This window comes from Dermacentor albipictus, unplaced genomic scaffold (assembly GCF_038994185.2).
Source record: "Dermacentor albipictus isolate Rhodes 1998 colony unplaced genomic scaffold, USDA_Dalb.pri_finalv2 scaffold_16, whole genome shotgun sequence".
Taxonomy (NCBI): Eukaryota; Metazoa; Arthropoda; class Arachnida; order Ixodida; family Ixodidae; genus Dermacentor; species Dermacentor albipictus.
The window spans coordinates 9,072,024-9,216,202 of NW_027225570.1; the positions used below are offsets into that span (position 1 = coordinate 9,072,024).

The 144,179-nt window shown below is 47.0% G+C and overlaps 1 protein-coding gene across 2 annotated transcripts; it reads right to left on the reverse strand.

Annotated features, from left to right (window-relative positions):
* Positions 1 to 38,779: 38,779 nt before the first annotated feature.
* Positions 38,780 to 106,123, reverse strand: LOC135901685 (achaete-scute homolog 2-like). Of its 2 annotated transcripts, none has more exons than XR_010564222.1 (2): positions 106,018 to 106,123; positions 38,780 to 43,386 (listed from the first exon to the last, which is right to left on the reverse strand). XR_010564222.1 is itself a non-coding variant. In XM_065431530.1 (2 exons), the coding sequence occupies exon 1, from the start codon at positions 80,144 to 80,146 to the stop codon at positions 79,568 to 79,570; it is 579 nt and encodes a 192-aa protein (XP_065287602.1). In that variant the 5' UTR covers positions 80,147 to 80,541; the 3' UTR covers positions 38,780 to 43,386; positions 79,404 to 79,567. The 2 variants fall into 2 exon arrangements, 1 of the variants encoding a protein (XP_065287602.1); XM_065431530.1 differs by lacking the exon at positions 106,018 to 106,123 and adding an exon at positions 79,404 to 80,541.
* Positions 106,124 to 144,179: the final 38,056 nt, after the last annotated feature.

The following is a 144,179-nucleotide window of genomic DNA, read 5'->3' on the forward strand; positions in this document are numbered from 1 at the left end:
GAGGATGGAGAGGGCGCTAGAAGGAAGTAATATCGGGTTTAATCTCTCATACAAACAGGCAGGTACAGTAATAGAGCAGCAACTCCCAGGTTTGTTTTATGCGGACGACATTGTGTTGCTCGCAAACAAGCAAAGTGATTTGCAACGTCTGGCTAATATCTGTGGACAGGAAGGCAACAATTTGGGTTTGAAATTTAGTGTTAGAAAATCAGGTGTTATTGTATTCAATGAAAACAGTGAACAGACAGTGGAGATACAGGGCCAAGAAATACCTCGGGTAACAGAATATAAATACCTTGGTATATGGATAAACGAAGGCAACGGATATATGGAAACACAGGAAAAAACCATAACAGTCAAGGGGAAGAGAAATGCAGCCATAATGAAGCACAGAGCGCTATGGGGATACAATAGGTACGAGGTCCTCCGAGGTATGTGGAAAGGGGTAATGGTTCCAGGACTTACTTTTGCAAATGCGGTTGTTTGCTTTAAATCAGGGGTACAATCAGGACTCGACGGGAACCAAAGGTCAGTGGGTCGCCTCGCATTGGGCGCTCACGGGAAGACTACAAATGAAGCTGTGCAAGGGGATATGGGCTGGACTAGTTTTGAAGTGAGGGAAGCTCGCAGTAAAATTGAGTATGAAGAACGGCTGAGGAATATGGAGGAAAGTAAATGGGCTGGGAGAGTGTTCAGGTATCTGTACAGGCAAAACATTGATTCACAGTGGAGGAAAAGAACTAGGAAGCTTACCAGCAAGTATGCGGCCTGTGGGGTGGGCAACACAGCAACAAAGAAGGTCAAGCGGAAAGTCAGAGAGGCTGAATTAATCTCATGGGTGGCGGCAATGGAAAAGAAACCTGCCATGAGTAACTACTTAAGAGGAAAAAACAAAATCAGGAAAGAAACCATTTATGATAACTCAAAGGGAAGCTCATTACTTTTCGAAGCGAGATCAGGATGCCTTAGAACACGCACGTATAAAGCGAGATATAAGAAGGAAGAAGAAGCATGTGCTTGCTGTGGTAAAGCTAGGGAAGCGACGGAGCATATTTTATTAGAATGTGAAGACATCTATCCAGCGGTCGATTTAGGCACCACTGGCCTCCTTGAAGCCCTTGGGTTCAGCGGGAGCAGTGGTAAAGCAAACAGGTCCGCAATAGACATCAGTAAGAGGCGATTGGAGGATTGGTGGAAGAAAAGTAGGGAAACGACAAAGGACGGAGACGTACAAAAGCACAGTTCGCAATAGGGTATCAGAAAATTTGGACGTGGTAGTTCATAGTGTGTTTTTTTTTTTCTTCTCACGGGTTAACCTAGGTAGGATATTAGGCAGCATAGTAGCAAGAGCTTGGTGGCGCAAGCCACCGCCCCGTTCCAAAGGGGACGCTCATAACATCCATCCATCCATTGTTCAGTGGAGAGAATATGGTCAATGTCCTTAACGATTTCTTCGTTTACAGAGACTTTGACGACAGATCACCCGCTGCTTGCCGAACTCTGGGTTCAGAAACTACAAACACGTTTTTCTTAGCAGGTACTATTGTCCGCACAGTATTCCTTGACTTAAGAAACAGTTGCAGCTGCGACGCAGAAGGCATGCACATAAAACCAGCCAAATATGTTGTTGATCAGACTAGTCCAGCACTAACGCACATACTTAATCTCTGTATTTCTACAGGGGTTTTTCCTTTGGAAATGCAAACGGCACGCGTAATAGCTCTCCACAAAAAGGGGAACAAGCATAACTTTGCCAATTATCGACCGGTATCTATTCTCCCGTACATTTTAAAGGTTTCGAAAAAAATATTTTTAGTCGCTTATCCTGTTTTTGCGCCAAATATGTCCTGACAAAATCACAATATGGCTTCCACAAACATAAGTGTACAGAACTCGCCCTACTGGATCAAAAAGAATACAGCCTGCAACAGTCTGAACAAAAAACAAAGTAGTCGGAATTTTTCTGGATTTCACACAAGCATTTGACTACATTCACCACGGCAATTTATTTCAAAAATAAACCATTATGGCATTCGTAGGCTCCCTCTCGCGTTACTTAAAAGCTACCTGGCGCATAGATGTCAATTTGTTTTATAAATGCTTTCGTATCAGACAAGAATAAGAAAATTTCAGGTGTACCACAGGGGAGCAATCTTGGTCCTTTATTGTTCACTTTATATATTAATAACATAGTCCATATATCCCCAGAAGTTAACTTTATTATCTATGCAGATGACACGAGTATATTTGTCACGTCAGCATCAGACCTTATTCTTTCTAGTAAAGCTAATGACGTCTTAGTAAAGTTAGATAACTGGTCAAGTAACAATAAGTTAAAAATAAATTCAACTAAAACAGAAGCCATAGTCTTTCATTCGAAAGGTCAACAAGTGACTTTCCAGAATAACCTTGTATTTAGAGGCTCAGATATAGAAATAGTGAAGTCAGTGGAAGTACTTGGGGTACATTTCTCCAGTTCTTTGCAATGGTATGACCACGTCAATAATATTCAAATAAAGCTAAGTCGGATAACTGGAATATTAGGCCGTATTCGGTACCTTATCCCAAGCTCGGTGAAGTTATTGATATACAAATCGCTGTTTAGTTCTTATCTTAACTACTGCTATTTCGCTTGGAGAACAACTACAGAAACAAACTTAACGAAATTGCTGTGAATACAGAAGGAAATACTGAGGCTGATAGACAACGCTATAGTTCTAGCACCTAGCGATCCACTATTTAAATAAGTATAGGATAATCAAAGTGAATGACCTATATCAATACAGACTACTAAGAGAGCACTGTCTTAGCTGCAAACGCTCAAACATTTTGTTCATGGAGATGGCGAATCTTTGCTTAAAGGAAAGGCCTATGAAACAAGAAATACAGAAATGTGGAACGTTCCTTACTCTCGTACTAATTATGGCTTTCAGATGCTTCGATGTGCTCTTCCGCGAATTCTAAATAATTATACTAGCAAAGGTATAGATGTGTCTCATTTAAGTGTCACAGAATCAGCGGACCTTTTCGTTGCATAAGCTATGTAGCAATTTATTTAAATGCAGAAAATTGCAGCAGTTTTCTTCATTGTATAAGCTATGTATAAATTATGTTTTCAGTTTTCTTTTATGTCTTGACGTTTACGTGAAACAATGTGTCACGTTAAAGAAAAGAAAAGCTATGATGTTGTGACGTCCTTCAGCTGCTGCCATTGTTCACAGGGGGGGGGGGGAGGATCCCTCAAGCCGTCATTCGAACGGCTTTACCCTCCGCCTCCTGTTACACGAAGCAAATAAAGAAATAAATAAATCACTATAACTAATATTCTTAGTTGCCATAAACATATATATCAAACATATGAACGTCAGCTTTCAGGAAACTTTGCCTCCTCAGGCGCAAATTAAGACCTGCCCCTACTATAGTCCAAAGCTCTTAGCCTACACCTTAATCACCAGACCTAAACCTGAATGCGCATGCACCGTCTGGGACCCTTACACAAAACACAGCATTGGGGTGTTGGAAATGATTCAGCGAAAATGTGTTGGATTTATCATTAAGAAATAGTGCTCTACTTACTCTCCCACCACTACCTTGGCGCAGCATAACATGCAGACACTGCAAACACGAAAAATTCATAGAATAAAGTTACTTTTCCTAATGAACCTCGAACGCTAGAGTCAATCTTATTGAATAATCTTTCTTTCCGCGCGCAAGAACTCTATGGAATTTACTCGCGACTGAACTACTAACCAGTATTGATGCCTTCTACAAAATAGCTCATTGACAGTTGCACATTTATTGTTACCTGTTTCTGCTATGTGTCATTCTTTATATATTCGGTTTACTGCAATGTTCTCTGCTGTACTTTTGCAGTTGTTATTGTTGTTGTCTTTTTGTTTTGCCTCTCCTGCTAGGACCCATTTAGGGTCTGCAGTGCGCTGTAAATAAAATGAAAAAAAAAATTGGCTCTGTCAAGCACCGAGTCCTTGCAACAACGGCAGTAAGCAGGTGCTGCGTTCCGTTTTATCGGCGGCCGCGACACATGCGCTCTGGCACCCGTTATCGGTGCCGCGCACCTGGGCCACTACGAGTGGCCGACACTCGAAGACGTGCTCAAACGGACGCCGTTGACTCTGTGCCACTACTGATCGCCGAGATGCCACTCCATGTGCGGACGCATCCAACCCTCTCAGGTTTGGCCCGCGAGTTGGCCGAGCACCACGTGCGCGCAATCTCGATGGGATCCAGGTGCGCTTGTGCTCGTGGCAGTGAAAAAAGTAGCCGTTTGAAGGTTCTCCGGTGGTTTTCATGCTGCATGCACAGGCTTGCGAGTAGTACGGCCATTGTGCTGAAGTGCGCGTGACATCACTAGAAAAAAAATGTGTTCATGCTACTTTCGGAGAACTAGAAACGTATAATTTTGTACACATGGCGTGAAGTTGTTGCGTTTCGTTTATTGCGACGAAGCGGCCCACCAAGATTGCGGAGAATAGGCGTTTACTCAATTTTCTCCTTGTAGCAGTGCAACGGACAAGAAGGCCGGAAAAATGTCGCTCACCTGACAAGTGGCGTCGAAAGAAACGCTTACCCTACGAGAAAACGATGCTTCTTCCGCAACATATTGCGACGCAGGCTACTCATCGTCTAGTTTGGTATGTATCGCTAGCAATAGGGAAGAGCGTGCGACGGCGTTAAAGAAAAAATTTAACATTCGTATCCGCTATCAAGGTGTCTGTTTTTCAACCTACATATACTCTTTATTTGCCTAAGTTCCGAATTCTACGACTGGCCTTTATTTTCTTATAACGAAATCAACACGAAAGAGGCCTCCAGCAGAAGTACGAATCGCACCATCAGAATTGCTGATTAAACCGGATAAAAATTAGACCATGGCCACTTTGTATATTTATAACATGACGAAAAGTGCAGACGACGGAGACGCAGGCAGGGATTCTGCGCTGCTGTTTTTTCTTCTTTGTCTTCTTTTTTGAAGGGGAAATTCGGTAACACAAAAATTACATGCCTAAAGACGTATAAAGATACCATAAATCCTGCCTTACCCGGAAAGACAGCCGAGTGAAAATAAAACAGTCACGGCAACGATTACGCATGCATAATCGACCACGCACCTGTCCTGCTATTGTCCCCTCAACTTTCAGTTATCTTGAACAAAAACTAGAACGAACAATCGTAGCCTAAAGACGCAACTGGCTTTTTTTCTTGCGTACCTACTCCGAGGCGATGACGCCATGCAATAGCGCCAACTGCGATATGTCAGTGAGCATGGCAGAATAAGTCATCGCCGAAGCATCACGTGCACTGAGAACGCCGATGTACGGTTTCATATAGCTCACGCAGACCTCGTATGGCGCTTGCCGCCTTCACTTCAGGTAACTTTATTGCTTTAAATACACATTAAGACTACATACAACAACAACAACAACAACAACAACAACAACAACAACAACAACAATAATAATAATAATAATAATAATAACAATCAGCCTGGTTACGCCCACTGTAGGCAAAAGTCTCTCCCATAATTCTCCAACTACTTCGGTCATGTACTAATGTGGCCATGGTGTGCCTGCAAACTTCTCAATCTCATCTACCCACCTAACTTTCTGCCGCCCCCTGCTATGCTTCCTACCCTTGTAATCCAATCCATAACCCTTAACCACCCTCGTTTATCTTCCTTTCTCATTACTTGTCCTGCCCATGCACATTTCTTTTTCTTGATTTCGACTAAGATGTCATTAACTCGCGTTTCTTCCTTCACCCAATCTGCGCTTTTCTTATTCCTTAACGTTACACCCATTATTCTTCTTTCCATAGCTCGTTGCGTCGTCCTCAATTTAAGTAGAACCATTTTCGTAAGCCTCCGGGTTTCTGCCCCGTACGTGAGCACTGTTAAGACACAGCTGTAATACACTTTTCTCTTGAGGGATAACGTCAACCTGCTGTTCATTATCTGAGAATGCGGCAAAACGCACCCCAGCCCATTCTTATTCTTCTGATTATTTCCTTCTAATAATCCGAATCCGTGGTCACTATCTGCCCTATGTAGATGTACTCCTTTACCACTTCCAGTGCCTCGCTACCTATCGTAAACTGCTGTTCTCTTCCTAGACTGTTAACCATTACTTTAGCTTTCTGCTGATTAATTATAGACCCACCCTTCGGCTTTGCCCCTCCAGGTCAGTAAGCATGAATTGCATTTGGTCCCCTGAGTTACTAAGCAAGGCAATATCATCAGCGAATCGCAAGTTACTAAGGTATTCTCCATTTACTCTTATCTCCAATTCTTTCCTATCTAGGTCTCTGAATACCTACTGTAAAGACGCCGCGAATAGCATTGGAGAGATCATATTTCCCTGCCTGACGCCTTCCTTTATTGAGATTTTGTTGCTTTCTTTATGGAGGACTACGATGGCTGTGGAGCCGCTATATATATTTTTCAGTATTTTTACGTACGGCTCGTCTAAGCCCTCATTCCGTAACGCCTCCATGACTGCTGAAGTTTCGACTGAATCAGACGCTTTCTAGTACTCAATGTAAGCTATATATAAGGATTGGATATATTCCGCACATTTCTCTATTACTTGATTCATAGTGTGAATATGGTCTATTATTGAGTAGCCTTCACGGAATCCTGCCAGGTCCTTTGGTTGACAGAAGTCTAAGGTGTTCCTGGTTCTATTTGCGATTACCTTAGTAAATACTTTGTAGGCAACGGATGGCTGATCGGTCCATAATTTTTCAAGTCTTTGGTATCGCCTTTCTTACGAATTAGGATTATGTTAGGGTTCTGCCAAGATTCTGGTAAGCTCGAAGTCATGAGGCATTGCGTTTACAGTGTGGCCAGTTTTTCTACAACAATCTGCCCACCATCATTCAGGAAATCTGCTGTTGCCTGATCCTCCCCAGCTGCCTTCTCCCTTTGCATAGCTCCCAAGGCTTTCTTTGCTACTTCTGGCGCTATCTGTGGGATTTCAAGTTCCTCTAGAATATTCTCTTTTCCATTATCGCCGTGGGTGCCACTGGTACTGTATAAATATGTGTAGTACTCCTCAGCCACTTGAACTATCTTATCCATTTTAGCAATGACATTGCCCGCTTCGTCTTTTATGGCATACATCTGATTCTTGCCTATTCCTAGTTTCTTTTTCACTGCTTTTAGGCTTCCTCCATTCCTTAGAGCATGCTCTATTCTATCCGCATTATACTCCCTTATGTCAGTTATCTTACGCGTGTTAATTAACTTGGAAAATTCTGTCAGTTCAATTCTAGCTGTAGGGTTAGACGCTTACATATATTGGCGTTTCTTAATCATACCTTTCGTCTCCTGCGATAGCTTACCGGTATCCTGTCTAATGAAGTTACCCCCGACTTCTATTGCACACTCGTTAATGATGCCCACAAGATTGTCGTTCATTGCTTCAACACTAAGGTCCTCTCCCTGAGATTAAGCGGTATACCTGCTCTGTAGTTTCAGCCGGAATTCCTCTATTTTCTCTCTTACCGCTAACTCATTGAGCTGCTTCGTATGTACCGGTTTCTTCATGTTGAGAGCAGGATTCAGGGCAAGTTGGTAATCCATGACTCAAATGATATTTTGCAACAAAAAAAAACGACATGGACGTAATAGAGGACGACACACCAAACGCAACATGTTCCCTCCTCAAGTCTAGGATAATTCGAGATCTTACCGTGCTATGGTCACTGCAGCGCACCTTGCCAAACACGCCCACATCTTGTAAGATGCCATAGTTAGCGCAGAGTATGAAGTCTATTTCATTTGTAGTCTCGCCATTCAGGCTTCTCCACGTCCACATTCAATTATCCCGCTTGCGGAAGAGGTATTCCTTATCTGCAACTTGTTCCGTTCTGCAAACTCCACTAATAACTCTCCCCTGCTATTCCTAGAAATTATGCCAAATTCCTTCACTGACTTGTCTCCAGCCTGCGTATTGCATACCTTGGAATTGAAGTCGCCCATTGTTTTGACTTTACCTATCGCCGACTCAACGTCTTCATAGAAGCTTTTGCCTTGCTGGTCATCATGACTGGATGTAGGCGCGTAGACCTGTACGACCTTCAATTTGCATCTCGCATGAAGTTTCGCAACAAGACCTGCCACCCTCTCGTTCATCCTATTAAATTATTGTATGCTGCCACTTATATCCTTATTAATGAGGAACCCGACTCCTAGTTCTTGTCTCTTCGCTCAGCTCCGGTATCACAGGACGTGCCCGCTTATTAGCACTGTATATGATTTATTTGTCGTCCTAACCACACTGAGCCCTAATATGTTTCATTTATAGCCCTCTTACTCCTCCAATAGCACTGCTAGACTCGCCTCACTCGATAACATTCTTGCGTTCAACGTTGCCAGGTTCAGATTCCAATGGCGGCTTTTCCGAATCCAGAGATTCTTAGCACCCTCTGCTGTATCAGAGGTCTGGCCGCCGCCGTGGTGAGTTGCTTCGCAGTTGCTTGGGCTTGAGGGTAGTGGTTTGATTGTTGTGTTCATATAGTAGGCTGTGGCCAAGTAGTGGACCAGGGTGGCCAATCCTGCTCTGATGAGGGAGTGCGTTACCGGTTCTGGTCACCGGCGTCAGGCCGCTTCAGTAGCGCTTCCTAGTGCTCTATGTACCACTCCGAACGAGTTAGAACATCCGTTCCATTACTTTTCCTACACAACTAGCAAACACGATCGGACAGCATGACGCAATGATCAAAGGCGACCTGCCAACTTTGAGGAGCGTACTGGCGACTTGACTTGCATTCCTGGGAAGCCGTGCAAGACTGCCATGAGTCGTTCTACAGGAGCAGGAGTGCCTTTCGAGATCGTTCATCAAGGTTACACAGGGCGCGGTACGTAACGCCATTTGGCCCTGGCACTGAGGAACATCTGCATAAAGCAAGCGCAGCCTCTAGTTCGTGAAAAAAGAAAGGGCACTCCATACGAGGATCACGTGAGAATGGTGAGTGGTCGGGAGTCTGCGCTTCCAGTGTAACTTGCTTCACCGCTACTCCTCCTACCGAAGGATTCTGCCCCTTCAATCTCTCTGCATCTTAGATAAAGAGCCACGGAATTTAATGGTTGGCGCTGTCCAGGGGTTACGAGGAGACCACGAACCGTTCTCCATATAAGAGACAAAGGCTTTCGGGGATTCCGACATTCGCAGAACGGCATCCATAATTCTGAAGCTAGCTTATTCATACGACGCTGTATTTTGGTGTGTGTGGATGGCCAATTTGAAATCAGTAATGGACACTATGTGCCTATGTCTTTGTTCCGCATGGCGGTGAGTGGCCCGAAATTTCTCAAGCTCGATGTCGGATTCTGTGCGTGCGGAGTTTTTCAAAAATGAAATGTGAGGCTACCTGTGAGGCACTTCTTATTGCATCGTCTAGGGTGGGTGATATGTCATCGCGACAGCAGTCTTCCAGGATTGATTTAAATTTCGACCAGTTGATGCATTGGACGGCTCTGGAGAACTCGGAGCTGGTCAGCCTCTCATCGTGAGTTAAGTTGAGATGTGGTCACCAGTGGCATAGCCAGAGATCTCATTCCGAGGAGGGGGGGGGGGAAGGGGCTCACGTTGCAGCAAGTTCTATTCAACTATATTTCTAGCACAGTGGGCCCCTTTTCTAGCATGTCTGCTTCAAACTACATGAACCATTTGGGTCATATTGTACAGTCAGTTGGTCAGTCCAGGTTCATCGCTTTCTGCTTACGGAAAGGACTTGTGCTAGCCGAGGTCAGTTTCCTTTTTGGTCCTTTCTAGGCGTCAACAGGTCATGTTAAGCGCATTTGCAAGATTCTTCACTACCGAATTTTTTGTGCTTTGATTGCATTAGAGGACTGCTTCATGTCCCAGCAGACAAGAAGGCAACACGAAAAGAGGGTCTGTTGGAGCCTGAAGACCATATCGTAATCGCGGAATGCATCACTGGAGTCCTAGGCAAAAGGCCAAAGTATGGCCGTGAACCACGTAGACCAGACCATGAATTATGGGCCTTAAATAGACGGATATCAAAGAAAGCCACAAATGAAGACCAGGAGAGATGTCTTTTGGAAGGTGTTGATGCCCTTGGTATTGTGGGCTCACAGTACGTCTCCGCGCACGGCGTCGCCAAGTGGCCCCCGAGAAGTGGAGCCTCACGACGCGGCACGACGGCGCACGGCGATAGACCCACCGCAGGTTCGAGCACCGAGCCGAAAGACCTGGACGGCTCTGGCCGTACGCATGGGCGCTCTCCCAGGAACACACGGCGTCCAGGACAGTTAAGGCGTTTATTGATCACAAATGGCCAACATGTACCAGACTGCACCCAAACACACGGAGTACACTCGGCGCCCGCGGTTCCCGATGGCGAGGAAGGCGGGTTACACGCCGCGTCGAACAACGGTTTACGCGCGCGGGCCGAAATGCGTTCGCAAACGCTACCTAGCGCTTCCCGTCACCGACAGTGGTCTGCGACGGTTCGGACACGCAAAATGTGATGCACTGAGCGCCTGCGACTACCGCAAGGGCGGAACGCAAAGCCACTCAGCCAGTCACACTTACGCAAGCTAACAAAGCACGTGAACGTCCCCAGGCCAGGGCGTTGGGGACACAAATAGCTGGTCGCTCACGTACCTTGCAGCTTGCCTCTCGTGACCGGCGCTCGTCCCTCTCGCAGCACGACCCCCCCGCGCACGGCGATCGTCCCCAGTCGGGGCTTCTTCCCTACGTCACGCCCCACGACCCAATCACAGGGCCGCGTAGCATGACGTCGCGGGACGCGGCCGCGGCGCCCGGGGAAAACGGCGCGCGGGTCGAGGGGCAGGCATTTGGGAGAGGTTTTCCTCGCAATGGCGAATAAGTCCGGAGCCTTAGGCACAGCAATGACTGCGCCCCGGTGGACCGAAGGAACTCCCACAGTATAGATCCCAACAAAGCGGGGTCCGACAAGTCCAGAGACCCTACAAGGACCGTCGCTACATTGTTCAAAGAAAATAACCTCCAGCTTCTTCAGTCTGATAACGAAGGACGTTTTGTGGTTTTATCAGGAGGTGTGTTCAGCCTCAAGGCACAACAAGCTGTGGAAAAGAGCTTTGTCCTAGTCAAGACACAAGCTGTAGATTCTTGCACAAAATTTCATCTTTCGAAGTTAGTCAAGGCAATAAGTGAATGCAAAGGTGTTTCCTTAACACTGTTTTTCACAGCAAAATCTCATAAGGAAGGAATTCCGTACCGTGCTATCGTAAGCGAGAAAGGTTCTTGGCAGTAGTTAGCCAGTTTATTTTATAGAACTTGAAATCATTGCAAGTGGCTGATCCTTTCACGATTAAGAGCTCTAGATGTGTAATTCAATTCCTGAAAAAAAAAACGCCTCTACCACACACGCCTTTTCTGTAGACGTAGTTGATTTGGTTTTTATGCGAAGCATATTACGAGAGCTCAACCCAGCTCCTCAGGCGCGGCGGTGTCGCCATGAAACCACGTGACACCGTGACGTCACGACAGAGAAGTGGCTTTTACTCAACTCTTGCAAGACGGGCTGGGTGGGAATCGAACCAGGGTCTCCGGAGTGTGGGACGGAGACGCTACCACTGAGCCACGAGTATTTTTTTTCTTTATTACCGGCTTGGCAAGTACATACAAATATTGTCAAATAAATCCGAATGTTAAAAAGTCTAGTCTTTACTAAGACTGACGTGTCATGTTAAAATGGCTTCATCGAAGCCAAACTGTTCAACACTGAAAGCCAATTTGGCGGATCACTTAGCAGTTTCAACACTTCGCTTGTATAATTAACATTCTCGGTAAAATAATACATTGCTGGCCTTGCATCAACATCAGCATTGCGTACAGCCATACGAGTTCGCCACACACTTTGCATACACAATAGCATCAACATGTCCACCGGCACACCGTCAGGTTCAGCACATGGCAAAAACCTTATTCCGAACGCAGTGATAGGTACGATGCTTCAAAGCGGTACAAAAGCGCCTCTAGTGAATGCGGTGTTGCCTTAGAAACGAGCTGTTTCTAAGGCGTGCGTCTCTTGCTCAGACGCACATTTCGTTGCCGCGCCGAACGCTGCTTTGCTCGACGCTCACCGCGTCCAATGCGGGGCGCGTAGTCGCTGCCCTGTAGCCCATTGTCTTACACCCCTTGGCGGGTCGACGGGAACGCTGTCGCGCTCCACTCTTGAAGGCGAAGCAGTAATGCATGAGTTGTTTCGTCGTCTAGCCGAACCAAATATAGCCAAGCAACAGCAGTTCACCAGGCTAAACAGTGGTTCAACAACTAAAATAAAGGCTAGTATGCTTCGCATCCTGGGCTTAACCTTACCTAAGCCACAGCCATTTTTTTCTGTACCTCAACAGAAAATGTGTGCCTCTGTTAGGGATTGCATTGACCACGAAGGCCCAGTACATATTCAGAATCTAGTGTGCATATCCATTGCCAATTTTAAGGTTTTCTTTGAATTTTATTTAAAGTTACTTTTATTTCTTTTAACGACCAATTGTATGTTCAACGGCAAGGAAAATGCATTCGATCCTGCGTCGCTCCTGTGCTGTGTGACATTTTCTTTGTGCCTGTTGACGACGACCTGCACAGTTTCTTTGAAGATACGTTCTACCTCAAGGAGGAGGAGGAGAAAAATTTATTTTAAAAAAAGAAAGGACAAGCAGGTGTCTTTCTGCTTGTGCGGGAGGCGCCCTTATTCCAAGGCTCCTGCGGATCTTGCTGTCTCCCGGGCCCGCCGCACCAGTTGCTGCTGGTTACGAGGGTCCGAACTAGTCAGCACGGCCTCCCACTGTTCGGGTGTGGGGTTGGGTATTTGCGGGGCCGCCTTCACGTTGGGGCACGCCCATGTGGCGTGATATAGCGAGGCGTAATCATTACAAAGAAGACATTTGTATGAATATAGTGTAGGGTGTACTGCGTGTAGTCTGCTTAAAAGGGGGTATGTGTTTTTGTGTAGTTGTCGCCATGTTACGGCGTCTTCACGTGAGAGGGTCTTCTGTGGAGGTGGGTATTGTCGTCTGTTCAATCTTTGGTGTTGTAGTATGGCGTTGTATTGTAAAGGTACGGGCTCCATGGATGCGGCCGTATCCCTCTCTTGTGGCGCCCGGCAGGCACGAGCTCGGGCTACAGCGTGCGCACGCTGATTTCCACGGGGGAACTCGTGTCCTGGAGTCCACACTATTTCAACGTTCGGGGATTGAGAGGCTTGTTTGAGGAGTCGGTGGGTGATTAAAGACATTCTGCCTCTCTCATAGCTACGCCAAGCTGCCTGGGAGTCAGTAATAATTGTGACGTACTCGTTGGTCAGACTAGAGGTCTGACCAACCAGCGAAGGAGACAGCCAAGGCGATGGCTGTCTCCTTCGCTACGAGGGTGCTGGCAGTGCGGACCGTCATCGAAACTACCTCTTGTAGGTTATAGTCGATAACGCTGGCTGTCGTGGCTGCTTTTTGGGGTACTGCGTGGCATCTGTGTATGGTGTGGTGGAAGACTGCCATATTTTGTAGTTAGAGTTTTTGGCGCGAGCTTGGCGATGATCGGCATGATGTTCCGGGTGCATGCTTCTGGGGATAGGGGCTACCTTGATGTGCTTCCGGAAGTTGGGGGCCAGATGAATTGCTTGTTCGTGGCCTTTGTCGTGTGTGGGGTAGCCTAGGCGCGCTAGGACTGTTCTTCCAGTAGGTATGAGGGCGAGTCGTTCTTGTTGGCTTGTGGGGTGGGCGTCTATAATTTCTCTTATTGTATTATGAACTCTTAGGTCTTCAAGCTTGAGTGTCGCTGTTCCTGGTGGTAGGCCGAGCGCTTGCTTGTAGGCTTTCCGAAGAAGTACGTCTAATTGATCTATCTCCTTGGGAGTGAGGGGCGCAGCGTAGGTAATGCGGCTGATTATCAGGGCCTGGATGAGCTGTATTATGTTGTCTTCTTTCAGTCTGTATTGTTCGGTGGTGATACGGCTGACCATTCGCATGATTTGGAAGGTGGTCTGCTTGAGACTTTGGATGGTGTACGCGCCTCCACCGTCCTGTTGTATCTGGAGTCCGAGAATGCGGACGCGGTTTGCTGTGGTTATTTCTTTGTCGGCGAGGGTGAGTGTGGTGTGGGGTAGTTCATTGAGTTTTCTTCGTGACTTCTGTCGAACGACTAATAGCTCTGACTTCTCGAAGGAGCACCGTAGACCACATGTTTTTGCATATTGCTGGACGACGTCAGTCGCTTGTTGAAGGGCGTCTTAACTGTTTCTCTCCTTCGGAACCAGTGGTGGTACAGATATTGAGGTCATCGGCGTATATTGCATGCATGATTCCTGGTATTGCGTTGAGTTTGTCAGGTAATTTCATCATAGCAATATTGAAAAGGGTGGGTGATAGAACAGCACCTTGTGGGGTTCCTTTGTTGCGGGTAGGTAACATCGGGGTTCTGAGTGAGCCAATGGATATTGTGGCCGTGCGGTTGTTTAGAAAGGCGCGTATATAATTGTAAGTATTATGACCACAGTTCTTGAGGCTTAGGTTTGTAAGGATGGTATGGTGAGCCACATTGTCGAAAGCGCCATTGAGATCGACTGCTAAAATCGATCCGGTGTTGTGCGGTGAGATGTGTTCAAGGACTTGTTCCTTCAGCTGAAGAAGGATGTCGTGGGTAGAAAGGTGAGGCCGGAATCCGAACATTGTTTCAGGAAAGAGGTCGCTGGATTCTAGGTAAGCTTGAAGCCGGTTCAGAATGACATGTTCCAGAAGCTTCCCTAGGCATGAAGCCAGTGAGATTGGTCTCATATTTTCTAAGCTGGAGGGTTTGCCTGGCTTCGGAATGAGTATGATGTCCGCTCGCTTCCAGTCTGCTGGTAGCGTACCCGCTTCCCAGTGATGACTAAAGAGGTCAGTAAGAGATCGAATGGTGCCATCATCCAGATTGCGCAGGAGCTTGTTATTTATTTTGTCCTTGCCTGATGTGGGGTTTGTGTGAGTGCATGGAGTGCTTGTTGCACCTCAGTGATAGTGATCGGCTTGTCGAGGCCGTAATTGTCGCTCCCGCTGTAGGTTGGAGGTTGTCCTTGTGCGGGTTCGAAATCGCCTATGTACCGCGCCCGCAACTCCTCCAGGATTTCGTCATCAGAACCCGGATGGCTGTGGAGGATACGTTGAATTCTTTGCTGGCTAATTGCCTTGCTTTGTGTGGGGTCAAGAAGATGGCGTAGCAGCGACCATGTTTGGCCGTGCTAAGATTACCCTGCAACTTGGTGCATTGTTGTCGCCAGTTGTGACAGGTGAGCTCCCCACCATAAAATTCCACGGTTGCCATGAGGTTCGCTATACGTAGTTTCAGTTTACGATTATGTTTTTGGCGCTTCCATCTCCTAACAAGGCCTCGACGTGCTTCCCCGAGGTGAAGAAGGTGCGGGTCAACGGCCGGTATGTCTGTGGTGAGTGTGATCTGCTTTGAATGTCTGGCTACGTCTTGTTGGAGCTCTCGTACCCACTTCTCGAGATCCGTAATACCCGTTGAGGAGTCATCCGCTCGCTCTTTGCGAAAAGCTGTCCAATCTGTGAGCGTTGTCTTTTTTTATCGGGTGGCGTGCATGCGTAACGTTCAATGTCGTGGCAAGTATGCAGTGGTCACTGCCCAGAGTTTCCTCCGTGTTGTGCCAGGCAGCTTGTTGCATCCCTTTAGTGAAGGTGAGGTCAGGGCATGTATCTCGGGAGACGCTGTTTCCTAGAAGTGTGGGGTATGCGGGGTCTGTGAGGATGGCGAGATGGTGCTGCTGTATCGTGGACTGGAGTGCAGTGCCTTTTATGTGGCTGTCGTGTAGCCCCATGCCTGGTGAGCCGCAATGAAGTCGCCTACAATCAGCAGACTATTATTTTTGGCTATGCCAATCGCTTTAGGGATCAAGTAGTCGAAATTGGCCTGCTTCTGCTTGAGTGGGCTGTATATATTCAGCACGAAAAGGCTCTTTCGGCCTCGTTGGAGCGGCAGGATTTCAATTAGGTTATTATCGACGTCACCGCTGTCTATTGTGTGTTTTGTGGTTGTGAGCGTTTTAGCTGTAAGTGTGGCCACGCAGCTATCAGGCGTGGTGGTATGTGTGTTGTAGCCAGCTTGAGTTGGGTGTGTACCTGTTTCCTGCAGTGCGATTACGCTTTGTGTCGTTTTGGCGTTATTTATGTACTGTCTCAGTGATCCTTGCTTGCGTTTGTAGCTGCGATAATTCCATTGCCAGATTATGAGTGGGTTTTCGTTCCTGTGGATGGTTTTGCTATTCGTCCTGGCTGACGGGTGGGTGTCCCTACTCTACTTCCTGTTGTACTAGTGTTCTAACTTTCTTGCGTCACTGATCTTTTGCGAGCCGTGTTTCTTCAATAACACTTGCCAGTTGCTGGATGCTTTGTTGCATTGCTAGAAGCTGCCGTTGCAGTACATCAACTTTCTCCTCGGTTTGTGCGATTTCTGTCGCTTTTGCTGATTCCGCGAGAATCATGGGTTCAGAACGTTCCGAAGATGATGACATTGAGGGTGCGGTTATTGGTGTGGAATGCTGAGTGGCAGTACGAGTGTCGCATAGTTCTGCAATCTGCGTGCGAAGTTTGTTCTTTTCTTCATGAAGGCGTTTGTTTTCTTCTCTAATGGCCTTTAGTTCAGCTAGAATTCGCAGTTGAACATCAGTGTTGTGTATGGGTGAAGAATTGTGTGGGGTGGGTGCTTTGTGTAGACGCGATGTGAGGGTGTTGTCTTGGTGGACAGTGTGAGAGGGGAAAAGCCGTGCTGATCAGCTCAAAGGCTTTTAGACATGTCGATGATTTTTTAATTCTTTTAAAAAGTAGCCATGATTTTACCGTTGACCAGTGTATTAGCCAGGTTTCAGGTTTTTTTTACTACATGGGAAGAGCATGCTATATACACATAAAGTCCCTTCCCACGGCAGTCTTCAGTTTTTAGATCTGTCTTTAGTTTTTGACAAAAACCACGTCTGTTGGCACTAAGTCCAAGTGCCCAGAACGAATTGCTACGGTATGATTTGGCACACTCAAAGTTAGTTAAAAAGAGGAATAGCCTATCTTTGCCTTGAATATTCTCTCAAGAAGTCGTGCCCTCACGCGATTCAGACTAACTTTGATAAGGAATTGGCGAGGGTACACACAGCCGGCTACCCGAGCTCGTTCGTTGGGGTTGTGTCAAAAGCATTGTTCCAGATGGTGAAGGGAAAAGGCATGCGCCTAGACCCGACCGGCAACGATGGGAACCCGCAGTGGTGCCATACGTCCACAATCTTTCCCACAACTTGAAGTAAGCTGCCACTAGGTTTGGTATGCCAGTTGTTTTCTCGGCGCCATGCAATTTGGCTGGACTATGTCCGCGAATAAGCGGCGTTGACAAAAAGTCAGGATGCCAGAAAAAGCACACTAGACACTACGTGAAATGTGCAACGGGCGCTGTATACGAGATATTGCTGAAATGTGGGAAGTCCTACGTTGGACAAGCGGGGAGATGTGCTAATGACCGGGTCCGGGAGCATGAATTGTCTGTAATCAACAAAGGTAATGCGCATTTACTTGCGCATTGCATGGTTTTCCTGGAATGCAGATGCTAGCCACTATTGCTTGAGATAAATATACTTGGCAGAAGTGATGATACATTAGCAAGAGAGCTTTTGGAGGCATATCACATAAAAGAGAGAAGCGCGAGTTGTATTAGTGATACGTCTGTTTTTCGGTTTCAACATGAGATGCATCTGTTAAAAACGTCACTGTAATCGCTCTGGGCAACACTGATGCACGCATGCGCATTTGTTCATTCTCCCTGCCCTGCTGTAAGAATAAAATCAGCTGAAGTTCAGCGCTCGATCTGTCATTTCGTACTCCCCCTCAAGCCGAGCAAACCGGAATAATGCCGCACCATGGCATTATTGGTAAGGGAATACATATACTTATGACATGTAGTGACTGGGGATCCGGATCATGAGACTGAAATAATCCGAAGAATAAGAATGGGCTGGGGTGCCTTTGGCAGGCATTCTCAGATCATGAACAGCAGGTTGCCATTATCCCTCCAGGGAAATGTGTATAACAGATGTGTCTTACCAGTACTCACGTACGGGGCAGAAACCTAGAGGCTTACGAAAAGGGTTCTGCTTAAATTGAGGACGACGCAACGAGCTATCGAAAGAAGAATTATGGGTGAAACGTTAAGGAATAAGAAAAGAGCAGATTGGGTGAGGGAACAAACGCGAGTTAATGACATCTTAGATGAAATCAAGAAAAAAGAAATGGGCATGGGCAGGACATGTAATGAGGAGGGAAGATAACCGATCGTCATTAAGGGTTACGGACTGGATTCCAATGGAAGGGAAGCGTAGCAGGGGGTGGTAGAAAGTTAGGTGGGCGGATGAGATTAAGAAGTTTGCAGGGACAAGATGGCCACAATTAGTTGCATGACCGGGGTAGTTGCAGAAGTATGGGAAAGGCTTTTGCCCTGCAGTAGGCGTAACCAGACTGATGATGATGATGATGTGGCAGGCACACAAGAGCCGATAACCGAGATGTTCATGAATCCGCCTCTTTCATTTTCCTGTGATGCCCTCTGGCGCACGCCACTGAAAATGTTTTGGAAGGGCCCCACGGCTTTGGCCGGTTGATTTGTGTACCGGCACCCACGTTCAGTGCGCGTCGGCTGTGGCTTTCGTGGATCGCGAATAATTATTAATGGCTTCTTTGGGACAGCATGTCGTTCCTGAAGCCATGTAGCACTCAATGACTACTGAATGAGCAGGCTTGAGTGCGCTGTTCTGCAAATAGTGCGGCCGATAAAGGCACGCTGAGTTCCGTTTCTCGGCACGGCTGCCTTGAAATTTGTCACTGATTTCTGCACTTGGACATCACTTTTGGTATTCTTTTTACACATTATTTATATGTTTCGCATATTCAAAAAGTCTTCGAGCGCAGCCTTCTGCGGTGGATTTATTAAAGCGGTGCACTTGTTTACATTGCGATCTACAGCCGAAGGTCGTTGTGATCGTCAAATATAGTGGAAAAGGTTCTTCGCTGATATGAAATAGTATCAAAATGTAGCAAAACATGCATATTTGCGCCTGTGTTCTATGTTGTTACACCCTGAGACGAGTCAATATGAGCGGCTGAACCACTTAAACAGCGGCAACTGAGATCCAGATACATATATTACGGGCTGTTAACTCACCCTCGCTTTTCTTTTACTCCATCACAGTTACAATTTTGGCGTGCCACAGCGCATTATTAGAGAATAGTGTGCTCGCATAAGTGCTCATTTGTAGGCCATGTTGTTCTCTCACGAAAACGCGCGGGTGCCATCGCTCACACATGCGTTGGTATAAATGAGCGAGGCGGTTGTTTATGCTGCTGCATAAAGGCGGGACCGCATGGCGCGATTTCAGGCGCGATTCAGGCGCGGATGGTGGAACCTGCGCGTCATTTTCACGCGTGCCCAGCGTGATCCGTCAGGAAATCGCACCGCCGCGTGCTGCTGCTCGGAGTAGAAAAAAAAAAAAAACACGTCGCGCGGCGCGTCCGCCAATCAGAGTTCAGGTAAGTCACGTGGCATTTGGTCAAGTGGCATTGTGGTTTTTTTTCGCCACCAGATGGCCCTGCTCTCTGCGGACAACGCAACAACAAAGGTCAAGCGGAAAGTCAGAGAAGCTGAATTGATCTCATGGGTGGCGGCAATGGAAAAGAAACCTGCCATGAGTAACTACTTAAGAGGAAAAAACGAAATCAGGAAAGAAACCATTTATGATAACTCAAAGGGAAGCTCATTACTTTTCGAAGCGAGATCAGGATGCCGTAGAACACGCACGTATAAAGCGAGATATAAGAAGGAAGAAGAAGCATGTGCTTGCTGTGGCAAAGCTAGGGAAACTACGGAGCATGTTTTATTAGAATGTGAAGACGTCTACCCAGCGGTCAATTTAGGCACCACTGGCCTCCTTGAAGCCCTTGGGTTCAGAGGGAGCAGTGGTAAAGCAAACATGTCCGCAATAGACATTAGTAAGAGATGACTGGAAGATTGGTGGAAAAAAAGTAGGGAAACGACAAAAGACGGAGACGTACAAAAGCACAGGTCACAATAGGGGATCAGAAAATTTGGGCGTGGTAGTTCATAGTGTTTTTTTTGCCTTTTTTCATTGTTTAACCTAGGTAGAATATTAGGCAGTATAGTAGCAAGAGCTTGGTGGCGCAACCCACCGCCCCGTTCCAAAGGGGACGCTCATAACATACATCCATCCATCCATCCCTAGGCGGAACCACGGCCGGTCTCTAGGGGAGCGCGCGCGCGCGCTCTCCTCGAGACCGGCCGTGACGGAACCTACTTGGCGCAATTTTTTTATGCGAAGCATATTACGAGGGCTCAACCCAGCTCCTCAGGCGCGGCGGTGACCATGAAATCACGTGACACCGTGACGTCACGACAGAGGAGAAGTGGAGGGCTCAACCCAGCTCCTCAGGCGCGGCGGTGACCATGAAATCACGTGACACCGTGACGTCACGACAGAGGAGAAGTGGCTTTGGCTCAACTCTTGCAAGACGGGCTGGGTGGGAATCGAACCAGGGTCTCCGGAGTGTGGGACGGAGACGCTACCACTGAGCCACGAGTACAACGCTTCAAAGCGGTACAAAAGCGCCTCTAGTGAATGCGGTGTTGCCTTAGAAACGCGCTGTTTCTAAGGCGTGCGTCTCTTGCTCAGGCGCACATTTCGTTGCCGCGCCGAACGCTGCTTTGCTCGACGCTCACCGCGTCCAATGCGGGGCGCGTAGTCGCTGCCCTGTAGCCCATTGTCTTACACCCCTTGGCGGGTCGACGGGAACGCTCTCGCGTTCCACTCTTGAAGGCGAAGAAGTAATGCATGAGTTGTTTCTTCGTCTAGCCGAACCAAATATAGCCAAGCAACAGCAGTTCACCAGGCTAAACAGTGGTTCAACAACTAAAATAAAGGCTAGTATGCTTCGCATCCTGGGCTTAACCTTACCTAAGCCACAGCCATTTTTTTTTTCTCGGCAGAACTGCCGCGCGCGTCAGAGAAAGCACGTGCTGCCGTGATTTCGTTCGCGCATCGTGTTGGTTCGCCCATCGTGCTCACCTAAAATGGACAAAGGAACCTTCAACGAGGCCCTAATAACTGAAGTGGAGAAGCGTGGCGTCTCATCGCTAATGCTGACAAGTCGATTTGAAATAATATTCCTAGTGTATGGTACTCGCTCTCTTCTCAACCATGCAGGCCGCACCCACATAGACCTCCTGAACCGCATTTTTTCTTGCTTCAGTATCAGCGTCCCCTTAATAGTAGCAATCGCCTCTTCTGCTCGGTAGTAAGCGGCCGGCACTCCTTTTTGTATGTGAAGTTGTAAGCAAGCAGAAGCCTCTCAGCATGCGGAAGGTACATAATCGCAGTTTCGCACACAATATTGCTGCTTGAAATTAAGCTTAATTCGGAAGAAAATGTCGCCGTCTAATTACACTACGATTATTTTATTGTAGTTTTCCGTAAGTTTAAGGGCATATTATATATTGTCACGGCTCACTGGAGACAAGAAAGGAGAGCGGTATTTATTCGAGAGAGTTAGGGCAAGCGCTCAGTCCAGGCTTCTTCTTCTCTAGCGCCTCGCTTGCACAGACGGAGTAGTCGTCTTTTTCGTCAACGTGGTTGGGCGCTGATGGCGTCGCGGCATTTGCCCTCCTCCAGAAAGAGCATCGTCCCGATGCTCGGCGGGTAGCATCTGGTGTCCAGCAAACCAGAGCGTGTCCATGTCATTCAGAAAAATACGGTTTCATGCGCACCACGTGCACAGTCTCAGGCAGGTCCTGACGGCGCCTCGAGCAGGATGGGCTGTCAGGAACGACTTCATAGTTGACGTCGCTAAGGCGTCGTAAAACCTTGTACGGTCCGAAGTATCGTCGCAGAAGTTTCTCCGCGAGGCCTCGGCGGCGTACTGGAGCCCAAACCCACACTCTTTGCCCGGGCTGGTAGACGACGCATCGATGGTGTTCATTGTAACGTCGGGCATCACGGTCTTGCTGGCTAGCTATGCGAACGCGCGCGAGCTGTCTTGCTTCTTCAGCGCGCTCTGTAAAATCTGCGGCGTCAGTCTCGGAATCGCTGAAGTCATGAGGAAGCATAGCATCCAGCATTGTAGTCACTTCTCGACCATGGAGGAGACTGAATGGCGTCATTCTTGTTGTTTCTTGCCGAGCCGTATTATAAGCAAACGTTACGTAGGGTAATATTTGGTCCCAGTTCTTGTGTTCCACATCGACATACATGCACAGCATGTCTGCGAGAGTCTTGTTGAGGCGCTCCGTAAGTCCATTGCTTTGCGGGTGATAGGCTGTCGTCCTTCTGTGTGCCGTGCCACTGAGGGTGAGTACAGTTCGCAAAAGTTCAGCCGTGAACGCGGTTCCCCTGTCGGTTACGATGACCGCTGGAGCACCGTGCCTCAGGACGACGTTTTCGATGAAGAACTGTGCGGCCTCGGCTGCTGTGCTGCTAGGAAGTGCCTTGGTTTCAGCATATCGCGTAAGGTAATCTGTCGCGACTATGATCCACTTATTTCCGGCAGCAGATAGTGGGAATGGGCCCAAAAGGTCCATCCCAATTTGTGCAAACGGTGTTGCAGGCGCTGGAACGGGATGTAATAGTCCGGCAGGTTTCGTAGGTGGCACTTTTCGCCGCTGACAGTCAAGGCACGTTCGAACGTAGTGCTTCACCTGTGCTGCGAGCCGTGGCCAGTAATACTTCTTTTTGATCCGTGCTAATGTTCTTGTGTAGCCTAAGTGACCTGAGGTAGCTTCGTCGTGACAGGCCTGCAAAATTTCATTGCGGAGTGTTTTAGGGACGACTAGTAGATATTTCTTCCCTGTTGAAGAGAAGTTCCTCCTAAAAAGAACACTGTTGCGTAGGCAGAATGATGACAGGTGCCTCGAGAACAATCTGGGCTTGTTTGTGGTGCGGCCTTCTATGAAATCAATTAGTGACGCGAGCTCCTGGTCCTCTTGCTGTTGTTGAGAGATGGTGGCCGCATCAACAACTCCCAAAAAGCCAGTGGATTCGTCATCATCTCCGCCTGACGACTCGATCGGCGATCTGGAAAGGCAATCAGCGTCTAAGTGCTGCCTTCCCGATTTATAGACCACCGTCATGTCGTACTCTTGAAGCCGTAGGCTCCAGCGTGCCAAACGTGCAGATGGATCTTTCATGTTGGTCAACCAACAGAGAGAATGGTGGTCACTTATAACTTGAAATGGGCGGCCGTATATGTACGCACGGAACTTGGTAACTGCCCATACTACAGCCAAGCATTCCTTCTCTGTGGTGGAGTAGTTCAACTCGGCACGTGACAATGTTCTACTCGCGTAAGCGATGACGCGCTCAGCGCCATCGTGCCGTTGAACAAGGACGGCGCCTAAACCTACGTTGCTGGCATCGGTGTGGATCATTGTCGGCGCATCCACGTCAAAGTGGGCAAGAACAGGCGGAGTTTGTAGACGGTGCCGCAACTCGTTAAATGCCGCCTCCTGCTCCTCGCCCCGCACAAACGTGACATCATCTCTGGTTAAGCAGGTAAGCGGTGAGGCGATGCGTGCAAAACCCGCAATAAATCGCCGGTAATATGCGCATAAGCCCAGGAAGCGTCTGACTGCCTTTTTGTCTGTTGGCCTTGAAAACTTTGCGACGGCTGCGATTTTCTCAGGATCAGGTCTGACACCTGTGTGACTTACTACGTGGCCCAAAAACTGTAGTTCTTCATATCCAAAGTGGCACTTTTCAGGTTTTAAGGTAAGCCCAGCGGACCGTATGGCTTGAAGAACCGACCGTAGCCGTCTGAGATGTTCATCAAATGTGGCAGAATAAACAATGACATCATCTAGGTAGACTAAGCAAGTCTTCCACTTAAGGTCTGAGAGTACAGTATCCATTAGTCTTTGGAACGTAGCTGGGGCGGAACACAAACCAAAAGGGAGAACTTTGAATTCATAGAGCCCATCAGGTGTTACAAATGCAGTCTTTTCGCGATCCCGCTCATCGACCTCTATTTGCCAGTATCCACTTTTTAAGTCCATCGATGAGAAGTACCGTGCATGCCGTAGCCTGTCGAGGGAATCGTCGATGCGTGGTAAGGGATACACATCTTTTTTTGTAATCCGATTGAGCTTGCGATAATCGATACAAAACCGCAGGCTACCATCCTTCTTCTTAACGAGTACCACGGGCGATGCCCAAGGGCGTTTTGACGGCTGGATGACATCATCTTCTAGCATTTTCTTGACTTGCTGCTGTATTGCGTCACGCTCTTTCTCAGCCACGCGATACGGATGCTGTCGGATGGGTATTGCTGTTTCCTCCGTAATGATGCGGTGTTTCGTCAGTGGTGTTTGACGCACTCGGGACGTTGTAGAGAAGCAGTCCTTAAAATCGTCAAGCAGTTCCCTGAGACTTTGTTTCTCTTGCGGCGCTAAACCTGGGTCAACGTCGACGACGGGTGCATGTGGCATCGTATCGGTGGTCGATTCTTCTTTCACAGCAAAGCAGTGTTGAACGTGGTCAATTTCATCAAAGTATGCCACAGCGGTGCCTTTACTGATGTGCCGGCGTTCATTGGTAAAATTTGTCAGAAGTATCTCTGTGCGACCACCGATTAAGCTTACAATACCGCGAGCGATGGCAACACCTTGATGGAACAGAAGTGCAGTTAGTTGTTCGGCTACGCCGTCCTTGTCAAACTGTTCTCCGCAACTGACGGAGACAAGACTGCATGATAGTGGTGGTATGCAGACGTCGTCGTCGGCGACACGTAACGATGTACGTTGGCGCTCTTCGTCGTGGCTCGTCTCTGTACTAGTTGACAAGGTTATCTCGCCATCCCGTATGTTAACGACGGCACCGTACTCCCTCAAGAAGTCCATTCCAAGGATGAGTGATCTGCAGCACTCTTTTAAGATCATAAAAGTGGCGACAAAAGCTGTATTTCCTATCTGGAGTCGTGCAGTACATTTTCCTGTAGGTGTCATTATCTGGCCCCCGGCATTTCGAATATAAGGGCCCGTCCATTGCATTTTGACTTTCTTAAGCCGGTCTGCCAACTGCTCAATCATTATCGAAAAGTCTGCGCCAGTATCAACTAAAGCTGTCACGTCGTGCCCATCAATCGTTAAAAGTAGGTCGGAACTCACAAATTCGTCGGCGTTCCGATTCTCCGGGCTGCTCTGCTCGTTTCTCTGTAATGTTGGGGGACTTTCGGCGGTTCGACGACTTGCAACCTTCCCCACGGAGGTCGCCGATTTCAGTTTCCCCGCCGTGGGCTTGGAGAGCGGCCTCTTACCACGTCGGCGAAACTGCGACGGTTCGGCGAAGAATAACGCAACGGAGACGGCGAGCGCGACCGGAGATTAGCTGAGCTGCCTTGTTCCCGAGTGACACTGTCGTCGAAGCGTCGATGTCTCTCAGGAAACTGTCGTGGAGTGGCAGGTGGCATTTCCTGGATGCCACCCTGGCGATGAGGGCAAAAACGATAAATGTGCCCTGGTTCGCCACATTGAAAACACAATGGTCGGCGATCAGCAGTGCGCCATACATCGGTCCTTCGAAGCTGGGGTCGCCTGAAATGCTCCCTCTGTATCCAGGCAGCAATAGGTGGCCGCTGGTGGTACTGGTGTACTGGCCCGGTAGAAAGAGGGCGTCGAACAGCGTCCGCGTAGCTGTATGCGCGCGGCTCTAAGCGTGGCTCGGGACACGGTTGAGGGAGTGGCTCAGGTGATGCAAATGCTTGCCGGATTTCTTGGCGGATAACTTCAGCGACCGAAGCAACAGTGAACTCCTTCGGTGTCGCAGTTTGCTTCGCGATCTCCTCGCGCACAATGTCTCTTATTAGTTCACGGAGCGAGGTCTCGTCTGTCGCTGTCAATACTGCGGCTCCTGCAGGCGCATCGTTAGTCAGGCGTACGTATTGCCGGCAACGCTACTGCAGCGCCCGCTCGATTGCTGTGGCTTCCTTAATTAACTCTTCTACAGTTGTAGGCGGGTTACGCACGAGACCAGCGAATAGCTGTTCTTTGACGCCGCGCATGAGATGGCTCAGCTTCTTGGAATCAGGCATGTTGGGATCCGCGCGGCGAAACAAACGAGACATGTCCTCGGCAAACATCGAAACACTTTCGTTTGGCTTCTGAATGCGCAACTCGAGAAGGCGTTGTGCATTATCTCGGCGATCAGTGCTTCCGAAGGTGTCAAGTAGCCGACGGCAAAATTCGTCCCACGTTGTCAAATGTGCCTCGCGGTTTTGGAACCACGTCCTTGCGCTACCTTCAAGAGCGAAGTACACATTGGAAAGCTTCTGGTCCGGACGCCACTGATTGACCTTAGCTACGCGTTCGTACTGGTCCAGCCAGTCTTCGGCGTCTTCATACGTGTCACCGTGGAAGCTAGTGGGGACTAGATTGTTTTGAACAGTCACCTGTGTAGGACTTGCAAGCGCCATTTCCTGAGTCGGTGAAGTCGCTGACAACGTTCCTTGGAAGGGGCCGAATTCCGGGCACAGACCTTGCAGGCGGCGGCTTGCGCGGTGCACAGGTGTCTCGACGCGTGGATGATGTCTTGAAGGGCTGGATGCAGGGCTACTCGCAGGAGTCGTCCCTATCATTAGGTGATGATGCGATACCCAGCACCTCCACCAGTGTCACGGCTCACTGGAGACAAGAAAGGAGAGCGGTATTTATTCGAGAGAGTTAGGGCAAGCGCTCAGTCCAGGATTCTTCTTCTCTAGCGCCTCGCTTGCACAGATGGAGTAGTCGTCTTTTTCGTCAACGTGGTTGGGCGCTGATGGCGTCGCGGCAATATGCGGTAACAGAGACAATGCATGTCGTTGAGATTTATGTTGTCTGACAACCCGAAAAACGCGGCGCGTAAGCGCCACTTCTTTTTTTTCGTACGGGTGCTCACGGGTCGGAGGCAACGCGGCCGTTTGCCGCGCGTCGCGTTTTTCGCGAACGAAAAACGCCCCATGTGGTTCCAGCGTAACGAATACACCGTCTCTTGTTTGCCGCTTGACACAGAGGTAAACGGTGCATCTCTGAAATTGAGAAATGTGTCGGCGAAGCAATACATAGAGACCCACTCATATACGTAGCGAATGCGGACTTCAGGTACTATGACAGGTAATATGTTGGCACAGCGCTGTGTCGCCGCTAACCGCTTATTGTGTACGCGCCGTGCGAAGTGAATTGTAGCTGATTTCAAATCCCTAAGCCCAGAAATGAACTATAAGAACAGTTTCGTTATACCTAACTGCTAACATTTCAGTTCAGTTGCGCCGGTAGCCAGTGCACGAACTCGACGGCGCCAGCTTAATCTTTGCTGAACAGGATCAACATTGGCTCAAACTTCGTGAGCACGGCTTGAGAGGGTTAAAGCTTGTGCATTTCAACTTGGTAGGTGTGCTTGACTGATTTTGAGCACGATTAATTATATATACAAGCGAAGACGCTGTCGCTATTGTGTTGTCTGTTCAACGGCAGATCGCGCGCGGTTCGGTCGAACGATGGTCGGCACGCTGATTTTGCCGGTGCCTTCGACAAGAACGCCTGTCGCGGCACAACTCGCGCTCGTCGGTTGCGTCGTTGACGACCTGGTATGATAGAAAGGTTTCAGTGACGCACAATAGTCAGTTTATCATTGGAGTGAGCGTCTTGTCGGTCTCGTATCGCCCAGTGTGGCACCACCTTACGACTACGTGCAGACAGGAACGCGCTACCACCAGCAAGTGAGGACCGCCGCTGCAAGAAGACTTCGTCAGCAACGTGATGTACTTAAGTGTCACCCAAGTGTAACGCACGGTTTTTTATGCGAAGCATATTACGAGAGCTCTACCCAGCTGCTCAGGCGCGGCGGTGTCGCCTTCAATACCACGTGACACCGTGACGTCACGACAGAGGAGAAACGAGGCTCCTACTCGCGCCGTCGCGGCGGTATATAAGCAGCTGCGCTTGCCTCTGCTAGACACTCACGAGGTGAGATGCCTCCTGGAGTCAGAGCTGCTCGTTGGAATGAGAAGCGAAGGTTGCGGCGTGCTACAGAGACTGATTTTCTAGGTGGCTTTGGCTCAACTCATGCAAGATGGGCTGAGTGGGAATCGAACCAGGGTCTCCGCAGTGTGAGACGGAGAGGCTAGCACTGAGCCACGAGTACGATGCTTCAAAGCGGTACAAAAGCGCCTCTAGTGAATGCGGTGTTGCCTTAGATACGAGTTGTTTCTAAGGCTCAGGCGTGCGTCGCTTGCTCAGGCGCACATTTCGTTGCCGCGCCGAACGCTGCGTTGCTCGACGCTCACCGCGTCCAATGCGGGGCGCGTAGTCGCTGCGTCGTAGCCCATTTTCTTACAACCCTTGGCGGGTCGACAGGAACGCTGTCGCGTTCCACTCTTGAAGGCGAAGAAGAGTAACGCATGAGTTGTTTCTTCGTTTAGCCGAACCAAATATAGCCAAGCAACAGCAATTCACCAGGCTAAACAGTGGTTCAAGAACTAAAATAAAGGCTAGTATGCTTCGCATCCTGGGCTTAACCTTAGCTAAGCCACAGCCATTTTCTTTTTGTCGAATTAGTGAGCCATTCATGAAAGGCGACAACTACCTCGCTCACGGTGCAGTCCGCACAACTCGGACGATACCCTGGCCGCTTTCTCTTTTAACGTGGAGTTGCAGTCTTACGCTACGCACGTTTTTGGCACCGCACCGACGTCGAGCTACCAGTATGGTTTCAACGCGGGGCACGGCTCAAGTGATTGAAGCAGCGCGCATCCGAGCGCTTTCTTTTTTTTCGGCGGACTTCCCAGCGCGCGCCCACGCGCGTGACCCTTCCAAAACATCATTATCATCAGCCTGGTTACGCCCACTGCACGGCAAAGGCCTCTTCCATACTTCTCCAACAGCGGCGGTCATGTACTAATTGTGGCCATGTCATCCCTGCAAACTTCTTAATCGCATCCGCCCACCTAACTTTCTGCCGCCTCCTGCTACGCTTCCCTTCCCTTGGGATCCAGTCCGTAACCCTTAATGACCATCGGTTATCTTCCCTCCTCATTACATGTCCTGCCCACGCTCATTGCTTTTTCTTGGTTTCAACGTTCTAACCTTCCAAAACGTTTCGCCACTAATCCGCTAGGGCAAGGGGCACGTGCCGTCGCGCCATGAAAGACGCGGATTATGGTGTGAACCGAACCATGGCTGATGTTCACACGCTCTACCAGTTCATCGATGCGCGTCTTCCGTTCTTGTCTAATCAACTCATCAACCTTTGAAATTGTGTGGGGGTGATTGCACGGTGGCTTAGGCCCGGTCTTGGATCGTCTTTGCAATTTTCACGTCTTTATCTGAACCGTTTGCTCCACCGCTTCACAGTGGCCAATGAAATGTAATGTTTGACGTATACGGAAGCCATACGGCGACTAAGTTCTTTTTGTGAAAGACCTTCAGCTGTCAAAAGCATCACGACACCCCGCTCTTCAACTTTTGGAGCGTCCTTTATGTCACACAACCATGTTCAATGCATGCAGTGTATAACAGCAATAAAGAACATTTATTCCCACACCTGCACGCCACTTGTGTGCTACGCGCATTCCTCGCAGATAATGAACCGAACCATTATTGCGAAGGGTGGGTCGGCTCAATTTCATTTGACTCGCCCTCGTACATTAGAAATGTGAAGATACGATGGAATATACAAATGTGAAGATACAGCTTGGTAAAGCGCAAATAACTGCCACTGGAAACAAACTTCTATGCAAGCATACAGAAAACCTCGTAGCAAGATATTTAATATACGTCTAAATCTCCTATAAACCTAAATAGTTAAGGAACACCACTGCGTATAATGCGTCAAACAAGGCAAATACACACGGTCAGCAATCACACATTCACAGATAAAGCAATACTAAGGACCATCTCCCCTCCTTCCACAACCCCCCCCCCCCCCCATGTATCGCGCGCGACGAAAGGCGGCGCGCTTCCTCCCAGATTTTCTAACCTTGCTCACCCAAGAAGCGTAGCCACTATCGTCGACTCACCCATGCCATCCTCCTAGCTTTCATTCGCACATGCAGCATGCGACGCGCGGTCGCATTTTCCTTGGTGTTCCTTGGACTCTACACGGAACATGAGTGCGACGGCGACGGCAGGAATGCGTCTGGAATGTTCACATAATTGCTATCGCAATAATATGGTAAGAGTATCCGGCAACTGAGTCCTCCCGTGGCCTATTACTTTCAGCAAAAAAAGACGAAGTGACGAAATCAAACTTCCACTATTCTTCAGTTCGCTGCGCCTCAACAATCTTCTTTTTTTTGTCGGGCCGGAGCAATAAAATAACAAAAATGCAAAGGAAAGCACGTTGGCCGCAATCGATTGCCTACTTTGGGCACCTATATAATGTGGCTACTGAAGGAATATTGAAGAAAACATAGTATCGAGAAGCTTGGTACAGACAGAACCATACACATACTGCTAGGTATCCTACAACGGCGAGACAAGACTTTAGGGAAAGGTTGCGCTTAAGCGAACGCGTTGCGATCCGTCGAGTCCCCACAGCCATGGCGGCGAATGACCATTGTTTCTTTTACTCGTATGCTATACAGAAAGCGTGCAAAACTCTGCCAGGCGAAAATCTACTCGGCCAGACGAAAACGAACGCGCACCGAAGAGCGCCGCGCGGTGGTCGGAGCAACTCGAAAAAACGTGTGCACTCTGGTGGGCCCTGGCAGCCCGCGGGTATCGAGAACAAGAAAATTGAAGAGCCTCAATGTGTCCTCGCGAATAAAAGTCAAAGTAGTAAATAAATAAGAACGTAGTTACCTTTGCTGGCATTAGTGTCGTGGCAGGGTTGCTTTGGCGCAGGTGAAATGTTGATATCCTTTTCTGTGACATGATGGCACAAATGAACCACCACAAGGCTTCGTGTCATCGGACCTCGCTGCGTGCTTTGTCAACTTGTCTGATGGTGCATTGATTTGGCTTGTCTGCATGGTGCGATGTAGGACTTTAAAAAAGTTGATGCACCTCTGGGGTCGAATGTTTATAACAACATTAACTCCACAATGTTGCGGAATGGGAAATCTAAAGCACGACTTTGGAAATGTCATGGCACCTTTTGCATCAAAAGTTTATGAGTACTTTATACCCATAACGTTTTGAAATCCATGCGCTCCGTAGATTACGCGGCCTCCGCGAGAGGCCGCGACGAGCCCATTAGCAATCAAAAAGCTCTTGAAACTTAGTGCTCCGAAGGGGCTGCTTGCGTTTTTTGACTCCGGGTGTATGGCCGTTGCAGCAAAATCCACCCTGTGTTCGGAATGTTCGCGCTGAAATGTTTTTTTCTAGCGCGTAAAAGCCATTCAAGAAAAAATCCAGAATGGTTTCCGGCACCGAGGGTTCCTTTGGGTGGTGGTGCATGACAGCAGGAAAAAATGTCGGGGCGCGCGGGGGGGGGGGGGGGGGGGTAGCTGACGCTCCATAAACACCTCCCACCCCCCTGGCTTTGCCACTGGTGGTAACAACCCCGCGTTTCCAACTCCGTGAGCCATTGAACCCTTCTGTAAAAGGAGCGCGACACAAAAGTGATGTTAAGGCAACTACTATACGCTACTATACGCTGTTCCTTGCAGATGGGGGGGGGGGGGGGGGGCTTCCATCGTTTAACCAAGAAAGTTCTCGTTCAGGCGCAATTGTCACCAACGTTCCGCCCCTCGAGTTAAACTTGGAGCTACCCCAGCGATATTGGTGCGCAATGGCACCTACAGTGATCGCCCACGGCTGTTGAGCCGTCACAATTTCCCGTTAGTGCTCACAGTTTAGGCGATTTGATGGTGAAAAGTAGGCTCCTTGGATTGTGAAAGTGCGAAGGGCGCAAAATGTTTAAACATGTCGGTGCTAAATAGAAAAACGAAGTTGATGCGAATCAGAGTACTCACGCGACCACCTGAAAGCTAAATACGGTTACTTCCAAACGGCACTGATCTTTGTAATAATAGCACAAGTTCTACACAAGCAGGAACTGGAGAGGGCCTTTATTAACAGTCACTATATGGGACCAAGACTTACGAAACAAGTAGATTATTCACGGAAATTCAGAGCCAGTGTCAATTCTGACATTGCTTATCTCTACTTGATTACTAGCTGCGTCACCACTTTCTGCATCGCTGTTGTGGTCAGCCTTGAGCTCGAAACCAGCCGTGTAGCTTCCATATCGACCCATGGCAAAGTGACCGGAAGAAAAAGAATGCCGACGTTAGCTGGCCACGTGCAACTCGCAAACCTCCCAAAATGACGGAAATATTGCCGGTTGTGCTTTGGCTGCCGTGCGATGTCATTATCACCGAGTGAAGCAAACAGATGGCAGTCACTGCAGCAATTTTCGACGGTGCGATAAAGGCTTTTCATGGCCGACGTAGGGGAAGTGCGCATTATGCGAGAAAATATTATGCTCCTCCCTGAATGCCCCCTGTCAGTTCTCAGATGCTACCCCTTTAGGGCTTGCCCAACAAACATGACATGCATGCTGTCATGTCCCGAACATGAAAAGCCTCCGCCGGTGCAATAACGCTTTGAATTAAGTATTTTTTTCGGATAGATTGAGCAGTCATATTTATTGTTGCAGTTCGTTTGACGCGGTAAATTTTTTTTTTCATTTACACCTTGCAGTGTCAACTGGCAAGCAGTGCGCCCTGGCTAACACTTGAGAGACGCATTTATTGTGTCATCGAGTCAAGTGTTTAAGTACGTTATGGCGCTGTTTTTACACTACCTATATTTATGAACTGGTTTTGCGAACGGCGCAAAATTGAGCCCGCTATTCTGGGCGAAGAATATTGTCACCGAGAGAAAGAGAATAAACTGGTCCGGCAGTTTTCCTATGCGGAGGGTCCTGTGAAGAAGGGATTAACCCCTGTCAGTTCCCCCTCCGTCGAGATGAAATGCATTGAAAACATGGGGAATATTATCGGCTGTCTGCATCCCATTTTTAATGCATGTAAATAAATCGCTGCCTCAGGAACAACACATTATCAAACAATTGCTCGAAACCGTTTGCGGCCGTTATCCACATATTTCCGGGTGTCCTGAAAGTAATGTTCCTGACACCGAATTGGCATATTGTAAAAATAGGAGCAGTGTTAAAGGTGATGCCAGAAATTATTGCACTTACAACTTAATTAATTATGATGGCTGCAAATAATTACTGAATCCTCAATATTTGTCGATGTTCATGGCGTTAAGCGAGACGTGAACGCTCAAATACACGAGCCACCTTTTTCTACTTTGTAGAAAGGGGGACCAAATTATGGGTCATGTGCAAGCAAGATTTCTAGTTTGTGGTTCAACTACTGCGCAAAATTTAGCACGCTGTCCTGGGAAGAGTACAGCCGTCACCGATCCCTCATTTTTCTGAAAATGTGGGCAACGCCATGACTGATGTGCACGCGAAGGTAAAGATGCGTGATGCGTAAAGTATTTATCACAACTTTATTATACAAGTTTTCGCGAGTGCTGAACGCGGGCAACATTGTAAACTGCTGCATCATATATAATGTTTCGAGGCATGTGGTTTAATTACCGGGCGGCAGCGAAAAAATTCAACGCATCTTCTCGAAGAAAACAGCTTCGGTGTAAATTTGGCGCTGATTCTGAAAGATTGTTCAATTTTATCGTCTTCCTAATTGATCCCGGCACTGCGTTTCTGAGAGCTCGAAGTTGCGGATTCAATTTCGGTTAGGGCGAAATGGAAGAATGCGGCTCGTGTGTGGTTTAGATGCACGTCAAGGAACTCCAGATGGCCCGGGTGAGTCCCCCACTCTCGCGTGTCTCTCCCATCCCGCCGTGGTTGCGGGCTGTAAAACTCCAGAATATCATAGAAAAATGTTTAAGCGTTTCGCCTCTTTTCTTTTTTTTCTTTCCGGTTTGTTGTCTCTTGTGTAGAACGTCAACATTGCCGTTTCACGTTGCTCCATTTCCTCTATTGTTTTCGTCCTGTTTATTTCGAGCTAAGCCTCGTTGAGCGAACTCTCCCGGACATTGCTGAGCGCGGCTGCTGCTGCTTTGCCGAGCAGCTCGCTCACCGAGGGAACGAAATGATCAAGCGGCCGCCCACAAGTTGGATCGGCCGCACGCACCGCCTGTGCTGCCGACGAATCCTTGTCACGGTTCCTTACAGGGCGCATGCTTGCGCACCAGACAAGATGCCTAAAGTGGAAATGCTGTTCCGCATGCTAAATTTTAATTTGGCCTCGTCAGCCATATAGGTGGTTTTAGGATTGCACGTAACTTAAGTGTGCCTGTCAGGCGTGCGGATGCATTCTTAAAGTGAGACCCGCGTGGCAGGCAATAAAAAGAAATCCGAGATCATCAACGCACTTCTTAAGAGTTGTGAATGCGGAAGCATTAATGCCCAATTCGATGCCACTGAGCGATCCCTCGAGTTGTGAACTCCTCGCGCGCGAGCGAGCGCGTTGAGACGCTTGGCCAACGCCCCCTAGACAACACAAGACCGGCGCACTTCGATTCGTGGCCCCATGCTACTAAGCCGCAGTGATATTGACGTCATCGCTGTTGTTACGCCGGGCTTCGCAGTGGCAATTCGGGTCTAAGTAGCATGATGTCGTAAAGGACAGTGCACAGGCCTGCTATCTAGGACGCGCTGGTTCAGTCGAGGCACTCGGATTCTGACCATGGGGTCGCAGAATGGAAACCCACTGCCGCCAACCCTTTTTTCCTTTCGAATTTATTCAGTAGAACTGCTGCTTGCTGGGCCAGTTGCTTCATGCGGACACTCGAGAAAACCTGCGATAAAATTCAGACGTCAACACGACAGAAAGAAGAGAAATCTCAACGCTGGACTAGCAACTGACATATATTTGAAAACATGGATCAACCCTCGAACATAAAAACCAGCGCCGCATGCGCAATGCTCTTAGCAAGGTACAAGTTCTTTAAGTTCATGAACGCACCATGTTACCCTAACTACCACATCTTTAAATTCAGCCTTTTAAAACAGCTATCTCTTTATCGCTCAGAGAAATAGAAGGAGCACTGATGCATTTTCCTTCCTCTTGTACACTGATATAAAATGCGTCTAGTATTTCTGTTTCAGTTTTTGTCCTGCCCTTGCCATGAATCGTCACATTTTTAAAAAGTGGTGCACAGTCACGCTGACAACGCTCACAACAATGAAATGCCAGGTAACCAGCTCCTTGAGAACTGGTCAACGCACTATGCTCCCGCATCCGGTCATAGACGCATGGGCCTGTTTGGCCAATTAAGACCCATATAGACCTTGGGGAACCTCGCTAAAGATGCGAAGAGAAATGATGCAATAGGATTGAAATTGTTTTTCACCGCAAAGATACATAAAATGATCTGCCCGCTCAGAGTGATAGTGACCGAAGATAGATCATGGCAGAAGGTACTCGGTCAATACCTACAAAACAAGCTCAACTTCTCGAATGCGCGTGACCCGTTTTAATCTCGCAGCTTGATGGACTTGGTTGCAGTTCTACAAGAAGGACTGCCGGGCGCAACCAGTGCTGTGTCAATTGACATTGAAGAGGTACACTATCAGTGCCCCACGGCGAATTGTTCATTGCTTTTCCAGAATTGATTGATGGAACCGGTGTGGTCAAATCTGACTGGATTGGATTGGAGCCAACACTATTTGTACCTGCAGTTGGGCGCTCGCGCGCCCCAAAGAGGGCCTACGTCATCTACGAAGTCGCTGTTACTCGGCGCGGGTCTCTCCCGCGTCGAGTATGAGTGTGGTATCAACGTCGGAGCGTTTCTTCAGTTGCTAACTATGTATTTATCTTGGACTATAGTTCTGTTTAGAGATCGCCACTTTATCCAGAAATGAAACAACTAGGTTCCTCCGTGGCGCCTGTGTTGCGCAATTACCAACTGACGACGATAGAGTGCTACGGGCGTTCCGATATGTAGACGATGTTTAAATATTTTTAAGGTTATTGCCACCTCACTGTGTGAAAGCTGTGGCAGAAGATATCTTAACGGACTTCAAAGGGCGGTCTGACACTTTGAATTTTACCTTCGAACTTCCTAAGGAAAAATGTGTTAGCTTTTTAGACGTAACAATAACTGTTTGCGATGACATCCACGTTTGCTGGATTAGCTTACCTAGAACTGAGAAGGCTTTGCTTCCGTTTAGTAAAGACATTCTATGTTGGTTAAAGGAAGTATAGCCACTTTGTATTGCCGATGTGCGCTGCAGAAAAGCTGTTGTCACGCTTCCCGGTAAAGCCTTGACCGCCAAATTCAGAGGCTAGCTGCAGCGGGTTTAAGTTGAAAAAAGTTGGGCGAGTTGGTATACATTAATAAGGGTAACACCACGATCAAAACGAGCAGCAGGAATTCTCAGGAATTTCTCAGCAGGAATTAATTTACCTAGATAGCTCGATGCGGTAACAGATGCCCTGTATCCACGTGGCCTGGCGGTGCATTCATCGATTGAGCATGTGATCGCCTGTGTCGCTGATATGCCTGATGTGTGTTTCAGTAAACTTTGCGTCAGCGCTCGTCCCGTGTCCTTTCACTCCGTTGTCGTTTTGATCGCGCTGTTGCAATTATGAATGCAGCTCGTTTCTCTGCACAAGTGCTGAAGGCGGTAGCTGAGAGCTTACGTGTAAAGCTTAAAAGGCAAAACAAAGTTGACCGAAAGTATTACAGAAACAAAGAAACAAAAAAGTTCATGTGATGCCTTATATTCATAATGTGTCGCACAATGCCAAGGAAGTCGCTGGGTGACATGTTGTACAATTAGTTTTCCGCTCCGTGTAAGCTGTCAGAACAGTGCACGTGCACTGAAAATGGTGGAAAGAAGAAGGAAGACTGCAAAACAAGCACGCGAATAGATACGTTAAGTGTGCGACACGCGTTATCTACAAAATCCCGTTTAAGTGTGGTCATCTCTGTATTCGCCAAACAGGTCGACGCGTCAATGACCGGATGCATGAGCGTTGTGCGTTGAGCAGTTCTCAAGGAACTGGCCACCATGGCTTTTCATTTCGTCACTGTCAGCGTGACTGTACACAACTTTTTGAAAATGCGACGATTCATGGCAAGGGCAGGACAAAAACCGAAACAGAAATACTAGACGCATTTTATATCAGTGCACAAGAGGAAGGAAAACTCATCGGTGTTCCTTCTATCTCTTTGAGCGATAGCTTTTCTAAAAGGCTGAATTTAAAGATGCGGTAGTTATGACACCATTAATCAATTTAAAGAATCTGTACTTTGCTAAGTGCAATGCGCATGCGTCGGTGGTTTTGATATTCGAGGATTAATCGGTGTTTTCAAATATATGTCACTTGCTAGTCCAGCGTTGAGGCGTCTGCTTTTTCTGTCGTGTTTGCGTCTCAATTTGCTCACTGGTTTTCTCAAGTGAATTTATTCTGTTTTTATACAATAATTGCTTCCTAGCTATTACCGAGGCGAAGTTAGAAAGCAGGCTGGAGCCAAGGAACGCGCTGGCAACACAGCAAGAGCAGGAGGGGCGTGTCCCCCCCATGCAACGGCTGCTGTGCCGGCGAACCTCTGCTCCGTCGAGGCGTGCACGTAACGCGGCGTCGCAGGCGCCGCTACACACGCCGGCTCAAGGCCCGTACGTGATGATGTCGCATCAAAAATAGACCACACCGGCACTTATTTCGCGCCCACTCAAGCTGGCTGTCTTTGTGCGACTGGCACGTACGCCATGTCACTCTGTGTGCGCGAGAGCACATTCCCCAACAAGCCCATGCGTGCACGACAGCGGGTCCATTTTTGCCACACCAGGCGCCTGCTCATTGAAGCACGGGTCACGTTCATCCCCTGCGAAGTGGCAGTCGGGTATGCGAACCCAGTGACATGTACAATAATAAGTCAATGTAAGTAAGTCAAGCAGACTGGCAGATGCCCTAACTACCGTCTGCTAGAGCATCACAATAACGCTTATAATGCTGCGCAAGGTCGTTTGGGCATGTATGTTACAAAGCATAGGACCCAATTTATTCGTGAAATTGTCCAGGCTGAAACAAAATATAGGCTCGGTGTCATGGGTGTTAGTGCACCCTCCGTTGCAACGTCGAAAACAGGAATTTCATTACTTGCCGGCTTTCATGGCAGTTAATGGGCACGTGTGCTTGAAACACGAGTGTTGATGTTCAGTAGCTCTTCCTTGGCTGGTATTCAGTTGTTGATATTGAATTATTCCTGGAAATAAAATCAGTTGGAAGTCACAGCTATTTCATTCTGCCTTCCCTTTTCTTCCCTTGTTAGGTGCACTGTGAACGCTGTCGAAATACATCGTTAGCAACACTTGTTTACAGCACTTATTTAACCTCTTGACATAGCTTTCAAATGTGCGTTGGATCTGCATAATTTAAAATGTGCGTTACATGCTACGAGATCGTTTTTTCTTGTTTCCTTAGCTGTTGATCACGTCAGCGCCCCAAATTTCCCGTGCATATTTTTTATTCCGCTTGAAGGCATGAGGCTTCCTCTATCCAACTTATTTGGTCCAGATAAAATGACGGTATGTACTTAAACCAACGATTAAATAGTTAAATAGCCTGCTTTGATGAAGGAAATAGTTGTCGAATAGTTTATCTTAACTATTACCATGTATAGGAAACGCTAATTTTAGTCGAACAGCACATTCTCATGCAAATATTTACATGCAAGGAACTGAGAGTCAACATAGAACGCACAGTAAAAATATTTTTTTATTATTTTGAGAACAAGATGATACTGGCCATTCACAATCTCTGATGAGCAAGCATTTATCAAAACAAGTACGTGGCGACAACGCTTGGAAAAACTTCCAGTGTAATGGAAACATGAAATATTTATACAATGTGGAAAACCCAGTCGCTATAGTATAAAAATACACTTTATTGCTTTTACTAATCTGACCGTCAAGAGTAACATTGTTTGCGAAAACAAATAATGTTGAATTTTCACAAAGCATGTGACGGTTTTTTACAAAAATGAAATATGAAAGTAGACTGATTACAATGAAAAGATAAACTTTTGCTACCATGGAAGTTAAACATGCGTAAGGTGATACTTGCTGCATTTGTCAAGGGGTTACAGGCCGCCAAAAACCGAACCTCTAAACGAGGCTTAATTCAAAACAAAATTTTGAATACAAATAGATGTAAATTTCATTATACAATTTTAGTAAAAAAAAATACTCCGTGGCATCATCTAAGGAGCTTCTAAGCATATTGCTCAGGTTGCCAAAATTGTAATGCGGAAACAATGTAATGAAAGTTTTGAGCAATGCTGCGTAATTTCTCGCCCTATGTTTCCGGCATGCAAATTTGTAATTCTACACCGCTGTTACGTTGCTCTTCAAAGAATACCCGGCACCCGTTAAATGCAGGCATTTGCGAAGTGCAGCGTACTTTCGCGTTGTAGAACAGTGTACAAGCATGAGAAACATGAATGAAAAAGTATAGTAAGATGGTTCGTATTTGATAGCACACTGTGACGGCAATTATTTCATTTCCGGTGCCTCTGTGTAAGTAGCTACAAATGTGCTTCGCTTCCAATTGTGTGCGGAAAACTTGACGTCCATGTGAAACTGGTTAGCATCCGTTATTGAAAGGGCATGAAATCCGTACAGAAAAAGAAATTTATTTTGTTTTTCCTAATAATTTGTGTTAGTGAACCCAATGAAAAAGGAATGCTCGTGTTTTTAGCCATACTGGTGACGCTGCTGGCGATATCGTTTCGAAAAAACCAGTCCTAATATTGAGCCTGTGATTTCTTTTTAGATATTGGAGGAAAGGGGCAGCCAATGTGACCACACATTATTTGCAAAGAGGAGTCCGAAAACTACACCTGATTACTCAGTGGAACAACACATGCGAATGACTGTTGAGCTCTTTTATTTCAGTATTTTATCAGATTCATTACATCTCGTACCTGTCCTTATTTCAGCACTACAGAAAAACCTGTCTACCACGCAAAGGAATATGTCACTCAACACGGGAGTGACTCAACAAAGTGCAGCAGGCATCTCAATATCTTAGCCATTTTGTACAGACGCTTTGTAGAAAACGAGGAGAAAACCAGGAAATTATGAGAATGTTCAATGAAACTCTCACGCTCTCTTACAGATAGCTTTGATCGTCATGAAACGAATATTTAAATATGTATGACATGCAGGGTAAAACCAGCACATCTGGCATAGGTTCTTTTGTCTTATGAAAGTGGGCAAGTACGCCAGATCTGCAAAAGATTCTTCTATTGTATACAAAACTATAATGCGTATGTTTAAGCAAGGAGTCCGAAACCTACCCCTACCATGTACTTGCCATGGATATAATCAATAGAAAGGATGATCATCGGTATTCTGGATCTATGCACTAAAATAGACAAACTATCCAGCTTTGTAAGAGTAACTGAGGTAGCTGATCTGTTTAAACGGAAGTTGTCTGTGGGTTTTCTTCGGATACCTTTTATTGTTTCAACTCGCAAAGTTCTTCTCAAAAGGACACGTAACCGTCATTGTTCCTTAACGGACATAACTGCAAGGCATAAGGCACCTACCTGAACTCCTTAACGCGTCCGGCAAGGTTTTATGTGACAATTACCTGCAATGAACTTCCCCTCGTGGTTTTCCAACAGCATAAGTCGACAGCGCAGTGAGCATGAAATAAAGTTAGGCCGAGGTAATTCAACGTAGTATGGTACTGACAATATATCACCATGCATTCTGATGTGTGGTGATATGAATGCTTATGTAACATGACAGCATATCATAACAATAAAGGCTTGTGCTTGCAAGGCGCTATTATCGAACACGACAGCCGCGCAGTGCATACGAGACCATTCGACCATGGTTGGCAAGAGAGAAGACGCAAAAAAATTACGATAAATGCGCACATTATTGCATGCTCCTTGTTTCATTTCTGCATTTTTTAACTGTCCGTTTTTCAGGTCCTATCCTCTCGGGCGCACAGTGCGACGGCGCTCGAGCGCACAACCATCCACACTGAGTGCGCTAACGTGTCCGCTTCGCTGATGCTTGGCTGCATAACGATGGACTTGCCTTCCACGGACCAGGCGCGAAGGGCCCCTTGGCACGCGCAGCGCAGGCCCCTGTAGCTCGGCCACGTCATTTAGCTTATGTCACATGCTCCGCAGACCACCGCGAAGCCAAGCTGCATTTTTTAGTGACCGTGACTTTAAATCTGACGCCACAATTTGACGAAATGCTCGGAACAAATTCCTGAGTGGTAAATTTAATATCGAAGTTATTTATGGAGACAAACTGAATAATAGCGTTTTTGTTTGCCGCACTAGTTCTATTTTGTGCAGCTACACAGTGTCGTAACCGAAGGACTTCCTTCCTGGCAGCTCATCAGCGAGATGATATAAAACACGATGGGCGCATTCTTCCTCCGGTGAGGCTGAGCGGGTACGCCTAAACACAGTGGACGAGAAAGATGGTTTGAGAAAACGGTTGAAAATCAACAACCAAACGACATACATTTGCGGCGGCCATGTAGAGCGAAAGAGACGAAAAACATAAGAAAAGCAGGCAGATTAACAAGAACAGAAAATGTGGCTTGCTACTATTCGCCAGGGGCCAGCGAAGAGAATGGTCAAAAGGGACAAAAAATAGAGAGAGACATAGAGAGGGAGATTACAGTGAGATGATCACACCAGGTGATCACGTGCCGCAAATAAAGACCAAGTAAGGCTAACGCAGCTTGTGGAGGTTTGTAGTCGTTACTAACTGCAGCAGTGCTTTCAGAAATGAATTGCAACCTTGTCTAGATAATGCTACGTTTAGCTACTTTTTTCATTGTACATTTGCACGACTTCCACAGAAGTAAGTTGCCACATTCATGACTACGGCGCAACAAAGAGCTGCGTAAAATAATGCCCTTAGAATGACTGACTATACATGGTTGATAAGACACGAAACGTTGACCAACGTTTAGGGCTACAACGCCTGCCCAACCGCAGAATTCGATCCCAAGGTTTGAATCGAAGTACAACTACTTCACGAAAATAGAAAATGTTCATCGGTTAAGAAACCGGCAGCTTACTCAAAGCTACAGAGGTATTATCAAGACTTCCAGAACATTGACTGACGATATGTGCCTGCCTTTGCACAGTAGAAGCAAGAACAAGTTATATTCTCCTAAGCACTGCCAATACAGCGCACCAAATGTGTATTATAACTAACAGAACACAATTTGCACTCAATCCAGAAAAAATACTTATCTCCTTTCATGTTAAATGAACGAACCTGCCTTATAGGCATATTGGTTCGCGAAATCATTTCTAAATCACATTGCCTTTTAATACGCTGTATTCTATGCCAACTGTATATTATTTCTTCACAACATAATTAGTAAACACACTAACCACATACATTCTGTCTCGAAGTTAGGTGTCGGCGTTCCTTTTCAAGAAATGATTCAGACCAACATGTAAGTCCTATGGCTCACAGCATTGCTTGACCATAGATCTGTTGGTTTTGCCGGTCGTCTGAAGCTAACTATATGCAAAATATTAAATAATAACTGCGGACTGTATCCGGAATAAGTTAGCCCTCATTTTCAGCACCTAAAAGGCAGAAAGATGTCATCACATCTCAAAAGAAACCAGTGTGTTTCACTTCCTAACGCATCAAAAATTGTGGGAGAAAAACCACACATAACACTGGTACACGCTGGCAAACTTGTAGAGAATTCGAAGCAAATAAAAGACGCGTTGCACCGTTCTCATTTCTAAAAAAATAGTCTGTTGAAAGTCACGCTTTCACCGCAGGCACATAACGTGATGGAGGTCTCATCACTACGGAGAAAAGTCCTACTATCAGTTACATAAATAGTTATGCGAATTTAAATGCACGGTAACCGGAGACACGAACGGCTTTCTGAAAGCCTCTAGATACAGTCTCGATAAACACAAACAGACAAAGTGTGTTTCACCGTGACCGCGTCATTGTAAAATGGATAATTGTAAAAGAGTGTATAACACATTCCATTTTGCTTTCTGAAAACAATGGCACAACGATCCTCTGTGTACACACAGATTGGCCTAATGTATAATTTAAGGGACACATACAATATCGCCTTGTTCGGGGCATCATGAACACAGTTTTCGACGGAGGAGGGTGCGATGTATCGACAGACAGCGCTCAGAGCCTCCTTGGATCTGATGTTCGAAAGGAAGATGGAGCCAGTGAGCACCCACGTCTTTTCCGGTACCAAGAGGGTGGGGACCGAGCAGCGCTGTGGCGCGGTAACCAGAGCTCGGAGTCTTCTGCAACGATGGAGATCGATTCCTGCACAGAACGCAGAAAAATATTCATTAAAGGCCGTCCATCAGACACTGGAAGAATTGCAATCTTTTACCATGCTATTAAAATGCTGCAGTGTTCTCATGCACTGTCCTAATGGTACGCAAAATTTTCTCACAGTAAAAAAAAAGAAAAAAAGCCGTACAGGAGAGACCATTTTGCACGCAGCGCATTAATGTGTGTGGTCAGTGGGCATGTGTCCAGAATACCTACGGGGATGCATACAGCAAGGGGCCCAGTTATACGAAGTAGTTCCCCATACAATGGCACAGATCTTGTTCCCCCTATACTGGTATTATTTATGTCTATGCTACAGGTGCTTCCCTAGCCTCTGGTTGTCTTTCGTGTATACAGTTTCATGACTACATCAAGTGCCTGCCTTCCATAATATCCATGACTGGTTGTACGCTCACAGCTAAGCTTGAGTATAGTCAGGCTGCTGTCTACGCAACAGCAAATAATGCCAAACTAAAACACCTGGAGCATAAGCGCGGTGTACGAAACATTACAATGGTATGTTGCGTTTTCAGAGGTTGGCATTGTCTACAGTGGTCATTATTTATACGAATGATTGTCACTTTTTTGTGTGCTGGCAAAGGATACTGTTCCAGCGATGCCCGCCGTTCTTGACATAAAAACTGTTTACAGCGCAAACACATGCAACCACAAAGTAAGGGACAGGACACAAGCGCTGTTGTCAACTAACTTTTATTAACGGAAGACGGGTGCCTTATATAAGGGGAAAGGCAGAAGTGAAAGGGGAAGGGAGTGATACAATCGGGGAAAATGACGATGCGCATCGATAAACGAACGTGCCAGCAGTCAACGCATTCAGGCGCGAAGAAACAAGAAAACGAAAAAAACTAGACAAACTAACAAAAGACGAGGGATACTAAGATACAATTAAAATCAGAAAGCAGCCGCTTCCAAAAAATGAAGCTCTGCCGTAAAAAGCGATATAGAAGGGGTGCTTACGCACTTGCTACCACCATATTTGTGTATGTAGAACGCTTCCAAACTGACGCGCGCCGTCGCGTCGGCACTCTTGCCGAGAATCTTCGTCTCTCCCAAACGAGGCTCGCATCCTGTGCATCCAATTACGTGCGCGACCAAATGTGCGTACTTGTCCTTTAGGTTGCTTAAATTTGCGCTTGTGTCCTGTCCCTTACTTTGTGGTTGCATGTGTTTGCGCTGTAAACAGTTTTTATGTCAAGTATGCACCAACTCGCCCAGAGAGAAGTTTTAATGAAGTACCCGCCGTTCTATGCTTCGCCGGAGATGGCAATGTGGAAATGGCCTCCATTTTCTCTTGCACTCGCCGTGGTTGCTTAGTGGCTGTGGTGTTGGGCTGCTAAGCAGGAAGTCGCGGGATCGAATCCCGGGCACGGCGGCCGCATTACGATGGGGGCGAAATGCGAAAACACCCGTGTACTTAGATTTAGGTACACGTTATAGAACCCCTGATGGTCTAAATTTCCGGAGTCCCTCACTACGGCTTGCCTCATAATCAGAAAGTTTTTTGGCATGTAAAACCCATTATTTAATTTAATTTTTAATTTTCTTTTGCCGTAGCACACTTCGCAATCGTGCCCTATAAGCGTGTAGCTTGGTTATAGGAATTGCTGTCTTCGATGCTACAATGGTCAGCACTTCTGCCCTTAAGTTAACCTGCGCTGATTACCAGTCAAAGACAAATGATGGCCATGAATGTATTAACGAGCAGGCAGCATTCGGCAGCTCCGTAGACACAAATAGGTGCGTGCTGCGTGTGTCTTCTGAATAATTCCAAGTTGCACGCTTGAAGTAATTACTAAGGGTCGACCTCCTATTGCGCATCGAACAAGCTCCGGTGTATCCAGGGCTACAAAACTATGTATTTAAATGCTATGTGCTACGAAATATAGCCCTTATGCCTCTACTGTTGTGAGCCCAGTAGGCGCACGAAATGGAACTAAGATATATATAGCGTCCCAGCCAACGTAACCTAAGCTGTAAAAATGAAATTTACCGTGGTGCCAGATACAATTTTAAGCCCTATGCGGCATTGCCCCCGTAAGACCTCTTACAACCAAACGCCGTAGGGTCTTAAAAATTGTGTCTATCCCGGTGATTTTCTTGTGATTATCATTCTCTGCCTACTTAAGCTGTCTGTCTGTCTGTCTGTCTGTCTGTCTGTCTGTCTGTCTGTCTGTCTGTCTGTCTGTCTGTCTGTCTGTCTGTCTGTCTGTCTGTCTGTCTGTCTGTCTGTCTGTCTGTCTGTCTGTCTGTCTGTCTGTCTGTCTGTCTGTCTGTCTGTCTGTCTGTCTGTCTGTCTGTCTGTCTGTCTGTCTGTCTGTCTGTCTGTCTGTCTGTCTGTCTGTCTGTCTGTCTGTCTGTCTGTCTGTCTGTCTGTCTGTCTGTCTGTCTGTCTGTCTGTCTGTCTGTCTGTCTGTCTGTCTGTCTGTCTGTCTGTCTGTCTGTCTGTCTGTCTGTCTGTCTGTCTGTCTGTCTGTCTGTCTGTCTGTCTGTCTGTCTGTCTGTCTGTCTGTCTGTCTGTCTGTCTGTCTGTCTGTCTGTCTGTCTGTCTGTCTGTCTGTCTGTCTGTCTGTCTGTCTGTCTGTCTGTCTGTCTGTCTGTCTGTCTGTCTGTCTGTCTGTCTGTCTGTCTGTCTGTCTGTCTGTCTGTCTGTCTGTCTGTCTGTCTGTCTGTCTGTCTGTCTGTCTGTCTGTCTGTCTGTCTGTCCTCTTACATCTACCCAGCGGCCAAGTTGTCCACCTGCTTGGGTCACTTATTCATGGGCTCCTGGTCGCGATGCCGTCGTGGTCACAGCATCACCGTCATTCCAGCTTTCGCATCGGACACTCGTTATGCCTTCGTCGTAACACCATCGTCGTCATACATTCGTCACACGTTCGTTGTCACGCTGCCCTAGTGATTCCCTCGCGGTCGCTGAATCTTCCTCATTCCAGCTTCGTGATCTGACTCTCGTCATGGTGCCATCATCACGTCTTCTGCTCCAACTCAGTGGTCCACGTTTCCTAATCGCTTGGACACCCCGTTACGAGTTCTGGGTCGAGATGGCATCGTGGTCGTTGTGTCGTCGTGATTACATCGTCGTCTAACTCTCGTGATGCTATCGTCGTCACATAGCAGCTGTCAGGAAGTCGTCGTTACGGTGTCGCTTTGTCATTGCCATCACTTCAAGTAACATCATCCCATTGTCATCATGCCGTCGTTTTTATAACGCATTCATCGTACCATCGACGTCAATGTTTTTTCGTCACTGTATTATCAACCGAATGCCGTCATTGAATCGTGAGTATGCCTCCCGTGCCATGCCTTCATCGTCCGAGAGTCGCTACCATGCATTGCCTGACCGCCATCGTAATGTAGTCGCGGCCGTACCATCATCACTCCAGCTTCGTCATCCGACTCTCATCATGCCGTCGCCCCCACGGCATCCTCGCCATAGACGTTTCATGATGCAGTAATCGTCATGCCATTGTAATCATACTCGTGGTCATACCATTGTCTTCACGCCGTTGCCATGTCATCGCCTTCACTGCGTCGTCGTCATACAGCCGTCGTCATGCATTTTTTGTCATACGTTCGTCGCAATGCCATGGCGGTTATTTTCATAATTGTAACTGCGACATTCGGCTCTCGTCATGCCAACGTCGTCATACCGTTGTCATCATGTTATCGTCGCCTCACATTGTTTCACCATGTCATTATTTCAGTATCGCCATCCCATTGTCTCCATGCTGTCGGCGTCATATCACCTTCGTCGATCCAGCATCATTCCTTCTTCGTTATTCTATCGTAAGCATGCTGTCATTTTTCAATCGTGAATATGCCGCCGATGTCATTCCATCGTCGTCATAGCATCGTCATCACACGGACGCTATATGCACCCGTTGTCATACCGTCATGCCGTCTTGCTCGTGCCAACATCATCATTCCCGCTTCTTCCGGTTGCCGTCATACCGTAGCCGCCACACCACCATCGTCATCTCATTGTCTTCATGTTGTGGTCATATTGTCGTCATCACACCAACCTAATAATTTAAGAATCGACATCTAATTCTCGTCATGTCATCATCGTTATACGCCTCTATCGTTCGATCGCTCTCATTTGTTCTACGTCATTCCACCATCAGTGCGTCCACGTTATAAAGTTGTGGTCATGCGTCGATACGTATTTGTGACCTAGGTAAGCGAGCACCATAGCAAAGTGGGAAGATATCGGAGAATTTCGCCTGTGACCAAGCAACGAAAATCTAAGAACTACTACACATGAGTTGAATAAACGTGACTCCAGGGATATGGTCTGGTGCTACATGCCTCACTTGTTATTCACATTACCGTCAAGAGTAGTCGCTAGATGAGTTCTGCCATAATTTTTCTTGGTTGGGATTTTGCCGATCAGTGTATATCATAGAGATCCTGATGCCATTGCGATCGTCGTTGTTATGTGGTAATGAGGGATGCAATAACGTCTTTATCACAAGTTGTCTTATCCACAAGTTTTCTTTACCCCGACGTTTACAACTACGCTGGATCCAGCTTCGCAAGGCGGAAAAGACTTGATTTTTTTTTATTTGCTCAGTTTGGCTAACGTTAACTCGGACACAAGCGCTTGACAGTGACCGGTTTCATACAGCTGATTGCTGTATTTGTTCTGTGTACGCCGGTGAGACTACGTGTGTGGTCTTTGGTATCACTGTCGTGGAAGCATAAGGAAATACGCCAAAAAATTGGCAAACAACTGTAGTTGACCACACACATGATGCGAAACATTCATGCTTCGTAGAGAATTATTGTATTGAACACTGTACTTGTTCGGTAGCGAATGGTTATGTAGAGATTAGACCAGTAGTGTTTATATTTATAAGGCAGAATGTTTGTAATGGCCAGGCCACTGAAAGGAAACTAAAATCCAGTGACACATACACAGTCGCATCTGGCAAATAATTATAGACTATCACCAGAATCGCTTCACGAGAACGACGATAAACCCGACACGCCTACTCGCAAAAACTGGCTGGAGTCGAAGGAGGATGCCTCTCATTAAAATGAGTCGATGCTTAACATACTCTCCTTCATTACTTCCTGCAAACTTTCAACATCAAAATGCAGCAACAAAGCACTTCGAAAGGTATGCTGGACCTGGTTCGTATACCTTTTTATCACTAAGCAAAGGCTTATAGCTGCAAACTATTCAGCGACCGGACATAGTTATCTGTTTTGCAAGCAGCAAATATATGTGCCCATTTCGATTGCATACAAACCAGTAGAAATATGCGTCAACGCTGCGTACAACACTCAAAGTTTCAGAGCGTTGGAATCACCCTTTAGTAAACAAATTGAGCCTAGAAATTCATTTTTATTTTCTAGGTGTACTGGGTAGCCAGTTATTGCAGAGTCGTAAAGACCTACTCAAAAGTACGCCGAATTTGGTGTATAACTGCGAGTCGGCCTAGTTGGAACAGTATGAATTTGTACGAATTATGTATGAATTAAGTATGAATTTGGTGTATTTGAAACCGTCGTGTCGGTTATACCTAGGCCATGGACGTTTCGTAAGCACTCATTGTAGAAAGAATACCTCTAGCCTCAAATCGGTCAAGGAGACATAATATTGCGTCTTTTGTATGACCATAACTGTTTGCGAGACACTGCACAAGTTGCGATCATGTTTAGGCCTTGCGCAGATGTGAAAGGACATACAATGAAATGTCATGGTACCGTCGTAACAAAGTGTCATCAAACGTCACAGTACCACTGATATGCGACCTGTAATACTCCTCTCACAAACACCACATCAGTTAACAAAGTAACATGATGCACAAATGCTAGCGTTCCTCAGGTAAGGAAACCGAAAGCAGGGCCTCTTCCAACGACTTTTGCGAGGCATCTACTCCCACGATTACAGTTCACACATCTGAATAACAGCCGAAAGTCATAGTCGAATGTCTTAATGAGCCTGCGGATACGGGAACAAAACACTGATTCACGGAAAGCAAACTTGTCATTTAGTAAAGCAATGAACGGGCTAGTTGGTTGACGTTCATGATTGTATTGCGCTTAGTGTTGCACTGACGAAGATAAGGAACAAGACGCGGACATACGTTGCGCAAACTACCAACGTTCTTTTTTTATGCTGTTAAAGAACACGCTTATATATACAGCCTGACGCTATGATGTTCAAATAGTGTTTTCCGCTCCGCAAAAACTTAAAGGTATGTGCAAGAGGGTGAACGCAGGATCCAAAGAAATAAAGCGAAGTGCTATATTCCGTCAATTTAAGCACGTGAAAAATTACGTGCAATGCGCTAGTTCAGTGGTTTACCAAATTCCACTACATTGCGGGAAAGTGTACATTGGGCAAACCGGACGCTGTCTAAACGACAGGTTACTGGAGCAAAAGTACGCGCGCGAACTTCTAACAGCACCTATAGCGAGTTGGTTGCGCAATGCAAACAGCGCAAATGCCCTTCACCACTAGAAAGCACCACAGTCACTGGCACATCAAAAACAACAACTGTGCGAGAAATATGAAAGGCAATTGCGACAGCAAAAGAAAAAGAGAAGTGCGTAAGCACTCCGTCCTTCATGCTTATTGAAGCCGAGGTTGAGTTTGCCAGAGCGAACGGGTGCAAGTGAACGATGTTTTCCCGGCGAAACGCATCATCAGCAGGGGCTTATAAGGTTTCAGCCCCCCCTGCCACACCCGAAATTTTTTCGCGCTATCATGCACCGCCGGCCAAAACGACCCCCGGTGCTTGAAATCATTCTGGATTTTCTCTAGAATGTCTGTTTCACGCTCGGAAAGAAATTTCAGCGCGAACATTGCAAACTCGGGTGAATTTTGCGGCAACGCCCACGCACCGGGAGTCACATAACGCCATAAAGCTCAACGTTTCAAAAGCATTTTGATGGCAAGTGGGCTCGTCGCGACATCTCGCGGAGGCCGCGGAATCTACAGAGCACATGCATTCCAATTTCGAAACCTTAGGGGTATAAAGTACTGATAAACTGTTGATGCGAAAGGTGCCTTAACATTTCTAAAGTCGTGCTTTAAATTTTCCATTCCACAACATTCTGGGTTTAATGTTGTTATAAACATTCGACGCCAAAGGTGCATCAGCTTCTGTATAGTCGTGCATCGGACCATACAACGAGACAAGCCATACCAATACACCATCAAACAAGTTGAATAAGCACGCAGCGAGGTCCGATCAGACAAAGCCTTGTGGTGGTTCATTTGTGCCGTCATGTCATAGAAAAGAATATCAACATTTCACCTGCGCCAAAGTATCCCTGCCACGACACTGAAGCCAGTGTCGTTCTGATATCATCATCATCATCAGCCTAGTTACGCCCAGTGCAGGGCAAAGGCCTCTCCCATACTTCTCCAACTACCCCGGTCATGCACTAATTGTGGCCATGTTGTCCCTGCAAACGTCTTAACGCCATCCGCCCACCTAACTTGCTGTCGCCCTCTGCTACGCTTCCCTTCCCTTGGAATCCAGTCCGTAACCCTTAATGACCATCGGTTATCTTCCCTCCTCATTACATGTCCGGCCCATGCCCATTTCTTTTCATTGATTTCAACTAAGATGTCGTTTACCCGCGTTTGTTGCCTCACCCGATCTGCTCTTTCCTTATCCCTTAACGTTACACCCATCATTCTTCTTTCCATAGCTCGTTGCGTCGTCCTCAATTTCAGCAGAACCCTTTTCGTAAGCCTCCAGGTTTCTGCCCCATATGTGAGTACTGGTAACACACAGCTGTTATACACTTTCCTTTTGAGGGATAGCATATTATTGCGATAGCAATTATATGAACACTTCAGGCGCATTCCTGCCGTCGCCGTCACCGTCATGTTCCGTATAGAGTCCAAGGAACACCAAAGACAACGTGACCGCGCGCCGCACTTTTTTTTTTCTCGATCGTCAGTCATTACTGATGGAATTTGCTAAACCTGGAGACACTGGAGACTGGAGACTTGGAGATAAATCTGGAGAGGTGTATGACACATTGTACTGTTGATGGTGAATATAAACTTCAACCTTCAACTATAAATAATTTCCCGTATTGTGAAGCGCGGGGTCGGCTGCGTGTCGCGATTAAGAACAAACAATTGGAAAATTGGCGAATGGGATCATCTTTCGCAATGACAAATCCGCCATACAGCCGAGACATGTCGCCTTCCGACTGCCACATTTTAAGGCAATTAAAAAAAACAGATCAAGGGAACCAAATTTGTGTCCGACCATGGCGTTAAGGATTCAGTTACAGACTTTTTGAAGCAGCAAACCAAGGATCTTCATGAGACGGGAATCACGCGGCTCGCAAGCCAGCGGGCAAATGTCTATAAGCTCATGGAGAATACTTATAAAGGAAGTACCCCTTTTGTCGTATATTCGCGTCGAGTGACTCTCATTTGACTCGCCCTCGTATATTTTGCAGAACCCTCGTATATTTTGTGGTCTCTGTTGCGACTACAATTTCGGTGCAATTGCTCTAAATATGCGACGCGTGACAGCTGCTCCTGCGCAATACATTGGAACGAAGGACAGCGTCATTGAGATTTTTTCCTGGCCGTTGCAAATGTACAAAAAGGTAAACAAAGTTCTTGAATGACAAATTCATTAAAATATTTGTCATCAGCTTGTTCATTTCACAGCTTTTCCATTTTGCATATTAGCGGCATGCACTTGTTTGCTGGTTTCGAATTGATATAGTTCTAAAGTTCCTGTGATATTTTCTTTACTTATTGAATGGACAAGAACATGGAAGCATTGATATCGGTTATTTCGGGAACAATTTTTGGGACATACGAGTGTATTCTTTTATAAAAAGATACATATTTTGCTTGTCTTGAGAGTGCGTAGCGTTCAAAAATTTGTTTGTAGCTTCTTTGCCAATGGCAGAGCAGTTATTATTCATGCATTTGATCCCTCGACAAATTTCATGAGGAAGAGGCCCAGCTACAATGTGAGCCACCGAACGATATTTGCGGCTACCCCACTGCAACGTACGGTCGCGTCTTCTTTCTTATGTTCGTCAGTGCCATACTAAGCGCAATACAATCATGAATCGGCGGATCGTTTTGCATGTAGACGTATGTAGCACCTTCATTTTCTTCTATGCAGCCCGTGATCGGAGAAGTACCAGGAAATTCCCAAGTAAACGCCACAACGGCGGGTTGAATTATTTGTCTTCGCACATGACGAGGAAGGCAACAGTAATTTTAAGCGAAAAAAGGTTATATTACAAAAAATAAATTACTATGATATGTTGGAAGCAGTCACAGCCGTTCGAGCATCAGCCAAATTACTTTCGCATCAGCGAGTTCCCACAATCGCACCGTAGCGCTTGAAGGTGCCCGCGCTTAATTCAGCGTTTTTATCACTCTACCATTCAAACTCAATGGATTATTTTTTTTTCTTGCGAACACCCTTCAGACCTGGTGCTAATAATACATCCAGCCCCGTCCTTCGAACGTCAGGCTCCATTGTTCACTGGGTAATTAGGTTGGTAATTGTTCGTGGGCGCAGGCCGTTCAAGCGTAAAGGGGATGTCGCAGCATGTTCAGTATTTGACGATACAGGCAACGGAGCGGGAGCCGCTCCATCTGCACAAATATGGTGATCACGCGCAAGACAATTGTTTCTGTTCATAGATATTGACTTAGGCAACGCACTTCTGTATTGCGTACCATGGCTCTTGAGAATAACACCCCGGCAGTCAGGAGCACAACCGCAATAATTCGATGGACTACACGGCGACTAATCCGCTGTACAAACCGGTCGCGCTAAGCAGAAGCGACCCTTTAGGCACCTAAGATTAATTCTTTGGGTCACAAAACAAGGCATGTCTCACTAGTAAAGGCACCCTGGTTAAGTCAGTATCGTAATGAAAAATAACGAAGAGATGACAGACGTCGAGGTAGGCGCGACACATTGCGAATGCAGCTAACGTGAAGCAACACACGATACAATAGTGGCGTATCTTTACGTTCATGCATGATCATCACAGCATGCAGCCTGGCACAAGAATTAAATTTCTAGCGCTGAGAGTCGGCTGAGGATTTGGGCTACGAGCATGAAGGCATTTGTCATCTGCAACTCGAATGCCCGCGACATGATACGGAAAAACACCATTTGCAACGAAGTCTGATGAGAATAGTCCGCAGGCCTTCGAGATTTATATCTGCTGGCCCATGGCCAGCAGATATATTAAAAGGCAAGCGCTGGTGGCCTTCCAGATATTTCGGGAAGGAAGTAATATTATTAGAAATGATTGATTACAGTTTGTATTCCTTTCTAGTTTGTATGCTATTTGTGTGCCCGAGTTTGTTTGAATTTCTGTATGTTAAGTTTATGCTTCGGCGTGTCTTATGGGACCTCTGCTGCAATTTCTCGTTTTACATTGATGTGAGACAACTTTATGCAACAGTGTACCTTATTTTATGGACTCTTTTAAGCCAACTTACGTCACCTGACTGTCTGACCTTTTTCAATCTTGTTGCCTTGCTCTTATTGAATGTCAGCTTTGACGTAGTCCACGTCTCATTTTCCCTTTATTCAATGTCAGCTTTAGTACAGAAATTTTAGTACAGATTTGTTCTATGCGAAGAGCAGCAGCCAGCACTACCCAAGGGCTCCAGCATCTCCTCAATATTGCTACGGGGATGTTGGGAGTATAGAAGATTGTATTTACAATATATATACAAAATGAGTCAGAGTACTTAATATGGCTGACCACCAACAACATGCAGCAGCCAGCGCCCCACGATATTCTTCTTCCTCTCTTCCTTCATCCTTCCGTAACAGGTGAGGCGAGCACATGTGCGGTGGGGCGGTGCTCGGAGCATCGGCGAGTTGAGGCACTTCTAATTGAAGAACGCCGGTCGCGCAGTTGGTGAGAGCAGAATGAGCGGATAAAAAGTCAAAGCCAAGGATAACGTCGTGAGGGCAGTTGTACATCTCAGCAAAGAGAACAGAAGTAGTGTGGCCGGCCATACTTAAACGTTCAGTACACATTCCATAAGCAACCTGCACGCCGCCATCGGCCATACGAAGCATTCGGGCAGCTGCTCGGGTGAGGACCTTCTTTAAATGGCTACGTAGGCTAGAACTCATCACAGATACGTGGGCTCCAGTGTCGACGAGTGCTTGCACAGGTACGCTGTCCATTTTAACGTCAATTACAGTTTTCCTTATGGGCACAGACAGAGGATTTGCTGCAGTAGTCGGCAATGCAGCACTACCTCCGAGGGCTGCATTTCCTAGTTTTCCGAAAGGGTGCGGCCAAAATCCACAGGGGACGAAAGGCGACGTAGCTGCGGCGAACGGGAAGATGGGCGATGTGTTTGCGGTGAACGAGACTGGTGCCCGCGCGGCGATGGTGAGCGGCTGTACCGCGTGTTCCGAGCAGAGTTATCGGTGCTGTTAAAAAAAATTAAATTATGGGGTTTTACGTGCCAAAACCACTTTCTGATTATGAGGCACGCCGTAGTGGGGGACTGCGGAAATTTCGACCACCTGGTGTTCTTTAACGTGCGCCTAAATCTAAGTACACGGGTGTTTTCGCATTTCGCCCCCATCGAAATGCGGCCGCCGTGTTATCGTTGCTGTTGGACTCGGTGTTGGACTCGGCGGTGGGCGAAACATTGCGGGCATTTCCATCAAAACGGCTCAGGTTGGTCGGCGTGCGAGGTGTTGAGGGCCATGGGTTGCGACAGTATCGGGCGACGTGACCAATGCGGCGACAGGTGAAACATATCGGCTGGTCGTCCGCGGTTCTCCACTCAGTCAGGTTGCGATACCGCGGAGAGAAGTGTCGTGGTGGAGCGAAGATAGTAGAAGGGCGTTCGTTAGCTCTGGGATTGGCGACAGCACACACAGAACGTAAACCAATGTTTTCAAGTTCCTGGCGAACGATGGCTTCTATGAGGGGAACTGAAAATGTGGTAGCATCAGGGCTACGCGAACAGGAAGCTAGGGGCGCCATGGCATCCAGTTCACGTCGAACGATTCGCACCACGTCCTCTGATGGTGACGTATGCTGCTGTGGTTGTTGATCTTCACACGCCGACGTTGCGGCAGTATTGAAGTCTCGCCAGTGGTTGGAAGACGCGTCGGCTTTTGGCCTGCTCGAATTGTCGGCACTCTTTAATGATTGCATCAACTGTAGAGCAGCTTTTGCACATGAGCAGATTAAACGCGTCGTCAGCAGTGCCCTTAATTACGTGCCCGACCTTCTCAGCTTACGCCATGTGGTTATCGGCCTTACGACAAAGTGCCAGCTCGTCCTAGATGTACGAGACATACGACTCCGTGGTGCATTGGGCACGGGAGGCCAGTTCCTGCTTTGCGGCAATTTTACGGCCGGCTGGTTTGCCAAAGAAGTCTATCAATTTCTATGTGTATTTGTCACAGCTGCTTAGCTCCTCTTCGTGGTTTTCGTACCACACCTTTGCCGTGCCTCTTAGGTAAAACAACAGGTTAGCTAGTATAGCCGTAGGTTCTCATCTGTTAATTCCACTCACGCGTTCGTACATGGCCACCCACTCTTCAACGTCGGCGCCATGGGTCTCGCAGAAAGTTCCAGGATCCTTGAGTTGCACAACGACAACCGAAGGTGACAGCGACGTAGCATGCGACGGTGACGGTGACGTGAGGCGGCAACGACGTTGATCACGAGTGCTCACCGTCATTCATGGTGCGGACGGTGATGCGACGTCCACTGCAGAGCTCCGTTTCCAACCGTGGTACCCCGCAGCTCTTACCAATATATTGCGAGATGTTGGGAGCATAGAAGTTTGTATTTACAATATATATATACAAAAATGAGTCAGAGTAGTTAAGATGGCCGACCAACAACAACACGCAGCAGCCAGCGTCTCACGTTCTTCTTCTTCCTTCATCCTTGCGTAACAATATCATTTTTCACAAAATACTGAGGTACAACGCAGAAGCAAGAAAGCGCACAGCTGACCACCACTTCCAAGCGCTGCCACAGTCAGTGCGCGCCAAACGTGAGACACGGCATCGCGTATTGGCCGGGGCCGGAAAGAGAGAGCGCTTGAAATAAAAATTCAGCGTCTTGGTCTTGCTTGCTTCGAGGTCACGCATTAGAAGCAAGAATATATCGTCTGTGCAACAAGAACCTAAGAAATGTTGCATATTCGAGGAGTCAGCTATGCCAAGGGAAGATTAATATTGTGTAGATTAACTACCTCCAGATTCATTTCCCTTTTCCCAGCTACATTTAGAAAAAAACAAAGAATTGCAAATATTAGAGTAGAAGGAAAAGAAGCGCTTCCTACTGCCTCCGGAATGCGCACAGTACATGTCTGTTATCTTTGTTAATGTACAAGAAAAAATACAGGAGTTAAGAAAAGAAAGCTCACAAGAGTAAAAAAAATGTATCGTAGCCAAAAAGAAAGGGAGGGGGGGAGCACGACAAATATCAAGACGCGCATTGCATATCCACGTTCTTTTAAGCTATGAAGGAGCTACTTGATGTCGTACTCATTTCACACCATTCTCACTCTTTTTATTTCACTCGGTCACAGACATCGCGTGCACTATATCAAAGCGAAGCTTTATACCCCTAGGCAAAACGAAAATCCTTCTGTCCGCGCCCGTGTAGATAAAACTATCGTCACCAGCAATGGCTCGAGCGCCGTCGTCTTCTTCTACAGCTGACTCCGTTGCCGCTCGTCATTCCAGTGTATAATATCATTTCTCTGCTGTCGTCGTAATGGGGAGACCGCATTTAGGGAGTATTCCTGAAGCGGGTATGATCCATTCATTGTCTTACGTGACGGACAGGTATAATTTTGAAACAACTTAATTTTGAAGAATCGCAAGCATTAATGGCGGGCGGATGCTGTTAACCCCGCCGCCGAGCAAACTCGATACATCGAACGCAAGCGACAACGGCGGGCATACTGACATCGTTCGCTCCATTGCAGCCGACCGTTCCCTCAGTAATAAACACAAAGACCTAGCCAAAAATTGAGAAAGACATTAATGGACCATCCGGATTAACCCATGATAAACACCGGGACCGCCAGTGGCAGCTTCGCTGGTTAACGATCTCTGCGGAGTGTTTGGGCGGTAATGAAATAGAGAACGCTGCAAAAGGCGCCGAAACATGCATGACTGCGGCCAGCCGTGCGACTCCTTGAAGAGGGTGCACAGAGCTGTGTGCGCAGTAGCGATGCAAAGCTATCCACAGTGTTTTCGACAGTAAAGTCTTAACAAACTATCGAAAGTACAAAACTATCGATAGCATCATCGATAACGCACAGTCGATATGAAAAATAACGCGACGCACCATGGGTAAAAGCCACAACGTTTTTTTGCGACGTAACCGCGTTTCCAATCGCATCAACTGTTTGTTAGTGGTTGTCAGTTACTCTAGTATTCGTTGCAATTCATTAATCAAGCAACGCCAAACTACCGGCCGCACTCTGAGCAGCGAGCGAGTTATTGCAATACTGTCATTAATTTGATAGGCAAGTATCGTAATAATATCGGCAGTGCGATCTATATTATTATCGTCAATAGTATTTTTCTTTTACATTATGGGCAGTATCACTAAACAATGGATACATTTCGTGGCAACGACAGCTCTGCACTGCTAGTGCGCCCAGGAGCACGGCCGCTCCGCTTCGAGGCGTCTACCCCTCCACGAGGTGCTCCCGACGCGACCCCTCGGCGGCTCTTAATGCGCTGGGGGAGAGGGATAAAGTGGCCGCTAATCGCTGGTCCAGCAGAGACAACGGCGGTCGCCCTCATCTTCGCTGCCGGAAGGCAGCACCGGAAACGAGGAGGAGTGGGATGGACGGTCTCGAGCTGTTTTCGTTTTTCACTAAATGCGTGCATCGCTGTATACGCTACAACTGGCTCGCGGTTTCTCAGCGTTAAAGCGCTGTAAGGGCGAAAATAAGTAGCTGGAACTCCGTCCGTTCATAGTTTCCTGCGCCTTTGTGGGCTCTGCTATTTCTTTTCTTGTTAATTTGTTGAGCGCGTGGTCTCGCCTGCTTGCTACTTTCGTTTCGTCTGGTGCAAGTCGATCAACTAAATCATGGCGCTGCTTGATCCAAACTACGTTTTATTTTTCTGCTTGGGGGCACCGTGCTATTCTAGTAGGCAGGCAAAAACGACCAGTAAAAGAACATATCTGCTGTTGTGTCGTGTTTACTTCTTCTTTCTGCACTTTAAGAGGTGTAGAGACATATGGAAATAATTTTCCTGTCGTCTTTCCTGTCGTCCTGTCGGCTTCTCTGTCTGTGTCCCTGTTATTTGCGCTAGTCTTTTGCTTAATGATGACACACCAACTAGCCCAGCTTTCTGCCTTGATGAAAATAATTTGTTTGTTGAGATTGCCAAATCATATCATAATGAAAATTGGTTTTATGACGATGATTAGAAACAACAAATAAATAAATAAACTGAGCCCTGGCCATTGTGGTACACTATCGGCTCCGGCAAGCGATATAACACGCGGAGGACTACATATGTCAAATCACCTACCTGTCAGTAGTAGCACTGCTAGCCCTCGAAAACAAACAGCGGTGACTCAAATGGGACATGAGCCGCACGCGCATCGTTTTTTTGCGGGCCAACTCTTTCGTTAGCCACTGCTTTCGGGAAGAGCGTTGTTCTACAGCGAGTTCTCCGTCAAGCGAAGACCGCGTGACTGCCGGCGACGCCGCCCCGCCGGGTTGGCCCAGGGAGCGTGAGAACCGGGGGACGCCGGCGCCCGCGTGTCGCGCGCTCGCCGGGCCGTGACGTCGCCGCGCCCGCGTAATCACGCCGCACTCGGCTGCTGGGTTCGTACGCGCGTAACATGGCGCGCGGAAACGTGTCTCGCGCCACCGATGCCCCGGTCGCGTATTTCCGAGCAGGTACAGCGGCGCGTGGCACTTGCGGAAACGACGGACGTTTGCGCGCATGCGCGAGTAAGAGCGGGTGCGAGAGAGCAAATGTGGGGACTTGTGCTCCATGAATATACGACCCTGCCTAGTCACCACGGAGGAGTTTCTTAGCGCGTGTTGTATGCGCTTGTCCCTAGGAGTGCCGGCAGAATTCGCAAGGCGCGGTAGTGCTGAACTTAGCATCGGAAGTTGGTGGCTCGACGCAATTATATTTATTCAATCGTGTTTTTTACTAAATAAGACGAGGTGCCATTATTTCGCATTATTGGCGGCGCCTCCAGGACACCAAAGCGGCAACGGGGACATGAAAGCTGGAACCCGCACTGGTCCATGGGTTGGGGCTTGCCGAGGCCTGCGCGTGTCAGGGGAGTATAAGATGTTCATGGTTATATTGCGCTCAGTTTTACACAGACGATGTTAAGGAAGGGCAGGACGTGGACGGACGTAGCGCAATCCGTCCACGTCCTGCCTACGATTGCGCTACGTCCGTCCACGTCATGTCCTTCCTTAACATCGTCTGTGTAAAACTGAGCGCAATATAACCATGAACGTTCACCAACTAGCCCCCTTCATTGCTTTACTAAAGAGTATAAGATGGTCTGTCCGCTATCGCGGACAACCAATTTTTTTATGCCAACTCCCCCTGCAGACTTCGGCCCCCACGGGCCGCCCTGCTTCCAGCTTTGAACTCCCCGCTACGGCTTGGGTGCCCTGGAGATCCTGCGCTGCCTCCTTCAATACAATCTCAGGTGCTCTCCCGAGGCCTCTGTTGGCCGGTTACGTGTGCCTTCCTGGGGCAGTGCTTGTAAAAAATGCAATCTATCGTCGCGACTAAAAAAAGCGACCATCGATCTAAGCAGCGCCAGTCAGAGCCTTGCCCTTTCAGACACAGCGATCACCACATGGGGTGTCCGTGCCCACTGCCTCACCGCGCGGGCAGCCAGCGGCGCATGCGCGGCTGCCTTCCTTAGGCTTAGGAATTCATCTGAATAGGGATAAGCGACATTGTTACTGGGAGTCGGTGAGCTAGAAATTTATGGGTGAGCTAGAAAAAAAATTTTGCTAACACGGGCGTTAAAACCTTTGTATTACAAGCGTTACATTGACATGTTTTTATGATATTGTCGCATGTGAACAAGAGCTGCTGTCCTTCATTTCTCATTTTAACAATGCCCATCCATCCATATCATTTTCTCACACGTATTCAGCATCTACTATTCACTTCCTTGACGTCAGCGTTTCAATGCTAAATGATAAACTATCTACTGCCCTGTACAAAAAGCCCATAGACTGATATCAACATTTCCATTTCGATAGTAACCACGTTAAACATTGTAAGACCAGCATTCCGTATAGTCAGGCCTTACGTTTAAAAAGAATCTGCTCTCAACAATCTGGGTTTTAAAAAAATTGCTGAACCCTAAAGAACGCTTTAGTCAAACAAAATTATGTACCACAACTAATCGATGACGCAATAAAATGCTCACCCCCTCACTCAAGGAAAATCTTGTCCTAACCCATTCTGCGTCAGTCCGCTTGTTTCAGATGTTCTAAAGAAGCACCAAAATATCCGTATGCAAAGGCAACGCCTCAAAGACATTTTCGCTGAACCGCGCAAACTAGTATATCGTAAGCTACAAATATTCAAGATATACTATCATCATCATCTAAGAATGACTGCCCTGACGCCATCGGAAGCCATCCTTGCCGAAAATCGCGATGTAAAGTATGCCTCTACATGTGTACATCGCAGCAGGTAACTGGTACGGCTTCAAACTTTCATTTAAAAATCAAAGGAAATTTCAACTGCGATACTAAAAACGTAATATATATGCTAAAATGTACACTTCGCGAGAAACAGTACATTGCACAAACCGAAGGGCCTTTTAGATTGCTCTTAAAGAATCACAAATCCCACGCTAATACGTTGCCCAACCTGCCCATTTCAACACACGTATACATCTCCCTGAGTACTCATTTAATAAGATCAAAGTCACGTTGCTTGAATCGGGATTTCATTCAAATTATGCTACAGAAGCCCGTGAACCCTTCCTCATCGATAAGTTTGATAGCGTCGCGTCTGGTTTAAATGAAAGCAAAGGAAAATTGAGTTCCCTGTCCAGATAGCCCGTCACATCTTCCCTCGTTTCCCTTGTTTTTTAGCACTATCTTTCCTTTTTACTAGCACGTCGCTATTTCTCGTTTTCGTTTTTATTTCTTCATTTGTTATTCTTGATTGGTGACATAGCACCTACATGGTGGCGTTCTTGCTGTCACCTGATAATTCTATTGAATTTAATGTTTCGTGCACATCTTCAAATGATGTGTTTGCAAACGCCATCTGTTTAGACATATATCAACTGTTCATTAGAACTACTGACACACAATCTGTTCGCGCATTTTCTGTTTTTTTCTGTACACATATCTTCATCTGGTTGATATGCACATGTAGATAGACCGTACTTACGCCTTACATTGTATCCTAATGGAGGCCGGACCCCGGCCGAAACGTCAATAAATCGCTTCATACGCGCATCTACTTCACTGTGTATATTGGCCCGGATCCAGAAACGCTTTCTTATTATTATTATTATATATATATATATATATATATATATATATATATATATATATATATATATATATATATATATATATATATATATATATATATATATACATACATACATATATATATATACAGATGTTTTGTAGTGAAGAGGAATGCCCGGCGCCGCAGCCACATCGCCAGTCACCCGGGAGGCACGAGCTAGAGATTGCCTGAGCTGCTCTGGTTGAGACACGCTGCTTGCTGCTCTCTTGTGCTGTATTCATGTTCGATTGTGTATATATATATATATATATATATATATATATATATATATATATATATATATATATATATATAAATATATATATATATATATATATATATATATATATATACGGTCTAGCTTTAGATAATACTGTTCAAACGGTGTGCACCAATAAAACGTTATCTGGTAGCCTAGCAATCATGTAGATAGCACCTCCTATAAACAGCCCCGCTTTTTCTTGTAAAAACCGCGCCTACGCGAGACGTAACATGCACGTAAGTTCAAGACATTGACGTTTGGATCGGTTATAGACGTTGAATAGACGACCGTGGTTCACAGGATAGGTAACAATGTTAATCTTATAAAATTTTTACGTTTATACTCTAGACCGGTCCAAATCTATGCCGAGGCGCAAACACCAAATCAGGTAGACGCACAGTGCGAAACATCTACCGAACGGCGTCCCGAGCTCTCTAGGGAATAATAGGGAAGATCTGTGTGTCTTGCCACTGTTAAGGATTCCCTACCCAGGTGTGATAGTGGCACATGAACATTCTGGAGAATTGGACAAGATATGGGCACACTCCCAGTGCCATGTACCAAGGGGGTAATTAAACGAAGAGAAAGTAAAACAACCTATTGAATTTAGAATATACTATTCGATGAACAAGGCAGTGTGCCTTTAGGATAATATATTAGCCGAGAATATTTGTAGTGGTTTTATGTGGGATATCTTTTTTATTATAATTAAGAGATGGAATGCACTTACTGTCATTACTTTGTCAGTCAGCATACAGGGCATGTGTCCTAGTTAACCTTAGACAAGCTGTTAAAAAAAATAAGAGTAAGAAATCACGGTGCAAGACACAATTACAAAACTTAGGGTCCTCGGTCCTCAGAAGTCTGACGATCGTGTACCATAAGTCATAAAATCGTATCTTGCGTCGTGTTCCTTTTAAAATCTATTCTAGGGTGCAGCTCTAGGCGTCCGTTTCTTCCCCCGCGAGCGTCGTACCTCGAAAGCGAGCGAACGAGCACAGCGATAGACGAGAGCGGACGGTGTTGAGAGTGAGCGGGTGATGAACATAAGTGAGAGCAAAGGTACCGCGAGGAGGGCTTTAAAGCGGAGGGGGAGTGTACGGCGAAAGCGTGATAATGCCGCACGAGACGCACTATGGCGACGATGGCTACGAGGTGGCGTCGGCGTAGCGCCCATCGTCCAAAAACTGGAGGGAAATTGGACAGCCAAGTTCGAGGAGCTGAAAGCAGACCTGAAGGAGGAGCGGGAGAGGCGGTTAGCTTTGCAGGCAAAAGTCGCCGAGTTGGTCAAGGTGGAAGCGGTGCAGGCCGCGCAATTAGTAAGAACCGTGGCCGAGCTTGGAGAAGAGAAGGAAAGGAGAGCAGAACTGCATAGGCGTCTCGATGCGCTTGAGACGCGCGCAGCGGAGAATGATGGGTCGGGACACCAAGCCGGGGGCAAAAGCACAGAAAGTAAGGTAGACCCTACATGCGAAGTCGGGAGCAGGGTGGCAGGGCAAGCGGTAGTCAGCTCGCCGCCGGTGAATCGGCGTAGTTATAGCGAAGCAGCGCAACACGCCCCGCGGGAGGCGACGCTGCAGCCACAGGAAGCCGGGAAGCAGGGAGAGGTAGGAGAGAGTGAAAGGGTGATTATCGCTGGCGACTCAAACATGGCTGGGTGCTCAAAAGCAATTGTGGAGAGGGTGAAAGGCGACAAAAGAGTGGCGGTAGGGACATTTCCAGGGCAGACACTGGGTTCTGTCATGGAGCGAGCAAAAGAAAAGCTCATGGAAAATGCCCACGTGCGCAACCTTGTCGTAGTAGCAGGTGGGCTAAATGACGTCCTGAACAGGAAAGGGCCAGGACTAGCCCAGCGCTTGGCGAAGGGGGTGGACGACTTGCGCGAGCTATCCCCTCAGGTGCAGATCGTGGTGTGCACGGTGCCGGAGGTGCCTGTGCGTGACAGTCACGTACAAAGAGCCGTAATGGCTGCCAATGAGGCAATATGGAAAATGAGCCGAGAGAAAGGCTTCGAGGTTGTCGAAGTAAACAGGGAAGTGAGAAGTTGTGGTGGTTTTAAACGAGATGGGATCCACTTCAATTACAGGCTAGCACGAGAAGTGGGCTGGCGACTTGGGGGTCGCGCTGTTGCTTTTTTAGGGGGCCCGCGGGCGCTCGGGAGGTCAGAGTAGGTAGTAATAAAGAAGGTCCCTTAGGTGAACAGCAGAAGAGCATCGCCGTCGATAAGAGAAAAAGGAGAAAAGCAAGAACAAGAGCTCGCCATGCAATAGGCTACATAAACATGCAGGGCGGCAGAAGAAAGGAAAAGTGGGCAGAGATTGAGGAGCAGTTACATAGAGAACAAATAGGGGTGTATGCGGTTACAGAAACGCACCTTAGAGACTCAGAAGAGCCGCCAGTTATTGAGAATTATGTATGGGAAGGGTGCAACAGAACTAAGTCGGAAAGAAAGGGAGGGGGAGTCGGAATGCTCATCCATCAGGGAGCCAAATGGAAAAGAGTAAATTCACAATGTCAAGAGCATCTTTGGTTATCAGGTACAATTAGTGGGAAAGAAACTTGGCTTGGAGTTACGTATTTGTGGACCGGAATAAATTGCACAGAGAAGAATAAAGAGTTAGTGGAATGCATAAGCGCTGATACTAGGGGTTTCGGGAATGGTGCTGAGATAGTCCTATTAGGTGACATGAATGCCCACATACAGGATTTAGATGGCTATACCGACAATAACGGGAAGTCAATGCTAGACCTTTGCGAGCAACATAACCTCGTGATCGTGAATACAGGGCCTAAGTGTGAAGGACAGATCACGTGGGAAGTGGGAAACCGGCAATCGACCATTGATTACTGTCTGATGACAGAAGGAATTCATGATAAGTTGAGAGAAATGGTCATCGATGAGGAAGGGTTTAGCAGCATAGGGAGTGACCATAAACGCATCATTTTGAAAATGGGATATGTAGTTGGGAAAGAGAGCAACGAAAGCAAAATGGCCAGCCCAAATTTGAACGCTGAACAAATAGCAAATATAGTCACTAGAGTGGAGGAAGAAATTGGCAAGTCGCCAAGTAAGGGGTGGGAATATGGTGAGCTTCTAAGTGTAGTAACGACAGAAATACGGAAAGAGAAACAACACGTTCATTGGAAAGGAAAAAAGAAACCGAAAAGCTGGTGGAACAAGGAGATACGAGAAGCGATCGCCGAAAGACAGAAAGCATCTCGAGAGCACAGGCAGGCAAAGAAGGCGCAGTTGCCACAGGATGAAGTAACCGGTAAATGGGAAATATACCGGGAGAAAAAGTCTATGGTTCAAATACTGGTGCAAGCAAAATTAAAAGGTGAAAGTGAAAGTTGGTTGTCAGAAATACGTGAGAAAAAGAAGGCCGCACCTAGAATATTTTGGAATCACATAAAATTATTAGGCAGGAAATCAACAACAATACAACAACATATCCTAGACGAAGATGAAAACAGACTGGAAGGAGAAGCAGCAATAAATTACATCCAAAAAGTAACAGCCGAATCTTTCCAAGGCAAGGACGAGGTTGTATTTGAAGAAAAAAAGAGCATGAAAGAGACCCAAGGGGGAAAGGAGCTAGTGCTTACAAATTTAAACTGGAAGAAAGCGGAAGAGAAAATTCCTAAGCGCACAGCCACAGGGCTAGACGAGGTTCCCGTAAGGCTGATAAATGAACTGGGACCAAAAAGTAAGGAAGCTCTCGTGAAAGCAGTTGAAAAAACTTTAAAAGATAGACGAATACCAGACAGTTGGCGACAAAGTAGAATGAATTTAATTTATAAAGGTAAGGGGGAGAAAGACAGAATTCACTCGTATAGACCGTTGACCATTACATCGGTAATATACAGGCTAGCAATGCAGGCAATCAAATTAAAGCTTCAAGCATGGGCAGAAAATAATGACATTTTGGGAGAGCTTCAGAATGGCTTTAGAATAGGTAGGCGTTTGGATGATAACTTGTTTGTTCTTACTCAGTGTATTGAAATATCAAAAGCAGAAAGCAGACCGTTGTATGTGGCCTTTTTGGACATTACAGGAGCATACGACAACGTAGACCGCAGCATTTTGTGGGATATTCTGGAAGGGGAAGGCTTAGGTAACGATTGTATACAGCTTTTGAGAGAGATTTACCTAGAAAATACTGTTTGCGTTGAATGGGAAGGGATGAGGAGCGCGGAGAAAGTTCATATCAACAAGGGACTGAGGCAGGGGTGCCCTTTATCCCCGCTGCTGTTTATGATGTACATGGTGAGGATGGAGAGGGCGCTAGAAGGAAGTAATATCGGGTTTAATCTCTCATACAAACAGGCAGGTACAGTAATAGAGCAGCAACTCCCAGGTTTATTTTATGCGGACGACATTGTGTTGCTCGCAAACAAGCAAAGTGATTTGCAACGTCTGGCTAATATCTGTGGACAGGAAGGCAACAATTTAGGTTTGAAATTTAGTGTTAGAAAATCAGGTGTTATTGTATTCAATGAAAACAGTGAACAGACAGTGGAGATACAGGGCCAAGAAATACCTCGGGTAACAGAATATAAATACCTTGGTATATGGATAAACGAAGGCAACGGATATATGGAAACACACGAAAAAACCATAACAGTCAAGGGGAAGAGAAATGCAGCCATAATGAAGCACAGAGCGCTATGGGGATACAATAGGTACGAGGTCCTCCGAGGTGTGTGGAAAGGGGTAATGGTTCCAGGACTTACTTTTGCAAATGCGGTTGTTTGCTTTAAATCAGGGGTACAATCAGGACTCGACGGGAACCAAAGGTCAGTGGGTCGCCTCGCATTGGGCGCTCACGGGAAGACTACAAATGAAGCTGTGCAAGGGGATATGGGCTGGACTAGTTTTGAAGTGAGGGAAGCTCGCAGTAAAATTGAGTATGAAGAACGGCTGAGGAATATGGAGGAAAGTAAATGGGCTGGGAGAGTGTTCAGGTATCTGTACAGGCAAAACATTGATTCACAGTGGAGGAAAAGAACTAGGAAGCTTACCAGCAAGTATGCGGCCTGTGGGGTGGGCAACACAGCAACAAAGAAGGTCAAGCGGAAAGTCAGAGAGGCTGAATTAATCTCATGGGTGGCGGCAATGGAAAAGAAACCTGCCATGAGTAACTACTTAAGGGGAAAAAACGAAATTAGGAAAGAAACCATTTATGATAACTCAAAGGGAAGCTCATTACTTTTCGAAGCGAGATCGGGATGCCTTAGAACACGCACGTATAAAGCGAGATATAAGAAGGAAGAAGAAGCATGTGCTTGCTGCGGTAAAGCTAGGGAAACGACGGAGCATATTTTATTAGAATGTGAAGACATCTATCCAGCGGTCGATTTAGGCACCACTGGCCTCCTTGAAGCCCTTGGGTTCAGCGGGAGCAGTGGTAAAGCAAACAGGTCAGCAATAGACATCAGTAAGAGGCGATTGGAGGATTGGTGGAAGAAAAGTAGGGAAACGACAAAGGACGGAGACGTACAAAAGCACAGTTCACAATAGGGTATCAGAAAATTTGGATGTGGTAGTTCATAGTGTTTTTTTGTTTTCGTTGGTTAACCTAGGTAGGATATTAGAGAGCATAGTAGCAAGAGCTTGGTGGCGCAAGCCACCGCCCCGTTCCAAAGGGGACGCTCATAACATCCATCCATCCATCCATCGTTACGGTGCCCCGATGCGCTCACTCGCCTCGGCTCCGCTCGCGAGGGCGCGCGCATCGAGGCAATCTACGCGTCGTCAGTTCACGAAAGCGCCGCATGAGCGGAGGTCTGACTGCTGCGGCTGCTGTGATCCACGCCACGCGGCGGTCACGTGTGGTCTCTCGCGATCTCTAAATTAGCGAGGCAGTCGCGCCACACTTCTCTCCGTTTCGAACGTCCCGCAACATGACAGATTGCCTGCGAGCGCCCATATACCGCGGAATGGAAGCACGTATACAGCTGCGTGCACATTTCGCCTTAGGGGGCGTCGTAATCGTCGGTGAATTTTTTTCAACAGCTTGGCTAACGTGACCTTGGACACCATATGAAAGCCCGTTTGCGACTACTTGCATTCGATGCCCATATATATATATATATATATATATATATATATATATATATATATATATATATATATATATACCTACAGATACGTCTATGCAGAGATGCCAACTGACCACTCCCAACCGGCGATTGATGTAAAAGAACACTTTGCCTTAAAGTTAACCAGCAAATCACTGAAGCGCACCAACCATGAGCTCCACTAGGATTGACTATGTATGAAATACACACGCATAGTAACGGCATCTCTGCGTACAATGGATGAATGAAATAGTGCACGGGCAACCCAAACGATCTGCAATATAGACACGATCCGTTCCTCTAATTACATCGATGGCAGAAGGGAAGAGTGAATGACCACTATTTTGTTGCTTTCCTCAACACGCGGCTGGAAGGATAGGTCGTGACTAGAATCGCAGAAGCATCAATGCTATTTCTGATGCCGCAATGCGGTGTACATCGACGTTTCTTATCATTCACGAAAGCTCAATGCCGCACATATGGCGCTTTGACCCCCTTTTACATTTAGGAGCGTGATTCACATGCGGGGCATTTTATTTAGCTTCCACGAATGAACAATAAAGAATAAAAAAAACGAACAGAAAACCAACGTTTCCTGTATGCACCACGAGGTAACAGAATATAACGATATGGAGCTCTACAGAACTACACAAAGAAAAGGTGCAAGCAGACTACGTCCCCCCGTCCTCCTAGCTGCGACTGCTTTCAATTGTGGACCAGACGCGCCTTAAACGCGTCGACCGCGAGCGAGCGGATTTTCCATTGTGACGGTCGCTGTGAAATACGCACGTGCTGTTTCTTCTCCGGATCGACTGCTCAGAAACCTTTCGCTGTGAAGCGAGGGTGACCTAACACAGGGTAGCAAAGAACACATAAGTAAACACGAGAATAGGATAATATCGTGCCCAGGCTGAAAAAAAAAAGCAGAAACCTCCCCAAAAAACTGAGTGAAAACAACAAGAACAAAACGGCGGTCTTCGAAGCCGCCAAGTGAGCTACGCCACAACCGTTCGCAAAAGGGATCGAAACCCCGTCATCGTAAGGCGGGAGAGGCGAACAAAATGAAATAAAATAACATAAAATAAAGCATAAAGAGTAGTGAAATTCAATATGAACTGTAAGTGCGCCACAATGCCAGCCGCAAGGCCACCGAATAAAGAAGGATCATCCCTGCCATCCAAACCCGCTCCCTGGAAGGGATAGGCGCAGTCGTCTTCTTGAGCCTGGAGCGCACAAAACGAATCTGAATTCGCGGTGTGGCAAGACTGGCTGGTCTGACGCCCACCTTGGCCTGATTCCGAGCCCTCCTGGTCTTCCTCCGCGAACCCGCGCACGCACGCAGCGCCCTCTCGACGGCAACTTTGGTCGAGTCGCCTCTGAAAGCGACCGCTTCGCAGACCCCGGCGCAACCAAAATTGAAACTGCGAGAACAGACACAAAATCGCCTGCGGCACAGTCACCAGTCTTATCAGTCTCCCCACTCAGAGTCTTTCTCTGCGCTCGCACGAACCTCGACACCCCGCCTTGCCTGAGCAGTGTGCTTCTACATTGCGCGGTATTTATTTTTTGTGCCTACCGCCACATCAGCCACAATAGGAGCCACACGAACTCCTTGAACGGTAACCAATACGAAACCGAACTTAACCATCACGAAGAGAGAACCCGCGCACACTCGTACACACATTGATACCTGGCTGCTCTGATTCTCTGTGTTTCGTATCTTTTCCTTTTTCTCCCCCGAGGGTTGCAGAGGCGGGCGTTGCACGTTTCTTCGTGACTGTGCAAGCGATATCCGTGAATACGGGGGCGATTCCGAAGGAGGGCTGGAAGAGGCGAGAAGGATTGCACGGGGGGCTTTCTTTCTTCCTGAATGAACGTTCCCGGCCGAGTGGCAATACACGCTGCTGAAAGGAAGTGTACACAGGTTCGGTTGAGGTTATGTTCAAACGAATTCAGCGACCAGGAGACGAGGCTCCATTGTTCTCGGTGCTTCCACGAGGATGCGTGATTGAGCCCGAACAGAAAGCGGGGTGGCGTCACGTTCTGTTCCCTCCTGGGTGGACGCAAATGGGCAACGCCGCACAAGTGGGCTGGACTCGAACTGAAGAAGGGCCTTCGATTTCGAAACCATGACTAAGAATGCTCGTAGAGAGAATCCTTAGAATCAGAATGGCATTGAGAAGACCCCTAGGTGTTAAACTGATTGGAGACAAAGCGGTACGATACGTTGCCGCAAATGCACTCGAGAGCCCGGGTTCTACTCGGAGTGACAATGCAACGGCTCCAACCAGAAAACGTTAGATTCGGTGGTGAAGTGGCTTGCGTAGAAAAGGAAGAAAAAAAAAAAGAACCACGCGGCATTAGCTCGCAGTAGGGCTGCATGAAGGGGAAAGAAGGGAGGGCTCGCGATACCATCGAGAGGAAACAAGTCCCCTGATTTACGCTGAATGGAGTCCTGTTGGTCAGCAGAACCGCGAACGGGAAGGGACGAATAGTCGTTGTCTTATTTGTCTCTCTCTCCTTTTTTTTTTCTCGTCATTATCGCAGAATATCGAACGAAGCACAACGCTGGCAAATTTCAGCAGGCAACTGCGAGAATGCTTTGAATTCGACAGGCCCCCACCTGAAACATGCATACTTTGCAGCCCTTTCAAAGCCAAGACAAAAACCTTGGACGACGCTGCAGAGGCTATACCGAGTTTCTTGCCATCACAGCGAAGCCTAAATAACGAGTTTCGAAGCAGTTCTTGCTCTCAATGAGGAAACTATTTTGCATGGATAAAAGTGATCTCGAATGTCTTTATCGCAGTTGCGTTTACCAGCGCATGTGCCAAGGGTGTCCGAGCAATTTGCGGATCTTGGAACTTTGCACGGGCGGCACAGATGTGGTGTATTTAATGATGCAAGTGGCACTGGCAATAGCAGTTGTAAAGTGATAGCATGATTAAAAAGCGGTTCTAATATTTATGCGGCTGCATTGTAAAGCTTAGTCTTTAACCACATCCCATTATCTTTCATTCTAGAGACTAATGAGCAAAAGCAAAAACATTTTTGGCACCATCTCCTACTTGGTGATGTCGCTTGCGTATTCACTTCAGTGCGTTTGTGCATTCTGAAACACGATGAAACGCAAGAAAGAGACCACCTCGAGGATAGTCCTTTACGTTCGACGATTCTCTGCTTCGTTGTTCTTTTGCGATATTTCGGGCATTCCTCCATGAAACTTGTCGCGTCAGGATGTCGGTAATACTTTCCTTTTACGTATTTGTAGCAAGAGCTATGTTCTTGGATCCTAGCAAACATTCGTATATCGTTCACATACGCATTTCGCTTAATGAAAGTATCACTCATATAGTTGATAAGCTTCGCGTCACAGATGGTACATCCTGTGGTGCCAACTTCCGAAGCGAGCTTTCACTGAATCGGAACTCTTGCTTACTGAGCGACATGCGTTCGCTGTGCTGCTGCCCAGCCAAGTCATACTTTCCATGCTAATGTGAAGACATGTGACGCCAGCATTTCGGTAAGCGACAATCGGCTCAACACAAAAGACAGGTGGCTATATGCGTTCGTGTGTGACGTATACGACACGGGGGCCGGAGCAAAAGAAAAAAAAATTACCTCGTTCGAGTTTGTTTGCGGTGTTGAAGCAAATTCGTCTAGACTTTCCCATGTCACCAATCAGGACGCGAACCGCGACGACGCCAAGTACCTTCTCCACGCCGGAAAATCTTTAGTGCTGCCCAGGTTTCACCTTGACAGCCGGAAAAATAGCGATGCTGGACGCTAAAACCATGCGACGCCACACGAGGCCACAGCTAGCACACTACGCACCCGCCGAGCACGTGTGCGTTTGGACGCCACTGTGAGGTCACGCAATGAATGAGGACCAGTGCTCTCTGCGCAAGACTTTGCGACGACCAAGGAGACAAACAGCGGTCCCATGGCCTCAATGCTGTTATCACGCTTGCAGTACCTGAAACTTTTGTAACTGAAAACGGTCCCATTTTACGATAGTCCTTTACATCACCGAACTATGCTGGACGAGAGGAAGCTAGTTCAGGTCGGCTAATCCATTTTCTTCATAAGGAAGTAAAATAACGAAGCGAACATACGCGTAGAACGGTACAGCAAAGCCTACATATGGGATAGCGCGTTATGCGTTGTTACAATAATGACGCCATTTCCGTACGGAAAACCACTCAAGGCGTGCCTGAAAACCTAAAAAAAAAGAAGGAACGTTTGCACATGAAAAGCCCACGGCAATAACGAATTCATCGGGCCGGCATCCATGAACAAATTTCTTTCCCTCAAGTTTTTGTACAAAGCTGCAAACAAACGCATCGAATTGTCGGCGAGTAAGCGAGAAGGAATTACTTGGTGCCTCTTTCGCGCACACCCAGCGTTATTACTCAGCTGTGCCCTCTCCTCGACAGCGCCCCTTCCTCACACTTGCAGTGGGAAACCTGACGATGCCTTCCTGCCGTAAACAGCTTTCGGGTGCACACGCTTGACGGCGCCGAGCCCAGTTCATAAGGCAAGGTCAGCCGGCTCAAGGCTGCTCGGCCATCATCGCTTGCGTTTGTCGAGGCGACGACGTCCACTGCTCGCGCGGGACGGCGAGACCGTCGCCTCGTCCCCACGAGGGTCTCCAGTTGTCGCGAGGCGCGCGTAATGGCTCCAGCTTGCGGGAACATCGTTAATTTCCTTGCCGGTGAACATTGATGCGACCTTCCTATGATCACTTCAGAAGTCGAGCTCGTTTGCGCGATGGTAACCTGCTGCTGTTCTTACGGAGCGCTCTTTCTTGATTGTACGGCACTGGAGACAGGTATGCCTAGGTGTACTGTACTACCTATCGATGCTCTACGGTACATTACTTGCTTTAATAGCAGAAAAGTGAATGGTTACACCACCCCTTTCATTAGACCTTATTATTTACTTCGCCCCTTTCCTTTCATATACTTCTCCCTCATCTGCTGTCTTCGTCCAATATGCCGCAAATAGTATTTATCGAAATGTACGCAGCCTAAACGCAATGTGTTTCAATAAGTACCCGTTTTTCGTTGAGTACGCCGACTCCACCGATTTTCCACCATGAACATAGCTGGCGCAATTGAATAGACCAACATTATAGAACACGCGACTCTTGCTAATGCAGCAAGCTTGCTTACTCGCTTTATGTAGCTGTTTGGCCCACCGGACGAGTGGTGACCTATAACTCCTTACAAATTGTGGTCCTGTTTTGGACCATGCCCATCCAGGTACGCGCTGGCCATATCAGAACTGCCGCTATCTAGGGATTGCCAACCGTCGAGGGTATTTTTTAAAATTTACTTGATAATTTCTTTGCCCTAATATTCTTACATTCCTACATTTAAAATTCTGCATTCTTACATTTAAAAGCCGACGATACTGATACATTGTGTTTACTTATACGCATTTTAATCGCTGTGGAATACGAAGGAACGGACAAAGTCTTACCTGTTACAAGGCAGAAATAATTTCTGTGTATATTAAGACATAAAAATGCAACGCCTTCTCTCGGTTTCTTAGGCTTTCCATGGCGGCCAATACCAGACTAGCACCTGGAAGGAGGCTGTAATAAATATGTATCTTTCGCTCCTACGTAATGCTCACTACACGACAAAAATGACGGCTTCGTAAGTCTCCCTGCAAGCCATAAGGCCATCCCACAAACGTCATACCGACATATCAAGTGACGGTTCTCCGTACATTGAACGTCTTTTTATTTATGCTTTAAAAGTGTTCACTGACAGCCCGAATGAAGCTGCGCAGGCAGTGATCATCGTGTCATTTGACCACGAAGGCACAAGGCCCCAAACAGCTCCTCCAGAACAAAACATACATAACACGGCAACAAACGCGCATCCATTGCACGTGCGTATAAGCCGGCCTCGTCGCCGACCCCTTTCATTAGCGTGCGGCTCCGAAAGCGGCCGTTGTCGTTCACGCATCGCTGAAAGGCTTAATCGGTGCATCCGGCGCATACCGGCCCCGTCCAGCGCACTTTACCGCTGCAGTATTCTCCGTGGTCGCCGCCTGCGCCACATTGCTTATGCGGTTCCACGTAATGGATAACATGACACTCAGACACCTATACCGCTCACATGACAGCGTATATGCACACGCGCTATCCTCGAAAAAAAGATTGTAGCTGCGAGTTGTGCTTCCAAGTGATGCGTCTAATTTGCTATCGTAGCGAGTTGCATCAGTTGCGGCGAAGAAAGCTGTCGTACACACCAAACGCATGAATGCTCGGGTCAACTCCGTTGCTACCTTTTTCTCGTCGCTTGCAGCAAATCCTTAAGCAGACTGTGTTCACCGACGGTGCCAGAGTTTGTCCTATGCGCCGAGAAATTATGATATGGGCTGGCAGGAGCAACTAGCAAAAAGTGCCACCAATATCACGTTCCCAGAAGAGGTAAACGACAGCTTATGCAGCCCAATTTTAGCGCTTGCAATGGAAGCAAACTAAAAAGAAATACCGATAAGGTGTCGCATCAAAGACAACATTAAAATCGAACAATCCCAGCACCCATTTCATTGCCTGGAAAAATGCGTGTGCTGTAACACTTTCGTCGCTTGCGAAGAAATCAGCTGCTGGAAATTTCAGAGCACACCCTTCTTCACGTGACGACTGCCTGAAGAGTACTACCACGTGAACGATGAGAAGCATCTGCCGGCTTGAGCGATTCCTGTGGCTCTGAAGTAATTTTTTGCAACATCAGCACAATGTAGCTGCAAACATTGTCATCTTCACAATATTGTCTGGTTTTCGATACTCGCCACGCCAAACCCATCATTCGCTACAACACTGTCCGATTTCATGTCTCAAAATAAAAGCGCACACGCCACCGCTCTCCGAACTGTTTCGCACACATGACCCTGCACGAAAAAATGGCGTGCAAAACATCGCTTCCGCGACGTGTTTCCAGCTCCCAAATGGGTTCCGGTCTACGTAGTAAGTAAAGATATAGCATTTGGGATCTTGTTCTGTTACTAAGAGAGATCAATTGCTTGACATAAAAATTGTAGCAGCGCAAACACATGCAACCACAAAGTACCAAGGACGAGACACAAGCGCTGACTGTAAACAAAATTTTATTGACGGAATACGGATACTTTTAAAAGGGGAAAGGCAGAAGTGAAGGGGGCAGGGAGTGATACAATCGGGGAAAATGACATTGCGCATCAATGAACGAACGTGCCGGACACACCGGAATCAGGCGCAGGAAAACAAGAAAAAACTAGAAAAAAATAAAAAAAGTTGTATTCGCGGTAAGAGTGCAGACGCGACGGCGCGGGTCAGTTTGGAAGCGTTTCACATACAGAAATATGGCAGCAAGTGCGTAAGCACCCCCTCTGTATCGCTTTTTGCTGCAGAGCTTCAGTTTTTGGAAGCGGCCGTTTACTGATTGATTGTATCTTAGTACCCATAACTTTTTTTCTACTTTTTTATTTTTTTCTAGGTTTTTCTGGTTTTCTTGTTTTCCTGCGGCTGATTCCGTTGTCTGCCGGCACGTTCGTTCATCGATGCGCAATGTCATTTTCCCTGATTGTATCACTTCCTTCACTTCTGCCTTTCCCCTTATAAAAGGTATCCGTATTCCGTCAATAAAATTTTGTTTACACTCAGCGCTTGTGTCTCGTCCTTGGTACTTTGTGGTTGCATGTGTTTGCGCTGTTACAATTTTTATGCCAAGTATGCACCAACTCGCCCAGAAAGAAGTTTTAATGAAGATCCACTGCTGGTGGGCGCATTTTAAGACCTCATTTTAAGGACGAATGTTGCGCGGTAGCTCAGTGTTTAGCGAGTTCTACTCCCAGGTTTACAACACAAGGTCATCCGGCGGGCTCGAAGCATGCCTCGACTAACAGGAGCCCCGGACTTAAGAGAGCTTGCTTTGATGAACGCTCTCTCTTTCTGTGAACACTGCCACTAAGGGCGGCATCGCTGGTCGCTACACTGCGTCAGCGGTGGCGGGCAGCATTGCGTTTTCTCTTCGCGTTGTGGCGAAGCTCGCAACAAAGAATTGCCTCGACGGCATGACAGCGTACTAGAAGAACCAACAAACGCAGCCTCCAGATTTCGACTGCTGTCACAGATAACGTGGGGGCGCTGTCAAGCCTGAACGGAAAAATAAAGTCGGTATCAGCAGTTTCACGTGACAGCGAGTCTGGACGTTGTAAATGCACTCGTAACGGTAACATATCAGGATTTTTCTTGTCATCGCTGCACGAGAATATGCTACAAATGAAATCGGTGACTACAACACGAATTGTTTCATGTTCAGGCATTTTTCCTTAAAGCCAGAACCTAATCTGTGGCTGTAAATGAGGTTGCATGTTCTTCAACTGCGATGGCATCAGAATCATCACGCCACCGCCCTGCCGAAGCTCGTTATTTTACTCAAACTATTCGTAATTTTCTACGCGCCGGTCACCACCTATTTTTGTAGACGCAGAGCCTTTTTCTTTCTTCTCTACTGCAACTCGACGGTGGTATATAATACGAAAAATCAGTATCCTTATGTGGATTGTTTTTCTCAGTTCTGCCACGCAAAGTTCACAACAATGAGACTGTCCCGCTGTGAATGAATGCCCATTTATTTTATCCCTATATTGGAGCTAAGGACGGGAAAAGGCGTTCGAAAAGGTAAAAACTTGCGCAAACACAACGGCGCTCACGGATCCGGCGTGACCAGCTCGCTTGCGAACGCCCTCGGAATTTTTTCCTCGCTTCTAACGATGGCCACCCTAAATTCATTTGATGCACGGCACACATTTCGTTATGTTATTTCGAGTCATTTTACGCACACCACATAAGGTACACTACCACTGGCCCGTTATTGTAATGGTATTGAACGTGGGTGCGCCTGTCTTATTTTAATTAGAGAATATACTCTGCGCCTACAACAACGCAGCATAGCCATGCCCATGCCGCACCGCTAGGGAGCTAACGCGGCTTATATGCGTGCAAAGCCTCCCGTGTCGTCTGCCGGCGTTACACTATCGCTGCCCCAGAAAACCTCTGAGCAGGTAAGCCTTGTCCTTCGATGAGCTTCACTCGCCAGGGTTACACAACCCTGCTGGAGCTCCGCGTTGAGACACACTTTATCCGCGAGTACTTTGAAGCGCCCCCAAATGCACTGGAAACACGGAAATTTGTGACTCCCCGGTTTTGAAGTGCTATTTGTGCTCGTATATCGAGCGTGCGTTTTATTTTTCATTTTATTTTTCTGAATGCAGCAAAAGCTGAATGACGAGTTCAGACGAAGAAAAATGAAATCCGATTAAGCGACAAAACGACAGCTCCCTAAACTGGTATTATTTTTTGTCACCATGAGGGAATGGGTATAAGGTGCCCTAAAACGCGGTAGAACAGCCGTCTTCATCGTACAGTTTCAAGGCATTGCAGGAATCATGAAGTGTTTCCCTTAATGCAGTTCAACAATACACCGTTGTTATCCATCAAATTTTTCCTGTTATACGGGATCATAGCAACGCTAGCCATCGTGTTGCAGTCAAGTGAAAAGATTAACGCTATGACGTAATTTTAGACGGCTGCGGGCTACATAACGCGCACTGAAATACGCAAGAGATGGATAGGGAACGCGTAATTCTTGAGAAACCAAAAGTTTTCTCCGTTCTAAATCAAGACGTGTTACAAGCCTGGCACGTCACAGGGGAGCATTATCGAGCGATGGCTAATGGCATTCGCCGGGAGCTGCTGTTTAGTTTCATTGAGTCTGAAATGTGACAGCGCATGAAAGGCGGAAAACATCGCCGAGCGCCAAAGAGCGAGCGACGCGGTGCGCCCGGTCCGATCCGCTCACACGTACGGATGCGCCGATGCGGACATTGTGTTGAAGTGTTGCTTTCTTATTCGCTGAGCTCACTGGAATGTATTGCCTCATCTTATACGGGCGCCACGTGCCAGGCCATGGAAACGATGTTCAAGTAGGGTAGGAAAACAGCGTCGCGTTGAATGCTCCTATAAAGTGCTTTCGTACGTCCTCTACACCGGCGTTACCGTCTCCTCCTAGGCCGTGACAATATAACGTACAACATATCAAACAAATCAGCCTTTGTCTGCACGTCGTGCATGCAAACAAAACAAAAACACGAAAAACGGAAGTAGATGTGGGCTGATACCTAGCAAGTATAAAACTGTTCCTATTGAGTACTTACCTAAAAACCTGTAAAATTTTAGCTTACGAAAACAAGGATCGGACTGTTTTTGTCCCCGCCTAAGCGATGAGAAACGGTTGTTAGACATTTTACTAAATGCTCAGTGTCTTGTTAGGACCTCGTTTTGTCAGCTGGAGTTTACATATCTGATATGACACAAGGATGCTCAGTGCGGCAAATGAAAAGCCGAAAAATATGTTTCGTGCATGCATGTATGGTCTTGTCGAAACACATTTCAGACTTTACAACGAGGGTGGATACATTTTTTCTCGTTCAATTTTCTTCATATAAGGTGTCAAATTTTCGGCGCCGCTGTGTACATTCCGCCAAAGACAAAGAATTTCCACGAACACCACTAGCGTGATTTCTCTCGGGGGACGACATCAGTACACACGACCAGTATTTCAATAATTGCTTGACAAAGATTCTACAACAAAATACTGGACAGCGAAGAAAGACATGTGAAAAATAGCTGACTGCTCTTATTGCCTCCACAGGGTTCTCAAAGCAGCTGGAGAACCGGTAAGCGTGGCGCGCACGAACACGATGCAACGGCCCAGACACTCGTCCAATCCAGTGAGAACTAAGCTGCTTCGAATTGGGAATAGAATATTTTCCTCCGTGGGTTTCAGTGGGAGAACTGATGAACTGGCGACAACGAGACGCTAGAAAGCCTAGTGAAAATCGTACGCTGCCATTCGGCAAGTTCCCCGAGATGAGTGTGTGTAGATCGCCTGATGCGGAGTATAAGGAGTTGTTATTATTATTTTGGTGTGAGGAGAAATCATTGCGTAATTTTTATGCATGCATTGGTTTCATGGAAAAGCGACGTCTATTAATTATTCTGCTTAGTGTATTGCGTTTTCTGCCATGCGAGTAGTCAAAAGTAAGCAGCAGGCTGAGCTCACCTTTGACTGTAGCCTCCTCCGGTGGCACCTTCACACTTTTGTCAGTCATTTGGAACAATGTTAATACTGGCGCTGAACGAACGCAGAACACAACGGCTCATGAAAATGACCATTCAACGAGTGTCTATGGCACACGAACAATCGAACGGTGCCTTTTAGTCCCACTAAGAAGTGTAGCCAAACCAGTGCGCCAGTTCCAGGAAGTGATGATTGTTCTCGTCTCCACCGGCATCGTTGGAAGCTTCCAATTCATCCGCTAGGCTCATCGGCGTCACCGACCTCGCGGCACAGCTAAGTGCATCGCTTGAACCCGCTCCGCAGTGCCCAGTGACGCTCGTGTCTGGACTAGGACTAGGGCCGGGGTCCGAGGGCATCGGGGACGCCAGGGACGACGGTGGTCGGAGGTTCTCCCGGGCCGCTTCTCCCAGCAACTCCTTGAGCCTCGTGATGTAGTCGACGGCCGAGCGCAGCGTCTCCACTTTGCTCAGCTTCTTGGACGCCACGGGCCAGTCGGGCAGGTGGGAGCGCAGGGACGCGAACCCCATGTTGACCAGGTGCACGCGCTTGCGCTCGCGCTCGTTGCGTCGCGCCACGGCCGCCGAGTAGGGGCTGGCGTGCAGCGGCGGCAGCCGGCGCGCGGCGGCAGCCTTGCACCGCTGGTGCGAGCCGAAAGCGCCAGGCGGAGGCGACGTCGCCACAGCGGGGTCCCTCGCGAGCCCGCTGTCAGGACCCAGGGGTCCCATGTCGCGTTTGCTGTGCAGATCACGTCACTTGTCTTTGGCTGATGGTCTGCTGGACGTGCTGACCTCCACCGTCTGTCCCAGCATCGACCACTTGTCCGTCAGTGGTGCTAACACGGGACCCCTGTTTGACTTGTGGTTCCCAACTTTTGGAATGCCTTCACTTCCCTCTGCGGCAGTGATCCATACTGGAGAATCTTCTACACCGTAACGATGCTAGTCGTCTCCGGAAAGCCCCGACAGTCGTCTTTCTCACTTAGCTTCCGCCGACCCAGTCTCCGTTGCCGTCTGACGCCTCCCACTGCCCCGGGGGAGTAGGGACCCGTCGTCGCTTCGTTGCACCAACGGTCGCCTGCCCGACCCCGCGATCGTGCGGAGCAACAAACCGCTCTCGTTCGGCGACGATACGCGAATGCCCCCGCTGTGTGCCCGGTGTTCACGTAAAAGACCAGGTGAGGGTAGCGTGGAAAGGGGGCTTTTCTAAGGGGTGGGAGGGAAGCCCCCTTTCTCCCTCTGAGCCGCTCTTCTGTCCGTCCTTGTGGAGAACGTGCGCGCGCGACTTCTGTGCCCCTCGCCCCGGGCTGTCGCTTCCGTTCTGCACCGATTGTTTCTTTTTTGGACTCGTTCACTACGGGCTCGTGAATGGGGACGGCGCTGCCGTCGGACTCCCACCGGGTGTGCGTGTTCGGATGGGGCGGAGCCAGCGCGGCGCTCATGCCAGTGTGCGACCGGGGGCCGAGTGTCACGGTTCGGCTGGAGCGTCGCGTGGCTGGCGTCGAGGACTCCACGTAGTTGCTTGCTTGAAGACTCGTTTGCATTAGTCGGCGGCTCAGGAGTTTTTCTGTCGAGCAGATTAGGTCCCTGGTTCGACCCCCGACTGCGGCGTCCGCATTCCGGTGAGACAGCGGGAAAATATTTTCGTCTACCACGATTACGGTGCAATTTGCCAAATCCCACGTCATCGAAATTACATCAACGAAATTACTGCGACGTCTCCCTTAGCTAGGGAACTTCGCTAGTTAAACAGCGTATGTATATATATATATATATATATATATATATATATATATATATATATATGATTCACGTTTGCTTCTCGCGTCGTATTCTCAGGCTTAGTATGCAACGCGCGGCAACGTAGTTCAAGTTTCCTCTGCATGGAAAACACAGCTAGTTTGCCTCTCTATGTAGATCAGCTTTTTTTTTGTTTATAGCTGCTGTCATGCTGCGCGTGTAACAATAATTCTCGTCGTTGGCACTCAGGTAACACAAAAATCTACGTCTCATCAACTTCCATTCCTCTTCGAGAAGCTGTTGATGCTATTAATGGAGCCAGAATTACGGGAATGTGACCAACTTCGGTACTCAACGTAATGCGTTAAACAGATAGTCTGCTATAAGACCGATGGCCCAGCGCATAGGCATAGGAGAAGCTTTCAGCGGTGGGAGAGGAACAGACGATGACAGCAGACATGTACAGCGCATAGTGTTGGCGAGGCTGACGCATGACACGTGCAACTGCAGAGCGTCGGATGACGGCCTCATTACAGCAGTATTTGACAAGACACTCCAATGGTGAAGACGTTGCCCTCCGCACGTGAGCCTGGATCCTGGATACCGACACCTTCAAAACCACCATTCATGAAACGCCACGTTGAATATCTCTTGGTATCTTGCACAACTTTTTTATCATATTGACCCACTCCTTCCTGTAATGCCTTCTGGTCTTCAAAGTATTTTAAATAAATAAATGAATAAAACAGCCTTAACACCGTCTTCCCGGCTAACGCAAGTGATGACTGGTAATTTATAGTAATCAACGCGTGCCCTCATCAGAGTGCTGCGGCATTTTGTACTGCAGGGCTCCTTGAAATATGGTTTCATGAACATCCGCTGTTTATAATGTTCTTTGAAACAACCTTGTTGGCACTTTTGAGCGTTTCAGTCTTTCGTAAGCTTTTATATTGTTTTGTGTGCAAGAATGCGCGCACGGGAATATGTCATTATGAAAGTAGTCATATACAAATAAAAAAAATACCCTTGGAGGATGCTTAAAGGGACACTAAATGTTACTATGAAGTCAAGTTAAAGTGATAAAGCAATGCTCTAGCTAGCTAAGGCGCCAACATAATCGCGAACAGAGCTTTAGTAACCGAGAAATTGAGGTAAATGCATGACACAATTTGAGACCCCCCCCCAGCGACATTCTGGTACTAGCCCGATGACGAAGATACTCCTCATCATAATTTGTCACTAGTACTCAACTACTCGTATTAAAAAGATCATTTCAATAGGTTATAAGATGGAAGGAAATGCTACTGGTCTACTTCTATTCGATTTTAGGAAAAAATAACATTTGGACGTTAGCCTTCAATAGTATGGGTGGTCGAAAGGTTTCGTTTTCGCTCGACTCTGCGCAGCGCGCGCTTTGGAGTTTCAGTTGTTTCGTTATCGAGTCGTGCTGCACTGGTTCTGCTGGCTCGTGAAACTTGCATTTGGAACAAGCAGCGAGAATGCCACGTCCATGTGATGTCGTGGGATGCGCGAACGCTCAGCGGAACTTGGCCAACGGCACTTCCAGCGGCGAATCCAACGTTACTTATCACTGTGTGCCAACGAGTGAACCTCTGCGTTCGAAGTGGTTAAGTATCGCACCTCTGCCAGAGCGCGTTCGCAAAGAGCCGAAAAATTGCATAGTGTGTTTGCTGCACTTTTGTCCAGAGGATTACGAGTTCAACGCCGATTTACTGAACTCATGTGGACAGTGGCGTAGCTAGGTCGTCTGGTACCCGGGGCCCATAGGTCTTCTGTCACCCCCCCCCCCCCCAGGTGCAGTCGAGGAAGGCGAGGATATCGACAATTTCCGGGTTTCAGCACCTGTACAGCAGCCTTGGATACCGCGCACGTCCACCGGGACGTGCGCGGTATCCCTCTCCTTCGCTTTCTTTCCCAGAGATCGCGAATGCAGCAGGTATTGGCCGCGAGGAGTTACGGAGTCGCCATCTATCGGAAGCGCCTCGCTGGCGTAGTATGAGGGATCACGCGGCGCGCTCCTCGTAGATTTTGCTGTCAGCGCTCAGTGAAAACACCACACGGGAGCTCTCCCGGACATTTGTGTAAGTACTTTCGAAACGAGAGAAGTTTCTTAGTCTAAATAATAATCTTGGGCAAACTGAAAGCACACAATCGTTTACAGACGCTATCTCTTTACCGAATACATACACTGAACGCCACTGTGCGCGGTCGCCGCGATGGAGTCTCCCGAACCGGCTTCTTGCGTGAAAGGTAGGCAAACGCTGAGAGCAAACTATGTGAAATATGTTCTTATAGTGTTTGTATAACTAAATGGAGCGTAATTGAATGAAGCCTCAATGCAGCGATCGCAGTGCTTCGCAGCGACCGACTGCGCATCTGCATGCTTGTCCGCGCACTGTTTCGCTTTCGCCGCGGGCGCGTTTTCGCACCGTGCCATTAGCTTTAGGTCGCAGAATATGAGCATTTGACAGTATACAAGCAACCATTGTTGCGTGGGCGCTATCAAAGCTGTTCAAAAATAATTTCTTTGTAGAGACTTCGACGCCTACGGGGACTGTGATGTGCCGTCGCGACGATTCAATCTTTTTTTTTTCTAAATTCTTGGACATTTCAATATTATTTCTCGAGTTGCGTCGCACTATATGTTTATCGGTGTTCTCAGCGTGCGATTTCCCGCTGCTGCTTTTTTTTGTAATCCCGTCATAACACAAACATGACCATATGCCATGCTTTTTTTTAATGTGCTTCTTACCGCTCCCTTTCCACTCCAGTGAACTTGCCAGTATCTATAGCATCGACAAGTTCATAGACCAAACCGCCATGACATTAGTCGGGCAGCAGACTCGAGCGAGCGTCTCAGTGAGCGTTTTTCGAACATCGCAGACCCGGCGCCGTAGCAGAAAATTTTCTCGCGTCTGTGCTTGATGCATACCCGAGTTATAGCCGATGACTGTTTGCCGGTTTTATGTTTCGCGAGCCAAGCTTCACGCAGCTTCTTGTCCTGCGGCTACGTATGAATAAGGCTTACACCGGGCTCCGTTGCGTACGTCCGGCACTGCGGCACTGAGCAGTAGCCTACCATGTTGCACGCTTTCAAAGGCAGCCTACCTACTACCTATTCTAGTGCTTTCAATCGTTGTAAAGAAGACACTCGAAGTGGGAAAATCTCGCCACTTAATGAGGACCGCATTGTACGAGGGAAATTAACCTCTCGTTTCCAACTCGCTTCGGCGCTCCTGAAGCACCCGACACGGCCGCTATGTCCACGTGATCCCTAATAGCACGTCACGCCGACGGTGGCCCCAGCTTTCCAGTGGTGGAGCTCGAGGCCAATACACTGTGTTTTTTCTGCGCCAAATACCACAGGGTGCTGCACTGATAACTTGTGATAAGGGCATGTGCACATCTTCTGTCAGACTGTAAGGCTTGGCAACCACTACAAATGTGGCATCGTGGCAAATACGGCTCACGTCACCAGTAATAAGGAACATCTTTATAATGTTTTAATTACCAATTTTAGCGGCAACATTGCATTTGCAAAATTGAAGGCCGACATTCATATCCTGCCCAACAACAACTTCACAAAATCGTCGTAGGTACTATGACCCGCAGTATTTTGGCTGTGGGCAGCCCTGAACGAAAACGAAAATTAAATTATGTCTCAGTGACGCTGATCTCCCCACCATATTAGAAAAACGGAAAACGCCACCTGCCTCCCTGCTGCGCGCGCGCCAATGCTATGACAATTACTAGTTCTCTTCGTGCTGATCAATAAAGCCTTGTTTTATTTGCTGCTATACGGCCAAACGTGATTATCCGAGCTGCGGTACCACCAAAAGATTGGAAACAAAATAGAGCATGCGTCGCGTCGATTCTTGGCGTCACCATAAATAAAAGAAGACCGTGATGAAGCCCGTGCCAGCGAAACCTGTTGGTCGGGTCAACGTCACTGGTTCACTACATATTTCTTTCGCTACTGCCATATGTTAGGTATGGCCCGATGCCAAGGGCCATACGTCATCCCCTTCCCCTCTCAACTTGGTCGGGCACCGTGGCTGAGACGTCATCCCCTCCCCCTCTCATGGCCGGACCCCACGCTACCGGAGAGGTCACTCACCCGACCCTCTCCCCGGATTCGTCGAAAAGAGGATCGACTTCTATTTCACGTGCTCGGTATTGCAGGAGGAGGGGCCTTCTCCCTGTGCCTGTCACATGTCATCGACGGAAGCAAGATCCCGCCCACACGATTGTAGAGAGCCTATTTAAGGGCCTCAGAAATGTACTTGTGATATACTTCATACTTTATACTTCATACTTGATACTTCATTCTCTTCTTATTTTCTTTCAACTACCTTTGAATAAACAGAGCAAGTTTCGCACTATAAAATCATCGTCTCGCCCTTGCGCGGTCGCCATGGTCTACCGGACTCCTGCAGCTCACCGACAACGTCACGCTACCCAATAAGGAAAGGTCGGTCGAGCTTCGAAAGGCAGGCGCCGCTACTTCTCGGCAGCAGTACGGTACGCTACCCTGGAGTACGCAAGAGACAGGTCGCAAGCAGTGGAATCGCCCAGAAATGCAACAAACTGGTTGCTAACGGAGGGATCGCCCTGAGGTGCAACACATACTGGGCGCCGCCAGCAGTGCGAAAGTACTGTAGGTTGCAGCACCCAAAACGATTTTGTTTAAGAAGTTTTTGTTGAGTTAATAATATGACTGAGTAGTCAATTCTATAAATTGAAGTGCTTCCTCTATATGAACTAATTAAGGGATTATTAAGGTTATGGTTATTACTTATCTGCCATATTTTTTACGCTACCGGCTTATTAGTAAAGACAAAGACACATAACTTCATAGAATATCGGGAAATATCCTTACAAAGTTATCGTTTATTTTTGTAAAATTCTGAGCACCTCACACAAGCACTGTACTTGTGACATGAAATCATACAACAGTTTTCTGAAACTCTCGAGGATAAGAAGGAAAGCGTGAAACATAACGGCAGGTTTCGCAGCGGCTTCTCGGAGCGAGCGGGAGAGGGGAAGTAAAAGCGAGCTGAACATCGCGGCGCATACAGCCTGTCGAGTCACACGCCGCCAGACTCTTCGGTCGCACCGAGTCTGAAGGCGATCCAGAGAATCCCATTCGCGACTTTTGACGGCCGCACTTATGCAACGTCGCTCTCAACGAACGCTTCGTCGTAAACGCGGGCGCCGGGCGCGCTGGTTGAACGCCCTATTTCTGCTGTCTTTGTTTGTCCTCGCTGCGTGTTCAGAACGGAAGAGGGACCCAAGAGCCCCAACGCCTTACAACGCCTTACTGTATGCTTAGCGACTCCTGCTCCCAGCATGAACGCACGGCACGAGCGCACCCCACATGAAACATTCCGCTAAGGCGAATAGTTTAGTGACCATTTTTCGAATTAAATTTTTAGCCCGAACATTCGTGCAATTATTTCGTGGGGTGCTGATAGAGCTGCAGCCGACAATTCTGCGACGCAACGCATCGGGTACATGAGCTGGGGCTACTGGATACTAAAGCATTCTTTGCCATTTTCGCCCAGTCAAGCCGGCGGAAAGAGGGGTGTCTTCAGGCGTATGACCCCCCCCCCTCCACTGGCCCCTTGCACCCGGGGCCCCCGCCCCCCCCCCCCCTGTTGCTACGCCACTGCATGTGGAGTGCCTTTCAAAGCAATGCTTTTCCGTAGCGCTGTTCCGTCGGTCTTGCCTGCAAAGCCCAAGAACAACTGCAGGTCGAAGACGGGGCGGTGAGTGCCGCATTCGGTTTTCACGAAGGAAAGGCTACAAATGTGCGAATATGTGCAGCCATGACATACAGTTGCCGTCGCAGTAGTACCCAACGACGCCGGCAGCGAGAGTACTCAGCAGCAGGTCACGTTCATCAGTGCTTAAATCGCTGAAGTCGAGCCCAGCATCGCGAGCCAGTGTGTCGTTGTCAAGGTCATCAATTGCAACGAGGGTCAAAGTTGGCGTCATAAAATAAAGAACCAGCTTATTGTCACGCGCTTTCCCTTCCGCTAGCCACCACAGTTCCGCTTTCGCACTGGTGTCGGCTCTGTCTTGTACGCGCGTTTGCGTTTTGCGCAGCAAAGGCGTAGCGCAGACAGTGGGTGCCGTTTTGCTAACCGACGGCGCAACGTCACTATGAGACCATGACGTCATGACGTCCTCGATCGGAAGGCGGGCGATTTTAACGGCGCTAGAGCTACGCGGACGCTCCAGAACGCATTTTATTCTACAATAAGTCTCTTCTTCGCATGACACAAGCGTTTCGAGGTTTCTGGGATGGTATTTCAACAGTCCACGTTGACTTAATATTAACCTTTAGTTTCCCTTTAAGATTCTCCTTTAAGAGTGGAACGCGGTAGCACTCGAAAGTTCCTGACAGCTTCTCACGCTTCCCGGCAACTGCAGCTCCTGTAACCGTAATGTTTACCGGGGAGCGCTGGCGGCGAACCCTATGTCTGAAGGTGAGTTTTCTCGTAGAAACACCACCTCTTGCATGGGTCGATCGCGGAGGCAGCGCACAGCTGCGCCAAATAAAAAAGAAAATTTACATAATTTCCAGGTTTCTCTTATTGTTTCGCACTATTAATATTGAAGTCTGAGATTATTCAACATAAAAAGCCTTCCGTTGTCGGTGTTTTGTTTCATTACATTTGTTTGTGGGCTGTCATTCTCAAAATTCTGCGGAATAACTGTGAAGAATGTAAAACAACATATATGGTGTTGGGCTGCTGAGCACGAGGTCGCGGTATCGAATCCCGGCCAAGGCGGCCCCATTTCCACGGGGGCGAAATGTGAAAGCACCCATGTACTTAGATTTAGGTGCACGTTAAAGAACCCCAGGTGGTCAAAATTTCTGGAGTCATGCACTACACCGTGCTTCGTAATCAGAAAGTGGTTTTCGCACGTAAAACCCCATACTTTAATGTAAGACAGGATATCAGCAAATTTAGTGGTAGAATATTGGGGCAATATAATGGGCATGTACCGCATGTCTTTATAGCAAGGCGTGGCATGTACAGATACCTAAATGTACATGGAAATTTTCGCTCACGGAGAACCCCGCCGACGTCTATACATTGACATCGGATTTTCTGGGACACGGGTCGCTTAGCGCTTTCACGTTAGCAGGCTTAGCCGCAAGCACAAAAATCAGACCAACAAGATGACGAGAGAGGCTGGAATATCAACTTAATTTATTACGAAATAATGACCCACACAATCATATATAGCTTTATTTAAAAAATAATGCTATGATATGGCGTCCAACGCGTGGCGAAGAAAGGACGCGCAACTCGACGGGTAGTGCGGTCGCTTGACGCAGCCCGAGCGATCGGACAAATATCCAACAACAAAAATAAAAAAGAAGCGCAGATGGCGGCAGACAAGGAAATGGTTCCCAAAGCGAGGAGTATTCCTCAGCTAATTAACGTAATCAAGCAACTTATTATACGCTGATAAAAACGGTCACCCCGCTGTCGCAACTTGCGAACGCCGTTTTCGGGACTTTGTGTGCCCTCGCTCGGAATGCGCGCAGTCCTGCCAAGGTGTGTTTATTTTTCAAGATGTTAAGGAGAGCAGAGCGAGTCAACAAAATTTTGAAAGCCAGGCCTGCTTTCCGTGAAACTAGATATCGTAGCCAAGGCGCCCAGCCACGTTCTCGAGATTAAACCGCAAAACATCACGTCAAATCTGGCAAACTAGAGCGTATAGAGGTTTTTACCAAAAGCACAAAGTTTTTCCCGTTTCTCAATTGCAAGTAGCTCATGGTTGTCAAAGTGGTAAGGTGGGGTGGTTCATTGCTACATCTTACATTCATGTTAGCAGCGCCAGCTTGAAGACAGGCATACAGACTAAACACTGACAGCCACTTTAGCGTATACGTTAAAGCCAGCGCGCTCACGAGACATTCACTGCATTACTCTGACACTCATTCGAATGCGTTAGTCTATTATTTTTTCTCTCCAACAAAAGGTCGCAGGTTCTAATTCCTTAATTCATCATCATCAGCAGCCTGGTTACGCCTACTGCAGGGCAAAGGCCTCTCCTATACTTCTCTGACAACCCCGGTCATGTACTAATTGTGGCCATGTCGTCCCTGCAAACTTCTTAATCTCATCCGCCCACCTAGCTTTCTGCCGCCCCCTGCTACTACGCTTCCCTTCCCTTGGAATCCAGTCCGTAACCCTTAATGACCATCGGTTATCTTCCCTCCTCATTACATGTCCTGCCCATGCCCCATTTCTATTTCTTGATTTCAACTAAGATGCCATTAACTCGCGTTTGTTCCCTCACCCAATCTGCTCTTTTCTTATCCCTTAACTTTAGACCCATCATTCTTCTTTCCATAGCTCGTTGCGTCGTCCTCAATTTAAGTAGAACTATTTTCGTAAGCCTCCAGGTTTCTGCCCCATAGGTGGATTACGTGCTCTTTAATGAACTGTACCTTTACTTTACGCTAATTAAAGCTAAAGGTCGTGCGTTAGACTGCAATAAATAACTATATCCTAATTACCGATCACTTCATTACCTACACATTAACACCTGAAGTACTAGGTTCGACAAACGAGCTTCGCGATATCAACTGGAATCCAACTTGGGCGGGTTCGCCCATGTCTCCAAGTTGGTTCTCTCGTACGTGGGTGCTATGAAGCCGAAAATGGAATTTCTCGACCGGTTAAAGCTTTCGCCTTAATAAACGAAATGGACGGGACGAACGCTTCACGTCGGCAGGCCGGGTTTAGTACTGATTTACAAATATGCACTGGCGTGCATATTTATACACGAGCGAAAGTTCAAAACAGACATATTGTTACGCGAAGGATGAGTCACTAAGACGCGCAACTATTTACCGGTTATATTTAAAACAGCGGTTGCAGCGATGACCGGTTAGATTCACAGCGCGAGCCCATTTCGTTCTTCCTCTTTACTCGAATGATCGCGCCCACACCTCTCGTTCAGACAGTCAAATACGAGATGCGTGTAGCATAATCCCCCGGCGGCCATCCCCTGGAGCGTCTAAATATCATCACTGGGAGGGTGATACTGATTCAGTCGTGTAACGTGCACGATATCACTGGACTGGGAAGCAGATGGGGCGTCAGGGGCTATCTCGTAGGTGACGGGACTCGCGGCACGAAGCACTCGGTATGAGCCTGTGTAACGACACAGCAGTTTTTCTGACAGGCCGACCTGACGCGACGGAGATCATAGAAGCACCAAAGAACCAGACGGGAAGTGCACGTCTCGGTGTCGCCAGTCGTACAAACGCCTTTGACTTTCTTGGGATTTCAGAAGGCGGTCGCTAGCAAGTTCCCTTGCGTGGGCATCGCGGGCGATGGCGTCAACTGCACATTTACTGGTCGGTGCCGCGTGAACAGGGAGGGTTGTGTCGAGGGGCAGTGCTGGTTCTCGGCCGAACGGAAGGAAAAATGCGGAATAACCTGCTGTGTCGCAGCGTGAGGAATTATAAGCAAATGTTACAAATGGTAGAGCGAGGTCTCATTCAGTGTCGTCTGAAGAGACATATTTCGCGATCATGTCTGTGAGAGTGCGATTGAGACACTCCGCGAGGCCATTTGTTTGCGGACGGTATGACGTGGATAGCTTCTGCCTCGTGGCACAGGACTGCAGGATGTCCGCGATAACTTTTGAAAGGAATGTCCGGCCAAGGTCTGTGAGAGGTTGTCGCGGAGCTCCATGCAATAAGATATTGTCGCTTCGAAGAAAATTGGCTACATCTGTGGAGCAGCTTGTAGGAAGCGCTCGAGTGATGGCGTAGCGCGTGGCGTAATCCATGGCCAAAACAATCCACCGGTCGCCAGAGGTAGAAAGAGGAAAATGGCGAAGTAAGTCCAAACCAGCCCGAAAGAATGGTTCCGCGGGAATGTCGAGTGGTTGATGGTAGCCAGAAGGGAGCGTCGATGGTGTCTTGCGTCGCTGGCATCTCTCACACGCAGCTACGTATCTCCGAACTGAGCGAGCAAGCCCTGACCAAAAGAACCGTCGGCGGATCCGGTCGTAGGTATGTGACACACCCTGGTGACCGGCCGTGGGGAGGTCATGAAGTTCGTGGAGAACATCCGAGCGAAGCTGTTTAGGGATCACAAGGAGTAATTCAGGGCCGTCGCGGTCAACGTCGTGGCGGTAGAGTACGCCGTCTTGAAGTGTGAATATACGAAGGGAACTGTCGGCAAGTGCCGATTCCAGGCAGTCAATAATGATACGCAAGGACGGGTCGTGGCGCTGCTTGTCGGCGACATAGAGCAGTGAAAAAACAGGCATGCTATGCTAGTATTTCCGTCCTTTCTCCTTCAGTATACTTACAAATCGCGCACAGCTGCTCAGCGTGTAGCAGCAAACGACGTCCTCGACGTAGGCGAATACTTTTAGTCTGTGGACAGGAAGACAAAATCGGAGGACGCTTAAGCTTCGCCTGCAAGAGTGGAACGCGACAGCGTTCCCGTCGACCCTACAAGGGGTGTAAGACAATGGGCTACGGCGCAGCGACTACGCGCCCTGCATCGGACGCGGTGAGCGTTGAGCAACGCAGCGTTCGGCGCGGCAACGAAATGTGCGCCTGAGCAAGCGACGCACGCCTGAGCCTTAGAAACAGCTCGTTTCTATGGCAACACCGCATTCACTAGAGGCGCTTTTGTACCGCTTTGAAGCATCGAACTCGTGGCTCAGTGAATGAAATAGAATTACAAAGTGAGCTCAACTTTTATTTAAACATGGAAATCATCCGTACTGGTTGTTTCGCTAAAGAAATACATCGAACGAAAGCACAGTTAGAACTTGTCGATAAGGAAAAATATCGGGGCGCAATCATTCGCGCACGCGCAGAACATCTATGGTGCGGAGAACAACCTACAAAGCGCTCGTTTTCGGATGAAAGAAGTTATGCCACACGAAAGGAGATAAATGCGATAACATACCGTAATGAAATAGTACGTGATAAGAAAACCATCCAACTTTCCTTTGTAGAATATTATAGCGAACTCTTAGGACATGAAACGCAATGCGAACAGGCGTTCGAAAATGAATTCTTACGCCTTTTGCCAAGTCTAGATGATGAACAATGAAATAGATTAGAAATGCCAATAAGCATCAAGGAAATAGAACAGGCTATAGATGACCTGAGCCCTGGGAAAACACCAGGACCTGATGGACTGATTGGATCATTCTATAAAGCTTTCAAAACAGATATAGCTGCAGCTCGTTATTACTTTATAACAGAAGCCTATGAAAAGCGGGTACTGCCACCGTCGTTTCGCGAGAGTCATATTGTCCTGTTACCCAAAACTACCAATCCCTCATCACTCCTATCCGTGCGAGCCTACCGAGCCTATCTTATAGTCTGAGCTTAACAAACTCAGACTATAAGATATACACTAAAGTTTTGGGCAGAAGGCTACAGAGTTTAATAACACGATTGATAGGGCCACATCAAACATGTGGCATTAAGGGGAGGTCAATAACTACAAACGTACACGTAGCAAGAACAGTACTTGAGCATTGTGACGACTTTTCTGGTAGGGTGGCCATGTTACAATTGGACCTAGAAAAATCGTTCGATAGAGTGACACGTGAATGTGGGAACAATCTTAACAGAAGGGATCAGAGTGTGCTATGCAGGCGTTTCCACAAAGGTAATCGTTGATAGAACACTCTCTCCCAGCATTGCCGTCAGGTCTTCCGTAAGACAGGGATGTGGTTTATCGCCTCTACTGTTTGCCCTATATCTCGAGCCACTGTGTCTAAAGATAATAAAAGAGAGCCATGTCCGGGGTTTTAGGGTCGGTTACAGTGAGGTAAAATTGTTAGCATACGCGGATGACGTCGCTGTTTTTTGTGATGAGAAGCAAAGTGTAAGCAATACCGTTAATGTTGTGACAAAGTATTGTAAAATGACGGGGAGTGCGATTAATTGGGGCAAGTCGATTGGGATATGGTATGGACAATGGGAAGACACGCCTTCACTTGGGGTACCTTGGGGTACCTCTGCAACACCACCAGGACACCAAAGATTATTGGCAAGGAGAGGTCGCAGAAATTAAGGCGAAAACGGCAAGGATGGGTGGGAGAGAACTCAATATTCACAAAAGCAACAATGTGTAATGTGTTTTTAGAGGCCAAAGTTTGATATGTTTTACAAGCATTGTGCGCATCAAGAGTCAGCATACAAAGAATACACCGGCAGTTTGCCATCTTCATTTAGGGTTCCGTATGGGAGCGCTCTAGTCGCACTAATTTGTTCAGAACAGTGAAAAGTGGAGGCCTAGGGTTGGTTCACCTCTTTTTAAGACAAGTCGTGTCGATATTGTTGTTCCTACGTGATCAGAAAGATACATTCTTGTGCACAGTCCTTCAAAGACGTTTGAGCAACGCGTTGCCTCAATTCGTTGTGTCCTCCGATTACAGCACAGGACCTAGGCTCAGAGGCTTCCTGCGAGAAGTCGTACTGGCCTTTGAATTCCTACATACGCGCTTTTCATTGAATTACCTTGCATCTGGTAAACAGAAAAGACTGTACAAAGATTTACTTGATGTATCATTGCCTGTGCCTGTCTATCGTTCTATGTACCGCGTTGAATCCAGAGGAAGAAAGTGCTCAAGCGAGTGAAGCGGATGCCGATACGGTCATCCGCAAAAACCTTTTTCTTCCATTTACACAGTGGAACGATCCCAGTGAAGCCATGGCTAAGAGAAAGGAGAATCTTTGTGCCGTGGTCTGTAAACTGCTCAAGATGCAGGCAACCAGAGACGATTGAGCATATCCTTCTTGATTGTTCAGATGCAATGTTCTTGTGGGACATCCTACAAAGAACGTTGAAAAAGGAACTACCGATAACATCGTACGGCATCCGCTTCTTGCCAACTGAGAACGCAGATATGCCATGTGACATGGTTATGGCAAAATGTTTACATAGCCTGTGGAAAACAAGAATGGATGAGCGTCATGAGAGGCTTGTTATTCATCCTGCGAGAGAGCATTTCATTGAAAGCGTGCTATATCTGCGTGAAGCTTATAAAACAAGAACAGAACCACCCGAATGGATGCATATATTGGATGAACTAGCGGTAATCAAGTGTTTTTAACTATTCGCAAGGGCCCAAGACGGTCATTGCTTTTACCATTATGAAGTGTATCTGTTTATGCCGTATGTGTACGTCGAAGACCGGCAATAAAGTAAAAAAAAACTCGTGGCTCAGTGGTAGCGTCTCCGTCTCACACTCCGGAGACCCTGGTTCGATTCCCACCCAGCCGATGTTGCGAGTTGTTTTTTATTCATGATGTGCCTGCTGGGATTTATCGCTCACGGCCAACGCTGCCGACGCGGACACCGACATCGACGCCGACGACACCGGCTTTTCTGCGACACGAGCTCCTTAACGCTGTCGCGTTGAAACATGATTTCTAAGGCTTGCTCGAAAGCGGTGGCGTCAGCGTCCCAGCGAGTCTGGCCGCCAGCAGCCGCCGGCATACCGCGCGCCGGCTCGCACGTACCCGCTTTGCAGCGGCGTACGGATGCCGCAGATAGCAGATTGCTTGCCCTTTCTGTATGAAACTAGGCGAGAAAACGTTGAAGCGATCTCAACAGAATACATTTTGTAAGAGTCAATGGTTCTTGAAGTGCCATTTGCTACGGTTTCGAAGTAAAAGGCTTAGATCGCCGTCCCCACCATGTTTATAATTGAAAGCGGCTAGTCAAAAGCATTCATTATAGTGCGGTTTTATATTAACAGGTCTGTGTAGATTTGTCGTGCCTATCCCGTGACTATACCAGAACAAGTATTAGATGGAAATGTATTGCGGAATTACGTATAACAGTGTCACTCACTGGCACTGCAATGCGCGTCGAAACATCATGGCTATATAGGAAGGTTCCAAGATATGTGGAGGTAGCCAGCTCAAGCCGCTTTTGTGTGTGTGTTGTGGCTGCTCTGTTCTGCGCAGCCTACTCTGTTGTGACTGGAGCAGTGAATGTGTTGAGCGTACCGTTTTCCTGTGTCGTGATGTTGCCGAATGGAACGGCAGCTTTCTTTTTTTCGTCAGCTTTTAGCGCCATCATCGGGTGGCGTAGGGGCTATATGGTTTAGTAATTTGAAGCCTCTCCAGGTGGCGCTATGCGCGTTGTTTACGTACGCTTGTGTGTGTGCGCGACGTGTAGATGTACGAATATCCCTATGAGTGTGTGTGTGTGTGTGTGTGTGTGTGTGTGTGTGTGTGTGTGTGTGTGTGTGTGTGTGTGTGTGTGTGTGTGTGTGTGTGTGTGTGTGTTCGGCGGATCGATGCAGGAATCTTCCTACGTTTACGTAAGTTCAACGCCGCAATGTTCTAGCGATGCCATTCCTCTTCGCGCTGGGACATTGGTTAAAGCGACGCTCCGCCCGCGTTGGTAAGATGATCAGCTGGCCTTCAGCAGTGGGTGATAAGCGTGGCAGCCGAGCGGAAGCCATCACTACAACATCGTGTCGTACTTGCACCTGGTTCCTTGTACGCGCCGAAGGAAGCTTACGGAGTGTGTTGCAAATATCAGTAACGTACACTATGCTTATCACGCGTACGGTGTTTTCCAGCTGGGAACTAGCGCAGTTCGTAGGCCTAGTCGCATCCATCGCTTCGCTTGCCTGGAGTCGGCCATGTTGGTTTTGGAGAGAAAGGAGCCGTTGCTCCCATGCATGAGCACGGCAACTTGCTACAATTAAAGACAAACATAGGGGACATGTGCTCCATTTCTCTCGTAATGGAGCACGTGTCACTTCTTTCTTTCTTAGAGTGTATGCAAACTCATAGCTCACTCACATTAGCCACACCAAGAAACCACTGCTAGCCACGACTATGGTAGAGCCACAGGAACTACGGCCTTAAGAAGAACGTAAATAACGCCCCCCCCCAAAAAAAACACGAAATGGAAAGACCCAAAGTGTTATGCCTGCCTCGATGGCACTGAAACTGGACACTCAGTTTCATTTTTGGTAATATATTTATGTACATTTACCCGGAGTTAAAAAAAGATGACGTTCCGTTTAACCAACATTTTTTGACATTGTCCTAATGCACAAAAAACAACCTATCAAAGGCTTTTGTTCCGTCCTAACGGTACTTCTGCTTATGCGAGTTCAGTTTACCGAGCCTCTAATGTATATTTCAGTTTTCAAACATTGCAGCGGAAACGAAAGACAGAGCCGCCACGCGCTCTTTGCCCGGCTTAGTTGACGTTGGTGAGAAACCCAGCACGAAGGTCAATTCGCTCGCTATTGCTGCCGTGCTTCCTCCCTCCAGCATTTCGACAGCGAGTTTCCGCGGTCATCAAATGAGATGTGTTCATGTTTGCTTGTGCGCGCGTGACACCGCGCTTATTAACGCGACAGCGTTAAGGAGCTCGTGTCGCAGAAAAGCCGGTGTCGTCGGCGTTGGCCGTGAGCGATAAATCCCGGCAGGCACTTCATGAATAAAAACAATTTGCAAGATGGGCTGGGTGGGAATCGAACCAGGGTCTCCGGAGTGTGAGACGGAGACGTTACCACTCCAAAGCGGTTCCAAGGGTTCCAAGGGTTCCAAGGGTTCCAAGTATGTTCCAAAGCGGTACAAAAGCGCCTCTAGTCAATGCGATGTTGCCTTAGAAACGATCCGTAGAAAGTTATACTGCGTTGTATATCGGTAATTATGAACATGTAACTTACAGAAGTCGCAGTTACACGAGTAGCGAAGTGCGTTTCCGCTACATTGCATCTGCGCTTTCCGCACACGCAGAGCCATCTTGCGGCAAACACAGAAGACCCCCTCCTTTCAACGTACGGCGCTGCCCCGACAGATGGCTCGCCACGCGCGCATTGGGGCTGTGCGGGGACCGGTGCGAGGCGCGTCGCGGCCCGTACGCCCTCTCCCCTGACGACGCTTCGCCTTGCTCCCTAACGGGTTTCATAATCAAGCGTCCTCCTTTCTTTAGATCACTATCTGTCTATCTCTCTGCCCGGGCCGATCACGATGTTTGGCTGGCATGCATCGTTTCCCCCTCCGAGACACCGAGTTCTTAGGTTCGTTCCGCTTGCTCAAGCGCACGTATCGTTGCCGCGCCAAACGCTGCGTTGCTCGACGCTCACCGCGTCCGATGTGGCGCGCCTCGTAAGTGATCGCTGCTCCGTAGCCCATTGTCTTACACACCTTGGCGGGTCGACGGGAACGCTGTCGCGTTCCACTCTTAAAGGCGAAGCTTAAGCGTCCTCCAATTTTTTAATTTAGTTAGCGTACCTATATTTACAAGTTTACACGGCTGATAAAGCTACTCTCCTTCTATGTTATAGCTGTCCACTTTTTGGCCAGAACCGTGACTTTTTTTAATGTGGTAATTTTTAGAAGCTTGTTAACTTGCACCAGGAAATTGATTCCGCTTGCATAAATAGTGGAGCGTGAGTGGCATTAATTTGAGTGTTTAATTTAGACGAATCGACATATGCGGTCAGCATATCTGTGGTATCCTGTGTTGGCTTCTGGTTTCGGTTTTGGGTCATTTACGTCAGGGCGCCACTCAGCGCCAAACGCTGTGAGTTGCCTCCTGTTTCCCCTCCTATAAATAAAAAAATGGCTGTGGCTTAGCTAAGGTTAAGCCCAGGATGCGAAGCATACTAGCCTTAATTTTAGTTGTTGAACCACTGTTTAGCCTGGTGAACTGCTGTTGCTTGGCTATGTTTGGTTCGGCTAGACGAAGAAACAACTCATGCGTTACTCTGCTTCGCCTTCAAGAGTGGAACGCGACAGCGTTACCGTAGACCCGCCAAGGGGTGTAAGACAATGGGCTACGGCGCAGCGACTACGCGCCCCGCATTGGACGCGGTGAGCGTCGAGCAATGCAGCGTTCGGCGCGGCAACGAAATGTGCGCCTGAGCAAGCGACGCACGCCTGAGCCTTAGAAACAGCTCGTTTCTAAGGCAACACCGCATTCACTAGAGGTGCTTTGTACCGCTTTGAAGCATCGTACTCGTGGCTCAGTACTCGTGGCCAGAACTATTGAGAAGACGCTCGATATGCGGACAGGGCAATATAAGCGGCGTCCGCTGACCGTAAGCTACACCGACGTTCCAGCACTCGGCAACGACGACCCGCGACAGACCATCAGGGCGGTCGTTCGCGAAGAACTGTCGAAGCATTTTTCAAGGTGGCCACCTCACCTCGAGTGGCCTGAATCGCTGACATCGTCAAAGAAGAGGTTAAGCGATGGGTTGTTCATGGCATTGCAGCTATATTGTAGATAAGCAACGCCAAATGGGCATAATAACGAGGAGCCAAGCTCTCCCAAGTAACAAAGGGCCTAATAAAGAAACGACGAAAAATTCAAGAGATGAGATGGATTTCGCGGAACTGTCAAAACTGATCAACAAGGCGAAACTAAGTGATATTCGAAACTGTAACGTGAGAAAGACTGAAGGAGTCGTAAAAAATGGACGCAGCCTGGCATCAGTGAGAAAGAAACTTGGCTTAGGACAAACCAAGATGCATGCACTGAAAGATAAGCAGGGTAATATCGTTACCAATATCGAAGATATGGTAAAATCAGCAGAAGAATTTGATACCAAACCTGCACGGTACCCAGAGTAGTCACCATACCTCAATTAGAAACAGCAATGAACGTGATACAGAAACTCCTCCCATAACTAGCGATTATGTCAGAAGGTCATTGCAAGATATGAAACGTGGAAGAGTGGCAGGACAAGATGGAATAACAGTCGATTTAATCAAAGATGGGGGAGACATATTGCTTGGAAAACTGGCAGCGTTTTCTACGAAGTGTCCGCCGACAGCAAGGGTGCCAGAAAACTGGAAGAATGCAAACATCATACTAATACACAAAAAGAGAGACGTTAAAGAATGGACAAATTATCGGCCCATTAGCTCACTTCGAGTATTACATAGAATATTTATCAAAATAATCTCTAATAGAATAAGGGCAACACTGGACTTTAGTCAACCAAGGGAACAGGCTCGCTTTAGGAAGGGATACTCTACAATGGCTACTCTACAGGGATACTCTACAGTGGTTATCGATGAATCCGGAGAGTACAATAAGCCTCTCTACACGGCTTTCGTAGATTGCGAAAAGGCATTTCATACAGTAGAGATACCAACAGTCGTAGCGGCATTATGTAATCAAGGTGTACAGAACACTTACGCAAATCCCTTGGAAAATATCTACAGATGTTCTGCAGCTACCTCAATTTCTACATAAGAAAAGCAGTAAGATACCTATAAAGAATGGGGTCAGACAGGGTGACACAATCTCTCCAATGCTATTCACTGCGTGTTTGGAAGAAATATTCAAGCTAATAAACTGGGAAGGTTTAGGAGTGAAGATCGACGGCGAATATCTCAGCGAACTTCGGTTTGCCTATGACATTCTTCTATTCAGCAACAATGCAGACGGGTTACAGCAAATGATTAAGGACCTTAACGGAGAGAGTGTACAAGTGGGGTTGAAGATGAATATGCAGAAGACAAAGAGAATGATAAATAGCCGGGCAAAGGAACAAGAGTTCAGAATCGCCAGTGGGCCTCTAGTGTGCGCGAAAGAGTACGTTTACCTAGGTCAATTTACCACAGGTACCCTGATCATAGAGAGAAAATTCACAGAATAAAATAAGGTTGGATCGCATACGGCAGACATTGCCAGCTCCTGACTCCCTTCCAAAAGTATTTAATGTGTTTTTTAGAAAGTCTTTTGAATTTTTTCTATACAACTGTATTGTGTTTACTTTGATTGCTTATAGAATTTTCCTCTATAGTTCCAAAAGTTATTTGGCCAACGCATTCTTATAGAAACTCTTAAGACACATTTTTATAGAACATTTCTATCGAGTTGTTTTAGAGATGCTAAAGACAAATTTCTATAGAATATTTCTATCGAGTTGGTTAGAGATGCTGAAGGACAAATTTCTATAGAATATGTCTATCGAGTTGATTTAGAGATGCTAAAGGCAAATTTCTTTAGACTTTCTGTCGAGTTGCTTTTAGACATGCTAAAGGCAAATTTCTATAGAATATTTCTATGCAGTTGCTTTCGAGTTCCTACAAGCAAATGCCTATAGAAGCTGGGCCGGTGTGTGTAAAGTGCTTGCAATTTACCAAAGTTCTACTGTAGGCAATAAGGACTACAGTATATGCAGTGGCAAAAAAATTGGTGCTACAACCACAAATTATTCAGTTTGAAATGTTTATTGCACTTCAGACTAGATACATGCTTCATATATGTTACATACACGCTTCAGACTAGAACTTGCAGCACACAATCTGTAGCTGTCAATATGCTTCACAAATCAAGCTGGTCGTGCAACCACAGGAAACATGAGGTTAAAAAATGAGCGGCACACTTGATTACAGTTGACACCTGGCAATAACAGGCTTGACTAGGTCAAGAAACCTTACCACTAAAACGGCAATTTTACGCGTGTAAACTGAACACTGGAGTTTAGATATAATTTAATTAAATCAATCGCAATGCCGCTAATTCAATAGTTACACAATTTATTCAGTAGAACTTGATGAATAATGCAGTCGAACGCTTTCGTAAAATCTACCAACACTGCAAGTGTGAGCAAGCGCTCTTCCATGTTTTTGACAATAAATTCTTTTTGATCCAATAAGGCAAGCTGTGTGGAGCGGTTTTTACGGAAGGCGTACTGAAAGTCAGTTAAGAGGTTTCAATTTTCCAGAAATGCCGAAAGACGCCTAAATATAACCATTTCCAGACGTTTTGAGAAAACTGGCAAAATGGATATGGGCCTGGAACTTGTCATAAGAGCCCTGTCACTACGCTTGAATAACGGGATTTCTTTAGCGACTTGCAGTTTATGCGGGAAGACTCCGGCTTCGAAGCACAAGTTGTATATGTACACCAGCAATGAGACTACAATGCCTAGGGCATATTGAATTGGCTTTAGCTGCAGATTATCTTCATCTAGGCTACGGCTGATGCTCAGCTCAGAAAAAAGGTAAATTAACTCTGATTCATTGGTCGGGTGCAGGAAGATCGTGTCTGCAACACTTGTTCTTATGAAATCACACGCACTCATGCATACGGGAACATTATTATTACCGACTAGAAAATAGTTGAATGCATCAGGTAGTGACTCACAGGTTATTCGAACACCATTACTGACAATTCGCATAGGTGACTGGGAAATACGTGTATGGTTGCGCAGAAGATTCAGCTGTTTCCATTTCCTCTGGCTGTCACATTCACAAGAGTGGAACAAGTCAGTATGATAACGGTTTTTCGCATTGCGCAGGTCGTTCGTGAGACGATTGCGAAAATGTTTAAACTCGTTCCAGTCGCTTGGATCTCGTGACTTGATAAACTTATCATAAGGCTTTTTTATTCTTTATTTGATAGAGAAGCTTGTTTGTGACCCATGGCTTGCGTATCCTGGAAGGATGTATTTCTTAGCAGTAAAAGGGAAATGTTTGTGGTTGCATGAGGAAAATAGCGTGAGGAAACTTTCATATGCGACATCCGGAATTTGCGTGGCATAAACATCCGTCCAGTCCGTGCTTCCTAATTCGGCACGGAATTTTACTAACCAATTCCGCGTAATCTCTTGTATGCAGGTATCAGTATCAGTTGATCACTGACATGGATGATTCAGACTCAGAAATATGGGCATATGGTCACTAAGGCCACCGGAAAACACCCCCGATTTAATCTTACTGAAAACGATGTTTGTAATGAATAGGTCGATACACGTAGATTTATTATGAGTACTTCTGGCAGGTGATATTAGATTGAAGAAACCATGTGCGTGCATAAGTTCTTCGAAATTTCGCTTCATGGGGTTGTGGAGAATCATACTGATATTTAAATCACCACCCAACACGAGTTTAAATTGCAATTCACCTATATAAAGGAAAAACTTTTCGATAAACTGGAAGAAATGGTCTAAATTACCGCTTAGTGGACGGTAGTAAACTGAGTAGACAGTTCGAGCACTCAAGACTGATAGGACTTCGTAGTCATCAGTAATACAGCAAAATTCATTGATGCACTTTGCATCAATGTTATCACGGACAAGCACACTGACACCACTGCCTCGCGACGTGTCTGTTTTTAGTAAAGCATTGATATTTAGGCAGTTGCCATACGACTGAGTGCTGGTCATACCACGTTTCAGCCAGCATAATGACATCAAACTGAAAGGTCAAGCTGCTGAAAAAAATGTCGACCATGTCATGCTTGTTTCGCACTGACTGGCAGTTGAGGTGGAAGCATCGAGTGGAATTTTTATGGTCTGGTCCAACAAAATGCCAGCAATGAGACGGGGATAGCGACTCAACAGAATCCATTTATGGAATTCCAGAAGTAGAAAATGAGAAACCTGATGACCTTAAAAGAACAGTCTCTGATAAGATCATTAAGGGTACCATCGGTGTCATGATCTCGGGAATCAAGAGAATGCATCGCCTAGGTACTAAAGCAGAAAATAATACGCGACCCATTATCCTCAAGTAGCAATGTTTGAGCACAAGGCGAACATAATGAACTGCTCCAAGCTAAAGAATTCCAACATGTCTGTGGGTTAAGATTTTTCTATCCGTGTACGTAACATCCGAAAAAAAAAACATTGGAACAGCAGCAAGAGCAACCGAGATAGAGGCAAGAAAGTTACACTTGTTTACGACAAGATTAAAATCAATGGCCAAGTTTACGTCTGGGACGAACATAAAAGAGCCCGAGTGCCTCTGGGAAAGAAGCCTGCCCTCCAAAAGAAAAAAAAAACTGACTAGACATGAAACGCCCTCCAGCCTAGTGATAGTGAACATAAATGTCAGAAGTGTTGTGAAGAAAAGCACAGAACTTCAGGCATCTATTATTGAACATAGACCAGATATAACAATAACCGAAACATGGCTTTCTCCTGATGTTTCAAGCAGCGATATCTTCCATCCGGGTTATACTGTCATGCGCAAAGATAGGTCCTCTCACTGTGGTCTCATAGCAATTTTGATAAGGAAAAATATTTACGCTACACCTATGCCGGAATGGTTGATGCTAAAGCACTGACGTGCAAAATCATGACAGATGAATTCTCCCTCTTTTTAAGAACCATGTACCGGCCCCCTAATACTTCCCATGATATGCTACACGTGCTAGCAAATTATATGGAAAATCTTTTTACACATACTACAAAGCTAATCCTTACGGGGGAGTTTAACCTTGCTAGTATAGCATGGGGCTTCCTTTATAACAATGCTGATACAGCTCACGCAGAGGCATTGCTTCATCTATGTTTTAATCTTGGCCTTAGACAAATCATAGGGGAGCCAACACGTGTTACTGCAAAAAGCAGGAATGTACTCGATTTGACGTTTGTGAGTGATGCTATCGCAGAAGGCAGTGTTTCATGAGAAGTTGTCGACAGCATATCGGACCACAGAGCTACTAAATGTTCCTTACGGTTAGACGCACCTCCGCCCACTCAGAAAGGGCGTACAGGAATTTCCGACTGGGCGAATGCCGATGACGTCAGCGTTCTTGATTATCTAGATCACTCTTACCCCACTTTTATATCATTCTCTAATGATCCTACAGTTTCAGTAGATGGATTATGGTCAAGATTTGAAAGAATCATTAGGCATTGCTTATCAAAATATATTCCCACAAAGATCAAACCAGCACGTAAGACAAACCCTTGGATAACAAGAAACATAATACAACTAAAGTGAACAATTGCCAGATAAAGAAACTGAGAAATAAACTACCGATACCAGGCTACACTACTGAAATACGCGAACACTCCCCTGGCACTAATGTGAGCCATAAAAAAGGCAAAAGATGAATACATGAATGTCACCTTAAGTAATTTTATCAAACATCTCCATCTATGTTTTGGTGATACCTTAATTCGAAGCCACGTCAGACCAGTAATCCATTGCCAACTGAAGCTATGACGAAGGCTACAGAGGTCAATGAATACTTTCTTTCAGCGTTTACACAAGACAACGGAAAAAATCCCAACCTCGAACCTCTTCCTTGCAACACAGCAAAACTAGACGACTTATTCTTAACCGAATCGGGAATGTTTTCCCTCTTACTTGAAATAGACCCCCCAAAAAATCATGTGGTCCTGACAACATACCAAATGCGTTTTTGAAGCACTACGAGCAATGGATGGCCAAGTTCTTGCTGATTATTTTTGTAAAATCATTGCAAATGGGCGAAGTTCTGGTGAAATGGAAAACATGTTGCCTGATGACGTTGTCACCTGCACATCACTCGAAAGTTTTGTCGCCAAATTATCAAACAATGTTCTCTAGCTACGATCTGCGCGTAGGTGAGCTGCGCCGTAGAGTGGAATTCTGATTCACTTCTCAGCGTCTCGTATTCTGCCCTGATATAAATGTCTGCTTAATCTTGTCTCTTGCGCATTGCACATCCAATACGCATCTAATATATTTACATATTTTTACTTTGTTCTTCTGTGTGCTAAACCTTCCAACATGGCGTTTGCTACTATTTTTCCCCGCTCCTTTTATAGAATGTCTACAATGAATATAGATTGCATACGTACTGCCTTGTTAACCTAAACTTATCTATGTCCGCGCCTACTTGAACTGTGTTCTCTTGAACATGTATCCTGCCCCTTTCCTGCAACAGCTTCAAATGAGAGGCTAGCAGTATGTTCAAATAAATAAATAAATAAATATCAAAACGGGAAAACGTGGGGACAGCACTTCAGTATCACACTTTCAGCTTTTCGAAATCAGTTGCGGTCTTGATTAGATGTATATGGGCATGTTCTGCTTTCCGGACCAATATTCTTCCGTTGCGATGCCGCACAAATTTGAAATTCTTAACGAGTGCCCATTCCTTTGCAACTTAGAGCAACGATCTATTATACCCGGTTAGGTTTTCGGATATGTAGTCATCAGATTTTACCCTGTATAAAGCTTTCCTTTTTTAAAACCATTTGTGTCTTGTCGACTGTCGTGTGAAGCGAACAAGCAGTGCTGGTGTCTCATCTTTTTGTGAAGGAAGACGGTGAATGGCGGAGACGGTCTGCTCGTTAAGAAGATCAAGTTCCAGTTTGGCAGCGAGGACGTTTATTCTAGTCATGAGGCGTTCATTCTCATGTTTAGCCCGCCTATGAATTTCAAGGTTCAGCTTTGGTTTGTGGTATTCAAGGTCATTTACTGCCAAAGACACTCTCCTGAGTTCAGCGTCTGTTCTAACTGTTTCAAGTTCTGCAACGCTGTTCTTTATTTGCCTAATTTCGCCTGAGTGCTCTGCGACGGAGGGGAGTACCGTTTCATACTGGGCGGACATGCGCTTTATTAAAGCCTCCATATCATGTACAGTGTTCTTCAAAGGAAGCAGCTAATTTAATTTCCCCTTAATGTCGAGCAGAAGTGCTGTGACAGTGCTATCATCCGGTTCCCTAGAGCTGGGCACATTAGTCTTGGTTTTGGGGCACGCCGTACATTTCCAAGACTGCTTATAGTTGTCCCCTTTAGATTTATATCTGGATTCTGATACGCCAGAACAGGAACCTAGGTGATACTGCCGCAAACAGTCACTGCATGTCAATGATCGACAGTCAGCTTCTATAGCCTTCTCACACGTTGCACAATCGGTACCACTGGGATTACTCATGGCAGATTACGTCCACCGACACCTGAACGCCAACCAAAGCAACGTAGTGCTCATTCGACAAAATTTCAACAACAGGAACCAAACAGAAACAGAAAAAGTATCATGAATTGCAACAAAGGAATAGTTATAAAGCAGCAAGAGTGGCAGCAGCTGCGGCGAAATACATACGTAGATGTCAGGGAGGTGGCGATGACCAATCTGCAAAATTCCAGAAGGAAAGTTGGAAGACGCCTGCGTTCCAACGCCGCTGCTACCAATTGAAGATCAAGTCGGCAGTGGTTTCTTCTTTTATAGCTGTCGGTGGCCCCCGGTTAGCTGTTGAACGATGACGCAACACATGGCAGCCATCATGATCGCATGCAGCAGCGATTAGGTGGTCAGGTCTTTGCCCGTGCAGCAATGAAGTCCGATGTTTCCTTGCGCAGCAGGATGACACCGGGTCAGCTTTGCGCAACCGCAAAATTCCAGAAGGAAAGTTGGAGGGCGTCTGTGTTCCACCGCTGCTGCTGCCAATAGTGTTTCCAGTGTCAGGCTTTTTGTACCTAATTTATCCACCACAGCGCTTAACTCAAAGCACTTATTCTGAAGAGTATATTTGGTAATAGTTTGTGACCAGAAGAAAAATATAGTGAAGAAAGCTCCACATAGGAATACCATCTGCACTGCGTACACAGCAGTTAAGTTGCCTTCTATCGAGAACGAGAAGTGGTGGGTATGAAGGAGGTGTGCTTTAACCGCCCACGACTCTACATCAAACGAGCCGCTCGGGCACGCGTCATTCTCCTTTTTTCTTCCCTCAGTGCCTCGTGGCACACGTTGGTCGGCGCCCCCGCTTTTACGTCGCACACCCTTGCGGGTTTCTTGGAACTCATTTCACCTGGCTTCCCTTTTAGAACGCCGCTATATTTAAAATACAGGCCATAATGTTCCTGCGCTTGAAGATACGCAACATTTCAAAGGGAAGGCTTCTTCCGCCTTAGTAAATTGCCTAGCAGCGAGCGAATATCCGCAGCGCTTCTTTTCGTCTCACGGAATTTAAGCAACAATACCTAAGCATTTGCTGGCTGATATTTCCTGTGCGCTATATGGTATAAGCCTCTGAAGTGTTGCCATATGTCCCTTAATGAGTTGAAAAATAATGAAAAAGTGGTGTGAGCGGAATGCTATTTCTTAATTTTTGTAGTACACTAATCACGCTGGCTTTCAAAGCAATAACTTGGCTAAGCGGCCTTCTTCATGAATTTGTGACTCTGATTTAACTCCTAAGCAGCTGCGTATGTCACACGAATAATCAGAAAATTACAGTTTTGCCAGTATGCAAAGCAGTCATGGTATGGCTAGCGAAATATAATGCGCAGTAAAGTGAAGGCTTTTTCACACGGTGTTTCTTGTGCAGAACGAGTTGCAGGTGCGAGTGACCAGTCTCTCTTCCAGAAGTAAATCAAGCTTTAGTCGTGTTAGTATGTGGAACAGCTGGCCCGTGGTGGTGGAGTGGGCGAACTCCGCTTTGTTCCCCATCTGCCATTGGTCTCTACTAAAAAATACTTTATTTCTTCATGTTGGATTTGTTAAACTTTTCTCAAATATATATTTAGGTTTTATAGGACCCATTCCAACTCCCGCTTAACAGGCCTGACGCTAAATATCCTCAAAGAAAAGAAGTCGTCAGAGCCGTCCACACTCTTCAAAAGTTTACACCCTTTCCGTCGTATCTTGTCCCACCACAATGACCGCCATCTGTCTTGCCCGCCTTTCTTTTCTTTAACGCTGCAAACCCGGTACTCCCAAGTAACGAACGGCTTGCGCGTTATCAGCATGGCAGAGCATTCTCGACAGGAAAGTAGCGAGCACTGAGCTTTCAAGAAAGGAAACGCAAGTAATGGAGACGACAATTATTGTTGTGGCACTAGATAAGCCCCAAAGGGGATAAACTTTTTCGAAGAGTGCCGTAAGAGAGAGAATAAGCCGAGTGCCAGAAGAAAACTAATGAAGATGATGCAGACGATGAAGCTGCTCGCGTGATCAGGCCCTCCATCATGCTGCAATGCTGCAGCACTGGCAGAGTGGATGAGAGGTAGACTCCTAGACTAATAACCTGTTGTTTGTAGCTTAGAATCATCGCGGCAAAAAAGGGTCAATATTATTTGTGCGCCACTTGGAACGAAGAGTGGGGGACGACAGAGACAAGCGTCAACTATCAAGTGGTTTTAATAGTAGGAAGTCAAGGGGTTTATATACATACATGAATGGGACGCTACATGAAATACATATGGTGCGCAAATACTATTTATTGATCATGAATCGCAACCAAGCCCAAACCAGTGCCCTTTTAAGGAGAAATTTTTTTAGAAGTTTCGTATTTTTTTGCAATGTATTTGGGATTCCAGCGACGACACCGGCGCACATTAAAACCTCCACTTCAGTGAGCCAGTTAGAACAGTATCTCCGAAGAACGAAACATTATTATACGCTATCTGTTATTTGACCCATGTGACGCATGTAATCGCGAAAAGCACACGCGGTGTGTTCATAGACGTACAAAGCTAAGGCTATAGCATCATCACTTCCGATCACACTACCGTCTCAATTATTGGACTAATACGACAAGAACATCTTCTCGCCATTTTTACTGACAAACGTGGCGTTGTTAGTACTGTAATCATGGGTAATCAAGCGTAGTACTGTAATCATGGTGTTCTTATTCTGGTCATAAACTGAGCAGGCGGTCAAGTGGTCATTGAGTTGCACGGTGGTTTCCAAGCGCTTTCCCGCTTGTCGCCATGGGATGCGGACGGCTAGTCCGTCAGTAAGGACAACAATAAGACGACAAAACTACACGTTTCTGAAACAGGCATCCTCATAGCGGGCATGCCATTGCCGCCCCGAAGGGTTTGTAGCGAGAAAATGCTGCTCGCAGAAAGAAGCCGAGCCGAGCCGGAGTTCAAAGCCATTCAAAGCACGCGACGACGGCACGCGCTCTCAGAAAAGGCGAGAAGTTACGGCCGGCCGTATTTTTCGCCTGTTTACGGACAACGCACGCGCTGCCGCGGGGGTGCGAGCGCAAGTAGTGGTGACATGCGCAAACACGTCAACGGAAATGGTCTCGCACCGGGCAAACACGCCGTAACGGTTCGCCACCTCTCCGTTAATGGCTCGTGCAGCAGCAGCCACCCGACCCTTCTCCCCAACATCTCCGCCGACGGACGGCCAGCCGGCTTCTCTGTGAGCCATGGTTTATGGATCGTGGAAGCAGTCGTGCGCTTCCTTTCTTTCTTGAGGTACGCGTTTCTCGGAAACTGAAGAGACGCTGCGTGTGAGCACTTCCTTAGCCAATCGCCAAGCAGCTCGCGCAGTCTGTTCGTGCCTCGTCTATGCACTCTCGCTTGCAGCGAATAGCGGGTGACAGGCGCATAGCAGCCACATTTATTTTTATCATAATGCCGTGCCATTTCGAGGAATAAGTTGACAGAATGCGGGATAAACAACCCATCTTTCTAGCAGAGAACTAGTTCATCCGATTCAAGTCTGCTAACTCATCGATGCACCTGGGCATGACAGTTTTGTTCGCAGGTTGGAGTACGGCTCGTGTGTTCCAATGTGCTAGCAGTACCGTACGAGCAACTGCAGTTGCAGGGGCCAAACTTTATTCTAGATAAGGCACTTGGATATGCAGCGCACTAACTATAGACTGTACCCTTAGAGATTCTGTTCGGCAGCCATAGAGATGACTCGCGAAAAATTCGTGAGGAGTTTAGCCGGCCAAGCCTGACAGAAGGTTCGATGATATTTGAGGATTAATGCACAAATGAATAAACCCAGTTCAATAGCGTGGTAAGAGGACCAGAGCTCATTATTGGCACAGCGAACCTCGTGGAACTGTGCAAAAGGAAGTTTCTGCAAGCCATGCAAAACAAAAGGGACATGAAGCAGGAGCAGGAATCACTCGGCGATCGAAAATAAGTTGAAGCACAAACCGCCTGCATTCCGAAGAACTGCAGCTAAGCGCTTTGTCGCGGATTCAACGTGGACGACGGCGGCCGCATTCCGGTGGGGGCGGAATGCAAAGACACTCCTGGGCGGGGTTTGAAAACCTCATGTGGTCGAACTTGATCCGTAGTCCCCAACTACGGCGTGCCTCCTGAATATATTGTTCTTCTCACACGTAAACACCTGACGATGTCTTAGCGTAGCGCTGTACTTGAAAAGTGTCTATACGGTTCTCAAACTGGAACAAGGAACAAACAAGGGCACGTGACGAGCGATTGAAAGGAAAATTATAAGTATCATGTTACAAGATGGCCTTATTGTTTGCAGAACAGTGATTTTATTTCAAGAGGAAGAAGTTAATTTGGACTGTTCACGCAGTTTGTTGAGCAGATAAGAGGCCCTATTTGACACCCTCCAGTTTGCCGTGCAGTTCATAAGCAAGAAACAAACCGGAGGTCCGTGTAGTAACAGAATGGGCATCAACGTTAGGTTTTTTGAAATTTGAAGTTTGAGTTTATTGATACACAAAACGTAAATACATCAATCCAGCATACAGGCGACGGTCTCATAGTATCAATGCTTAAAACGGGTGCCTTAGAACGTTTGCAAGCATGGCATGGAGATGACGCGGCGAAACTCATAAAAGCCCTTCTGTCAGACTCGCAAGGCGCTTTCAATACCATAAGCTTCTTCCAGTGTGGTTCCCAGCAAAATTTAAGGGCCGAAGGTGACATTCTCTATTTGTTAAGCTACATTGACCCCTAACGTGCTTGCGGCTTTTCTACGCTGACAATTTTCCTTGACGTTATAAAGGCATGTGATAACTTTCTCGTGCCTTTATTAATTGGTCAAGTACAAAATACGTTCGACACTAGTCGCGTTTTACGTTTTGCGAATGGGTTAATCCGTGGCACGCACATCCAAGTCGAACCGGGGACAGCACTGAATACTGAAAAATCAAGCTCAGGATGCACCCCACCGGGTAGTGTGCTGCTTCACATGGTATTTATTGTTTCCACGTCAAGGTTAACAAACACTTTCAAGGATGCATGCAATAAAGCACACTTGTCAATGTATGTAGACGACGTCTGCATATGGCTGTCTGAATAACACAAAGAAGCGTCTGGCAGGGACAGCTCAAGCGACAGCTTTGACTCTGCAAGGCTACTTCACATCGATAGGTTCAACCATCTCAAGATTGCCATCTCAGGCGCACCATTCGCTTCCAACCATTCAGAGTGGTTGGCAGCTGCCGTTCAGAGGTAAATAGCAAAACACTAGTGAAATATAACACTAGCAAATGAAACACTCGCAAACACAGCAACAAATGGCAAAATAGCTAACCAAAAGAGAGCCGTTCCCGGTAGTGCGGCGAGGAGCAACGCAGATGAAGACCTGGCGCCAACCTTACACAGGTTTTCGCACGTAAGAACTTGTTTAATTGGTCGACGGCTTTCGCTAATCTATGCTCGGCGTCGCTATTTGATATTTTTTGTTCACAGAAACTTTACTAGGGGTAAAACCTATTTGGGAATATGGACTCTGTATAGGAAAATATGAATTAAAGTAAGTCCGTGGTGATATCTTCGGCGTCATACGTGACGGCAGGATATGCCGACGTGCCGTAAACACTATAGTCATCGAACCACGCCTAAATGCTGCGCGGGAAATGGCTTGGATTGCAATGGATTAACTTTCCACTTTAGGAAGTCGCCCTCCCTCGATGGTCTTCGCTGGTGCTCAACCCAGTGATGTTGCTGCTGCCTCAAAAATCGTCAGCCAAGGCCCAGTCCGATAGCCTGCACTCGCCGTAGTACCTTGAAAATAAAACAGAAAGAGCACGTTGCGCCTGCGCGGTTGCTGCTGCACATTTCACTGTGCGTCATACCAGAGTACAAAATATCTGCAAAAGGTTTCTAACATTCGCACCAAGAGACATAAGTATTCTAAGTAGCCTTGACGGAGAGTAATGCTAAACAATGTATTTTAAAAGGTGCACTGCCAACTTTGATGAGTCATTCGTCGTGTGCATCTTTATCACTGTCGATAATTCGTGTTTTTATGCACCGGAAAAGTGTGAACAGACAAATGACCACCACTTATAATATGTAGCATTTTTTTCGATTTATGATTCAATGCCTGTTATAAGAATGTCAACACGTAATTTTTTTGTTAGCACGAAAATCATACATTCATCTGCAGGCGCAAAATTATTTCGGCAAAGTTTGCCCATTCGGCCTGCCTCGTATGCTCTCGCTCAGATACAGTACGTGCGCAACTCTGGCCCGAAATTTCACCACCACCCGAAAGGCCACCAGTTCGAGGTACCTTCAGAAAACAAAGAAAAAGGCGCCGAAGAATGCGTGCACCGGGTACACCGCAACGATTTCAAAGGCATTTTCATTCGGATTAGTTTAAATGCTTGGCACCTCGGTCACTCGAATGGCGTTGAAGAAGTAAATGTGCCCCTCTGCGCGGGATGAACAAGCGACCGGGGATGCCGTTGCATCGCGACCGTAAAATGCGAGAGGCGTTCGATCGTCGAGGAGCACGCGCGAAAGCGAGAATGGTCGCGGCACAGAATTGGCGAGGAGCTCTCGGCGCGCAGTTAAGTATGCGCGCACGCGAGAGGAAGTCGAGAGCAGTGAGAGTGAATCTGTGTGTACTGCGAAAACATTGAGTCGGGCTGAGGAAGAGGAGGGGGGGGGAGCGAGGAGCAGCTGCTCGTCTCACCTTGTCGGCAGCCGAATCGGCGGTTCGGCCGATAAGGAAGCGAAACACCTGGAGATCGTCCTCCTCCTCCTCGAGGCTGGACCTCGGGCGCCGTCCGCGGCTCTTGCTCGCCTCCGCCGATCGCCCCAAATCCAAGGCCGCCGCAAAACTGCTCGCGCAAGCATACTGCTCGTCGCGCACTTCCCCACGTGAGAGCCGCAGCAAAAACGGCGAGAATTGAGCGGCTTTCTGCTCTTCCATTTATGAAAGTTTTTTTCTCACCTATTCTTTCCGCGTTTCCAGACTAGATCACGCATGACAGCCCCACCTTTATGGTTGTGGTCGTTTCCTAGTCCCGACCGATCCTAACAAAATAATGTATTTTCACAGTGCAGGGGTTCGAACTAATTTTCACCGCTAGGGGCTGTTCAATGTGCCCCTAAAGATGTGGAGGACGCTTATGCTTCACCTTCAAGAGCGATAGCATTCAAAGGTTGCTGACTGCTTCTCTTGCATGCCGGCAATTTCAGCTTATGCAACCGCAATGATTACGCTGGCGGCGAACGCTCACCACCAAGGCGAGATTTCTGATAGAAACGCAGCCTATTGCTTTGCACTTTCAATATTTAGGTCAGAGAAGGTCTCACATAAAAGGCATGCGCTGTCGGTGTTTTGTTTCCTGACATTTGTTTGTGGGCTGTCATCCTCAACATTCCGAGGATTAACTTTGCCAAGAATGTAAGACAAGGGGCCCTATAACGTAAAACTATTCCAATATGTTTCTATTCCAATCTTCTGACGTCAGATTTGCGTAACCACCAACGCAAGCACCGGGCGGTCACCCGCAGGGTTGTCTGAACCGGCCAATCAAACGCTCTCCTCGTTAACAGGAGGTCACTTTCGTGTGCTTGAAAAACGAATAACATTGCCTGCACTGAACGGCTTGTCGTATCTAATTGGCTGACAACAGGCGAGGAGAACGCTCAAGCGGAGAGGAATTCACTGGGGCCGAGCCACTGCACTGAACGTCGATAACCGGATGAAGAGGGTGGTACCGGCGTCTACGATTGGTCGGCTTTCCCTTACTTAGCTTGCGGTGGCTGGTCGAAAATCGCTCCGGCATGCGACGGAAGCTCAAGAATGACGCTAAACCGGACCCTCAGCAAAGAAGACTTGGCAGAATGAGGGGGTAAACGTGCCGAAAGTGCTCGAAAACGTTACACGGCCACGCAAGAAGTTTTATTATACGCTAATACACCCATGCTCCCCGGCAGGTGCGAGTAGCCAGCATCTGAGTGATCGGCGGTAGCCATCTTCTATTCCTTTCGGAACGGGGCAGCCTGCGGCTATTCCGAAGAAAATTCAGTTTTGTTCGGCATATTAATGCATCTTTATCGCGTACACGTCACTTTGACGTGGTGAGTTCTTGCGGTTTTGTGACGTCGCGTGGCAGGCAGGTGAAGTGGGCGAAGCCCGAAAACTTTTTACCAATAGCCGAGGGCTAATGGCGAAAAGGGGTCGAATCAGAAATAACTGTATTTCTTTTTTCTGTCAAATCATGCATAATCAGTGTATACACATCATATCAGATGGGGAGGTATCGCGGTTTTCTTGACGTCGCGTGACAGACAGGTGAAGTGGGGGTGGTCGAAAAACGTTTTTCACCAATCGTGGAGGGCTGATAACAGAATTGGAATAGAAAAGTTTGGAATAGTTTTACGTTATAGCGCCCAAGGTGTCAGGAACTTCAGCAATGGAATGTTCCAGCAATATAACCCGCATATGCCACATGTCATATTGCAAGGTGTGGCATATACATATACCTAAATATATAAGGAATGGGTGCCATGAGGAGGGAAGCACAGTCGAGGAAGGCAGAAGACTAGGTGGGTTGATGAAATGAAAAATTCGCAGGCGCTAGCTGGAATCGGTTGGCGCCGGGCAGGGGTAATTGGAGATCGAAGGGAAAGACCATGGTCCCGCAGTGGACATAAAATAGGCTGATTATGGTGGAATATATACGAGAATTTGCGCTCATGGGGACGCTGACAGAGAGCGAGAGAGAAACAACGGCATTTAGTCGCCTGCAGAACGACACCATGACTAAATGGCGCCGTGACGCGGGCCCTGACGTCTTCTCAATGGATGGTCTCTACTCAACTCCAGCGAGTGTTACTCTCGCGATCGGTCGCCCTGAGGGGCAACGTTCCGTCGGTTTTGCTCGGCCTTTTTCTTTCGAGAGACGCCGAGACCTGCTGGATGGCCCCGGTTTGACTTTCGTGGTCGTAGCATTCCGCCGCAGCCACGAGTCGTGGCGGAATCGTTGTACTCGTCGAAGATTCGTCGGGGAAATTGGTGCAATCCCGTAGGATGTGTGTCAGGGTGGCCTTCTCCCGCTGGCACACGCGGCACACATCACTCACATATAATTTCGGATACAGATGATTCATTAACACTGGGGTCGGTAAGGAACCAGTTTGCAATTGCCTGAACAGCACCGCCTTCGCTCGGCTCAGCCCCGGGTGCGGGGGTCGGAAACTCCTTCGAGCCAGGCGGTGGAACTGTGTAAGTTAGTTGAACGTTGTCATGCGGTCCTTGGCACTACACCACGTTGGACGGTCGGTTGTAGCGGCGCGGTTGATTAGCGCTCGCGCCACTGCGTGTGCCGTCTCGTTGCGGTTGTCATGCTTCTCCGACGCATCGTTGCCCGCGTGCGCCGGGAACCACTTGATTCTAACATACCTATTCTCTCGTTGCAGGTCAGCCGTGCAGAGAACGCGCATAGCCTCACCACGCACTTTGCCCTTAGCATAATTCCGGGCGCTGACAGCTGATTTTCATTGACACGGTACCTTTCACGCTATCCCACCGATGCCCGGGCGTCCTTCTATTACGCCCCCCCCCCCCCCCCGCGAAATCTGGGGGGGGAGGGCGTAACAAACATCAAAAGTGCGAATTATTAACACATGATTGGCGAAGCTTAGGCGTCCTCCAAAATTTTGACGTGTTGTTTTGTACTTTCATGCAAATCCAGTGTTAAGCTAGCGTTTGGCATCTTCATTTACGCATATAAAGCATTTTTTTTCAGCGTTCCGTAATACAGATGCAGCGAGCCTGGTGAAAAGCCAGGAGCCATATTTTTTTCAGAACATAGCAACACAAGTTCAAGTATATCAGAATAATGTAAATAAGAGAGGAATAATATAAGAAAGGATGAAGAAGAGTGACAGCCAGGATTAACGTGCCTTAACAAGTACTAATGTTTATGTTAAATTGAAACCATACATACGCCGTTATCACAGTGCCACCTCATTATGTCAAAGCTGATATAATGCAAGAATACATTTGCAAACTCAATTCATTATTCGAATAGCTTACGTACCGTTAATAAAGACGGAAATGGGACTTCCTCGCTACGCAAATAATGAAGCATTTAGTCGTGTATACTTTCCAAGAAATTCTGAAAAACAAATAACTAAATTCGGGGAATTTACGTGCCAGAACCACGTTTCGATTATGTGGTGCGCTGTAGTGCGGGGCTGCGGATTAATTTTTATCACCGGGGGTTCTTTAACACTAAGTACACTAACCCCCAAATTCAAGTACACTAGCGCTTGTGTATTTCGCACCCATTGAAGTGTGGCTGGCATCGAACCTGCGACGTCGAGCTCAGCCGCACTCTAGGAATTTCTCTTTTTTCCTTCGGTCATACCAATGCAAATTGATCCTGATAGCTTGATGCGTAACGAAATAATAGAAAGGTATTCGCTTCACTTCTTTTACGTTGTTTCGTAATAATAGGACGCTTTGTCTGGATAGGAAAGAATAAAGTGTTTTGTTCGGCAACGACTGCACCGATTTTGATTGCATCAATTACATTTAAAACGGAAAAGTTGCGATGAATGTAGGAAGCAGAGGTGATATTTTACGCTACAAAAATATTTTACGGTGTACTTGTTTGTGAGAGAAAATGCTGGACATGTCATTAACGAAGGCGGCTGGCCAATGGCAAAGTGCACCTTTGAACGAAAAGCTTTGTAAATTTTACACCAGATTTTAACGTGAATATTCTTTCACTTCGGTCACCATAGACGCACCTACATACACAACGGTAAAAGAAAGCAAGAGGAAATTTCAAACCATGCTTGTCCAGGTCATGCAGTCTATCTAAGCAACAATGCAAATGGCAGTACAATCAGTGAAATTTGGAATAGCACAGATGGGTGACAGTGTTAACGAACGTCTGCCAAGGTTGAGGACTGGGCGTGTTGGTATAGCATATTAGATGCTTGATTGCGCAACATTTGGACGACGCACACAGAAGAGAAACACACACCACAGAGCGCTTGGCAACTACCGTTTTATTCCCTTGTCAATGGAATAAATACTGGAAATTACTTGGGGGGGAGGGTAACAACAAAAACAAAAAGTTTTTTACAAACATGGCCATCCACCAATGCCAAACCAGCTCTGTCATGCGATCATTTTTGACATCGCAAAAAGGGAACCACGATACAAAATTCCAGATTACGCGTAAGTAAGGAAATTCATTGCCTTTGCACTAAGGGAGACTGATGGCATGCTCACGAACATACTTCCCAAACGTGGAATCTCAGCGGCTTTGGTTATTTCTCGCGTCATTTGGCAGCCATCTTTGCTCACAATCTGGCATTTCTTAAAGAATGGCCGACATCCGCAATCTCTACAACGTATCCCAAGGTGGCCGGCGACTGCTTTTGAAACGTTATAGTCGTGCTCCTTTAATCTTTCATTCCAATATCGCCCAGTCTGTCCGATATAGTTTCTGCCGCACTGAAGTGGTATAGAATATACCACTCCCTTAGTGCAGTCGACGAACTTTTTTCTGTGTTATGCTTCACAGTCTCGTTACTGTGTGGCACCTGGGTTTACCTTTGCGCACATGCTCAGCAATTAATTTTTTCCGGTGCGGAAAACACCACTTTTACATTGCATCTTTTACCGATTTTCTTTACTCGGTGCGCAATCGAATGTATGTACGGCATCACCGCTATTTTTTCTCGTGTGCTTGGACCGCCAGGCTCCTTCCCAGATAATGTTGCCCGGGTTCCGATTTACTTGAGCAAACATTGTGCCACAAATACGAATACATGGAACGGATAACCTGCCCCCGTATGCCTGCGCGTTTGCTCCGGAAAGCTGTCAGCAATCCTGTGATGGCACGATTTTTGCAACGCGTTTCTGTAACATGACTTAACTATGGCTCGTTTTACGACTGTCGAATGCGCAGATTCGAAGGGCAAAAGAGGCACGCGGTTCGTATTGCCAACAACAGTGGCTGGAGCCTGCAGACTTAGTTTTAGGTCAAGAAACCTAATTGATCCAGCGTCTGGCTCTTCACTTGTGATCACCAATGGCTCTACCCACTCTCTGAAAATTCTTTCTAGGTGTGTCAACGGCGATTTAGTCATGTTTTGAACATTTTCCACTAGAACTCAATAATCATCAACAAACCTGAGCACACGAGCAACCCGTGAATCCATGATGCGCGCCGCTAGAATTCTGTCAATGTTGGCTAGGAACAAGTCCCTCAGAATCGGTGTGATAGACGAACCTATACACATTCGTTGTTTCTGAAGAAATATGTTTCCATCCCAAGACACGTAGGTGGATCTTAAATGCAAGGACAACAACTCTAAAAAGGCTTCAACATACATCTGCGAATCATTTTGAAAGGCAACGTTTCCGTAATTGTCAATACATTGTTCGATGCACAGCAAGAGCTCTTTGTGAGGAATAGAGTAAAATAAGTCTTTGACATCACAAAAGTAAGATAAATACCCCTTGTCACAATTTTCTTGTAGGAACGCAATAACTTGCTCAGAATTTTTATTAAAAAGGGGTTGTCAACTTCAAGTAATCTTAACCTGGTCTGCAGGAACGAGGCTACCGGCAACTGCCTGGTGTCTTTAGCAGCGACAATTACCTAAAGCTGGCGGTCCACTTGATGGGTGTTTGCTGTGAAGAACATTTGTAAGCTTAAGTTTCTCTTTTTATCAAGAGAGTTATACAGATTATCTAGTTTCAATCTGGCGCACAACTTCTAAGCTTCATTTTTTACTTTAGACAAGCAGATACTGGTGCGGCAGTCAACAGTTTCTCTGATGGCTTAAGATAAATACAATTCCTTAGGTAACACCAAGAAGCCTCCGTTTTTATCCGCCGGAACTAAAGCCAGCGAATGCTCCTTTAGGTAGGACACTTTAGCTAGATCAGCTTTTTTGACAGGAACAACGTTTATAGGTGTCTTGCATCTCGCCATAACGTCGATGCTTTCGGACAAACAGCGGTCAGATTCACTTTCTGGGGCCAACTTGGACACGCGCTTGACGATACCCAGAAAAGATGGCAGAGGCAGCTTAGGTTGAACGGCAAACTTTGGTCCCTTCGAGAGAACGTCCTTGATGGGTCATGAAGCGCTCTGTGGCGTGTGTTTCTCTTCTGTGTGTGTCGCCTAAATGTTGTGCAATCAAGCTTCTAAAAGGTAACGAACGCATATCCGCGCTGGCAAACAAGTGAGGACAGGCGAGAAGGAAACCTAAATATCCGGGCAGAGATGTACATATTAAGGAAACCCTTGGTCGTATAGACGGAGAATAACACAGGAAGGACAGAACACCAACAGCTCAAAGTATGGGTGTGGGATTTGCGGTCCATCACCAGGAAACGGTCGAACTTAATAAAGCTGAGGAATATTCACCAACCTGTTATCACAGCAGTACAAGAAACGGAAACGAATAAGTTGAAGATGGGAGGATACGACACGCACATCGCAGACGGTAGGACCCGCACGACCATCCTAACAAATAAGTACCTCTTGACGCAACAACGTCCGACAAATAACCGACCATAACCGATCAATAACCGATAAATAGAACAGACCCTGGTCGAAATCATCCCAAGCAAGAAGACCAAACCAAGGCTCTTTATCCTGACTTATACAGCCCTCTGAGTGAAACACTGAACGATTCGCCGTTTCCTTCGACACGTAAAGAAAATCACCAATATAGATGCCATGCTCGTTATGGAGGATTTCAACGCCTCTCATGTCGCATGGGGTTACCAATGCACACGAAAGAAAGGGAAAGACGTTCGCAATGCCGCCCCGCCGCATCTCAAAACTCTCTGGAGTGACCCGCCGATACCAGTGCGGGTCTGCAACAGTGTGTCGCAAGACACCAGTCCGGATCTGACATTTTCGATGAAAATCAAGCGCATAGAGCGGTCAAGATTGCAGAAAACCCTTGGTACTGAACATCACATTATATGCCCTCTTACCGCATCCCTAGACAGCCCTGAAGGTGGCACATGTGCAAATCATGGATGTGTAGGCATTCCGCAACGAAAAGACGACAGGGAGTATAGAAGATGTTGACGAGTGGTCCGAAAGCATCATACGGAAGGTAACCGAATGCACAATGGCCATACAACTGACGAATGATATCCAGCAGTCGATCCGCACTTCTTACATTTGTGGGAAGCTCACTGGGGACTCCTCAGATGCTGAAAGAAGCAAAAGTGTAATAGGAAACTCAGAATCAGGATAGCCAAGATCACGCAGGAAGGCAAGGTATACGCCGATGCACTAGGCAGACATAATCGGAATCAAGTATGCACCAGCGGACAAGCCACCGTACTTCTATCGCTACTGGCTAAGATGCAAACAAAGACGGTCGCACTCCAACACGTCAGAAGACTCATCTGTAACATCGAATGCACGGAGGAAGATATCCTCAAGGCAGTCAGTAGCAAGTTCATAGGAGACGGCAATGCACGACGTGTCCACCCCTAATTCCTAGAATACAAGGGACAACCCAATCCAAAACTGGACCGGAATTTTACAAGTTCAGGGACGGTAGAGGCCCTAGGCAACCTGACCAGAAATACTACACCAAGCAAGGACCACTCCAACAACAAGACACTCGTAACCTAGAAGCCACAGCGATAGACGCCTTGTTAGAACTTATCAACATATCCAGCTTTTCTGGACACGTACCAACTAGCGCCCCAAGCGGCCCCGGCACGAAGCTAGCGCGTTTTCAATGGAACAAGCGGGTTTTTCGCGAATAACAAAAGCTGCAGGTCGATTATCAAAAAACGCAGGTGACAGACGTGTTCTGGAAGACAATCCACACGAGCCAAATGCAGTGATCACTCTATGGCACGTAAAAATTTTGTTCCCACAGCACTTAAAGTTTTAGCAATGGAAGCCTATGGAAACGACGAAAATTTGTGCTCGATTTTTGAGGCAAGAACGATGACTGTAATAAAACTATGCCGTCTATCGTAATACGCAGTGCAGCGTATGTAGTCCGCAGACTCAGCTTTCGATTGATGCCTCTCTCGGCTCTCCACATATGGCGTAAGATTGTTCCCAAAAGCAATTTTTGTAACACTGTCGTGAAAATTGCCGTGGTATCTATAAAAACATGAGCGTACCCCTTGGCGAAGCCTCGGTAGCCGTGGCCGAGTGGTAGAATAGCGAGCACCTTTCGTCCCGCATCACGGGCGGCCGTGGTTCGATTCCCCCTTCGCAGCGTTTTTTTTTTTAGCAGCATAGGACCTAGTTTTGTAGTCTCTCACTAGATGGCAGAATCACAAAACCCAAGATTTGCTTTCGGTTTTGGTTTTGGTTTTTCAGCAGCGCATTTTTTGAAAGCCGCATAGGGCTTATAGTCTCCTATCAAATGGCATAAACACAAAACTCTCGAATTGCTTTCGGTTCTGGTTTTCCAGTGGTGCTCTTGAAATATTATGCTTTCTGTTTTTCCTTCCGAAAACGTAGCAGTATCGTGTTCATTTGTTAAGTCATCGCTTTTATGAAGGTTTTATTCATTGGACAACATAAATAGAAGCTTGCGCATGGCTTTGTGTTATGAAAAAAAAAAAAACTTTCGTGCTTGTAGCGTGGGACCTGCAAGAACAAGATGGCTATTCTTATTGCGTTCTTCTGGAAGGTCCGTTTTCTTCGACTTTCGGCTGTCCTTAATGGCACACACTCCGAGCGAATGACGTCCAGCTGTGCCACAATGTTACCCGGTGGCCAGTGCCATTCCTATGCAACATTCGTGTGGAACAAAGGGTCTGCTAGGCTGAGTCGCTGCCCGAACGTTAATTATTTCTAAATATTCATCCAAATAAGAAATGTACCAACTAGGAGATGTGCAGCGTCTGGATTAGTAGCTACTGTTAATGTGTTCCCTACAGCCAAGTGGTATCAATCCGTAGGTGTGGCCGTAAAAAACCATTTGAATAAATGTCCTTCGTTCGGTGCATTTGCTTTTAATGCGCAGCATTCTTTGTCGAGTACCCCAGCAATTTGGTAGCAAGATCGTGCAATATCGTACCTGTAACGCCAAAAGCTTGACGCATTTCCCATATAAATATATAGGTCTTCATAAAAAGGGTTGGGGTGACCAACTTGAAATTGGAAGTGGCATCAGCATAAATTTGGGCCAAGGTGAATTTAGCAGTGATATGGGAGTGGCCCTACCTAAATTTGGGGTGAAATGGTAGTGAGCCAAGCTGAATTTGAGGCTGATATGGGGGTGGCCCAACCTAAATTTGAGGTGATATAGGGGTGGGTAAGCCTAAGTTTGGGGGAATATGGGGGTGGGCCAGCCTGGATTCGGGGATGATATGGGGGTGGGAGAACCTAAATTTGGGGGTGATATGGGGGGTGGGCCACCCTAACCATGGGCGTGATATGGGGCTGGGCCAAGCTGAATCGAGGGGGGGGGTAGGGGGGCTAACCCAAATTTGGGAGTGATTTGCGGTGGGCCATCCTAAATTTGAGGTGATAGACGGGTGGGCCAGGCTAAGTTTGGGGCTGATATGGGAGTGGGCCAACCTGGATTTGAGGATGATGTGGGGGTGGGCCAACCTAAATTTGAAGGTAACATGGGGACGCGCTAACCTAACCATGGGGGTGATGTTTCGCTGGGCCAAGCTGAATTGGGGGGGGGGGAGGTGATGGGTGGACTAACCTATATTGGGGTATGATTTGCGGTGGGCCATCCTAAATTTGAGGTGATCGAGGGGTGGGCCAGCATTAGTTTGGGGCTGATATGGGGGTGGATCAAATTCGATTTGCAGGTGGTGTTGGAGTGGGCCAATATATATTTGGTGGTGTTGTGGAGGCGGGCCAATCTGTATTTGGGGGTGATATGGGGTGGGTCCTACCTAAATGTGGGGGCAATCTCGCGGTCGGTCAATCTGAACTTGGGGTCGATATGGGGGTGGGCCAACCTAAATTTTGGGGTGCTTCGACTGGAATTTTGGGGGACGATTCATGGAAATTCGTGGGTGGACCAACTTGAAAATTAGGGGTGGCCCAATTGAAATTGGGGATGGGCCAACTCCAAGATTAAAGCTGGGCGAAAAAATATCGGGCGTGGCCGACTTAAAATTGGGGGCTGGGCCAATTTTAATTTGAGGGTGTGCCAATTTGAAATTTGGGGGTAGGCCTATCTAATGTTTGGGGGTGGGCCAGTCGAAATTTGCGGGGCCTGTTTACGAATAGTTAGACAACACCACTGGTGTTTCTGCACCTTTTTCATCATCGGAAAGTATGTATATTAATAATTGTTACCTGATACTCCTCAAGGTGAGCTACCACTCGAGCCTTCCCAGCCCACTGGGCTGATAATGTCACAGAAGTACTCTCATCGTGACAACTGCGACGTTCAATGCGGAGATCACATGAGCAAATCGCAGACTGAGCTGACCATTGCTAACACTACTCGCTCGTGCTAGAGGCAACACAAGCTGACAACTATCATTATTCAACTTTCACTCGCACGCTAGTCGACACGGTCTCAGCGCACTATTTCTCCAATCATTGGATAGAGCCTTGCTGGATGTTTTACTGTGATGTTGCGTCGTTTTTCACGTAGGCCGTCTCCCGAAAAGAGAATAGATTTTTGAGATTGACGAGGCAAGCTAGTGTATAACTCATACGAAGCAAATGTATAAACGGTTATAGTAATTTTTCAAAAATGAATATAAGTAAATAAGATTTCAGATGGTATTGTTTCGACCGGGCATGACAACGAGTTTTTCCCGCCTGTCACAGTGCTTTGACCGAAAACCTAATCATTTTGTTCAAACGTGTTGCCCAATACTACATGTGCTAAATGTAGAAAAGTGCGGTGCGTGGTCACAGCTTCAAAGCCAGTCTATTTTGTGTACGGTTGTTGATATTGTAGTAATGTGGAGTTTTCTTCTTTATAAGAGCACAAAAAGAAAAATATAACAGATGGTAGCTAAGCGCAAAGTAAATTGGAAGATCTGAAACCAGCAATTATTTTTAATTTGTGGATTGGTCTTCTCCGCCGGTAGATCGCTGTCGCATTACTTCAAAGAATTTTGTTTGTGTGCAACTGCAGCAAAAACGAAAATACTACCATTTCATTGCCAGGACCTTTATGCCCTCCACACACACAAGAAGGACACCAGATAATTGGCAATATCAGTTTATAAACTGACATTGTTTTGCTAATTTCAGTGTAGCGTGGTGCCTGCGGACGGAGTATTTTATTAGTATCAGTCCATTGTTAGCAGTGAGAAGCAGTTCGGTCTACCATTCCCATGAGGGCATACTAGCCATTGTAGCGCTTTACTGTAGGACAAATTAAGTGCTAAAAACTTGGTGTGCCTTGTCGTTTCCGCAGGTCGTCCATCCATTCTGTTATGGTGACGATCAACATTGTGTCCGTCAGGCCTCCTCCTCATTTTTAGCTTCACCATCGCGAGAGTGGACAGAGAAAGGAAGCTTTCTTCACAATCAGCCCCAGCGGGATTTCACCACTCGTAACTGCTGCAATTTGCATTCAGTGACTGGGCATGCTAAGCACATCCTTAGGTTCACAATGACTAGAGTACGCAGAAAAAGTAGAGCTTTGGTCGCTATCACTACCACGAACCCATGTCAATGCAGATATAAGTACGTGCAGGGGCTGAGTATGCTAACCTCGCCGCTACCACCTGCTTCCACCACCTTAGATTTTCCAGGCATACCTGCTTCTTGTTTTCATCGCAGACGCATGCAGGACAAACGCGGATAACTAAAAAATCTCAGTGCCCTTCCACTCTGTGAAGAAACATGACCTGCAAAGCTGTGTATGTGGGTCCCTTAATGGTGAACTGCACCTCCACCGTATGTCGGCCCCGCATTGCACTGTTTTCGGGATCGGCCCACGTATAGGGAGTGCTTAACGCCTGCTTCACCTCCGCCGCGGGTCTCCCCGGCATGGCGTTACATTCGGGATCAGCCCACATATGGGGAGCGCTGAACGCATGCTTCACCACCACTGCGGGCCGGGCCGGTATTACGCTACCTTCAGGATGTGGCTCTACACGCGAACGCGATAGTGGAGAAAGTAGCCCTTAAGAGGAAGCTTTAGCTCTGGTGGTCCTATCTAAGTAAATGTAAAAGGAGAATTCGTTTTTCTCGACAGCCACTGCATCTAATTTGACAAGGTTTGTTGCATTTAAAACAAGAACTTAAAATCTAGTGTCTGTTGGTTTCGAATTCTTGAATTAGGTCATCATTTGTTTATTCAAAATTGTCCAAAATTGCAAATTTTAGGAAAACGAAACCATCAAGTTTACAACGCTCTTCCGGCAAAGAAAACTGATATCAAAATTATGTACATTGCATCTAACAGCACATCTAAAGCAGACAAAATTGATATATTACGCATGAATCTTAAAAAATTTAGTAATATGGAAATACAGCTTTTCCACAACCCTTGTTCACAACGTAACGACTTCACGTAAGATATAAATCGGCATATTGGAATTGTCTAATGGATGCTGTTTACAGAACCGCGATATCAGTTCTTGATCTGGAGTTACTAATTTGTAAACTTCGTGCTCGTGTACTTTTCGCACTTTCGAATTGTTGAATATCTTTTACCAAAATTCACGCCCTAAATAGAAATTCCGCTTCCGATAGTCAATAGAATTTACCTTTCTCTCCAGAATCCAACAAATTTCATTAAAATCGGTCCAGGGGTTATCTAAGAAAAGCGTTTCGGCGTTTCACATCTATTTGAATAGGCCGAGTCCGAGTAGGGCCCGTGTTAAAGCTTCCTCTTAACGACTTCGCTGTAAAAAAAGAATAAAAGAATAAAAGAAAACAAAAACGCTGCATCCATCAATATCGCTGGCTCAGATTTCGTCATGATGGCACCGTCCCCATCGGCACGGCTCCGTGAGCAGCTACCAAGCTGTTAACTTTCGTTATCTTCCTTCCCTCGGCTGCCGCGCATTGTCTTGATGCCAGCGGCGCGCTAAATCTGCACCATCATTTCGTCATGCATCGCTTCTGCGACCAAGCAAGCTTTCGGCGGCACACGTACACTGCCGCATTGGCACCAAAACTTTAAACTGCTTGCTTTCGAGAAAACAGCATGAATAAAAATGGAAGGCGACTATAAGGCCACGTGGAATATGTTCGCGGGGCCATACTACTGATGACAGCATCCCGAAAGGCTAGATGTAGTCAGGTTGGCTTTACAGGTTTGGAAGGAATGACTGACGGTCTAGCTGCTTCATTATCACATAAACAGCGCTTGAAGTTGTTAGCGCAGTTTGTGTGTGGTTCCTCCTTTGTGTCCCGTCGTGAACTGCTGTTCTTTCTGTGGCTTTACAGATGTTCCTTTTCTGCGTCAGTTACGCCTTCCAAGAATGTTTACTTGGAAAATTTTTGTTTGCATGGCTCTTACAGAAGCATGTTTGGTCGAAAGTTTTTCGATTGGCTGCATAATCACGAGGACGGGCTCCAAACTTCTCATTTTCTTTAGCCACGTAAGAACCATTACTGAAAATTTAATTAACGCAGCTTTGTTAATTACGCAAACAACTTCTCAACTTACTCCGCATCTAGAGATTACCAGTCTGAACACTCGAATGATAAAATGATGTTAACATTGTTTGTATCATTTCAATAGTTTTGTTTCGTGCAGTTAAAAGCAGCCGGCATATTGATGGTGTTGTAGACTTCTTATAAAGTAAGTGTGAAAGCTTGGACAGGTTATCTTGGCACTAATCAACTTCATGAGCTTAAGCACATGTGCCGAACCTTGCACGACTGCCTTTACAACCGATTCTTATATATTATACAAGAAGCACCTCAGCGCTACGGTACATTCCACAAGGCGTGCGAGAACATTGTGTGCGCTCCCGATTAAGTGCCTGAGCGTTGGTGGCGTCAGGCTCGCTTTCCTGGCATCATAAGGAATAAAAACTGCTGCCTGGAGGAAAGCATTGGGTACATTTTCAGTACTTTGTAACATATGGATCGCACGGATGTGCACGTTACAACGAAAAGTAGTGAAATATTAAGATGAGGCTTTCGCTGGATGTATTTTAGCTGTCTAATGATAATATCTAAAGAAAAAATACTGTGATTTTGTGACAAATAATGCTGACATGAAATATGAGCTCCGACACAGTAGCCGTGGTGGAACTGGCCCCTGGACTATTGGGATACATTAAACCACGATCCGCTGGTTTGATAATTCGCGCTTGAATTTCCTGTATGTCGGCGCCGCTGTGCAGTGTTGGAGGCCCTTTTTAAACGACAAGCACTATTTTTCAGCTAATATTGAAAGCAACTGTATTCCTTTTTTTTTGGGGGGGGGGGGGGAGCTTTTTTTTTAGCGTCTAACCACAGTTCCAAAGTTATCAGTTAGCTCAAGATGCGCCTGCATGTGTTTCTAATATCCAGTATGTTGTCACGGATTCAATAGCGAAAGAGCGTTATCTTATCAGATTGCGCGCGTGAAGCGAATACTGGCCTACATTCGCCGTCACATTTGAGGACCCGAGATTGCGCTGCAATGTACGAGCATTTCAGTCTGACGAACTGACGCCTTGATCGGTAGATCGGAATCAGAGGAAGCACTGCGCGCAGCCATCGTTGCGCTTTGAGCGTTTTCTTTTCCAGCGCAAGCTCACCTTATAATGAGATATATTCGTGACTCACTCTTTGGAAGTGTTTTGTTCTTGACATCCCTACAACGTGAGAGTACAGAGACGCTCCATCTTCATAGAGTGAATACTTGGAAACGGACTAAGCCTTTTCTTGCGTCTGCGTTTACACACTTACCGCATCAATTTATTTTTTATAACCTAATTTAGGAGGCTGTAAAACACAGCAACCTTTTATTAACAGGACATTTTAATAACACAGAAAATATAAATGGTTATTAGTCGGCTTTCACCTCATGGTAAGAATTTCAATAAAGATATCTTTATGATAATTAAAAGCCTATCCTCTTGACAACGTTTAATCTGAATTCCTCTTTGCAAGCTGATACAGACTTGCAGGTGGTTCGTATCGGGGGCCCTCAACATATGTCTAACCGTCAAAGAAAGAGTTATTCCGAATGTTTCATTTCAGGAAGGCGTGTTACCCTCCTGTCTTTTATTCCCGTTCGCAAACACGCATAAGACGAAAGTGCTGCTTGAAGAGCGTCGTTAGTCAAAACCAACGAACTAGCGTAACTCACCTCGCTTATATCGCTGTCATTTAGGCTTATATAAGAAATATATATATCTTATATGGACGCATCACGAATCGAAAAAGAGCTGTCCGTGACCAGCCCAGCTAGGTTTCTTTCATTGCGTACTTCGTAGTAGCGGCTAATAGTAGCTCACGAAGCAGAGCACTGAGTGTGGATATTGCAGAGAAGGTGCTCTATATACTGTCTCGTCACCCACCGAAAATTGCCCGCTGTGCTACCGGCCATTCCTAGAAAATTGTATATGTGACGCCCAACCATTTGCAACACCGCAACTTTGTTTTGCGATTGGAGAGTCCAGGTGAGAGAGAGGGTGGTTATGTAGATAAAGACAAGCTATTTCCTGCAGTCACACAGGAATGCATGAATGAATGCCTTCATTTATTGAGAAAAAAGAAGAGCAAGCATCAGTGGAAGCACGTCTCAGCAGATTGGGAAAGAAGCGGGGGACAAAGAGGAAAAGCTGGAGGCCGGGTGGCAGGCGAAGTCGCAGTTTAGGGGCGAGAGAATATAAGCGAGAATTGGTGAAACCAGTTGAATTTTAGTGTAGATCTGTGATGTGGCGAGTAAATGATTGGAGTCACCGCCAAGCATCCGTCATTTGCGGTAGTATAAGCACCCGCCGCTCTTGGTAACAAACGTTTACTGAAAACCAATCTTCGCAATTAATTATTCATCAGCCATACCTCGCCACGTATTTCTTAGTGGCAGGGTCAGTGGATTTCAACTACGCTGTCGCGACAAATTACGACTGTAACGTGGCGCTTGCGGTTACGGTTGCCATACTCGTGACTCTTACTATTGCGCCAATACTATAAACATGGGTTTACTGCACAAGTTAGTGAACAGGCATTTTAGAACCGCGTTTCTCACCTTACATACGCGCAACGCAATCACCATTGCAGCATGTTACGGTGCGCGTCCCTTCAAGACAGAGACGAAAACAAAAGAATGCGTTAGAAGACAGGGTACCGACTTGGGCCTCGTGCCAAACATATCCAAGCCAACAATATTTATTTTATTTCAATACCCTAAAGGCCCAATGCGGGCGTTACGTAAGGGGGGGATTCATCAAAGAAAACTTAACAATATACAACACAGAATATAAACGGCTGAAGACAGGAATAAACAAGTTAATAAGCCAGGTACAAGTTAAGGGGAAGAAATGGCTAGGAACAGGTACTGAAAAAATGCACATGTGGCAAATCCCACAAAACAAAACAAAAATCGCACCTTCAGAAGTTACAAAACATGTCATCCAACATTCCACGGAACGTTACGGCCCACACGCACACACTGAAAAAAAAAACGAAAAAAAAACGCACATCATTCTAAAGTGGAATTTTCTAAGTATGGGGGGGGGGGGGACCAAAGAGCTGTTTGACATGATGATGTTCCAGCGATAGCCGCAATGCTAGAAGGAAGCGAATCCCACTCTTCAATAGCCAGGACCAGAGGTGAGCATTTGTATCGTTCTGTCCGAGCGAAAATGGGTTTAGTCTTCTTCATGTGATCTACACGAGCCGGTGTGTGCGGCACCGGGAGAAGATGTGAACTTGCGAATGGTGTGTTTCTGTGGTAGAGAGTATGGAAAAAAGATAAACGGCTGAGTTTTCTGCGCATGACCAGAGGCGGGAGACGGAGCGATATTTTCAGTACTGTTACACTTTGATACCGAGAGTAAAGGAAAATGATGAATCAAGCAGCCTTGTTTTGTATACATTCCAACATGTTAACAAGATAGGTATAATGAGGGTTTGAGATCACGTGTGCGTATTCTATCACAGGCTTGATTAGCGCGTTGAATGCGTGTAGTTTTGTATCCTGGTTGTCTTGGCGTAGTCGGCGTTTAAGAAGACCAAGTTTCTTTAAGTCCTTGGTAGTAATCAGTTCAAGATGAGTGCTCCAGGATAAATAAGAGCTAAAATTTACACCGAGGTATTTTACCGACGCTGAAGTTTCAATGATAGTATTATTAACTGTGTGGGCATTAGGAGTCGTCTTAGCAGCGGAAGTAAATTTGAGATGTATAGTTGTGTCTGCGTTAATTACCATCTGCCCTACCGCACCAATGAGTTAGCTCATCAAGATCAGTCTGGAGAGCAATGATGTTAACAATCATGCCGTCGTTTCTATGCAAAGAAGTTATGTATTTAAACTTCTCGAGTGACAGTCCAATCCGCCACCTACGGGAGCGCTTGAAGCCGCCGGCGGCCATATTGTTAGAGGAAAAGGAGCACGGCTACAGTACGTGGCTGCAAGCACGCGCGACGCAACTGTGCTTGCGGTTCTGCGATGAAAAATCAAATGAGACTCCTTTAGGAAGTATATCAGTCCGGCATTGTGTGTCGCTGTTGTAAAAAAAAAAAAGAATGTCATGGTGGTGGGTGTCTTGTGTTCTGTGTACAATATGTTGCGAGAACTGAAAAAACAGTCGTTTCCTGTTTTCTTCATTCAGTGACCTGCCGCGTGCATCGGCACTGTGATGCCCTTTCGTCGATACGTGGTGCCGGGCCGTACTGACAAAACATGACCTTGAAATATAGTATCCGTATGCCATTTCTTAAAGAAATCACTATTTGTGTTAATGAGCATTTTTGCTTTAAACCTAGTAAACAAGAAAAATATTCAACGGTAGGTCTCATTTTTGTCTGGCGTTTCAGTTCTAGCTGAAAAGAGTTGGTGAAAGCAACTCTTTTTGCGGAAGTAAACAAAGGAAAGGGATGTAGTGAGTTGGCCGCCCTTTTCAAGCTTTGCTTAAAAAATGCATGTGGCGAAGTATGACGCACCAAATAGTATATGCCAACCCAAATGAATCAGCGCGGTCATACTTGCGCGACATGCCATGGTGGCCTGCCACCAGAACATCATGAAGTTGCAGCGATGACAGTTTTCATTGGGTACTTGAGAATAAAAACGAGCACATCAGAGACGTCCGAGGGATGTTTCTACGGTATAAGAACACATCGCTCTCGCCCCCCCCCCTCCCCCAAATAACTAAATCACGAATATAAGCTTACGAATAGGGGCATCATAAGATCGAGCACTAGGGCACTTGTTGATCTTGTTCAGGATGACGTCAGCGTTTGATTCAGCGTTTATTTCTGAGAAAATGAGTTGAAGTTACGTTTATTTGCATCACAATGGTGAGCGTAATCAGGCAAACATTGACAGCATTTCATTAGAGGGTGCCTGACTACTCTGTGGAGATTACGTTTAACAATGACAACAAACACAGAAAGCTTTGCTTACATCGATTCGCACATACGTGGGATCCGCATAATTTTGTGACTGTCAATTTAGATGCTTCAGAATGGCGCTCATTAGCGCAACATTTCCATCCACAGTGAGCATAAGCGGCTGTCGTACCCACGGTAGAATTGATTTAAATGGCTGTAATCCCATGGACATATCGTCGCCAACTTCCGTGGGAATGGAGTCGTCAAAATGGAATGCAGGTGACAGGGAAATCAGCAGGTTGATGAACGGCAAAAAGGCGGAAGCTTGCGCATGACCTCAGGGATATCAAATGACTTTTCGAGCAGCTTGGTCAGGGGGCCATGCAATGGTTTCCACGTCTATTAAAAATCCTCCAAAATATTAACAGAGGCCGACAAAAATGCGGGCATTTTGGGAAAGGTGAAACCGCTGGAAATTTCACGACAGCCTCAGCCTAAATATAAAACATGACTTAAAAATAAGAAACCATAAGGTTGACAGGGTGGCCAAATTCTGGTACAAATAAATCGGCTGTTGAAGCAGTTCAGCTGACACGCAATGGTGCGAATTAAGGCGAGAATGTCGGCAAGTGTTGAACAAAGGTCCAGTAGGTCCTGTGGCCGACGCCAGCGCTCGGCGGCTGTCAAGCGACTGCACGTATTAGCGAGATGCCTGGTCGTCAGTAATTACAGTATGATTCGGGTCTGAAATATTGGACGCGGACTCCATCACATTGAATACAGTGCATTCTACGGTGTCATTCTTGGACAGATGGTACCTATTCTCCAGCAATGAGGATGGGAACAAATTGTCTCACGTGCCGGCTGTCACCTTCGCCAACATTCCTTTCCCTCCGTAGTTGCTTAGCTTTTATTGGGTTCGGCTGCTAATCACGAGGTCTCGGGATCGAATCCCAACCACGGCAGCCGTATTTCAATGGGTGTGAAATGCGAAAACCCGCGTACTTAGGGTTAGGCGCACGTTAAAAATCCCAAGTGCTCTAAATTATTCTCGAATCTTCCACTGCGGCGTGCCTCATAATGAAATCGTGGTTTTGGCAAGTAAAACGTCATAATGCGTTATGTAACATTAGTTAAGGATGTCCTGGGCAGTCGCACAACTCTTGAATACAATTAAGTGTCAGGAGTTGCGCGTGAGGTCCTTGAATATGTCGTCGTCATCATCATCATCATCATCATCATCATCATCATCAGCCTGGTTATGCCTACTGCAGGGCAAAGACCTTTCCCATACTTCTCCAACAACCCTGGTCACCTACTAATTGTGGCCATGTCGTCCCTGCAAACTTCTTAATCTCATCCGCCCACTTAACTTTCTGCCACCCCCTGCTACGCTTCTATTCCCTTGGAATCCAGTCTGTGTATAATAGCTGTGTCTTACCAGTACTCACCTACGGGGCAGAAACTTGGAGGCTTACGAAAAGGATTCTACTTAAATTATGGACGAGGCAACGAGCTATTGAAAGAAGAATGAAGGGTGTAACGTTAAGGGATAAGAAAAGAGCAGATTGGGTGAGGGAACAAGCGCGAGTTAATGACATCTTAGTTGAAATCAAGAAAAAGAAATTGGCATGGGCAGGACATGTAATGAAGAGGGAAGATAACCGGTGGGAATTAAGGGTTGAATATGTGGATAGCCTTTATGGCGTTCGATAGCTGCTAGTCTACATTGCGGCTATATATAATAAAGGCGGAACGGCAACATGGTAGAGAATGTGGAGAACATACAAATCCCGTATATATTACTGCACAATAATTTTAAATAGGGTTCTTGCTTCACGCACGTGGATAGCCGCCATAGGAGACTGCTTTGGAAACTAAGTGCAAGTACTGTATATGTCGTACCCAAGGGTTTACCTGGCCTGGTGGGCAGTAAATGTGACGTAATATTGCGAGCAGCTTCGGCCATAGCATTCTAACGGATGAAGACACAGACTGAAGTGACTAGCGCAAGAGTGGACAAGAGAGAGACGCTACAAGGAGAAGCTCCCAGTTGGAAGTTTGCGCTTATCCTTGTCGCCTATTTAGTATCCCGTGCCCACTCTTGCGCTTGTCACTTTAGCATGGAATACCAGCTAGCCCCCTCTCACACCCTGCGACGACACAGGGACAGTTTGCTCAACTCTTGTTTCATGACTTTTGTGTCAAGGTGGAAAACCGACATATCCATGTATATGTCTTAATACTTAAGCACATCTAGATTTGCAGCTGCGGCGATAGCCCATGAGTGCGCATTGCAAAGTCGCTAGTGAAATAATTGTGTGCACCTTAACGAATTGGATAAGGGAAAATCAAAATCCATCCATGACGGCGTCTCTAGTAGGCGCGGCGCGATGTTCGGTCGTTAACAATGTATGCGGATTGAAGAAAGGCTGCCCCGGAGTGCTTCTGACGGTTAAGCTAGCTTCTTTACTCCGTAGAATGAAAAAAAAAGAAAAAGAAAAGGAAAAGAGAAGAAAAAAAAAGAACCGAATCAAAAGCCCAGCATCAACAATTGCTCGTCGCGAGTAAACGCTGGATGACGAGCAATTTCCAGGCGACGAGCGAATACGCTTGATCAAGAACACTGATAACGCCGGCGGGACAAGCATTGTGGCGAAGTTCCATGCGCAGGGATAGCTTTTACTTTTTTTATTTTTGTTTGGTTGACGTCATCACGCGTCACCGCGGGAAGTTTGAAAAGTTTAAGGTGAGTACGCCACGTGGTGGCATTCACGCGAACTAAACCCTTGTGTCCAGAAAAGCTGGATACGGGATTGTTGGCAAACGGGCAAGATGCCGGCTCTGTGGAAACTCACTGATGTCACCGTGAATCGTAAGCCTGGAAAAACATTAGCCATACATAACTTAAGGCTGATTCCGCTGACTTCGTGAGCGGTAAAACTACATGAACATATGGTGGTCAACAGGCTTTCACCATACATTAAAGACAAGCGCCACATCCGGAACACGATGTCTGCATTTCCATTGCACCTATAAACACAGGATACCCTCATCCTAATCAAGGAGGAGTCAATAGATAAGTTAAGCACAAGCAAGGAGAGAGCCATCCTAACGTTAAACGCAAAGGGGGCTTTCGGCAGCGTCTCACATGAAGCGATACTTGTGCACGTCAGCCGCTTCACTTGCGATGAGTGAGTCTAAAATTAAATGAAGAACTTCCTATCCGACCGTAAGGCAACAGTGGGTATATGAAATTTGAGATGAATAAATCAAGTTAACTGCCAAAGGCATGCCTTGGGGCTCGGTAATTTCCCTCTGCTCTTCCGCCTGGCAATGAGCACCATACCGAACATTCTCGGTGAAGTGTAAGGAATTGGACATGTCCTGCATGCGGATGACTGGGCCATATCGACGCTTAGGGGACCGACGGCAAGATAGTAACAAGCGTTACAGGAGGTCGTTGAGAAAACTGACAGGTACCTTGGTGCTTGTGAACTATCATGCCTCCCTGAAAAATCAGAACTCCTGATTTTTAGGCAGAGAACAAGAGGGCGCCCCGGACCCAAAAGAGACACCAAATCCTGAAGTAACACTAAATGAGAGCCACATGCGAAAGGTTAATAAACTTCATATCCCTGGATTAGTCTTCCAGAAGGATGGAGCGGGGCTTGCCACAGCACACCGACTTCAAGAAGCGATCGCGGAAGTTACACACCAGGTGAAGAGGATCACAAATAGAAGGCACGGATTTAAAGGAGCAAGGCACCTTAAATCGCTAGCATTGATCATCAGAAGAAATACCTGCGGTACAACGTACTCAGATAGGAAGAATAGCGAGAGAGACAAGTTGAACATACTGATAAGAAATACATACAAATTTGCTACAGGACTACCACCCAACACGTCAACAGAAAAACTACTGAAACTGGGAATACATAATACCTGGGAAGAACTGGCGGAGGCTCCGGAGACGAACCGAATTGAAAGACGAAAACTTAATTACCACTGCCTGTACAGCTCTCGTCAGAAGACTTCGATACCCTGTCGAAGAAGAATACATGTCTAAAACATGCACCCCTGACCCTGAGAGTAAATATACACATAGCACCTAAACTCAGAAACATGCACCCAGAAAACAACAAAGAGAAAAAACAAGCGACAGCGACCCAGATACAAAAAAAATGCTAAAGAAAGAAAGCGACAATGCAGAAATAAGGTACACGGACGCCACCAGGGAGGTATGTTGCCTGCGTAACCAACAAGCAGAACAGAGAGAGAGCAGCTGCAACAGTAGTTGGTTGGGACATTAAGGTAGCCGAACAGGACGCCATAGCAATGGCTATAAAGACCTGCTGATGTGATGTGCCGGTCACCGTCGTCACAGACTCACGCGCAGCCTGTCGCCATTTTCGGGTAGGAAGAATTAGCAAAAGTAAAACACGTTGTGGGGCTAGTTGGTGCATAGCTTTGAATAGAATAAGCGCCAAAAAATGACAGCACACAAGAAGAAAACCAGACAGGACAAGGCGCTACTTGCAACTGTTTATTGAAATGACAAGTGGCTGATTATATAGCCATGAGGAGAGGAGAATGAAAAAAAATTTATCCGACGATTACGATACTCCCTAATGCGAAATTTGAGCGCAGCTCTATACGTGTTTCCATTTCGCGATATTTTGAAGCAAAGAATTTGAGAGAGACATGTAGCAGAGTCGGTAATGGTCGAAAATCTGACCTGCGGATCAAGCGAGCCGGCGTTTATACATGACTCGTCAAAGGTTCCAGTGTGATCGCTGGTGCCGCATGGCTTCCAGAAAGTACTATACAATTCGCATAGCGCATACAATCAGATTAAGAAAAAATCTCACACAATAACAACCAAAACAAGCGCGAACGAGACCGACCCAACAGAACCAAACAGGCGCGGGCGAGAGCTTTGGCGCGAGCAGACGATATTACGAAACGAGCGGATCGGCTAAGACCAGACACGAGTGCGCATCGAGCCGTAAGGAGGGTCCGCATGACACCAGCATCGCGCGCGCACGTCACTGAAGGGGCCGCTCTCATTGGTCTCCGCCATTCGCGGCTCGCGTCCTTCGTCTCCCACTCCAGCGAAGGGGGGCGGAGCTGGTTACGAGGCCGACAACGCCGACGACGGCGCGAAACCCAGGAACGGACGCCAAAGAGCTGCGCTCTAAAAGAGGGACACTGAATACTTGAATGCGCACGTGCGAGAACACTGAAGATATAGGGAATCACGCTTAATCTAAATAGAAAACTTGTCTAAAAACATGCATTCATTCTTGTATATATTCAAAGACGGGGTACTGACACAGTTATGCCCTCTTTTCTTAATCTCGTTGGCCTCCAACAACTCCCGCGCAACAGAATCTTTACTTTTATACATGATTGTCGTATCTTGAAGCCTTGCTTCACATACCCGTTCATCCTCATTTCCGCAGACCATATCCATTTCTCAATGATAGCTTATGCTCGCGCAGGCGTTCATTAATACATCGGCCTGTTTGGCCGATATACTCTTTTCCACACTTCAATGGAATGTGGTATACTACCCCTTCTTCACATTTAACAAAAGGGTTCGTATGTTTAATAGAACACCCTACTTTTTTAGAGTCATCCGGACCAATCAGGCGGCACAAAGTAGCAAGCTTTCGCGGCGCGGAAAAAAACAACAGGAATTTTGTATTTCACGGCGACGTGCTTCAGATTATGCGCCACTGAGTTGCATTGAGATGAACGGGCAGGTATCCTTTCAGAATACCGCAGGAATTTCCGTGGATAACTTCATGACACTCTTGGAGTTTTATTTATGCTCAACAGCTGTGTGTTTTCAAGGCCACTTTTATGTGCAAAGGAAAGGAATTTGTATTGGCTCATGCGTGGCTCCCGTACTTTGCAACATTTTCCTTGCGGGCATCGACAGAGCGCTATCGAAGGTGTTTGACGGAGGCAAAGTGCTCAAGGTTTTTAGGTATGTTGACGATTTTTTAATTTTACTGACGGAACGATCTTCCATGACTTACTCGCATACTGTGCAGGACATTTTAACTGATTTTAAACAGCAAGGAAAAGGCTTAGATTTTACTTTCGAACTAGCCAAGGATAACAGCTTGCAGTTTTTAGATCTTGACATAACCCTTACTGACGAAGGCTCCTGCTGGATGTACCGACCCCATGCCCGCAAGGAGGTGTTGCCGTATACGTCTACACACTCCAAGACTGTCAAACGAGCAATTGCTACTATGTGCCTCGAATCCGCGCTGAGAAAATCGTGTTGTCATAAGGCACAAGCAAGCTTTGACGACCAGATTTTGAAGTTGAGGAAGGCTGGCTTTCCTTGCTTGGTTTTAAGCGCAGTTTAGGAGGCGTTATTGAAAAAACTGAAAAAAGAAAGAAAAAGAAGTGAAGAAGGTCAATCAGTCGAAAAGAAAGAAAAAGCGGTGGTGATTCCATATTCTCATAAAGTGGCGCATAATCTGAAACACGTCGCCGTGAAATACAAAATTCCTGTTGTTTTTTCCGCGCCGCGAAAGCTTGCTACTTTGTGCCGCCTGATTGGTCCGGATGACTCTAAAAAAGTAGGGTGTTCTATTAAACATACGAACCCTTGTGTTAAATGTGAAGAAGGGGTAGTATACCACATTCCATTGAAGTGTGGAAAAGAGTATATCGGCCAAACAGGCGGATGTATTAATGAACGCCTGCGCGAGCATAAGCTATCATTGAGAAATGGATATGGTCTGCGGAAATGAGGATGAACGGGTATGTGAAGCAAGGCTTCAAGATACGACAATCATGTATAAAAGTAAAGATTCTGTTGTGCGGGAGTTATTGGAGGCCAACGAGATTAAGAAAAGAGGGGATAACTGTGTCAGTACCCCGTCTTTGAATATATACACGAATGAATGCATGTTTTTAGACAAGTTTTCTATTTAGATTAACCGTGGTTCCCTATATCTTCAGTGTTCTCGCACGTGCGCATTCAAGTATTCAGTGTCCCTCTTTTTAGAGCGCAGCTCTTTGGCGTCCGTTCCTGGGTTTCGCGTCGTCGTCGGCGTTGTCGTCGGCCTCGTAACCAGCTCCGCCCCCCTTTCATCCCCCCAGCGCTAGCAGCGACCGACTGATACCGCTGGATGCCGCTAGAGAGTCAAGATAACGTGACTGCATAGAACACCGTCGCCGCCATGCAGAAAGAGGAGGAAAGGGTCCCCCCCCCCCCCTGTTCTTGTGTGGCGGATAGGGTGCTCTTCAGTTGCCGACGCGCCGGTTATTTCACGTAGGCCCCGGCACGTCGACGAATACGTGACCAGCTTGCCACGGCTAGACCTGGTTCTTAGCGCTGCGGAAGCGAGGGTATCATATTGTTTGTGTGGGCATCGGCGGCGTTGTCCCTGAAACCAACTCCGCAGCTGGGCTTGACTCACTATCGGCGTCAGCGGCATCAGTCAGTCGCTGCTATCTCTTCCCTCCTCCCTTTATCATGTTGTCCGCTTGCTGCGCGCGCTTCTGCCCCCATCGTTTGCCGCTGGGTGTACACGCCGCCCCCCTCCCCCCTCTTCCTGCGAGTCTCCGGTTGTCAAAGCGCCGGCTCGAACTTAATTCCTTTCTTCGCTCCTCCTCCAATGCAACCCCTGTGCGGTGGCAATCAGAGAGCCAGATCGGTGGCGGCGGATCTGTATATGTGCACCGCCCGAGCCGAAATTGCCGCTGCCGTTCGCCACTGCGAAATTATCTGCAAAGGAATACGTGTGAAAAATAAAAAAAAATTCTGTGATAGCGCATACATGTGTTGCTCGATTTCTTTGCCTCAATCTATCGAAAAGGTGAAACAGCTTATTTGCTGCGCTCAAATTTCGCATTAGGAAGTAACGTAATCGTCGGTAATTTTTTTCATTCTCCTCTCCTCATGGCTATATAATCAGCCACTTGTCATTTCAATAAACAGTTGCAAGTAGCGCCTTGTCCTGTCTGGTTTTCTTCTTGTGTGCTGTCATTTTTTGGCGCCTATTCTATTGAAAGAATTAGCAAGAACGCGCTCAACATCATCAAGAACCAAGACATCCCTGAAACATACATTGTCTGGATCCCGGGACATGAATCATTGGTGGGAAATCAAGCGGCTCACGGCGCCACCTGAGACCATGTACGCCGGGCAACCCCAACGTGACATCGCCTACCATGAACGCAATACGAAATGATACCTAAAAAAATTACCGACGATTACGTTCCTTCCTAATGCGAAATTTGAGCGCAGCAAATAAGCTGTTTCACCTTTTCGATAGATTGAGGCAAAGAAATCGAGCAACACATGTATGCGCTATCACAGAATTTTTTTTTATTTTTCACACGTATTCCTTTAACAAAGACTCCACTAACAGTTCTTGACAGTCATGAAGGAAGCTTTGTGGTCGGAGAAATAGGCTGATATATGTTCGACTTGGTACACCAATGCTTGATTCTCAAAGACGAGATCTATACAAGCGCCTCGCGAGGTTGTCACAGCCGTGGGACGCGTTACGAGTGAGAGGAACGGGATGTTCTCCCGCATTCTCCCACAACCCGAGACTCGCAGGAAGAGGGGGGAGGGGGGCGGCGTGTACACCCAGCGGCAAACGATGGGGGCAGAAGCGCGCGCAGCAAGCGGACAGCACGATAAAGGGAGAAGGGAAGAGATAGCAGCGACTGACTGATGCCGCTGACGCCGATAGTGAGTCAACCCCTATCCGCCGCACAAGAACAGGGGGGGGGGGACCCTTTCCTCCTATTTCTGCATGGCGGCGACGGTGTTCTATGCAGTCACGTTATCTTGAATCTCTAGCGGCGTCAGCGGCATCCAGCGGTATCAGTCGGTCGCTGCTAGCGCTGGGGGGGATGAAAGGGGGGCGGAGCTGGTTACGAGGCCGACGACGACGCGAAACCCAGGAACGGACGCCAAAGAGCTGCGCTCTAAAATACTACAACGTTCTAAAACATTACAAAAAGAAAAGGAGGAAATATCCACCACCACACATAGAGCTTAACAGAGAAGCCGTCATACTTCACCGACTTCAGACGGGCAATTGCCTCCACGTCACTCTACCACACGCAGTGTACCCCTGAATATTTACAAGAGACTGCCAATTCTGCAATACATCAAACGCCCTTTTCCACATGGCCTGGGAATGCAAAAATAACCCGCTGACAGCGCCCATCTAAGCATCAACGGAAGACCAGTGGTATGCTTAACTGAGAAGCTCAAAACCTGAGGGCCAACGTCAGCTGGTGAATAAGGCCAGGCTCTCAGCAAAGGGACAGGGCTACCTGGAATAGGGTGGCCGCCCATGTTTGGGCATGAACAGCTTGGTCTTCGAAATACAGTTTAATCACTCACTGGGTCACCATGGGAGCTTGCTGAAACAGCAGAGAAAACGCGTCATACGAGTGTTGTTTATATTTTTGCAACCGCGCAACTCGCACATCTTACCTGAGTATTGTTGCGTAGAGAAGTCATCATACATGCGTCGCGCAGGCAGATGGCGCTATTGTCCCGCAACGCATGACGTAATCGCAGCTAAATTTAGCCTCACGTGCGGCGTTCTGAGAGGCGTTGCTCGGCAGTATACGTTTGTTTAGCGAGTGGCAGTGACCACTTTTGAGAGAGCTCGCTATGCCACAGTCATAATCAGCATCAGCCCATTTTCTGCCCACTGCAGGACGAAGGCCTCTCCCTGCGATCGCCAATTAGCCCTGTCTTGCGCCAACCAATTCCAAGAGGCGTCCGCGAGTTTCCCAATTACATCGCCTCAACTAGCCTTCTGCCGTTCTCTTCAGCGTTTACCTTCTCTTCGTATCCATTCTGTAACCCTAATGGTCCAACGGTTGTCTAACCTGCGCATTGCATGACCTGCCTAGCTCCATTTTTTTTCTTTTATTGTGAATTAGAATATCGGCTATACCCGTTTGCTCTCTGATCTATACCGCTCTCTTTCTTTCTCTTAACGCTATGCCTAGCATTCTTCGGTCCATCGCTCTTTGCGCGGTCGTTAACTTGTTCTCAAACTTTGTGTCTCCAAACCGCTGCCCCATATGTCAGCACTGGTAAAATTCAATTGTCCACTTCAATTCAGTTGTCCACTCCCACTTCAATTGCTGCCTCTGAAAGAAGACTAGTTACGGTTTCATTCATTGCCTCTATGCCATCTTCCCTCTGTTCTACGGCTGCATATTTGTTGGCAAGTACAAGCCTGAATTTGTCTGCCTTTACCTTTACGCCTCTAGGTTGACTTGGTTCTTATTGACCAATTTTACTCTTTCTCTCTTGAAATTGAAGTGAATCATAGTCCTTACTATCCTATAACACTATACTTTACCCCAACGTTACTAGACTAGCTTCAGTTTTAAAACTCGGCGCCGTTGCGCGGAACCGCCACCCGCCCGCGCCTTCGTGGCGCTGCAGTCGCGCCCGGCTTCACTTCCTCACTCACTGGTCGGCTACGCGGGCGGGCCGGACTAAGCGCGCGGTGCAGCGTTGGTGTATTGTGTGGGTCGTTGTTGAAGGCGAATTTCAGCAAGCACGTAATCCGCGAAACTGTAGCTTTGTCCGAGTTTGTTGAGAATATCAGCAGACGATGCCGACGTGCTGCGCACCTGGCTGCATAGGCGGCTATGGGAACGATGTCTACATTTCGGCGCGCCACTTTTCCTGTGCTCCCAGCAATGCGACGCTTCGCTCTGCGTGGAACGGAGCAAGTCCTTGTGCCGACCGGCACACGCGCTCGTGCCACTGCTCCCACGTTCGTCGTCGTCTTCCACAGCTGGCTGCGTTGCCGTTCATCATTCCAGCGTAGAATTTCACTTCTGTCATCGTAATGGGGAGGCCGCGATTACGGGGGGAGGGACCATTGCTTTAGGCAGTATGAGCCACTCATTGTCTTACGTAACGGATAGATTTAATTTTTGAAGAAATTGAATTTCGAATAATCGCAAATGGCGGGCGAAGGCAGCTAACCACGCCGCCGAGCAAACTCGGGACATCGAACGCAAGCGACAACGGTGGACTGCAGGCATACCGTCAGTGACGTCGTTCTCTCCGTCGTAGCCGATTGTGTGTGTTACCTCATAATTGAGAAATACTTTAATGAACCCTCGAGATTAACCCAGTGATAAACACGGGCCGCACATTTCAGCTTCGCTGGTTAACCATCTTCACGGAGTGGAAGAGCCGATTATTTCTTTTTTTTTTGTGGCTTGTGTGTTGAAAGACTGACCTCATCTTTCTTTTTGTAGCGCTTCTTTGGCGTGGTGAGAAGCTTCGGTGGGGATGAAGATCATCCTACAATCACACACTTTGGCCAGATCTTCAGGCTTCTGAGCCAACTACTGCGCGAAACGTTAGGACGACAGGAAGAAACGCAGCTTCTGCGCTTCGCTGTATGCGTTTGTTCCTTTCGTGCAGTTTACCCTTGTTTCAGCATGAACCAAGTGACCCGATCAATCTTATTGCTGTAGGTGGATACCGCTTTGTCATGGTATCACTAATTCGGACAAGGGAGAACGCCAGCGAGCGTGAAACTCGCGCAAACTGCCCGTCCGCACAAGCTCAAGGCTGCGGCGAGGCGTCTGCAGTAGAGCTCGATGGAACGGCGCTGCCATCTGGCGGCCGTCACAGAAGTGGCGCCACCGGCTGTAAGCGCGCGGGCGGAGAATGAATGAATGAATGAACTTTATTCCTCTTTTAAGAAAGGGGAGGAGCCGGGGGGGAGAGAGGGAGGTCTAAGTAGTCCAGTCCCAGCAGGCGTCCATCACCACATTATGTGGCTAGAAGTCCGTCTACCAGTCGTGGTAGGCCTCCGCTACCTCCTCAGCCCACCTCAGGACTCGGTCCTGTAGGGTGGGATCGGAGCTGCGCAGGGCAGTCTCGCACAGCTCCTCGCTACTAATTAATGGTTTGAGCTCGCGGGGGGGAGTTTTGATGGGGCATTGCCACATGATATGGGAGAGATCTGCTATGGGGACAGGGCAAAAGCGACACTTGGGTGTCGGGTATGTGGCAGGAAAGAATAAGTGCAAAGTGCGCGGGGTAAGAAAAGTGCGAGTTTGTAGTTGTCGCCACAGTATTTCTCTTTGGCGCGTTCTAGACACAGAGAGAGGTGGATACAATAGGCGTTGGTTTCTGTAATGTGTGCAAATTTCATGGAATGTGACGAGTGTGTCTTTATTGGTGTGTTGTTGGGAGTCATTGGGTTTTAGAGTTAGGCCCATATTTGCGGCCACTCGGTCCGTGAATCCTCGAGCAGCGGCATGAGCCATTTCGTTGCCATGGAGTCCTTGATGTGCTGGAGCCCATACGAGAGCGATGTCCTTTTCTGGTGGGTGAGCTACAAGCAGAGAGTGCGCGAGGTTGTTAATGTAGCCGCTACTGAAGTTCCGGATAGCAGTCTTAGAGTCACTAATAATGACGTCGCAATCGGGTAGCCCCGATGCAAGTGCAATGGCGGCCTCTTCCGCGTCACCCGCCGAGGTGGTCTTGACTGATGCTGCACAAACAGTGTTGCCCTGGTTGTCTACGACCGCTACAGCATAACGATGGTTAGGGGTGTAGGCTGCAGCGTCCACATAGTACACTCCTTCAGCCTGTTCATAGCTGCGTTGTAGCGCCTTGGCTCGATGTTTGCGGCGTTCGACGTGAAATTCGGGGTGCATGTTTCTGGGTAGGGGCTGGATGTGGTATTGGCCATGTATGTTCGGAGGAAGTTGATGTCGCCTGCTCTCGTTGAATGGTGGAGCACGATGAAGTTGTCTTAGGATCTCACGCCCAGCTTCAGTTGTGGTGAGTCTATGGTATTGTGATGATAGATGGGCTTCGGTTAATTCTTGAAGG

What these genes read in the sequence shown, in the direction of transcription:
- LOC135901685 (XM_065431530.1), bottom strand. Translation starts at nt 80,146, where the DNA reads ATGGGACCCCTGGGTCCTGACAGCGGGCTCGCGAGGGACCCCGCTGTG.